We start from the raw sequence: 128,640 nt of genomic DNA on the forward strand, positions 1-128,640 counted from the left end.
GCTTTGGGAAACACTGCTAGCTCTTCCTTCAGACTCGCTCAGATCCCTCCAGCATACTCGCAGAAAGTCTGCACAGCCATAGAGTAAAGGCACAAGATGCCCAGCGTGTTATTTAGATAAACCAAGGCCTCTAGAGGTTGATTGCTAACAGTAACAATCTTCCCGAGGTGGAGTCCTAGACTTTGCTTGACCCAGGGAGTTTCTAAAAGCAGATTTTCTTTGGCCGGACGTGAAACGGGATGTTAGAGCTTTGGAGACTAGAGAGGGGAGAGTAGGAAGGACAAAGGGATAAGGAGTCCAGGATAAGGAAGGGTATAGGGAACAAGGTCTGCGGTTTTCCAGTAGGGACAAACCGTTGCAAAATGAGAAAAGAGAAGTTTACTGAATGCAGAGATTTCACAATAGGGAAGAATTTTGATGAAGTTTAGCTTTCCCCCACCCCTCAGTTCCTTGGTCCCTGACCCCCACTTAGGTCAGGGACACCTTCTATTGCATTATACTGTCCTCCAAAGGTTTTTGTGGGGTTTTTTTTTCTTCCATCTCTAAAAATTATGTCTTTAGGAACTCTCCAAGAAGAGCATCCAAACCCAGAAGTTTTTCTAATAATTTCAGAGCAGAGTCAGAGTGCCTAAGAGAAAAGTATAGAACAATACAAAACAAACTACAGAGCTAACATATGCTATGAAGGAAGATATATGATTTTCTGGTAAAGTCCCAGGTGACAAGCCCCAAATCTGGAAGAAGCAAGTGTATATCCTTTATCTATTCCCATGAGGAGTCATTCAAACATTTAGCATTGTGCCTGGAATCACAAGATAGTCCTTGGCTTGGCAGTTTAATGATAATACTAACATTTATTGACCACTTACTATGTACCAGGCACATGCTAAATCTTTGAATACATTATTTAATATATTTTTTAAAAAACTTATGAAGTAGATGGTTATTACTCCCATTTTACAGATGAGAAAAGTGGAGCTCAGAGCAGTTAAATAATTTACTTAGGCCATACAACTATTAATTGACAACTATACATTTGGACATAGGAGGTCTGGTTCTAAAACCATGTTCTTACCCACAATCCACTCCTCTGACCTGTGTTACAGCCTCCCTGTATCCCAGTCCTACCTGAAGTACCCTATACCAGTGCCAGATGTTCTATAGGGACCACGAGGAGGAAAAATATGTGATGTGGTTGGTTTGGGGGAGGGGGTTGGCTCCTCTTTCTTTGTGGAGTAACTGACAAATTTTAACAGTCAGACATTGTTCCAGAAGATGGCTGATTCTTAGCTCTCCAGCCTCTTGAGTAACTGTGCTGTGGAGGGAAGACAACTGGCTGGATAGGAGACATTAGTTCTTGTCATGACTTTGCCTTAATAAAGTCCTTGTACCCTCTCTGGACTACAGCTGCCACTTTTGGAAAATGGGGAGGCTCAGACCAGAATTTTTTCGGGTCCTACCTAGCGTTAAAACTCTATGGTCATCGCTGTTCCTGCTTCCCTCTCCTCTTCACCTGGAAAACCTTTAAGAACCAATCAAATGGAAAATGCATGTTGCTCTCCCCTTACTCTTTCTATATACACACATAGTATAAAATCATGTATATATGGTTACAAACAGTTTATTAAAAATATGTGGAGGGGGCTTCCCTGGTGGCGCAGTGGTTGAGAATCTGCCTGCCAATGCAGGGGACATGGGTTCGAGCCCTGGTCTGGGAGGATCCCACATGCCGCGGAGCAACTAGACCCATGAGCCACAACTACTGAGCCTGCGCGCCTGGAGCCTGTGCTTCGCAACGAGAGAGGCCGCGATAGTGAGAGGCCCGCGCACTGCGATGAAGAGTGGCCCCTGTTTGCCTCAACTGGAGAAAGCCCTCGCACAGAAACAAAGACCCAACACAGCCAAAAATAAATAAATTAATAAAAATTAAAAAAAAAAATTGTGGAGAAGACTGGAAGTAAATACACCAAAATGTAACCAGTGGCTGTTTTGAAATACTAGGACTTTTTTCAATGTTTCCATATTTTCTTTTTTTTAAATTTATTTATTTATTTTTGGCTGCGTTGGGTCTTCATTGCCACGCGCGGCTTTCTCTAGTTGCGGCAAGCGGCGGCTACTCTTCATTGAGGTGCGAGGGCTTCTCATTGCGGTGGCTTCTCTTGTTGCGGAGCACTGGGTCTAGGCTCACGGGCTTCAGTAGTTGTGGCACGCGGGCTCAGTAGTTGTGGCTTGCAGACTCTAGAGCGCAGCCTCAGTAGTTGTGGTGCACGGGCTTAGCTGCTCCGTGGCATGTGGGATCTTCCCGGACCAGGGCTCGAACCCAGGTCCCCTGCACTGGCAGGCAGACTCTTAACCACTGTGCCACCAGGAAAGCCTGATGTTTCCATGTTTTCCAGGTGTCCTAAAATGTGTGGGTGCTGGAGAATTCCCTGGAAGCCCTCGCACCACAATGAAGAGTAGCCACCACTCGCCGCAACTAGAGAAAGCCCGCGAGCAGACATGAAGATCCAATGCAGCCAAAAATAAATACATAAATAAATAAAAATTTTAAAATGTGTGAGTGCTATTTTAAAAGGAGAAAAATAAGCTATTTTTTTAAAGGATAAAATCAATCAATATCTTCTCCCATGATGCCTTCCATGATATCCCCAGGTGGAGTTGGACACTTCCTCCTTGCTGCCATCCATGGCTCTGGTCATAGTCATGTTGTAATACATCAATCTAAGTCATCAGACTTGCCATCTGGGGCAGTGCTTTGTCCCATTCATTTTATTTCCTTAGCACCTAGCCCTCAAATCGTAAATACTCAAACAGTGTTTACTGAATGGAATGAATATTTGTGAAAATGCAAAATATAAAGAATAATGAGCAATATCAAAGGGGAGTTTAGGATTAAATGCCAAATAAGGGGCACAGATATTGAGAAGGAAGTGGTCCCTGGGGATTTGGGGGTGGCGATGTCAAAGTTCAGGAGAAAAGGAGGTGTTGAGTTAGGACTTGATTCATTCATGCATTGATGGAATGATAGGTAGGGTTTGGTATGAACAAAGGAATAGAGGCTGGGATGTATAAGAAATTTTTTTTCACTTTTTAAATTGTAAAATAAATTAAAATATTTTCATTTATTTTTATTAATAACATAAAATTTGCCATTTTAACCATTTTTAAGTGTAAAGTTCAGTGGCATTTAGTATATTCATGTTGTTACACAACCATCACCACTCTCCATCTCCAGAACTTTTTATTATCACAAACTGAAGCTCTGAACCCATAAGCAATGACTCTTCATTCTCCCTCCCCCTCCCCAGCCTTTGGTAACCACTATTCTACTTTCTGTCTCTATGAATTTGACTATTCTAGTACCTTACGTAAGTGAAATCATATAATATTTGTCCTTGTGTGTCTGGCTTATTTCACTTAATATAATGTCTTCATGGTTGTGTAAATCTTTGAGGGATTGATTTCATGGGACAGAGGATTCAAATAAAGATATAGGAAAGAGGCTGGAGAGGAAACTGGAAAGGTAGCCAGATTGTGAAACACCTTGAGTGCAAACTTAGGTAGCTGCTCTAGTGGGACCAGATGATTGTGAGAGTTGGGACTGTTATGCTCTCTTGGGAAGTATTATGGCAATATCCTGTAAAATTAAACGTGGACACATCCTCTCCTAGAGAATTAAAAACACAGCCAGCACATAATGATACATACATAAGAACACTTATTGCAGCATTGTTTATAATGGTAAAAAAAAAAATTATGGTCTATCAATAGGGGAATAGCTGAATAAATTATTGTACACCCGGACTGTAGAATAATATGCAGTTTATAAAAAAGTATGTTAGAGCTGTTGCATTTACCTGGAGAAATGGCAATGGCATGTTAAATGACAAAAATAAGTTGCAGAGGGGGACTTCCCTGGTGGTCCAGTGGTTAAGACCCTGCCCTTCCACTACAGGGGGCGCGGATTCGATCCCTGGTTGGGGGATCCCACATGCCGAGCAGTGAGTCCAAAAAAAAAAAGAAAAAAAAAAGTTGCAGAGGAATTTATGTGGTATGATTCCATTTTATTCATTAAAAAAGTAAGACTCTAATCATGAGTAAATGTTTCTTTCTATTCATTCACTCGTTCAACAAATATTTATTGAATGCCATCAGTGGGCCAGCCTGTCATTCTGGGATACAAAACAAACAAGTATCGTGAAACTTGCATTCTAGTTGGGGAGCAGGAGCAGACAATAACCAAAGAAATAAGTAAACTCTATAGGAGGTTAGGTAGTGATAAGTGTCATGGAGAAAATGAAAACTGAAAAGGAGGCTGGGGGCAATTCCACCATGTTGCACAATTTGGAGTGCTACCACTCACATTGTGGAGAAGTGCTCTCACTTTTTTTTATGGCCACTTTTTGGGGGGCGGGGGGAGCCAGCACCGCGAGGCTTGCAGGATCTTAGTTCCGCCCACCAGGGATCTAACCCACGCTCCCTGAAATGGAAGCTGGAAATCTTAACCTCTGGACTGCCAGGGAAGTCCATGAAGTGGTGTTTCATTGTGGTTTTTTTTTTTTTTTTTTTTCATTTATTTATTTATTTATTTATTTATTTATTTATTTATTTATTTATGGCTGTGTTGGGTCTTCGTTTCTGTGCGAGGGCTTTCTCTAGCTGTGGCAAGTGGGGGCCACTCTTCATTGCGGTGCGCGGGCCTCTCACTATCGCGGCCTCTACTTCTTGCGGAGCACAGGCTCCAGACGCGCAGGCTCAGTAGTTGTGGCTCACGGGCCTAGTTGCTCCGCGGCATGTGGGATCTTCCCAGACCAGGGCTCGAACCCGTGTGCCCTGCATTAGCAGGCAGATTCTCAACCACTGCGCCACCAGGGAAGCCCCTCATTGTGGTTTTGATTTGCGTTTTCCTAATGACTAATGATTTGAACATATTTTCATGTGCCTGTTGGCCATTTGGATAACCTTTAGAGAAATATCTATTCAAGACATTTACCCATTTTTAAATTGGATTGTTTGTCTTTTTGTTGGTGAGCTCTAAGAGTTCTTTATAGATTCTGGATATTAGACCCTTATCAGATATATGAGTTGCAAGTATTTTCTCCTATTTTGTAGGTTGTATGGAACAGATTTTAAGATGATTAATTTGACAACTCCGTGTGCAGGAAAGATTGGAGGAGAAATGAAAGGCAGTAAGACCGACTAGGAAGCCATTGCACTTCTTCAGTTTGCAGTGAACGCAAAATAGTAACAGTAGGAAAATGCCCTATTAAGCAGCAAATAACCTGGTGTAGTTTCAGGAAAGCATAATTCTATCAATATATCTAAAGCTCTAGCAGCCTAATCACTTAAAGTAAAATGGCTGAAGCCCTAACACAATCAGACTCTAACCCGATCAATTATAATAAAATGGCTGAAGTGAACATAAACAGAATCAGTTATATCAACTTGGCTGGAGCTGAAACCCAATCAACTGAATTGAACCTTGTCTTCATAGAAGGGAGAGTTAATCTGCATAGAATTCTCCCTCTCCAACCAAAAAAAAAAATTTTTTTTGTCACTATTTCTCCTGCGATGTTTAGGGAAGAGCATTCCGTTTGGCCAAGTGAATATCTTATATATTTACAAAGGTGAGGGATGCAGTTCTATTAGCCATTAAAATTATCCAGCTAATTTGAATCACTTGTTCACTAAATGACCTTCTCATTATAATATTTGACTTCCAAAATAGTCAACTATTTCGATCAGTCAATAGAATTGCCTAGTCTACTGTAAGTTTTATGTCGAACTATGTAAATGAACTGTATGGCTTATATATCACGCTCTTTTAAGTTTAGTCATCATAAGTGGGCTCTCCCAAGATGAATTAATTGACCAAAATCAGCTTCTGGGAATTCACGCTGAGGTTCGGATCCTCTTAAAGAAAAAAAAAAAAAAAAAAAAAACAACGTTTCTATCTCTTGTCACTCTAACATAAACCTAAGTGTGGAAGGAACCATATTTCATGTCCTCAGAGAGAGATAGTGAGAGGAGTTTTTGTTGTTCTGTTTTTCCATTCTAGAATGGAACCAGAGACTCAGAAAAGTGATTCAAATTGCCTAGGGCCATACACAGTTCAGAAGATTGACTGAAGCTGAAACCTAATCATTTGAATTGTACTTTGTCTTCATAGAAGGAGATAGTCTGCATAGAATTCCCCTCCTCGATTTCCCTGGTGGCGCAGTGGTTAAGAATCCGCCTGCCAGTGCAGGGGACACGGGTTCGATCCCTGGTCTGGGAAGATCCCACATGCCGCGGAGCAACTAAGCCCGTGCACCACAACTACTGAGCCTGCGCTCTAGAGCCCGCGAGCCACAACTAGAGAGGAGTCCACGCACCACGACGAAGAGCCCGAGTGCTGCAACTAAGACCCAACGCAGCCAAAAATAAATAAATATATAATAATAATAATAATAAAAGATACATGCACCCCAATGTTCATTGAAGCACTATTTATAAAAGCCAAGACATGGGAGCAAGCTAAATGTCCATCGACAGATAAATGGATAAAAAAGATGTGGTATAGGGCTTCCCTGGTGGCGCAGTGGATAAGAATCCGCCTGCCAATGCAGGGGACTTGGGTTCAAACTCTGGTCCGGGAAGATCCCACATGCCGCGGAACAATTAAGCCCGTGCGCCACAACTACTGAAACCTGCATGCCTAGAGCCCGTGCTCTGCAACAAGAGAAGCCACTGCAATGAGAAGCCCGTGCACCGCAACAGAGTAGCCCTCGCTCACTGCAACTAGAGAAAGCCCACGTGCAGCAACAAAGACACAACACAGCCAAAATAATAATAATAATAATAATAAAAGATGTGGTATATAAATACAATGCAATATTACTCAGCCATAAAAAAGGATGAAATAATGCCATTGCAGTGACATGGATGGACCTAGAGATTATCATACTAAGTGAAGTAAATCAGACCAAGAAAGACAAATATATGATATTGCTTATAGGTGGAATCTAAAAAAAAAATGATACAAATGAACTTATGTACAAAACAGAAATAGACCCAGAGACATAGAAAACAAACTTATGGTTACCAAAGCGGAAAGGAGTGGGGGAAGGGATAAATTAGGAGTTTGGGATTAGCATATACACACTACTCTACATAAAATAGATAACCAACAAGGACCTCCTGTATAGCACAGGGAACTGTACTCAATAAAAATAAATAAATTATAATTTTTTTAAATAAATAAATAAGGGAATTCCCTGGTGGTCCAGTGGTTAGGACTCGGCGCTTTCACTGCCATGGCCTGGGTTCAATCCCTGGTTGGGGTTTGGCTCTCAAGCCTCGTGCAGCCAAAAACAAAAAAAAAACAAAAAACCAAAGGAGATGAATGCAATTCTATTAGCTGAGCTCTCTAACTCCTAGACCAGGGCTTGCTCTGCCTCTTGCTAAAGCAATCATAGATTGCTTCTACTCCAGCCGCTGCAGAATGGGAAACAGCACAAACAGCGGTAACCACAGACAGCAGTGTTGGCAGCTACAGCTTATGGCCTGGAGATGTGGGCACATGCCCTCTACAGGATGACTGATGAGGACACCTCCCTCAAGTCTTGGGTGCTCAGTGGGGCACTCCCTGACAGTGAAGCAGGTCTTAAGGAGACAACAGAAGAAGGTAGCATCTTTCTGACCTAATAACAGTCTGGCTTTGTCTCAGAGGTGTAGGAAGTGTCTCCCCAACATACAGCTATGATGAAACTTAAGACGCAAAGAGGAAGCTTCCTGGGTTTATATAGCTGCTGTTTTCATCCAAGGGAATGGGTGGGGAGTTCTACCTGGATGAACTCTTAAGACTGCCACCTTGTGATTCAGCCGTACCTCTGAATTACTTTATCATTCTTCCTCATGACGGAATCCATGCAGTCGGCAGCACTTTGCTGTGGTGCAGAATTGAATGTTAGTTATGAACTCAGAGGAATCTAATTTTCTCAGCTCTTCACAGAGCTGAGAGGGGATGGCTTAGGAACAGGGATACTTCTTTCATCTTAATAAGGTAGAAGGTCAAGCATGTAGATGCAAGTAAGCTGGTAGATTTGGTATTGGAAAGATAGGGCAGTCTCATCTAATTGCATCTATTTTATCAATGAAATATGGGCAAGGTCATCTGCTAAGAGGGAAGTGGAGGGAGTGTTGGAGATTTTAGAAGAGAGAAAGTGTGAAATAGTTATTGAGCAGAGTAGAAAAAAGAATTTACTAGGGAACTATAGAATTATTTGGCAATGTTGAGTTTGGGGGGCATAAATTTGAAGTATACTAGTCAGCAAGATTCTGAGATTTCCTCCATCAATATTTAGCTGCCCAGGTATAGATGTGGAGAAGCTGAATTGTTGGACTTAACCAGAAATGTTTTGTTTTGTTATGTTTTGTTTTGCTTTCCAGGAAAGTTCAGTGGAGACGGAGAGGGGCAAGGAAGTTTACAGTGTCTACAAGTTTATAGTTCTGGATATGAAGGGGAGTGGATGGATTATTTTAAAAATAAAATTAAAAATAGTACAAATGGTTTAGAGGTCCTTGAGGCAGGAGGGTATTAGGATGGGAGGAGGGGTGTTAGGGTATGAGAAGGAAAGGCAGATAGTAAACAGAGGATGGGTTTTTTTGGCCATGCCTCACAGCTTGCAGGATCTTAGTTCAAACCCAGACCCCGGCAGTGAAAGTGCTGAGTCCTAAACACTGGACCACAAGGGAATAGGTACTTTCAGTTTCAGAGGATTTTATCTGGATTGAATTGCTCCAGCTCACTCTTCTTTGCCAACCCTTGGTTTTCCCTTCTTCCTTCTTTCCATCTCTCCTCCCACCAGAGAGAGAGAAGCAATGAAGTCTGCTTTTCATTTCCTGTCTGGATGACTGAGAGGCTGGCTCTCCATCAGTCCTCAGATGGATCTCTCTTTTTCTCTCTCTCCATTCTGGAAAAGGGAAGCTGATATTTGGGGGATGATGTGGCCCAGGAGCCCTTGACCTTCCTCCCCGTGGGTGTCTCATTCTCTGGCAAATGATCTCTTTGGGGAAAACAAGGCCAGAGACAGCAGCAGCCAGGCTAGGAACGTGGTTGCAGCTGCAACCAGAAAGAGCACAGACAAGAACCAGGGAGAGTGGGAGGCCCTGGTGTGGAGACAGCCTTCATGGGAAGAACTTGCAACACCAGAGAATCCGGGAAGTGGCCCAGACACACTGAGCAAATTAGACAGCCCTCATCCTGGCTCTCCATCACCATACATGAGACTTGGGGAATCCAAGGGACCCAGGCTCACACAGTGAAGACAATCCCAGGATGCTCCCTTCTTGTTGGTTTGGCCCAGATGGTCACTCCAAGAGACTGGAAGCACCTCAGGAAAGCCCTCTGAGTCTTCCCAGGGGAGGCCAGACCAACCTGCCCCAGGGTCCTCGGAAGGAGAGGACTATCTGAGAACTTTGATAGGCAACTAGACTCCTGGCAGGGAGTGGGCCCTGAACCTGGTCACCATGACCTACCCTACTGTCCCAGGAAAGTGTGGAAAACTTCCCCTCCACCCAAACCTCCTTTTAGACCCCTGGACTTCCAGACTCTGTAACTGATCAAACCTTTATAGACTTTTCCCCCACAGCTATGTATTTACACATATTGTTTCTTCTTCCCAGAATTCTGTCCCCCACTTTTCTCCCTAGAAAATTCAGATTCTTCTTTTTTCAAGACTAGTTGAAAGGTTACCTCCTCCCTGAGGCCTTCATTGAGAAAGTTAGTGGCTCCTTTTCCTCTGTTTCCCCGAATGTAACTTATCCATTCTCATATCACATCACATGTTTATACATGTGTCTCTGCCCAAAGGCAAGGCTCACTCTTTTTTTTTTCAGTATTATTTATTTGAACCAATTTAGCACTTTATTCATTTTAGTTGGTGTGGCATTTATTTTACTTATTTATTTTCCCCATTATTATTATTATTTGGCTGCGTCGGGTCTTAGTTGCGGCATAGGGGATCTTTGTTGAGGCATGCGGGATCTTTTCCTTACAGCAACTGGTCTGCTCGGGTTTCTCCCTAGGTGTGGCACGGGCTCCAGAGTGCGCGGGCTCCGTATTTTGAACTGCGTGGGCCCTCTCGATGAGGCGCGCAAGCTCGGTAGTTGTGGCACGCGGGCTTAGCTGCTCCCGCCCCGGCATGTGGGATCTTAGTTCCCCAACCAGGGATCGAACCGGTGTCCCTTGCATTGGAAGGCAGATTCTTAACCACTGGACCACCAGGGAGTCCCAAAGCTCACTCTTTTTTTTTTTTTTTAAACGGCTCTGATGTCCTGCTAGCCATCTTTTTTATTTTTTATTTTTTTTAATTTATTTATTTTATTTATGGCTGTGTTGGGTCTTCGTTTCTGTGCGAGGACTTTCTCCAGTTGTGGCAAGCGGGGGCCACTCTTCAGCGCGGTGCGCGGGCCTCTCGCTATCGCGGCCTCTCTTGTTGCGGAGCACAGGCTCCAGATGCGCAGGCTCAGTAGTTGTGGCTCACGGGCCCAGCCGCTCCGCGGCATGTAGGATCCTCCCAGACCAGGGCCCGAACCCGTGTCCCCTGCATTGGCAGGCAGATTCTCAACCACTGCGCCACCAGGGAAGCCCCCCAAAGCTCACTCTTTAGTCATCTTGGTATCCTCCAAATTTAGCAATCTGTTAAATACTCTATAAATATTTGTTGAGTGAGTGACAGTATATTGTACTCAGAACTAGACACCTTGGGGCTTCCCTGGTGGCGCAGTGGTTGAGAATCTGCCTGCTAATGCAGGAGACACGGGTTCGAGCCCTGGTCTGGGAAGATCCCACATGCCGCGGAGCGGCTGGGCCCGTGAGCCACGGCTGCTGAGCCTGCGCGTCTGGAGCCTGTGCCCCGCAACGGGAGGGGCCGCGATAGTGAAAGGCCCGCGCACCGCGATGAAGAGCGGTCCCCGCACCGCGATGAAGAGTGGCCCCCACTTGCCGCAACTAGAGAAAGCCCTCGCACGAACCGAAGACCCAGCACAGCCATAAATAAATAAATAAATAAATAAATAAATAAAATAAATTAAAAAAAAAAAAAAGAACTAGACACCTTGAGGTATATATAAAAAAGACAAAACATAAAATGCAACCCCTCACAAGAAATTTACCTATTAGTTAACAATAAGTTAATTTAATATATTTAATATTTATTTGATAATAATAGATGTACCATATATGTGCCATTTAATAGTGCTTACTATATCCCAGACACTGAATCACTAAATTAAACATACATACTCAGTTGTTAACTTCTCACAATAACATGTAAGGTAAGTATTGTTATTATCCCTAAATTACAGATGGGTAAAATTAGGCTCAGAGAGATTAAAGAATTTGCTTGAGATCTCAAAGTGACTGTCAGAGCCAAGATTTGAATGCAGGCATTTCTGATTCTAAAACTTGTGCTCTTCACCATTAAACTACGATGCTCGTGAAAAGTTTTGTATAATACTGTTTATGTCATCACTATTACAAGATAATATAACAAAACACAGAATCATATGGTTCAACTGGAAAAGAAAAAAATTTTTTTATAAATTTATTTATATATTTTATTTTATTTATTTGGCTGCATTGGGTGTTCATTGCTGCGTGCAGACTTTCTCTAGTTGCGGTGAGCGGGAGCCACTCTTCGTTGTGGTGTGGTGGCACGTGGGCTCAGTAGTTGTGGCCCGCGGGCTCCAGAGCACAGGCTCAGTAGTTGTGGTGCACGGACTTAGTTGCTCTGGGGCATGTGGGATCTTCCCGGACCAGGGCTCAAACCCATGTCTCCTGCGTTGGCAGGCGGATTCTTTTTCCAATAGTGGCTTTAGGGTTTTTTCGTTTTTGTTTTTGTTTTATAAAGAAGGGAGTCATTATTTTTTTAAGTATTTGTTTATTTATTTATTTATGGCTGTGTTGGGTCTTCGTTTCTGTGCGAGGGCTTTCTCTAGTTGTGGCAAGCGGGGGCCACTCTTCATCGCGGTGCGCGGGCCTCTCACTATCGCGGCCTCTCTTGTTGCGGAGCACAGGCTCCAGACGCGCAGGCTCAGTAATTGTGGCTCACAGGCCCAGCTGCTCCGCGGCACGTGGGATCTTCCCAGACCAGGGCTTGAACCCATGTACCCTGCATTGGCAGGCAGATTCTCAACCACTGCACCACCAGGGAAGCCCTGGCAGGCGGGTTCTTAACCACTGTGCCACCAGGGAAGTCCCAGAAAAGAAAATATTTAAACGAGGTTATTAATTCTCTGGTACATATAATAATTGCAAAAGGAGTTAGACAAGAGAAATATGTGTAAGTGTTGAGGTAGCCAGAGAAAATGTTGTGGAGACAGAACTTGAACTGAGCTGGGTCTTGGAGAGTAGATCAGAGGAAGGGATCCAACATTAATGTCCTTTGTGTATAAGCACTATATGTACATTGTCTCATCTGATCCCTAACAAGAAGCTCTGTTCTCCCCAGTTACCACGGGGAAACCGAGGTTCAAGGAAGCTATATAATTTGCCCAAGTCCACACTGCTAAGTGTGAGCTGAGACTCAAACCCAGATCTCTTTTCCACTCTACACTGCCCCTGGTTGGTAGAAAGGGCCAAGGAGAGCATTCTGGTGCAAGGGAGCAGGAGGAGCAAAGATAGGAGGCTGGAATGAGCAGGATGCCTGTTTAAAGGAGGAAATAAATAGTCAGGCATCAAGCCTTCCATTCTCTAAGGAGCAGAGGGTGGGACTTCCTAGGCAGCTCCGCCCACTGCAGAGGATTGCAACAGGGTGGGGTGGGGGTGGGGGTTTTGGGGTTCCTGGAAGGTGACTGAAGCCCATAAGGCTGGCACTATGCCCACTGTGTGGCTACAACTGGCCCCGCCCAGTAGTGCTGGGGTGGGAGAGCCATGGCCCCAGAGCTAGTTCCTGGAAGTCTACCACCCCTCCCCCCCAAACACCGCTGCATCCTGATCCTGGTTCTCTCCCAGAACCAGGCTGCCTACTGGCTTCAGTTCTGTCCCAGGTATCTCTCCACCAGAGTCTGGCTTCCAGATAGACTGTTCTCAGTTCCCAAGCCCCTGAGGCACTCTGGCGTCCAGCTTTCTAAGCTTCTATCTCCTAATAATAACAGACACTTTCTTATTGATCTCTTCTTAGCTTCCCCAAAACTCCTTTTATCTTCTCCAAAACTCCATTATCTCCATTTTCCCCGGTGAGGAAGCAAAGCTCAGAAAGGTTGAGTTGCCCAAAGCCACGTAACCGAATGCAGGGACTCAAGTCCAGGGTTTAAGGTTCAAGATCTGATCCTCCCTCATTCTACTCTACACCATGCAATCTACTGTTCTCTCTAGATTTAGAATTAAGCTCCAGGGGTTATTTCTTCTGGACTATTCTGGACTTGTTTATCAGCCTTCATCTGTTTTGGATTCAGTGCGGGGCTCTGCTAGCAGGGCATAACTCATAGTCGCCCAGGTCTGGGAACCTCAGTCCTACCCAACTCTCTGGACCCTTTTGGCCTGAGAGTGGGGCTCAGTGTCCTCAACTCCTGAGTCAATCCTCTAAGAATTCTTATCTGTGGAAAGGAACCTCTTCAAAGACTTTTTTATCCTATCCTCACCCAAACCAGAACACAAGGAAAAACCAGTGGATGGCTTAGGAGATCTGTCTCCACCATCTGGGCCTCAGTTTATATCTCCCTTTTCTTACTTTAGTAAGAGGGGCCTCACTATTCCCTGGTCCCAGACCCCCTCCAACACCTCCCCCAGCCATCCGGGGTAACCGCCGGGCTCTGCAGCCTAGGATAACGCCCAGCCCTCCCTTGCACCCTGTGGCTGCCTCCCTTTCCGTCTGTTGAGAGAGGAAGCCAGGGGGTGGCGGGTGCAACCCTGCAGGGCACTGATAAAAGGGCCAGCCCTGCCCCCGCCCCCTGGGGCCACTGCGGTCAGCCCAGCAGGCAAGCAGGCTAGGCAGCCAGCTCCTCCGGGACCTGTGGCCCTCCCCAGGTTCCACCTCTACCCACCCCACCCTACTCGGGAAGCTGGTTGCATAACGCAGTGGGGTGTTTGGCAACATTGCTTGTGGCTTGCCCTGATGCTGGTGGTGGTGTGTGCACACGCGCTGGAGTGAGGGTGGGGTGGATTGACGGGGGGTGACAACAAGCCAGCCTTTTGGGGGTGCGTGAGCAGCATAGATGGAGAATGGCATAACAGTAAAGATATGTGGTCATGTTTTTCTCCATATTCTGTCTCTGCTGCCTTTGCTGAAGCAGGAGAATCTTAGGTATCCTATCTTAGGGATAGGAAAATCTTAGGTATCCTGGCTTGCCCAGCCACAGACACTATCCAACCCATTCAGGCTCCTAATCCCCTGCTAATCTTACATCAAGCAAAAGAGATTTAAGATAGAAGGAGGTTGACTCTGGACCTCAGGAATCTGAGAGGAGGGAGCTAAAGGAATCATCCGCACCCCTGAGGGCTATAAAGAGTGTTCTGGAGGCAGGACAGAGCCTGGGAACCGCAGTAACAGACTCTTCCTATGGGAGGGGAGTGGGGTGAGGTGGGAGAGACACCCTGGCCCGTCGCCTAAATGAAGGCTGTCTGTTCACTTAGCTCAGCCTGCACGACCATGTCTGTCCCCGCAAACAAGTAAACTGCTTCAAACACATCTATGACCCGCACAAGGGATGAAATACAACCTCCCTAGTTTAACTTTCAAGACTTTACTATCTAGCCCCAGTCAAATTTCCCAGGCTTATCTTTTACTACTTCCTACCCCACACCCCATCCTAGGAAACCCAAAGTACTCCTCTGTGTTTGATGCCCCTATGTCTTCACACCTTTGCTTGGAATACCCTTCTCCCCTTCTTTTCCTGGTAAACCCTGAGTCATTCTCCACAGCCCAGCTCAATTGTCGTCTCCTCTGTGAAGCCGGCTCTGAATTTCACCAGCAGCAGTTCAGCTCCATAGCACATTATATAGACCTTTATTACTGTAATTCCCTGCCTAGGCTGTTAATGAGGACACAGACTCTGTCTTATTCATCTTTGTGTTCCTGGAGTGGGAAACGTGGTAGATACACAATAAATATTTGTTGAATGAATGAATGAATGAATGAGTAGACACTCAGTAAATATCCATTCATTCATTGGACAACTTGTGTTATCCATAGTTGTATCTGCAATGCCACAAATAGCGTCTTGAACTGGTAGCTTTCATTCAGTAAATGTTTGTTCACTAGCAGTAGCCTGATATCATTACTGAATCAGTCACAAGTGTGACTATCTCCACCCCTCATCCTCGCTGAGGGGCCCAAATAAGTATATAAATGAGAAAGCTATCTGAATGCTCATGTATGTGACCCAGATTCATACCCAGGTCATCAAGAGATTCTGAACCCGCTTGTAACATGCAGTGAAGCCAGGGGTCACCTCCTGCCCTACACAGATCATGCCTGTAGAATTATGATCTCCTGGGATGGGGATGGAATTCAAAACATTGAACCATGGGTTTGGCATGGGTGTTGATCAAACCCACACACACAGGCTGCAAAGAGGCTGCAAAGAGGCGGGTATCCCATTGCCTCTTGAGTTGCTTGGTTGGGTTACTGGGTTGTGGGGTGGTCCTGAGAGAGAACCGGGGTGGCTGACATTGTGGTGGAATGGTGGGGAACACTTGGAAGACTCCCAGAAGCTATTCTTCACCAACGGGGACAGAATATTTTCATTATTTTAATAGTGAACGCAACCCTATAAGAGAATGCTGGCTGTATGCCAGCTCTGCCTTAGGGTGGCACCTGCCTGCCTCCCCAGTCTTTAACTGTTTCCAATTTAACTTGAACATCATAAGAAGAAAAAATAGAAAAAAGGTGTAAGCTGCAGCTATAAGGAGTGAAGCTAGACATAGGAAGGACTTTCCTTAGAGCTGAAAACCACTAAAAGCTAGGAGGAAGCAAGACTTTTCTCCTAGCCTCTGGAGAGAGATCTGTTTGGCTTGGGACTTGGGTTGTGAGTTTGAGGCAAATGGATGAATGAGTGACTTCTGGGGTGTACTTACTGGCCTGCCCCAGAGCTGCCGTGGGTGCTGGGGGATGGACCTGATATCCTACACACGTGTCCTGGTCTGTCCAGTGTATGTGGCTGCCATGTGGCTGGGGTGCCTTGCCTGGAAGAAAGGACAGAGGGCATCTAGGGTCCCCTTTAAGGGAGGTGAATAATGTCCCTGCCGGGAGCCTCCCCCACCCCCAACTCCCCTCACACACTGACAACAAACCTGTCCAAGAAAGAGGCCTTTGTCCTAGGACATCTGAGGCTGCAGGGGGAGGGGAGAAGGCTACAGGTGAAAGGACACATCAAAGCAGCCGGCCCCTCCTCCCCCCAAAAGCTCCCCTACCCCTTGCCCAGAACCCAGGCTTTCCTGAAATAAAAACACTGCCCTGAATGCCCACCTGCCTAACAGCTGGGATGCTAGACATCTGGTCCTTTTCTTCAGCTGCCCTCCACCTTGCCAGGACTCAGTTTCCCTGTCCCTAAGAGAGTCAAGGGGGCAAAGGGAAGGAGGTTACAACTTGTATAAAGTCTAGAGGTCACTCTGCCACGGATCATCAGGTTGGAATCCATCAGATGCATGGGAGAAACACAGAGCTGGCTGGACTCCTGGGCTCAAAAGGAGGGGTGGGAGAGGCTTAGGAGCCATGTGTGCCCCCGCTGGCTGGGAGCAAGGTGGGGGCGGGGTGTGGGCAGAAACCACACCGGGCTCAAGTTTCCTCTCTTGGCCAGAAGGGGCAGGAGGAGAGGAGGGCCACGGGGAAAGGGGAGGGTTGGAGGCAGGACGGAGAACTCAGGCTGAGGGCTTCAGAGAGGAGGCTGGTGTGCCGGCCCCTGAGGTCCCCTCACTCGGCCCGAGCCTACACTCTGGGCGCTCAGCGATGGCCTGGGGGCAGGGCACGGCCCTCGCCGGTTCTCAGAGGTAGCAGGGATCCTCACCCAGAAGGTGTCAGCCCAGGCCCGGCCTCCCCAGAGACAGCACCTGGGACCACAGCTCTCTCCTCACCCTGCTTGGACCCTGCCACAGGTGCCTGAGGGGCAGGGCGGGAGGAGGATTCCCGGGGGAATCCAGGGGCAAGCTGGGGAGGTGAAGGAGGCAGCGGGAGAAAATAAGCAACTTGCCGTGCATTCCTAGGAGATCTCAGACCTTTCCAGGCTGCCCCTGGTTTGGGAATTTGACATCTTTGGGAATTTCTCTGGGAGAAGACCTAGATGGCTTCTTGAGCCCTCTGGGATTCTTGGGGTGAAAGGCTATGGATGGGGACCAGCTAGTGGTCCCCTGAGGCACGTCTGAGGGGCTGGGGAGTGACACTGAGTAACCCTTCAGCAGGCTGGCTGCTCTGGGGCAGCCAATAGACTCTCAGGTATATGGTACCATCCTTTCCCCTACTCCATTCTATCCCGCTGCCCTGTCCAGCCATCTGGGAGGTTTGGGGAAAGCTGAGGAATCCGAGACAGTGGATGCCTGGATTGCTGGGTAGTGTCGTTGCAGCAGGATGGGCTGCTAGGGGTAGGGGGTGCTGAGTTCTTGCCTCCCTTTGCCCGTTCTCTTCTCTGGGTCTAGGGCAGTAGGGATCAGCTGGAACTGGAAGGGAGAGGAAGGCATCCCACCCCAGCATAGTTTCTTCTGACTGGAAATCTTGGCAGCTTGGGAGGTACAGGGCTGGGAAACAGTGGAAGAGAAGAGGTCAGGTATCACATCTGCTGGGGCTGAGATTCTCTAGTCACAGGCCCCCGAAGGACTGGAGTTGGGGGCCTAGTGACCAAGTGACAGGATGGCAGAAACTTGTCCCTCTCTCCCTTGTTCCCATGCACCTGTTTGAGTCGTGTATGCCCCCAGGAGACTGAATCTTACTATGATCAAATCTCCCCCCCGCTACCCCGCTCACTCTCCCTCCCCACCTCTCCCCCCAGCCCCTTTTCCCTCCATTCTATTTCTTTCTCTCACTTCTGTGTGCCTCTCCCTCCTTGGGGATTCTTCCTAATCTTTCTAAATAGGCTGCTCATCTGCCACACCACACCCCAAGTTTTATTGATCCCTCCCCATCCTTTCCCTGCCTCTATTGACACCTGGAGAGGAGGGGTTGTCTAATAAGCCTCAGAACACAGTCCCAGAAAAACAACAACAACAGGGTCCCAGAGGCGAGCCCTTTCTCTGTCTCTGCCCCTTGTCAAGGTGTTAGAGCCCTGGGCTGCAGATGAGGCCAAATACCTTCCTTTCCCCAGCATCCCTCCCCAGATGGTCCTCATTCTGTATCCTGAAACATAAAGCTCCATGTCATTCTGTGTGTGCTCAGGGATTGTGATAAGGTCTTTCTGGGTAATCCCATCAGGATGAGAGTAAAGAGGGTGGGTTTTAGTCCCTGGAGATGGTGTCCGTCCTACCTGATGTGCAATGTTGGGGAGCAAGATGCCTGTGTGACCTCAAAGTGTGGGCTAAACTGGAAAGTGGGAACCGTCTGTTGTAAAAGAAAAGGGACACAGGGAGGCATGTTCCACTTTCCCAGTATCTCTCCAGCTTCTGTACCCTCTGTGATGTTCTATTTGATCCAATTCTGACTATACCCTCCTTCCTGAGCTATACCTCTGGCTGCCAGCCCCCTGGCCCGTCTTCAGGAAGGTACACTCCTAAGACCTGTTGAAGGTAGAGTTCTTGACCTTGCTTGTTGTATAGACCTTGCTTGTTGTATAGACCTTGCTTGTTCCCACCACCCATCTCTGAGTGTCTAGGGAAAAAACAGACTACGCCTTTTTGGCCTGGTGCAAACTTGCCACTGCACCAGAGAGCTGGTTGGATTTGATCCTGAGGTTCTCCTTAACTGCCTCTTTCCTAACCTCCCGCCTCCCCCAGCAGCCCTTCTGGATTCTCATTTCCCTGTCCCAGGGTGAGGGGAAGATTAAATTCCTGGTCTTTATGAGGAGGGGCTGATATCTAGTCTCAGAGACTAGGGCAGCCTAGAACCCAGCCTTGCCTGGATCAAGGGTGTGAAGCTAGGAGAAGTCTGGAGATTACTTGCCAGGTGCTCTTCTGGCTTTGCATTCTTTTAGGTCCATATGGTTGGACCAGTTTAGTAGTTTTCAAAGTAGGGTGGGCCTCTGGCATCAAAAACACCAGGCCACTTGTTAAAATGCTGATTGCTGGGTACCTGCGCCTATGAATTCAATTCGATAGGTCCAGGGTGGCTTTCAGAATTCTGTATTTTCACAAGCACCCCAGGTGAATGCAGGCCACAATAAAGTTTGTGACTGCCTGAGCCAGATGCAATCTACTGCAAGGAGGTTCTCCAAGTCTGTTCCCATTTAATAGGAGAGTCTGAATAAGAAGCAATTTGCCCTAGATCATGCATCTGGAAGGCCAGAGAACCTGGTCTCCTGCCTCCTAGGGCAGGATCTTTGTACTGCACCTAAGAGTCAGATCCGGGAAACTATGAGAGACAAAACGGGATGTGTGTGTGTGTGTGCGTGTGTGTGTGTGTGTGAAGGACTGTGAGGCAAGAGTCATTGTCCCTGCCCCCTAAACCCCTTCTCCATTCACTTTGACTTTGGGCAATTTCCGCCAGAACCTGGGTGGGGGAAGGTGGGGTTCCGGTGTTGAAATGGCATCCTGGACAGACATAAACACCCCACCCTCTGCCCACTTGCCAAGGGCCTGTGCCTATACCAACTCCCAGCTCTGGGGATGGCAATATAACAAGGGTTAGGGTTAGGGGGCAGGGGCTAGGGGAGATCCTCCTTCGAAAGGACAATTTAAAGTTCTCACCAGTTTTGTGGTGAGTCAAAGAGTGGATCCCATATTAAATAGCTGTGATAGGCCAACCTTGTGGTGATCTAAGGTCATCCAGTCCTATGCTCTGTCCTTCTATAAGTCTCCCTCACCCACCCAGCCTGCCTGCCTTCACTTACATGGCAAAGGTAGCGTGTGGTGTCTGGCCCTAAGAGATCAGGAGGCCCCTGCCACATCTACTTGAAGTCTCTTGCCGAAGGCAGGGAGAACAGATGAGGGCGAGACGGGTGTCAGGGAATAGGGAGGTGGGATGAGGAGAGAGGTTGACAGAGAGGAGAAGATGAAGGTGGGGTGAGGGGTTGCTGAGAATGTTGAGCTATCCAAGCAGAGAGGGACCTCCAAGTTCAACTTGTCTCACTCCCTGGTTTTACAAATGAGGAAACAGAGGCTCAGAGAAATGTGATGGCTTGCCCAACATCATGCTGCTGCTCTGTGGCAGAGCTGCAGCTAGAGCCCAGATCCAAAGAAAAGGGGCTGGAGGGAAGTGTGTATTCAAGCCTCTAAAGAAATATTCCTTAGAAGAGAAAAGAGACTGAGATTCAGGACTTCCCTGGTGGCGCAGTGGTTAAGAATCCACCTGCCAATGCAGGGGACGTGGGTTCGAACCCTGGTCAGGGAAGATCCCACATGCTGCGGAGCAACTAATCCCGTGAGCCACAACTACTGAAGCCCGTGTGCCTAGAGCCTGTGCTCCGCAACAAGAGAAGTCACTGCAGTGAGAAGCCCGCGCACTGCAACGAAGAGTAGCCCCCCTTCGCCGCAACTAAAGAAAGCCCATGTGCAGCAACGAAGACCCAATGCAGCCAAAAATAAATTAAAAAAAAAAAAAAAGAGTCTGAGATTCCACAGAAAGAGTTGATTGATGTCGACCGCCAATAGAGTCTCGGCGTATGGAGACATGGGAGCAGAACTGGGAAGGCGCCTGGAAGGTGGGATAGGCTAGTAGAGTCGGCAACTCTAGTTACCAGACCTGACTCTGCTATTTATCAGCTTGAGTCTCAACTTCTGAATGGAACTTACAGGATCTCTGTGGAAATCAATCTCATAAACGAGTGCTTATACACCACCAGCTCGGTTCTCCACAAATGCCAAATAAGTCTTTGCTGTGGTTATTATATGACCTTAGGAGAGAAAAGACCCCTGGTTGTGTGGAGTGGTGTATAGCCAAGATGACCCTGTGGGACACAGGGCAGAGGTCCAGTGTCTCCAGAGACCATTCCTCCTCTGCTGCCTGCTGCTGATAAACCTCTTATCTGGCCCAGGCAGGGGAGCCCAGGGCCTGGATAGGAGGAGAGGGCAGGGCTGCTATCAGTCACCAGGCCTGGGCCATATCTTAGAGAAGGGGAGGGGCTGTCTGCTTGGCTCTTCCCACAACACACTCCTTGGGGATCCCCAAGCACTCGCTCTCATCTTGGAAAGAAAAGACTGAGATCCTAAAAGTGAGGGCAGAGGAGGAGAGCAGGAGTGATCCTTGATGTTGCTGCAGGAAACAGGAAAAATAAAAAACACTGGATGATGTGACTTTTGTCCTGGCCAGTGATACAGTTTTGAGGAGTAAGAAGTAGGGGAAAGAGAAGGCATCTTGTCTGAAACGAAGATAAAAACCTACTGTGCTCCCAAAGGAACTGCCTACAGCCATAGCAGGTGAGATAGAGACAACATGGCAGAAAAAGGCTTCCTACCTTAAGGAGTTTGTCCGATGAGTACAGCATGAATGGGGGTGGGGTGGAGCGGGGAATGAGGCATCTCCTTCCCTCAGGTGAAGCTGGAGGGAGCCTCTCCTTGGAGGAGGACAAAATTGCTGACCTGTGGCAGGAGAGGCCCTAACTCCTGTTTCTCCTTTCACACAGATTGCTGGGACCATTTGGGCTTTCGGGACCTTGGACCAGGCCCTGGCCCAGTAGGATGCCCCCGTGTCCTCCCCAGCAGAGCAGGAACAGGGTGACACAGTTGCCCACTCTGGAGCTGGGTGAGATGGAATTGACTTGGCAAGAGATCATGTCCATCACTGAGCTGCAGGTGAGTGGGGTTAGGGGGCAGGGGTGTGGGGAGGGAAAAGCAGAGAAACAGGGAGTCTGGCTGGGACTGAGGCGGGGGGCTGGAGCAAGCAGAGCCCAGGGTCTCAAGATGGAAATGTTCCAGGCACTGTAAAAGGAAGGGCTGGAGTCAGAGGGCAATCTGGTTGGAAGACCAGAGCGTTGAGGGGGAGGGAGTGTGGATGAGCAGGAGATAGGAGCGGTGGGGAAGGAAGGATCTGATTGGGGGTGTAAGCTCTCTTGGCATTCACTCTGCTTACGTCTCTCTGCCCCACCTCCTGTCCCGCCTTCCCTTCCTCACCTTCTTCTGTTCTGACCTCCTCCAATCCTGCCCATCTTCTTCCCTCATTTCCTCCCCCTGCCCTCAGCAGCGGGGGGGCCCCTTTCCCTCAGGTAGCAGAGCTGTAGTTCTGACCTTGCGAAGGGGGGTCAGACTATGCCGGGGTCCTCTCCTCCTGCTAGTTGGACAAAGGGGTGTCTGTTGGCCTAACAATGATGCCTTTGTCCCCAGCTGGGCTGGAGCAGGGTGGCTCCCCGATGTGGGTTGGGGGCCCTTTTCCAGCACGTTCTCTCCTCTTCTCTGCACCTGGGCAGGGACAGAGGGACTGAAGGGGAGAGGGCAGAGCTTGTGCCGGCTCCCCAAGGTAACTCTCAGCCCCAGACCTGGCTCTGTGCCCACCCCCTTCTCTTCCCTGCCACCATGCCTGGGCCCTCAGGATCTGCCCTAAGCCCTCTTCCCACACAGCAGCTCCCTCTGCTGGACACCCAGGGCATGGCCAGGGTCTGAACTTGACCCTTTGACCCTAGATAGCGGCAGCAGGAAAAGGGTTCCGAGGGTCATCCTGGAGACACTCCTTGTCTTCCTGAAGGAAATAAAGGGACATGAGCCATTTCAATACAGTAAGAACTTCTCCTGAAGAGGAGGGGATTCCATAATTGTTGCGTGACTTCTTGTTTAAGCCGCTTTCCTCGTGAACGAACTGTATCACAACTTTGCCAGAAGCTTTCAATGATACTCAGCACCGTTCTCTTCCCTTGTGATTATCTCACTGGGTCTTTCAGCGGGACCCAGCTTGGTTCTGAGAGAGAGCTGGTTTCTTTTCTTCCTCAGCCTGTCTCCAAACCTTTTGGTGTCTTTTCTTGCAGGGCCTAAACGCTCCAAGTGAGCCATCCTTCGAGCCCCCAGCCCCATACCCTGGGCCCCCGCCGCCTCCAAGTTACTGCCCCTGCTCAATCCACCCGGAGGCTGGCTTTCCCCTTTCTTCACCAACTTATGAGCTCCCAGCACCCACATCTCATGTCCCAGACCCCCCATACTCCTATGGCAACATGACTGTACCAGCCTCCAAGCCACTGACCCTCTCGGGCCTGCTCAGTGACCCCCTCCCAGACCCCTTGGCCCTCCTGGACATTGGGTTGTCAGCGGGGCCATCCAAGCCCCAAGAAGACCCAGAATCCGACTCAGGATTATCCCTCAACTATAGTGACGCTGAATCTCTTGAGCTGGAGGGGACAGAGGCTGGTCGGCGTCGCAGCGAGTACGTAGAGATGTACCCAGTGGAGTACCCCTACTCACTAATGCCCAGCTCCTTGGCCCACCCCAACTATGCCTTGCCACCTGCCGAGACCCCCTTAGTCTTAGAGCCCTCCTCGGGCCCCGTGCGGGCCAAGCCCACTGCACGGGGGGAGGCGGGGAGTCGGGATGAGCGTCGGGCCCTGGCCATGAAGATCCCCTTCCCTACGGACAAGATCGTCAACTTGCCAGTAGATGACTTCAACGAGCTGTTGGCGCGGTACCCGCTGACGGAGAGCCAGCTGGCACTAGTCCGGGACATCCGAAGGCGGGGCAAGAACAAGGTGGCCGCCCAGAACTGTCGCAAGAGAAAGCTGGAGACCATCGTGCAGCTGGAGAGGGAACTGGAGCGGCTGGGCAGTGAGCGGGAGCGGCTCCTCCGGGCCCGAGGCGAGGCCGACCGGACCCTGGAGGTCACGCGCCAACAGCTGACGGAGCTGTATCGTGACATTTTCCAGCATCTGCGGGATGAGGCAGGCAACAGCTACTCCCCTGAAGAGTATGCGCTGCACCAGGCTGCTGATGGGGCCGTCTTCCTGGTGCCCCGGGGGACCAAGATGGAGGCCACAGACTGAGCTGGCCGGAGGGGTGGGACTGGTGATGGAGGTTTCCTTCATTCTCTTCTGATAAAGGTACTCCCCAACCGTGAGGCCCAGAAGAAGCTGAGTTCTGTAGACCAGGAGGGACCACAGTGGGAAACCTGGCATTTAGAAGGTCCAAGGTGTGTTCAGTGAGGCTTGCCTGGAGGCGAGGATGTGAGGGCAGGGCTGGAATCTCTTCCGTGATTCAGTTTCCCAGGTCCCCAATCTCTTGTTTGAGCTTTGGTATATAAAGCACTCTACAGAAATAGCTTTCTGCTGTGTCTTCCTTCTCGAGGGAGGGTGATGAAAGGGGTGCTCCTCAGAGCTCACTGCCTGTTGGTGGCAAGGAGGTAGTTCTGCTGAGCTTGCTTCTTTCCCCTACGGCTCTGTATGAGGACGGGACACATGACGACGCTTGGGCCTGAGCAATGTGATATCTACCACCTTCACTCCCCTTTTCAGAGCCAGGGGCCATAGATGATTTGAGGAACCACACCTTCTCGGGTGGCCCCCTATTTATAGAGCTGAGATTGATTGCTGCCAGAGCTGGCTAGACCCTCTGTGAGAGGTCCCTGAGTGTTAGGCCACTCCTTTCTCAAACTCTGGGGCACTGGAAATCCTAGAATGCCCACAGGCCGTTTTCCCCTCCTCTTGCCTACTGCTATGGGACTCCCTCAGCCTGGGTCCTGATATGCCAGAGCTCTCTCAGGAGACTGAGTGAGCTGCTCTTGATTGGAATGAGAGAATTTGATTGGACACCCAAGTTTCAGGGGATTTCACACCCAGGTCTGGGTAAAGTCTGCTCCACAGCAGAGCACAGTATACATTTCAGTGAACTCTTCCATCTCCCTGGTTACATTAGACAGATGTTACCCAATTCTTGTTTTGGTGCCTCCGCCCCCCTTTCTAGATCCTTGAGGATCTAGGGCCTTATTTTTTCTTAGAACACGACTAAGTTTCAGAATCTTAGCCACACGGATCAAAGTCCAGTCAAACCTCCACACACCTTCATCTCCTTGCTTTGAATTGGGATGGTTCCCAATCTTCCCAATCAGTAAATTATATAAATTACCTCTGGTGTATTTTCTCTTTACGCTTCTATTCAATTTTACTAGTTCCATTTCAATACAGAAACCTTACTTCCAAGTTTTGATATTCATTACAGTCGTGAGACAAAAAAGCAGACAGAAGTGATCAAAGTGGAATCTTCATGCCTACAGATTCAGAAAAAAAGTGGTCTCTAGGGAATGAAAGCTTCCTATTCCTAATAGATCTGAAGACAGTCCAACCTGTCAACTTTCTCAAAAACCTGAACATGTGGGATCAAGTAGTAATGAGATTAGTTGTCAAGTAGTGAGATTAGTTGTTCAATTTGATTAGTTTGCTTAAGGGCTATCAGAATGAAGTTTTTCATTCTAACCAAACTCACAAAGATGGTTAATTCACAGGCAAATTTAAACATTCATTCATTCAACCAATATTTACTAGTCACCCAATAAGCTTAGGTATCATTCTAGGCATTGGAGGTAGTGAACAGGAGACACTTCTCATGGAGTACACCATAGCGGGGAAGACCCTCAGATACACATATTTAACAGTAACTAAGGCCAAAGACCTAAGGAAGGGTGGTCACAAGAATTTGAACAAGATAATTATCTTCCTACAGGTTCTCATTTAAAAACTAGGGAATTTACTTTTCAGCAAACTGGTAGCCTCAGTTGTCCTATCCCTCCAAACCATTGTTGTATGAATCAGAGAAGCCTCATTCAGTAAATGGAGATTCTTACTTGTAATTCTGATAGTAAGATAACTGACCTATGGATTCACACACTTCATTCCCTTCTATCAAGGATGGAAACTGAGGCTAGATAATGACCTTTCCTGAGGATGGTAGAAAAAATATAAACATTTCCTAGAGTTCAACTATTGCTTTAAAATATTTTTAGGTTCATTACCTTTGAGAAGGTAAAGAACTTCCTTTACCTTCTTACCCTTGGCTCAGTATTTTTGAAGCCTAAAATAGCTGACCAATTAAATATTTATTCACCCAAGATGAGATCCACTATGACCCTCAGGAACTGAACAGATAAGCGCAGTTCCCAGAAGAGACTCAAATTCAACAGCATCTGCCAGCCTTTACTACAACTTGATTTTCCCTTGCCGAGAGCTACAAAAAGGACCTGTTCAAGAGGAGCAGTAGCTAACAGCTCACTTCTAACTGGGTCGAGATTTACTCCTGCAGCCAAAGAAAACCAGTTTCTCTGATTTCACTAAACCATGGATGCTGATGGGACAAACTTTAAAAAATAGTAATACATAAGTATTAGAATCACTTCCAACAAACCCAGTACTTCCTCCATCTGAATTAACATACGGCTGTGCTTAAAGCATTTATAACGCAGTTTTCTTTCAACAGCTTACAGTGACTACAGGGAAAAACACTGGTAAGGAATGAGGGTAAAATTCTTCTGGTTTACCATTAACTCCTGCATTTCCCGTTCTCAAACTTGATCTAGTAAAGAACATGCACTATCTCAAATTATTTACCATAAACATCATGAAGAAGACATAGAAAACAAGAACCAAAACCAAGTTAAATGCATTTTATTTTTAAAAAATCCATTCACAAAATTGAATGATTAATTCAAGCTGCGCAGCAGCTAATGACTACTGCATGGCAGTGAAAATGAAGTGCACAGTGGCTCAGACAAAGGTCCTCATAAGGATGGTCCTGCAAAAAAGAAAAAAGTATATACATAAGTAGCTGAAAGATGCTACAATTATATCCACTCTCTTTACTGAGAATCCCATTGCTTTAATTGCTTTTTGCTGGCTACAGTCTGTCAGATCAGATAATAGAAAACAAATTACGAGATCTTACTTTTTTAGTTCTGAGGCACAGCTTGCCGTTTTACTGTAGAAATACTAAGCACTGTTACTATATAAACACCTACCTTTTGGCCATGAGCTTGAACTGGAATTTTGTTTGTTAAGAGTTGCTAAGCCTGTGGTAGCACACTCCTCCCTAGAAAAGTAAACAGCCTTTAGAACTAGCTTTTCTCAGAGCCAAGTTCCATCTCAGGCTAAACCCTCCCACCTCCCACTAATGGTCCACCCACCCTCCCACCAGTATTCTGGGGAAGATTCTAATACATTACTTTGAGCCATTGTTTTAAGTTAATAGGTCAAAAGATAGGAAATATAGAAATTAAAGGGTAAGAATGTATCACTGTACAAGTAATTAAAGTGCTCACTTCCTTCAGTTGGGAGCCACCAAGAATAAATAGGGTGTCAACTTAAAGCAATTCATTTCCAGAAAAACCAAGTTCAGCTTAACTGGACTAGTTTTGGCTCAATATATTAAAGAAAATATGAGAGAAAGCTGGATTTTAGAGAGCTATATGGATGTAAGTAAAATCTGTTCTTACCTACCAGCATAGCAATAAAACCTTTTCTCCTGGTTCTGACTGCTAGGTCTAAGAGTCAGGTGTGCCTTACTCTTGTCTCCCTCCTTCCTTGCGATGGTCACTGAAACTTCACTCCCTCCTAGCTTTCATGGAGCGTGCCGTGGCCTGCCCCTGGCTTATCTGTACTCCACATACCACAAGTGTCTACTCTCAGCTGTAGAGTGTCTGACCTCGGAGCCATTCGCGCTATACTTGCTAGCAGTTCCTAGTAGCTGAACATCTCTCCTGGATCTTTAAAGGCATTGTCACGAATCCTGAGGTATCTGCAAACTCCCTCAATAGTTAAGGTTCCACCTGCCATTGCAAACTCAGCCAGTATCAAGCCCATGGAACTATTATCCACACTTTCCCACCCACCTCCACCTCCCATCCAACCCCACCCAACCCCCTCCCCAAACTTCCAAGTAACACACCCATGGGATGGAATACACAGTCCTAGTGATAAACAAATTTCTATTCTACTAAGTACAATGGCACTGAAATTGAGGGTACCAAAGGGAGGGCTCAAAGGAAGCTATGTACAAATAACAATTAGATATTAAGTAAAATGTTATAAAGGTTTAGAAATCATTTTCTATACAATCAACATTTTAGAATGTTTGTGTCATCTTGTGCCGTATTTAAAGGAAAACTGCAGTTAGCATGAATTAAAGTAGATAATATGGCTCACCGTATCAACAAATTTTTATCTCCATACAGAAAATTACTAGTGTGTCAATCCATAAACCTATATAGAGACCCACCCAACCAGAATAAAAACTGCAGTTTTCCTTTAATGTAAACCTGTTTTTGTGTTAAGAGTAAGTTCCTTACTGGTACTGGTCAGTTTAAAAAGGTCTCCCCAAAACTTCTAAATTTGTGGATTTATGGGGTGGCATTAGCCAGCATCTGGTTTCTATTCTCCGGCAGAGTTTTGAACTTGAATTGTGATAGAAGCATTCAACATTATCAGGGGTAGCGGGTAGGGAAGGTCCAAAGCTCTGCCAGTCCCAAATCCATACAGTTGTCATTCCATTCAAGAGGGTATTAAATTGTTTATTTATTACACATGATAATGGATGATACACAAGCTTCATTCCCATCTATATCTGGTACCATAATCCAATTTAGATATATTGCATAGGATGTGCCAACAATCATATTAATGACCAAAAAACTCCATGACTTTGCTTGGGTGACCCTTTTCACAGTGAACTCCAGGTCACAACGCAGTAACTGTCAGTTCAGCTACACCAAGGTTTCGGAAGGCAATAGCTTCTCCACCAAAGCAGGTTGTAAATAAATTTTGAATGGAACCTGGCATCACCCTGAAGGAATACTAACTTCACACTGTTGGGGTAGTTTACCAAAATGGCTTCAGAGCAGACTAACTTTACACAGCACATTTAAAAAAAAGACACATTTATTCAGCGTCATGATCAGACTATTACATTTAGCAATCAACAGCATGGGTGCAAAAAAAAAAAAAAAAATCTACATTAAAACCCTTTGTTGGAATGCTTTACACTTTCCACAGAACAGAAACTAAAATAACCTGTTATACAATTAGTCACAAATACAGTCCTCGAGTTTTTTTGCCCATACACATGAGTATTGTCTAAAACATGTCTTCTTTGTAGCAGCTAGGCCCTGCCACCACTGTGCTTGGCTGAGTTCACAAATCTGTTGTAACCTGTAGCTTCCCTGTCACTTCTCTGGCTCTCCTCTCCTGCTAAGCTTTGTTTCCTGTTGAACAATATGGAATAAAGTTGTTAATCTAAACATATTAAGACTCAAGGCTACAATCCAATAGCAAGTTGTTTCCCACAAATTTTGCTGATCTGAATATTAACTTAATATCCACAATTTTATTGTAATTATAATGTTAACTATGTTTCACTGCTCAGCTACATTAGGGTTACTGTGTTCATTATCAATTACAAGAAAATTAAGTGGAAACAAAAAAAGGTGTTCACTTACCTGGCAGTAATCAAAACCTTCTGCCACTGCCATAGCTACTGCTGCTGCTGGAACCACCATAGCCACCTAAGAACAAATTTGTTCCCTTAAGCTTTAGAAGTATGAATAATAACAGTAATGCTTTTATATTTGGGGCTTTCATATTTGTATTGTATAAGTTCAAATTCACAAGTTTGGGCTCACATGATTTTCCTAACTAAACTACAAGTTACCACTTAAAATTTCCTCAAGATTTTAAATTGTCAGCTTTTTTCCTGCACCTGCATTGCCTAAAGGTCTAATATTTTCCTCAACAGTACTAGTTTAGCCCTCCAATACCACATATACACCATACCTTGGTTTCGGGGTTTGGCAAAGTATTGGCCTCCACCACCATAGGGGCCAGAACTTCTGCCTCCAAAGTTTCCTCCTTTCATGGGTCCAAAATTTGAAGATTGATTGTTGTAACTGCCAAAATCATTGTAGCTTCCACCACCTCCAAAATTGCTTCCTAAGAATGGAAAAGAGGGCCTTTATCTGTTACTCGGGGAAAATGATAAATTCTGGTGTTCAAAGTAAAAAAGTTCCTTGATCTGCCTTGCTCCCAAAACTGGTGGCTCCAATGTTTATCTTTGTATTTTATCCTTTCTGGGCAAGGCATTCAGTTGAATAATCCAATAATTTAAAAAAAATTTACCCAACTCACCACAGTATAGCAAAATGATATATTCTCTTGCCTTGAAGACCTTTACCCATCCAGGGGCACGGCAAACACATGCTGGATACATCAACTAAGTGCCTAAGACCCCAAGAGTTAAGACACTAAATCCTGCTAGAATCTAATCTAATTCCATTTGAAGACACCACTATCCACTTATCCATCTATCTATTGGGAGTGAGGCGGCCCCAGCTTAAAGCTAGGAGGAGGTAGCATTGCAAGCCCGTTAAAAAAGTACCATGCAGCGTAACACACAAGCATCAAGTCCCCATACGGATAAACTCTAAAAGGCTAATCTAGCTATTGCACCAGTACTTGGATCACTGGATACCTACCACTACCACCGCCAAAGCCGCCTCCGCCTCCTCCGTTGTTATAGCTGTCACTCCCGCCATAGCCACTGCCCTGGTTTCCATAACCCTGTCCACCACTTCCATAGCCTCTGCTTCCTCCAGAGTAACCAGGGCCGCCTCCTCCATAACCACCTACAAGAATACAATTCTTCTCAATAAGACAAAAGTATTCAACAGTCAAATTCTGTGCTAGCATGACAGCTAAAAGCCTGCTCACAACATGCTATTAGGTCAAAATTGAGCTTATCATGCACTAGAGTTTTAGTCTCTATTAGCCTATTCTAAAGGTTGCCAAAACTTTTTATCTGTGGTTCCTTAAATAAAACAAACAAAACTTACCATCATTACCAAATCCATTATAGCCATCCCCACTGCCACCATATCCACCACCACCGCGGCTGCCACCAAAGCCACCTGGAGAAGAGCAGAATTAAAACAACAACAACAACAACAAAAAAAAAGGTTTGAAGTATGTGGATCGCATACAAGTCACCCCCTTTTAAGTCTAAATTTTAGGCAGCATTAAATCAGTGTATTATTTCCGTATGCAAGACTAACTACCAGTTAGTGAGAAGCCGGAACTACATCTGGATTAAAATGTAACTTTGGATAAGTCATCTGGGGGTAATTATAATTTTACCATTAACTCTTATTAGTAAACTATAACCACACATACCTCGACCACTGAAGTTTCCTCCACGACCAAAGTTGTCATTCCCACCAAAACCACCTCCACGACCACCACCAAAGTTTCCAGAACCACTTCGACCTGAAGAGACAAATTTTTAAGTGTTAGGCTGTACAAATTGGAATTACTCAAAATTATGTTTAAGATTTAATTAAGTAACAAACTCGCCTCTTTGGCTGGATGAGGCACTAGCCATCTCTTGCTTAGATAGGGCTTTCCTTACTTCACAGTTGTGGCCATTCACAGTGTGGTATTTCTGAACTGAAAAAATTTGAAGATAAAGAAAACACCAACTCAGCATTTAGAATACAGCATGGATTTCAGAACCCTTAGCAAATGCCAGCCACCTGATACTTACTGACAATCTTGTCTACAGAGTCATGGTCATCAAAGGTTACAAAAGCAAAGCCTCTCTTTTTGCCACTGCCTCGATCAGTCATGATTTCAATCACTTCAATTTTCCCATACTGTTCAAAATAATCTCTTAGATGATGTTCCTCAGTGTCTTCTTTAATGCCACCAACAAAAATCTTCTTCACAGTTAAGTGGGCACCAGGTCTTTGAGAATCCTAACATGAAAAAAATTAAGTTAACTTATATTAACAAAACCTATCCCCAAGTTAAGAATTTTAAGTTTGTTACACCCCCAAATGTTAAGTCCCCCTAGTGGCACACTTCCAAATGACTAAAGGAAGGGGGAAAAAAAGATCACTTACTTCTCTTGAGACAGCCCTCTTTGGTTCCACCACTCTTCCGTCCACCTTGTGTGGCCTTGCATTCATGGCCGCATCCACCTCCTCCACAGTGGCATATGTGACAAACCCGAAGCCTCTGGAGCGTTTGGTGTTTGGATCCCTCATTACCTTTAATGTTTAATACGTGGTAAGCCCCCAGAAGCTACTGCCTTTTCTACCTTAAGTAAGGCAATAGGAGATTTCTTACCAACCCTTTGTCTGAAGCCCTTCGATTTCCCACTAACCATCTAAAGTTAATCTACCAATTGGGAGATTTTTAATCAGCTAAACCCACACCTTACTTAAAACCATAATCCCATTAGCATTCAGACGGTAACTACAGCAAGCTAAGCCAGAGAAATCAAGAAGTTCTACGGTCCTTTGTCTCTTTCAAGTCTTACCACACAATCTGTGAGCGTTCCCCACTGCTCAAAATGGCTCCTCAGACTCTCATCGGTTGTTTCAAAGCTCAAACCTCCGATGAAGAGCTTCCGCAGCTGTTCGGGCTCTTTGGGTGACTATGAGTTGGGGGAAAAAAAGCGGTAAGTGGGGCTATAACGCAAAACACCTTCCAGTTACAAGAACCAAAACTAAAACTAGATAGCAACGTACGAAACACTTATTGTTCCTTCTGGTCACAGCAAGCCACGTGCTTCTCCGCACTGGGGGAGGCGGTATGTTGGGTGCTGGGTGGGCCGAGAAGCGCCGAGCGCATGCGTCCCTCACTCCATTCGACGCACGCGCAACAAAAGGACTAGGAGGGAGGAGTACATCGCCAATATCGACTACAAATGCTCTTTAAGAAAGTCGCCCACTGAGACAAGGTAAAAAACAGATTGAATGTGCTTAAGAGTTTTGCAAGGTGGACCGAGCCTGCGTGATAGCTAAGGGTTGCAGGACGGCAACCTCATGGCGAAGAGGACAAAATGGCGACCTCAACTTAGGGAGGGGTAGGCCCTGGCAGCGACCGAAGAACTGCTGAACCGGCTGGGGCAAGCAGCCAAACTAGGCCGAACCCTACTGAACTCAGGAAGGCGCGAGAAAGAAAATTTAGCTAGAAAGAACATCTTACTCACCTCTGACTTAGACATGACGGCAGTGGAGGGGGGGAGACGTCAACGATGCTTACTCGGCGGCGTCCACGGGCAGAAAGAAGTAATCTACCGAACGTATCTGCCAGCCTACCTTCGGCCTCGCTCTTTTATCCCGCCTCCTCGCTTTCAGCATTGGTAGACTCCGCCCCTGAGTAGCTCTGATTGGATATTTGAAATTGCTTCCCCCTACTATTGGTCTCTTGTACTGCAGTGCTGTGTAACGTCATCCGTTTGGGCGTTCTACGCAGTCTCCACCCCTCGGGGGGGGGTCTATGGGTTCCCAAGTAATATTATTCTTAACTAGTCTGATTGGCTAGTCAACCAATCATTCATGTTTGAATGCACTTAGGGTAACTAGATAACTTTTTAATTCTCTACGCTACTAATTTTATGTTCAGCTCATCTGGCAAACCATGATTAATACTATGTATCAGAAAAGTAGTTAGCCTGTAACAATTTTTGTTTTTGGCAGCGACTGCCTGCTGAGCGCATGTGTAGTAAAATGGCGAGTTTACGCAGGCGCGTTAAGAAGTTCCGCCTGGCGCTTGGAACACGTGAAATGGCGGGCAGGAGACAGCGGCGAACCTAAGGCGCCTGCGTAGTGGCGGGAGTTGGGCCCCTTTTTGCGCAGGCGTAATGGGCGGGGAAAGGGTCCAGTCCCAGGATTGGTCGCGCAGGCGCAGGGAAGGATCCGTTTTGGCGGGCGGTTGGTGTTGCGCAGAACGCAGCGGCAGCGGCGGCCTGTGGTCCGGCCTCACCACCGAGGAACAGGGGAGACGTTAGCGTGTGTGATCGGTCTCGATCCCGGGTAAGTGGCGGACAGTCTTGCCTACGCATACGAGGTCTTGAACCGACTCCAGTTGGCCCCGTTATTGTGTGAAATGAATGGACCGCGGGGTGGGGGCTAGTGAAGGGGGAGCGGTGGGTCCACCCAACCAATGGAAGAACAGGGGCGGGATGTTTTAATCCCCGTAGTTTCTGTGGAGCTTTGCAGCCGAAGAGTTTGACTGGCGAGTGAATAGGCCAATTGGGTCCGCCTTTAGCTGCCGACTGACCGGTCCTTGGGCCATCGGTATGTGGGAGGCGGGCTTTCTCGTCCTGAGCAGCGGCTCACTGAGCCAATGAGCACGAAGCGCGCGGTAGGTTGGGCTCCTCTACGAGGCAGCGGTTTGACTCCAATGGGGGATGCGGCAGTTGGGCGGTTAAATGGATGGACCAAATCTGGAGCCAGTAGGCGGACAGCTTACGGAGAGCGCTCGGGCTGACCGTCCAATCAGCGCTCCAAAAGAGCGAGGTCTTAGATTTGGGGATGCAAGGATGGGGAGTCACTGCCTGCGATGGCGCGAGGGGGTGGGTATTTTATTCACAATGACTTGAACGAAGCCGTTGGGTCTCTAGGCCACACACTTCTCTGGTAGGGAACCTGTAAGTTTGCTACTACATTTCTCGAGTTTGGCTTTATTTCCCCATTTAGGTACATCCCACCATCCAGCAATGTTTAGGTTTTGGGGGGGGGGGGAACAAGGGATGTCTTTTGACTTTGAGAACTCGCTTCTTTAGAAAGACTGACTTGAAATGTTAGAGCGAATAGGATAAATCTTTGTATTGTTGTGGAAAGGTACGCAAGAAAAATCAACATAATAGTAATAATGCATATTTTCACGGACAAAGAGATTTGTAAATCCACAGAAAAAGTTTTGGAAAGCTACATAACAAAGCGTGTTACCTCTAGGGATACAGTGGGATGGAGACAGGTCCGATCTCCAATGTTTAAGTCTTTGCAGGGATAATAATTTGTGATTCAAGTTAAATTTAAAAGCCAATTGTTTTTGTGTTTTCAGTTATAAGCAAGTACTTCTCAACACCTCCTTACTCCTTACACCTCAAAAAAGTTCTATTTTTCCATTAAGAACTAAGGTGATCCTCTGTTTAAAAATACAAATTTTAAAAAGGTAGCTTTTTTTGAGTACTTAGTATTGATACCTGCTAGGCATTATGCTAAATGCTTTGCAAGCATTGCCCATGTCCCCAATGCCTTTATCTTAGGCTCTTCTCTGTGGAACTTTTCTCTCCATGTATGATCTTTCTTTACACCATTACAGATCTCCTAAGCCCTTTCTGCTGTTCCATTGAGGATATCTGGATTTGGATAAAAAGGAGGTTGCTTAAGGAGGATGATACTTAGGGTGTTGGAGAAAGGAGGACTCATCCATCACCTGGGTTATTTTTTTGCCTTTTGATTATATTTCCTTCAAAGTATTTTATTTGCAGTTCATATCCTGTTAGTAATGCCAATTCTTATCAGTCCAGTGTATTTTAGTAAAACAGAAATTTTCATTGCATATTGGCTGTATCAGACTCTATACTGCTCTATTATTTACTGATTTATTTAGTGTCAAGAGAAAAATGTTTAAATACTGTAATAAGTTGAAATACATATGAAGTTTTCTTATGAGTGGAGACCTTTCTGACATTGTACAAAAGGAAGATGATTTTAGATGAGCTTATCGTGAACCAGAGGAGAGATTTTCATGTTCTCTGGCACTTGCAAAAGGAAAACCTATTTTGTATTTGCTTCTGAACTATTCGTAGGTATGCTAATAATGCAGCTACTTAGTTTATAAGAACTAAAGTAAAATAGATTAAGGGTATCTGTTCCTAATTTATTTAGGTTTGAAAGGAATACAATCTTGATCTACTACAGGGTTTCTCAAGCTCAGCACTATTGATATTTTGAGCCTGATATTTTGAGCCTTCCCCCCACACCCCCACTTGTGACAATCAAAATGTCACCAAATGTCCTGGGAGGGAGGGGTGCAAAATCTCCACTTGAAAACCATTGATCTGAAATGACAGATGGTAGAGTTGATTATCTTGTCAAAATCTTTTATTTTGCCAATTGGAATTTAGAGGGAGAAGATAGGTGAAGTGTTTAGGAAGTGTCCTTTGGTAAATGGATCACTAAATCCTCATGATTATCTCTTCAGATATAGCGTGATCATTGTTTGATTGGATAAAAGCAAAATTTCATTAAAGTTTTTACCATTTCTTGCAATTTGAACGTTGATTGCATCTTGTGTGTGTTTGGCTTCCTAAAATAATGGCAAATATGTTTTTGAAGAAGGTAGACTTTGCTTCAGATGCTTATTATATTCTCATTTGACTTAATCCTGTTTCCTTTAAAGTTTCATTATGCAAATAAATGTGCAAAGCACTCTGACATTTTCTTTTTTTTTAATAAATTTATTTATTTATTTTTGGCTGTGTTGGGTCTTTGTTGCTGCACGCGGGCTTTCTCTAGTTGCGGCTAGCGGAGGTTACTCTTCGTTGCGGTGCGTGGGCTTCTCATTGCGGTGGCTTCTCTTGTTGCGGAGCACGGGCTCTAGGCACGCGGGCTTCAGTAGTTGCAGCACGCAGGCTCAATAGTTGTGGCTCACGGGCTCTAGAGCACAGGCTCAGTAGTTGTGGCGCACGGGCTCAGTTGCTCTGGGCATGTGGGATCTTCCCGGACCAGGGATCGAACCCGTGTCCCCTGCATTGGCAGGCGGATTCTCAACCACTGCGCCACCAGGGAAGCCCCTCTCTGACATTTCCTTATCTACAGTACTCTATTTCATTTTCTTAAAAGCACAGGTCGATTTCTGCTGATCTGATTTTTCAGTTGTGTAGAGACCCGTACACTGGGAGAAAAGAAATACTGACTGAAAAATAGGTAACCAAATCATGCCACCCTAGATTACTCTGAGTAGATTAATCTCATCTCCAGCCCCACCTACTTGGCTGTAATCAGTGACCCCTTATTAGATTTTTTTTTTTAATTTTTTTCTATTTTTTAATTAATTTATTTTTTGGCTGCACTGGGTCTTTGTTGCTGGGCACGGGCTTTCTCTAGTTGCAGCGAGCAGGGGCTACTCTTCATTGTAGTGCTCGGGCTTCTCATTGTGGTGGCTTCTCTTGTTGCAGAGCACAGGCTCTAGGCGCACAGGCTTCAGTAGTTGTGGCACGTGGGCTCAGTAGTTGTGGCTCACGGGCTCTAGAGCGCAGGCTCGGTAGTTGTGGCACATGGGCTTCGTTGCTCCACGGCATGTGGGATCTTCCCGGACCAGGGCTCCAACCCATGTCCCCTGACTTGGCAGGCGGATTCTTAACCACTGCGCCACCAGGGAAGTCCCTATTTGATGTTTTTAATGGTATATTTTAATTTGAAAAATATCAGGACTGGAAGCTAGACTTTTTGGTTTACTGTGGTGTGCAAATAAAAGTTGTTTGTTTTATTGTAAATTCTCTTACAGTGTCATAGTTAATAGGTCTGATAAACATTTCTTTCTGGTGGGGAAATTTTGGTGGGTAATTTTTCATTGAAATTCTGAGACTATCACATTGAAAATCCTAGGTTTAGACTTTTATTTCTTGCCTTTGGAGAACCTGGTTTGGTTGTTAATTTGTTCCTCTCTGTTAACAATATAAAATGCTGAGCCTTTGTTATAAAGATTAAATTTCAGGCACTTGCACTTAGAATTTAGAAGCATATTATTGCATCCAAACATGAAATGATTATTCACTAAAAGGGAAAATAACACATCTTCACTGGTCTGTCTGAAATACAGTAAGTAGAAAGCTTCTGTCTGGGCAGGAGGTGAGCAAGATGATAATTGGGGAAAGAGAAAGAAAGAACATACCTCTGAAGTGACTGGATTTTTATATTATCTAGGGAAGTTCTGGTGATTTTCAGTGCCCTTGACAGTACCTCTGGAAGAGAGAAAGGTATCCAGGGTACAAAGGTTTCTGAGGAAGACTACTATTTTTTGCTTTTATCAAGGTATTTTATTTAACCACATAGCATGATTTATATATCTTATTGAAATAGCCCATTTAACATCCCCTGGTAAAGCAATTTTTCTTGTCCTTTTACTTGGTCTATTTTTATTTCCATTTACCTTATGTGAAATTGGGCCTAAATGCTCTGGATGTTGATTTAAAAAGCAATAAATTACAGTGTGAGATATCACAACTGACTTAGTATGGCTGATATTTACACATTGTTATCTATGAACTTGGACTCTGGGCAGTTGTCTTTTTTCCCTGACATAAACTTTGATTTTCCTTCCCTCCTTGTAGAGGATGGCTTTAGCTGATCATCGTACTAATGGGAAGGAGTCCAGGTCATCCTGAGAAGAGTTGGCTTGTGCAGAGTCCAGGACGCAGATTTGTTGGATTTCTGTAAGCCACTCGAAGCCACGTGTTCATTTCTGATGACAACTTTACACTTGTGTTGGCAGAACACCCACAGTGACAACTGTTGCCCGTGTTTAGTCTTTTCGGGAGCTCTACCAGCTAGCGTGTTTGGGGGAAGACCTACACTGTTCTTGTTAGCACCTGTGTAAATATTAGATCTTTCTGAATTTATCTTCTCAGATCTGCCATAATTTTAGATAAATTGCATCCTGTGATCGCCTCAACTTACTCTTTGAAATGAAAGATTAAAGGGTTTAGGCATTCTTTGGGTCATTTAAAGTACAATTCTTTTTGCATCAGTAATTGGTTTTATATATGTCCGGTTTATGATTTTTAAAATTTTATTTCCCCTGTGTCTTGGTTTCTTGTGGCTGCAATTACCACAAACCTGGTGGCTTCAAACAACAGGAATTTATTCTCTCGCAATTCTGGAGGCCAGAAGTCTGCAATCAAGGTGTTGAGCCCATTCTGGAGGCCCTGTGGGAGAGTCCCTTTCTTGCCTTTCCAGCTTCTGGTGGTTGTCAGTTTTCCTTGGCTTATGGCCTCATCTCTCCCTGCTCTGTCTTCATGTTGCCTTCTCTGTGTGTCTGTCTCAGAACTCCTGCCTCTCTTAAAAAGATACATGTGATTGCACTTAAGGCCCACTGATAATCCAGGATAAATTTCTCCTTTCACATCTTTAAATCACATCTTTTGCCATGTAAAGTAATATTCACAGGTTTGAGGGATTAGGTCATGGATAACTTTTGGAAGGCCATCATTCAGACTGTTATACCCTGGTTCTCTAACCCCTATGCAAATAAATTTTACCTAATTCAAAAAAGGAAAGGTTATTTTTAAAAATGAGGGGCAGCTGGGGGCAGGGGAAGGCTCAGGAGACCCAAGTGAGCCATTTGCCCTCTTCAGTCCTTAGTTTCTTTTTTCTTTTTGGCTGTGTTGGGTCTTTGTTGCTGCACACGGGCTTTCTCTAGTTGTGGCGAGCGGGGGCTACTCTTTGTTGCGGTGCGTGGGCTTCTCATTGCGGTGGCTTCTTGTTCCAGTGCGTGGGCTTCAGTAGTTGTGGCTCGCAGGCTCTAGAGCGCAGGCTCAGTAGTTGTGGCACATGGGCTTAGACGCTCTGTGACATGTGGGATCTTCCCGGACCAGGGATCAAACCCGTGTCCCCTGCATTGGCAGGTGGATTCTTAACTACTGTGCCACCAGGGAAGTCCCAGTCCTTAGTTTCTTATATGGAAGAAATTGGATAGGTGAGAACTAATAGCCCTCTAGACCTAAGACTTTTATGAAGTGACTCCTAAATTGTCTTGGAGTTTATTTTTGAAGTTAATTTTAAATGCAAATCAAGAACTCATTCTTATATTTTGGGCCAGTGTAGTCCACTGGTGGTTTTGCCTAGGACTTGAGGGACAGAAGACTTTGTTGGCTGCTTGTCAACTTCTCAGGGTGTTAACACAGGATAACAAACTGTACTTGTTAATTGTGTGTGATTTTCTAAAAAGAATGTAATGGACTAGCTGGACCACTTTTCACTCATTCTAATGAGGCTGTGGACTGTGTAGTCTGGATTTCCTATCCAGTTAAGAATAGTTCATCAAATTTAAACACTTAGAATCAATTATACCTCAGTTTAAAATTATTTTTAAAGAGAGGGGAGTAAGCAGAATATTAAAAAAAAAATAGCACTGACAGATTTTTCTAACTGAAAATAGGTCATGGACATAGTTTTAAAATTTTTCACATGCAGTCTTTTTTTTTTAACCAATTGGCATGCCGGATCTTAGTTTCCTGACCAGGGATTGAACCCGTGCCCCCTGCAGGGGAAGTGCGGATTCTTAACCACTGGACCACCAGAGAAGTCCCAACATGCAGTCTTATTCTTCAGACTTACCAAGTGCCTGTTGCACTGTGTTTCATTGCTAGGAAGGACACCAGAAAGCATAGGATTGAGATGGTGTCATTGAAAGGACTACTTTAAGATCAAGTTTCATAACACACTCATTATTTATTTCTTCCATGGAGAGGAGGAACCAAATTGAATTCAAGTATTTCTCTGATTGTAATCTACAATTCTTAGAATAAAGCAAGTTCATATCTGAGACAGCAGGCATAATTATGTTGGAATAAAATGCCCTCTGCTAAAGAGGTGAGCCAATAGGCTGGGAAATCTGTCTTAAGTTTGGTTTCTGAGGCAAATCCTTGAACTCCTTGTGCCTTGTTTCTCATCCCTAAATCAGTAAGACTCACTTACTACCTCACAGGGAGTTGTGGAGGGTAATATACTGCTAATTTGTTCAGTGTTTCACAACAATAAATTATATCTAGGAATCTGATGAGACATAGGCAACCCTCATTTATATGTGTAGTTGGAGACAAGCATAGATGAAACTTAGAGATAGTTCAACAAATTCATTAAAGTTATTTTTAACATCCAACATTTTACCTTCTGTTTCCTGTATATTTTCCAAAGTGTTTTCTTGTTCTTTTTCCGTAACAGACATGAGGTAAGTAGGGCAAATAGCTAACACTAGGTTAGATGATAAAAGGATCAATTCATCAAGAGGACACAATAATTCTAAATTTTACACAACTAATAGTAAGTGTCAAAGTACAAGAAAGAAAAAAACAATAGAACTAAATAATAGACATCTGCAATTATGCTGGAGACTTCAACACCCTCTTTTAATAAAAAAAAAAATAGAACTGAAATAGTAGATATCTGCAATTATATTGAAGATTTCAACACCCTTTTTCCGTAATTAATAGAACAAGTAGACAGAAAGTCAGTACGGAATAGACTTGAACAACACTATCAACCAGCCTGATGTAATTGACATTCATAGGATATTCCATCCAACAGTAGCAGAATACACATTTTTTTCAAGTGCATGGGAACATATATCAAGACAGACCATCTTTTGTCATAAAACAAATCTCAAAATTAAAAGGATTTGATCATACAAAGTATGTTTTCTGGCCATAATGGAATTAAATTAGAAATCAATAACTGAAAGACATCTGGAAGATCCCCAAATATTTGAAACTAAACACACTTCTAAGTAACCCATGGATCAAAGAAGAGATCACACACAGAAAATTAGAAAATATTTTGAACTGAATAAAAATGATGATGTCAAAATTTATGGGATATAGCCAAGGCAGTGCTTAGAGGAAAATTTATAATATTAAATGCTTTAATTAGAAAGGCAGAAAGATCTAGAGTCTGTTTCTATCTTAAGAACCTAGAAAAAGAAGGGATAAGAGTGATGGTGTTTAAGGGTACAAACTTGTAACAAGTAGTAAATAACCCTAAAGACCTAATGCATGGTATAGTGAATATGGACAATAATATTGTACTGCAATTATGTAACATAAATATCACTACATTGTCCACCATATTACAATACACAAATGTATCAAAGTAACACACTGTACACCTTAAACTTACAGTGTTACGTGTCAAATTTATTCAATTAAAAAAAGAAAAAGCAAATTAAACCCAAAGTAAGCAGAAGAAAGGAAATAGTGAAGGTAAAAGCAGTAAGTAGTTGATGAAGTATAAGACAAAACCAGTAGAGAAAAATCAATGAAACTGAAAGTTGGTTTTTTGAGATGATAAATAAAATTAACGAGCAAGTCTGATCAGGGGGAAAATGTCACAAATTACTAATATCAGGAATAAGAGAAGGGCTATCACTACTGATCCTACAGACAGTGAAAGGGTACTAAGGGAGTATTATGAACAACTATGCCAATACATTCAATGTCTAAGGTAAAATGATATGGCTTCCTTGAAAGACAAACTACCAAAGCTCACTTCAGAAGAAATTCAGAACCTCACTAGCCCTATATGTATCAAGGATAATGGAATTTGTAGTTAACAGCCTCCCCACAAAGAAAACTCCAGGTCTAGATGGCTTCACAGGTGAATTTTCCCAACTTCTACAGAAGAAATAATACCAAATTCTACACAGACTGTTCCAGAAAATAGAAGAGGAGGAAACACCTACGTGTTCATTATTTTTAACTTCATCTACTATTAACTTCCCTGCTTTATATATATATATTTTTTTTTTTTAATAAATTTATTTATTTATTTATGGCTGTGTTGGGTCTTCGTTGCTGCGCGCGGGCTTTCTCTCTAGTTGCGGCGAGCGGGGGCTACTCTTCGTTGCGGTGCACGGGTTCTAGGGTGCACGGGCTTCAGTAGTTGTGGCTCGCAGGCTCTAGAGCGCAGGCTCAGTAGTTGCGGTGCATGGGCTTAGTTGCTCCGCGGCATGTGGGATCTTCCCGAAGCAGGGCTCGAACCTGTGTCCCCTGCATTGGCAGGCGGATTCTTAACCACTGCGCCACCAGGGAAGCCCCTGCTTTATATTTTTAAAAGTGTTTAGCTTTTTTACCCCCACAGCAGACCTCTGAGATAAGTGGGGCAAATAGCTAACACCCTTAAGGTTAAGTGAACTGTCCAGTTCAACCTTTCAGTGATCTAGTTGGGATAGGACCCACATCTCCTTATTCCTAGTCCTGATATTGCCACTGTTAACTAGCTACCCCTTTAGTAGCTTTTCTGTAATAACCTTTGGGGATGGTGCTAACCAGTGCTGACTTAACTAAGGAGAATCTTAAAATCCTTAGTCCTTAAGTTGAAGACTGGGCTAGACTCACTGCTTATGCAATGCTTGACACCTACCTGGCCCTCAATAAATGTCCCATAACCAATTTTAGAGCAAGGATCAGTATTACTGTATCATCCTTTTGGCATAGGATCTGAATTGGGATGATGGTTGGAAGCTGGACAAAAAGAGAGTCAGAAACATCTTATTTGGCATAAGCAATGTGTCAAGAGTGCTCAGTGGAAGAGCTGGGTGGTCTGAGATTGGCCCATCCCTTTAGCTGTTTATCTGATGGCCTTTCTTTGCATTTAACTATCAAGATATCTGAAGTGTAGAGCACACTTTTATGATATTGTGGCATAGTAACTCACACTTAAATGTCAATAGAGACGCTTGCAGAGATGTACAAGGTTCAATAATTTCTGGTGTAGGTTTGTTTCTCCTGTCATCACCCATTATGTATTTTTTTACAGCTTTTAAATTGCCACAGAGAGAAATTGGTCAGGATCATAATAGATGGCCAAGGAGCTGCCAAGGATACCGTTGTATGGGATGGGAAAAAGTTCAATACTGGCTTGATTTTATTTATCTAAATTGTAGGCTATGACTTCAATATAATTCATGTTGCTAATACACCAAGGTAATGGCAGAGCACAAAACTATGCCATATGTTGAAGGAATGCTCTCTTTTACTCCTGAAGTTTTACAGTCTGAGATATCTTTCTTATTCCAATTATATAAACACTCCTTTTTTGTCAGGATGTATTAATCAGGTTTTAGCATATTGACTTAAAGTCTAATACCATCTCAACAGTTAGAGATTTTAGTTTGGATATGCAAATTAATTTTTATGACTGTTCAATGTCTTTGCAAAACTAAGACTATGTTAGAATGTAAATTGTTTGGCATAGTAGAAGCTCTTCCTTCAAATAGAGGATTTGTTGAAATGACCTGAAGGGGCCCTTGTAACCCTTAAGCTGCTGATAGCCAAAATCTGTACAAGCTAGATAAGCATGAGTCTTAATTTTATGGCTGTTTAGAAACTGCTTTATGACCATAATTTTATTTGGTGGTGGATACTTCAGTTCTCTTTTAACCCTTCCATATTTTGTGAACATGAATTGCCAAAGTGGTACGTAAAAATCTAAGATTCGTGGTAATCTACTCAAATGTTGCTCTTACTCATTTTTCTTAAGATTTATGATGAAATTGCTAGGTTCTTCATGAAAGGTGACAAGATCTATTAGTTCATGCTTCATCACATTTAATTAATAGAGAGGAGTGGGTGTGAGATTAACACTCACTAGAGACTGTGGTGCTTTGAGATGAATTCAGCACATTCCAAGGATAGAGTTGTTGGAAGCACCATCTGGAAGACATTTGCCCATAGTGATACAAATTCTACTTTCTCATGAATCTTGGAACAATTGACTATCTAACCTCTTGCCCAGCGATGGGTTTAGGTGTGCCCTAACTAAATTTAGAGAAGATGGACACTCGGTAGATTTGAATAAAGGAAAGAGACAAATCTCATGTAAAATTACTATTTTGTGGAATTGTGATCTGGTAATGAGTTATCAAGAATTTGTGTGTTAGTGCTAAATATACCAATGAACCAGACTTCACGCTTTGAGCAGTTCTGAGAATTGCTGTAGTACACATTCATTTATATTTTTTAATGGCATTCAGAGCTTGGAGGACAGTACAGTCAAATGAAATTTATAAGGCACCCTTTATCTCCATTTATAATGTAGATGTTTTAATCTAAAAGAACAAAAGGCTCTTTACTGCCTTGCTCGCTGGAGCAGGAGGCTTAGATAATCAACAAATAGGATACTTTGCCCCCAGAATAATTCTGTGACTGGTTGAAGCAGTGCCTTGGCCTGATTTTTGAAGGATCATGAACTGGAGCTTGTGCTAGCCAAGGGAGAGAGCATTTCCTCTTTCCACACTCCTCTCTATTAATAAAGTTTGTGTTCTCTGTATGTGGCTTGTTAATGACAGGGGTGTTAACGACCACAGTTAATCTTCCTCCTCAACTCTTTCCTAATCCAGTCTCTTAAATAGACATTTGAAAAGCTTTTAACTCCTCTTGAGTTGGGTGCTCATAGGCTTTTGGTGGAGGTAGAGTGATAGTTATCAGCCCATTTAACAAAACCTGAGACAGCTAGGACAGCTGTAATGTGCATCCCTAGGCTGTGTTTTTGTTAAAATGTCACATGGCTAATACTTTGGAAATCATAAATCTAGTGGAAGAAAACATCTTTATCAAGGGTATTTTAGTTTTATGCTGTATGTGTGTGTTAACAAACCTAAAACTATTGGTACTTCTAGATCTATAAAGAGCAAAGAACACAAACCAGATTAAAATGGTTCTGTAAATTTGGTTGCTTTTCATCTGTTTTATTTGCTGCAATATGGCTATAATAAAGATGACGCCTTGAAGACAATGCTGTAGCTGACAGTTTAATCTTCGCGTAAGCCACCAGCTTTCCCCAAGGGCCTTAGGGGAGAAATGGGAGTTTCTCAAGCCTAGACCAACTGAAGTCACCCATCAGTGGCATATTAATACATGTGATAGGGACCTTTGCATATGCCCTTGCCCTTTCCTACTCTTTAGAATGACTTTCTTTATAGAAGATTTTGCCTTTTTAGTGGGCTTATAAAATTTATATTGAAACTCTAAAATAAAGAGCTCATTGATTATGCATTTTGACATTTGGTTTGACTAATGTCAGTTTAGTAGGTAGCTCAGTGAGGCAGCTTAGCAGTTGGTTTCATTACTTTTAAACAATACAAAGAAAACTTAGAGAAAAACTTAGAATATATATAATACATATATATGCTTTTGCTTGTAAGTCGTAATGAAAATACAGTGTGCTACACCAAGATCTAAGAAAAGCCACCAGGACAGTTGACATTGAAAAGTCAACTGGAGGGACTAGAGCAGAGCCTGAACTAGACAGAGCAGACAGATACCAGAGATCTCATGTGGGTGGTTCTGTTTCCAGGTTTGATTGGTTGATACAAACAGCTAATCATTACATCTGTTGTTCTTCTGGATTGCTCCAGTTTTCTGTAATGCCCTCTCTGTAATTTCTGGGCACTGGCAGTTTTTACCATTTTTTTTTTTCTTTTACCCGTATAATGTGTGGGGGGTTTGTCCTTCTCTTTCTGCTTCACCTCCTCACCTCTTCCCCCCCTTTTTTTTTTCTGGAAGATTCATGTGTTAAAGAAGTTTCCTGTCATCGACTTGGAATGTGGGTTCTGACTGTGCCTGACTGCAGAGCTCTTTGATGTTTGTCCAAGGCTGAATTTTCACCAGATCCCTGGTTTAGGTGTTTTTCTTTCCCCCCAGCACTCAGAGGCCTGTAAGGTGAATTTGCCTTGTATCATTGATATGAAGGGTTCGTGGGCCTGCTCTTTCTTGTCATCTGATGGGCCATTAAATTGCTGGACTCTGGGGTTGTTGATGCCTTTACCAGAGAGTTCCTGTGTATGTTCAAGAAAAGGCTGAGAGCTGTTATGTCTGAAGGACTCTAGAAACTTGAGAAGCTCTCCCCTTCCCATGGAGATTTCCATAAGGATAATAAGGTTGTGCTCAGAGGCTCAGCCTCTCTTTCTCTGTCATGGTATTGGGATTCTACCTTAATCAAGCCATCATCCTGCCAGCCATGTCTCTTTTCTCACACTGGAATGCTCCCTCCTTCCAAGCTCAGCGTGAACCACCAGTCTTGATGCTTTATCTGGTCCAGACTCTAGCCCTTAAATTGTCCGTCTGACTCTGTGTTTCATTTGACCCTAATACACTGGGTCGCACTGTCTAAAAGAGAATTACGTCCCCTCCAGTGTCTGAGTGCATTTCTCATTTACTGCGGCTCCTGAGCAGATCTGTAACTTCAAGGTTAAGATAAGACACATTCCATCAGAACTATGTCGTCATCCTTGCCAGCTTCTGATCTGTGACTGTCCAGGAGATTTACAAGACAATTGCATGCCATTCTTTACAGAATATTATGGTTGGACTCTGACTCCTGGCATAAGGCCCAATTTGATTTGTCAGCTGTTACAAAACCCGTTTCCCAAAGAGAAAGGGATCTTAGCCATGTGCCTTTTAGGCAGTTCTTAAGAGTGGGGGGCTTCCCTGGTGGCGCAGTGGTTGAGGGTCTGCCTGCCAATGCAGGGGACATGGGTTCGAGCCCTGGTCTGGGAGGATCCCACATGCCGCGGAGCGACTAGGCCCGACTAGGCCCGTGAGCCACAATTACTGAGCCTGCGCGTCTGGAGCCTGTGCCCCGCAACAAGAGAGGCCGCGATAGTGAGAGGCCCGCGCACCGCGATGAAGAGTGGCCCCCGCTTGCCGCAGCTAGAGAAAGCCCTCGCACAGAAATGAAGACCCAACACAGCCATAAATTAAAAAAAAAAAAAGAGTGGGAAGGAGGGAATTCATCTGGCTCTTTATTTCCTGATGTTTTAAGGAGAAGGATGGACACCTGAATGTTTTTGTCCCTTTACTCGTTGAATTCCCTTGTTTCCCCTGAAAGGTTTCACTAAAATGTTAGCATTGCTGTCCTTCTTTCCTGTCCTTTATCCCTTTACAGAATTGCTTAGTCTTTTCATTCTGCCATCTCCAATGCTTTCCTGAATTTTAAGGAGTAAGAATTTTGCCCTGGAGAGAAAGGGTTACCTGCCTTTTCTCTGAAGGTTTATTAGTTTACCAGCACCTGGTTAACAGAGACACAGTTCCTCCTTTCTTGCTCTCTAACATGTTGAACTGCAGGAGTTACTGCATGTGATATGGTTTAATGGCTTAGGAATTTGGAAGGTCACATATTTCCTGCTGCTGTTGTATTAGGCCCTGTAATATTTTTACAAAAGCTTCTCTTTGGGGGACTTAATAGCCCTTTGGTTTCAACATAAACTCACTCTTTCCCTAGGTGGTAGGCAGTGGGGATTTATTTGGCCCACTTTAGTGATTCTGGGGTTAGAGCTAAAATCTATTTACTCAAGATCACACATGGCAAGTTAATCACAGAATCACAACCCTGATCTAATTCCTTTGGCATTGTTTTCATATCCCTTAACTACAAAAAGTTTTTAAAAGTTAGGAAGAATCGAGAAAGGCAGTTTTTACTCAGATTTCCTGATGGGTCTATTCAAGGTTGAAGAAATCCTCGTAGTTGAAAACTGTCCACTTTGCCCTCATACCCTACAGTTTCTTCTGTTTGATAACCAAAATAATAACCAGTCTCGATGCTTTATCTGGTCCAGGCTCTAGCCCTTAAACTGTAAAAGAATCACCATTCTTTTTTTTCCTCAGTCGGGTTCTTTGCTTTTGATTGTCCCTTTTTCTTAATCTCCTATGGCAGCAGCCTCTATCTCTAAAAGACCCGTATCTGTAAAGCAGAGAGCAGAGTTTTGGAGCTCTCTAAAATGTTCTTAGGGCCAGGAGAAAGGAATTCATGGGACTGCAAGTCTTAATTCTCTTTTCTTTCAGTCTTCCTTTTCTCAAGTATTAGGGATTCTTAATATACAAAGTTTTAAATTACTATACCGTATAATTAATGTTCCAGGTGGGTAATTATTTAAAAATTTGTTTTATAACATTACAAGAACAACTAATGAGAAGTGGTTTTAATAGTAATGGTTGTGACTGGACTGCTCCCTCCCTTCTCTTTTTTAAAACTACTTAAGAATTAAATTTTTTTCTATCTATAATTTCAGCTGAAAGGTTCTTTGGTAGTGCTTCAAGTCGCTACATTCTGTTTCTGTATCCGGTGATTCCCCCCAAAGGGAAAGCTGTATAGCATCTTTGAAATCCTTCCCTTCCCCCTCTCCGGTTAGTCCCTGCACCCCACCCCCACCCCAGCAATCTTAATTAACTGTTCAGTGACAGATGGTAGAAAAGGCCTTGTCTAAAGTGCTTCTGGTGGGCTGGATTAGGGGGTGGGTAGTTTGTACTGATCTTGTTGTAGAAGGAGCTAGCCTTTCCCCGCCTCCCGCCCCCCCCCCAGTTGAGCTATAATCCTGTTATATCTTAAAATGCTATTGATTAATTCCCAGTGCTCTTAGAGGAATAAGCACAAGTTTTGGGTTGAAAATCCAAGCGCCAATTCCCTAGAGCTCTGAATGCCTTAGCCTTGAGGCCAAGGGAGGTACCTTCCAACTTCTCCACCCAGTCTTCACTGAAAAGAAAAGTTAAGCCTTTTAACTTTTCCGTTTGCCTCTCCCCCCGCTCCCTTAGTCTAGTACGGCTGCCAGTTGCCATGGCAACGGACTGGGACAGCTGCGCAGTGGCGCCTAGGCAGCTGGGTGGGGGCGGGGGAGCTGCCAGCCCGCCAAGCCCCAGACCTGGGAGGGGAGGCCCCTTCTGTTAGCCCAGAGGGAAAGAAAGAACTGGGGCGATCCGGTAGGTAAAGGAGGGAACCCCCATTCATCTGCTGCCTCTGGGGCTCCTCTTCTGCATGAAGGTGTAAAGGTAGATTTTCCTCTTTCCTCCCTCAAACTGAAGAGCACATATGTAAATCCTTGTTTTTCCTTGTGAGGCAGGGGAGGCCATAGCCACAATGCTTCACTGCATGCATCTAACCCGGGGCTGGTTTTAACCCTGGCGCTCTGACCTAAGCTGCTCAGCTCCCGGAAATTCCAAGGTGAGTGGGGGCGGGGTGGGTTACTCTCCCTGGAATATGACATTTCCTGTCTCTGGTGAGGTTGGAGGCTGCTTTTATTTTAAATAAATCAAATAAGGTTTTTTTTCTTGAAGCTTAGGACTGTCCCCTGAATTCATGGAAAAATTATTTTGAAACCCCTCACCTACATTACCCCATCCTCCCACCCCGTCTTCCAAATAAAGTATGTTAATGAAGACATAGTTTTATTACGAGGCAGTAATGGGTACGGTTTTTTGGGTGGGCAGACCTATTGCTAGTAAGTTCTGGAGGTATGATTTCCAACTGTATATTCTGGGAATAATTCCCTAAAATTTGCTAATTTGAAGCAAATTGATAAATGCAACTTTTTATGCTACTCGAACAAAATTCGGAGATCAGTAGTGACCTTCCCTATTGCTGGGGTGGTCTTCTGATCCGGATGGAAATATTTTTAGTGCTGAAAAAAAGCTTTCAAGGTTACAGCAAAATAAAAATAAGAGTTCAGCTAAGAAAACAGTTCCTGCTACTCTGTAATCCAGACTCTAGGCACCATTTAACATGGTTAAGGAAGAATTCTTAAAAATGATTATGGTAACAACAACGTGGGAATTTAAAAAACTAGATTCTCTGTTGAGTACCCCTGGTTGTGCATATTTCTGAGCTTAACTCAATTTCCATTTGTGTTGCCTTGCTTCAGCTTTCCTTGGGCCTATGAATGGTTCCTCTGTGTTTTGAGGCTTCATGTTGATGTGAGTCTGGGACCAGACTTCTTTTTCCTCCTCCTCTTCCTTTGGCCCAAAGTCAACTCCAGTTAAGAGGAGAGGTACCTCCTTAATAATTGGATTAGTTGAGCCTTAAGAATTATTGAACAACTCAATGACTAATTTTGATTTTTAGGACTAAAAAATCTTTTTCTCCTTCCTGCCTCCCTCCCATCCCCAAATGAAAGGGGAAGCTTAATGTGTTTGAGATGTCAGCCTTGCTTTTGTGAGCTGATGGATGCTCAGAAGGGACAAGCTCAGTTTGTTTAAGGGAAATGTACTGAGTCACTGAAAATGTGGTGAAAGGTGCCTGAGCAGGACTTTTTTTGTGCTGCTAAGAGACTGTTCAGGATGCTCAGAGCAGAGGAAAGTTAGATTTTGGTGGCTTTTCTTATTTTCTTTTTCTTTTTTTCCATTTTTATAAAAAACCTTATTAACTTTGGAGGGAAATGTGTTAATTCTATCACGGTTCTTTTAAGTGAAGATTTTCCATACTTGTCTTTGAGTTTATGACTTGTAAACAGTTACAGAATTAGCTAGGAGTAAAATCCCATACATTACTTGTCTTATGGAATCTGAAATTAGAGGAGTTAGATAATTGTGCCACCTAATAATTATGATCTTGTTAGCTGAAGAGAAAGTTGTAATTGAGAAAGTGGGGATCTGCCCATTTTTGATTAAACTCTTAGGACTCATTTGTAGGATGCTTTAAGACACAAGAAAAAGGTACATGGCAACTTTGTGTTATACCCCCTGCATCCCATCAAGAAGAGACAGAGTTTTAACTGCTCACGTGGATTCTGACCATTTTTGTCCTTCCCATTTGCAGGAACCCGGTGGCCTTAGTCTTTCAGGTGGAACAGCGTGAGACATGGGAAAGAAAACCAAGCGGACAGCTGACAGTTCTTCTTCAGAGGATGAGGAGGAGTACGTCGTGGAGAAGGTGCTAGACAGGCGTGTGGTTAAGGGGCAAGTGGAATATCTACTGAAGTGGAAAGGCTTTTCCGAGTAAGTGCCTTCTCTCAGGCTTTGGGACTCTGCGCAGGTAGACAGACACAGACATTTCCCTGTGAACCATCACCATCTTTTTCTTTCACCACCTGCACTCCTTTCTAAGAGTCAGAAGACACAGCAATAAACTAAGCAAAATCTCCCCCTTCTTGGAGCTGATGTTCTAATGAGAATGCTTTTGAGAGGCAGTATAATGAACTGGTTAGGAGCATAGACTGGGGGCCAGATTGCCTGGGTCCAGATTCTTGCTCTACCACTTATGATATGAGCTGGGTGACCTTGGTGAAGTTCCTTAATCTTTTTTCTTCCTCAATAAAATAGGGATAAGAAATAGTATATATCATAGAGACATTGGGGAGATGTGTAGAGCCTGACACATAAGCTCAGTGTAAGTATAAACTGCTACTGTTACTATTCTTTTGGATGTAACTAAGCGAAAACACATACATTTAAGGAGAAGAAGTCGTAGTTGATCCCATAGCCCATAGCTTTCGATAATGATCCTTGGACCTCAAGATCGTCCTAGGATGAAACACTCATCTTAATGAGAGACTTAAATCTGAGACCACATTTTTCCCCCAATATTTATTTTTAAAAATTTCAAATATACATACAGCTGAGGCAAAAGAAATTGAGTGAACACTCAGATACACACCACCTAATTTCTACAGTTAACATTTTAATCTATCCCTTTATCTCTCAATTTATCTTTTAGTATTATAAAACCCCTCTTTTTAGGTCAATGAGCTTTAAGAATGGTACTGAAGTGTTGACTATTCAGAATTAGGCAGTAACTGACTTTATGTTGAAGTGCTGAAGTAGGTTATTCTTTCCTTTGGAATAAGTAGAACTAGACACACAAGCATAGGAGAGGTAGCTTGAAAAGTGAAATACATGAAGCTGTGTGATCATTAGGCATTTTGCCTCAATTTCTCATTAATTCTCTTCCCAGGATGCCTGATAACAAAGAATGGGTTTCTCTGAACTCCAGTGAGCTTTTAGGAACTGGTTTAGGCTCCTTAGAGTGGTGCTGTCCAATAAAAATGTAATGCAAGCCACATATGTAATTTCAAATTTTATGGTGGCTACATTAAGGAAAAGTGGAATTAATGTTAACAATATATTTTATTAAGCACACTACATCAAAATGCTATTTCAAAATTAATTAATACAAAAATTATTGATAAAATTTTACATTATTTTTTCATGCTTAAGAATTCAAAATCTGATGTATATTTTACATTTTGTAGCACATCTCAGTTCATAGTAGCCACATTTCAAATGCTCATTAGCCACATGTGGCTAGTAGTTAACCATACTGAACATCACAACTTTGAAGTGTGAGACTTAAATATAATAAAAGATTGAGGGCTTCCCTGGTGGTGCAGTGGTTGAGAATCTGCCTGCCAATGCAGGGGACATGGGTTCGAGCCCTGATCTGGGAAGATCCCACATGCCGCGGAGTGACTAGGCCCGTGAGCCACAATTGCTGAGCCTGCGCGTCTGGAGCCTGTGCTCCGCAACAAGAGAGGCCGTGATAGTGAGAGGCCCGCGCACCGCGATGAAGAGTGACCCCCACTTGCTGCAACTAGAGAAAGCCCTCGCACAGAAACGAAGACCCAACACAGCCATAAATAAATAAATAAATATTTTAAAAAAATAAAAAATAAAAGATTGAATGTTTTGCCAGTACCTTTGGACAAAGTTAAGATCAGGAGCCTTCAGAATATATTTAAGGTTATGTTACTATGGGAATCAAGTTTCTCATGTGGAGCACTGTTGATGTTTTAGGTGGGGCAGTTTATGCACTGCACGATGCTTAGCATCTGTAGCACACACACACACAGCACTAAATGTGGGTAGCACAGCAATCGGAATGTGCCCTCCATATTTCTAAAGAGTAGTGGTATCACAACATCTTCTAGAGACGTGAGCTATGAATTTGAGAGACCTAGAGCACCATGAGAAAGGAATTAAAATACACGTAAAGACTTTGAGGGTATTTATTTGGCCCATTGAATCACCACTGGAAATTGTTGGGCATTTTGAAGAATTTCAAGACTATATAATTGAGCTACTGGTACCTTACATACATAAAAGAGGGAAAGAAAAGGTTTAGGGTAGATGGATTAAACCTTTTTTTTTTTTAGTATTTACTTATTTTATTTTATTTTTTTTGGCTGCGTCGGGTCTTAGTTGTGGCACGCGGGTCTTTCATTGGGGTGCGTGGGCTTCTCTGTAGCTGTGGTGCGCAGGCTCCAGAGCATGTGGGCTCTGTAGTTTGTGGCACACGAGCTCTCTCGTTGAGGCGTGCGAGCTCAGTAGTTGTGGCGCACGGGCTTGGTTGCCCTGCAGCATGTGGGATCTTAGTTCCCCGACCACGGATCAAACACGCGTCCCTGCATTGGAAGGCGGATTCTTTACCACTGGACCACCAAGGAAGTCCCAGATTAAACATTTGTCCTTACTTTGTCAGAAATATCCAGAGTTTATTATTAAAGACCAGAACAGATTGTGCCCCTTCAGCATTGTCTACAACTAAGTACCTACTGTTTACTAGGCAGTGGTCATATTCTACCTCATGTGTTCTCTCTCTTTAATTCTCATAACAGCCTTTAGAGGTATTTTCAGTTTACATATGAGGAAATTAGTTGTTTGCCAAAGATAACAGCACTGGTATGTGCTGAAACAAGGACCCAGCATCAGATTTCTTTGGCGCTAAAACCCAGATTCTTTATAAATTATACCGTGCTATCTTTTGGGTGAAACTTGATTGATGTAGAAATAACAATACCAATATGGTAGGAAAAGGGATAAATAATCTCATTAGAAGACTGGCTTTCCTTGCTAGCAACAGAGATTCTCTCCTACCTCTGCATCTGCTTGCTTATTATGCTACAGTGTTGGTACGTCTCTTGATTTTCGTGCCTTAATTTCTCCTGGGATAGTAAACTTACATATATATTCTGTGGATTTAGGAGAAAGTTATTGTATGAGGAAATTTTTTTGTTTTTTTTGTTTTTTTGCTGAAAGAAGAGCTATGAGGGAGAGGCTTTTCCGGTTTTGGCTCAAATGATTTAGAAATAAATTTTGTTTCATTCTTAAGCTCTTTTTGCAGAAAGTTGAAGTCTAGAGTAAATATCTCAGATTTTCCCATCATTGTGCTACTTAGTTGAGTCATTACGGCATGTGTTCAAACCATTCCAATTTAAAGATACCTTATTCAAAAAACAAAAACAATAAAGGATCTAAAATGAATGGTGCATAAATGTAAAAAATTTTTCCTCAGTCGATGAAGGGATTATAGAAACTGCTATGATATATTTACAGATATATCTTAATGTACCTAATTCTTACTATATAACCAAAAGAACCTCTGCCACTGGCTAGGAGTGAAGAGGATGCCTGGTCTAGTTTTTCCCGTGTAGAGACATTTCTTGCTTTGATTCCATAAACTGCGGATGGTAGTTGGTGGTTTGGTTTTCTAAAACCCATGCTGGGGATACAGAGAACAACTTTGTGAATACCAACTATTTGTTTTCCTCATAGTAGGACTCCCTTGATCCAAGTTTAATTAGACACAATTTTTTAATTTGGATTGTTTTTGCTTATTAATATACAAATGTATTTTGACTACCTAGTATCCATAAGTTGAATCCAGAGCGTTGAATTAATGCACTCCGAATTCCAGTTTTGAGTCTTTTCCTTTTTATGGTTCGTCTATATTCTAATGATTTAAGCCCTTACTGCCTCTTTTCTAATTATTTTAATCTTCCAATAACTTGTTGGCATTTCTTCAAAATATAAGTAACATATTTAAGTTAGTATAAACTGGAGTGCATTTAGAATTAGATTGTCTTCTCTTCAGCATTTGCATAGATGATTATATGTATGAAATCACATTATTTTGCCACTTACAAAGCAGAACTTACAGCTTTATTGAGGTATAAGTTACATACCATAGGATTTATTTATTGAAAGTATAAAATTCAGTGATTTTTAGTAAATTTACAGAGTATGCAACCATCAGCATGCTCCAGTTTTAGAACATTTCTGTAACCTCCCAGAATTCCCTTGAACCTAAATATTTGTATTTAATCCCAAGCCCTAGCCACAGGGAACCCCTGATCTGCTTTCTGTTTTTAAATTTGTCTTTTTCCTAGAGGTTTCATGTAAATGGAATCAGACAATGTATAGTCTTTTGCATCTGTTTTCTTTCACTTAGCATGTTCTTTTTTTATACATATATATATATATATATAAATTTATTTATTTTTGGCTGCGTTGGATCTTCATTGCTACGCGCGGGCTTTCTCTAGTGCAGTGAGGGGGGGGTTACACTTCCTTGCAGTGCGCAGGCCTCTCATTGCGGTGGCTTCTCTTGTTGCGGAGCACGGGCTCTAGGCGTGTGGGCTTCAGTAGTTGTGGCACGCGGGCTCAGTAGTTGTGGCTCACAGGCTCTAGAGCGCAGGCTCAGTAGTTGTGGCACACGGGCTTAGTTGCTCCACGGTATGTGGGATCTTCCCAGACCAGGGCTCGAACCTGTGTCCCCTGCATTGGCAGGCATATTCCTAACCACTGCGCCACCAGGGAAGCCCACTTAGCATGTTCTTGAGGTTCTTCCATGCTGTAGCATACATTAATATCGTGTTCCTTTGTGTTGCTAAATAGTATTCCATTGTATGGATATACCACATTTTGTTTATCTATTCACCAATTGATAGACATTTGAATTGTTTTCTGTCTTTGGCTGTTAAACTGCTGCTATAAGTAATTGTGTGCAAGTTTTTTTTGTGGATATATTTTTTCTCTTGGTTAGATTCCTAGGATCAAATTTGTTATCTCCTTTAAGCATAGGGTTTCTTTCCTTTTTGCCTACTTGTCTTTAAAATAAAGGCATTGGATTCCCGCTCCTCCCCGCCCCCCTCATTTCTTTCCTTTTTTCTCCATTCTTCTTGCCCAGGGAGCACAATACTTGGGAACCTGAGAAAAACTTGGATTGCCCTGAGCTAATTTCTGAGTTTATGAAAAAGTATAAGAAGATGAAGGAGGGTGAAAATAACAAACCCAGGGAGAAGTCAGAAGGTAACAAGAGGAAATCCAATTTCTCAAACAGTGCTGATGATATCAAATCCAAAAAAAAGAGAGAGGTAAGCTTTATTTCTCCTTTTTCCCCCCACAAACTATTATTCTGCCTCCCCCAATACCCCTCCTCCCAAAACAAGGGCATTATTTTGGTTATTTCTGTTCTAAGGATGGCCTGCAAAGTAAATTGTTGAACAAAAGAGCTTCCAGGAAGACATGTTGATCGACCACAGCGCCCCCTCCTGGATGAGTGAGAAACGTAATATGTGTTCGCTGAATTGCGTTAGGGTGGCAAAAATAAATCCCATAAAACATTCAGCCACTCTGTGCCTTATCCATGAATAAGTGGCTAATTATCTTAGAGAGGGAGAGTCTTTGGTGAATTTTTTAAGGATATAAAGGAGCTTTTTAAAAGCTTCACTTTTCTTTTGTTCCAAAGGTAGCACTTAATTTCAACCCTTTATAGTCTTTCTTTTTTAATTAAGGTGAAATACACATAAAATACAATTAACCATTTTAAAGTGAACAGTTCAGTGGCATGTATATTCTCTTTTGATCCTATTATATTTTTATATACTCTAAATAAATTAATTTTCATCTTCCTTTTGAATCTTCTTATTGTTCAGTTTGGGAAAATGTGTTTATGAAATTTTGGTTTGATTCAGTTGCCTTAATTCTTCTGAATTTTAGCTCTCAAGTAACTAGCCATAAGCAGTTATTGCCTCTCTCCTTTTTTCATATATATCTTTTCCATCTGGGCACACGTATACACATACCCCACCCCTCAGCTTCCACTCCTTTCATTTATTTCAAGGTTGTGAAGCCTTTTGTGGTGAAGGATGTACTGTACCCTTAAAGTTTAATAAAATAAAAGCTTAAGTCTGTTTCTGAATCTTCTAGCATCACTGTCATAAGCATCCTTATTTATCTTCATTCTCTTTGGATACCCATCTTTCTAGAGCATCAGTTCTCAGCCCTTGCTGCACATTAGGATCATGGCAGGGGACTGGGGGGTTGCTTCAAAAACCTCCAGTGCCCAAGATGTACCCCAGACCAATTAAATTCAGATTTCTGTGGGTCGGACCTAGGCATCAGTATTTTCTAGAGACTTAACACAAGTGATTCCTGGTCTCCTGAGGAAAGAAAATGGGAGACCAGCTTTCCAAAAAGAATTGAAATAAGAGAGAAAGATTGGAGGCTGCCAGTGAAAGTGGACTCTAGGTTTTTGTTTGTCTCCTTATTTGTTTCCCTAGTTAATTTTATGTTTTACAATCTTATTTTTTAAACTACCCTATTCTGGTGAGGTGTATATATCATTGTGATACAGTCTACTGGTAAATAATTTGAGAATGCCTTCCCTTCTCTAAGGAGCTAAGACTTGTTTCTTTCTTTTTTCCTTTTTTTTTTTTAGCCCTTTGTATTCTGGCTCTTGTCATTTGATTCATTTTCTAGCTAAGTAAAAATACCAAAAAACAACACAGCATAAGACTTCTGTAGCTATTTGTGACATACAGTGTGTATTGCCTCAACCTCAGGCTTCTGTCCTTTTCAAAAGGAGCGACCTGGCTTTGAGACGCTGGCCAGTGCAGAGAGTTTTGTTCCTAGGCCAGGTTCTGATGCTGCTGACCTTCAGAACCACCCCACGTGTCCCTTACATTGTAATGTTCATCTGGGGCCCCGACAGCATTCTCAGCAGTGCTGGCGGCTGTCAGGTAGGCAGCTGGGAAGATAGGTGATTGTATATCTTAAAGGTGCAGGAGGGGATTTCGTTTCTTTCTTTAGACCACTGCAGAAGAAATTTGTTAGTCGGCAATATGCCTGATTTAAGATTACTGCCTGTGTAATGATTTTAGCATTTTCCTCACCTCGGCTCCTTTTCAGCAGCGTGAACAATTTTCTTCCCTTCCCTCCCTATGTGGCAAACTGTTTTCAGCCGCCAGCTATGATTTACGACTTAGTTTGTGCACCAGCATTCCAGCTGTGTGCACATCTGGGAACCTCCTCCCTTTAAGCACCCCCCCCAAAAGAGGCTATGCTTTTGAGTCTGTATGTCCCCTGATTCATGCATGGAATTTCCTTCCCAGTGTGGGTTCTGGTATCTTTGGGGACCACCTGGACGCTGAATGTATTTCTCAGAAGAAAGCAAGGTGAATGTCAGATCAAAGAGATTTTATCATGAAAATCAGACAGTGATTTAGTTCACTTGGGCAGTCCTTCTGAATCTTTTTTTGTGTTGCCACTAGATAAGTGGCATTAGCCTCCATAATGAGGTTTTTAAAATTACCTGGTTTGTATAAAATTTCACCATTTTGCTCTCACCAGTGCCATCACACCTGAATCAGACCCTATGCTCCTTATCTAGATTGCAGTTTGACCAAGTTTGAATAATCCCCTACAGAATTATCAGTTTGTTTTAAATCACTGTCCAGTTCTGCTCTCTAAAGCTAACGACCTATCTCCATCAGGAGGGGATAGGCACAGATCAGGGCCTCTTCCCCAAGTGTGTGGGTATTACAGTATGTGAGCGCTGAAAGAAATTTGCTATTTTATGATAGTGCCTTGAATCATTCTTATCTCTGTTCTTTCATAAATATAGATGACTATGTGAAAAGAAGTATTAAAAATATTGGTCAGTGTTAGGTGAACTAAAAGTCTAGAAAATAAAGATTGAGAGGTGGTATATTTGAAGTTTATAAAATGAAAAAGGATTTAGTTCAGGTGGGCTTGTTTATCATCTCAGAAGCAACAGTTTAGGGGTAGTCCATTTATCATATCAAGGAGATTAGATTAGGGGATTAGAGAAGTTCCTAGATGATGACTCCAGAATATTTTAAGGGATATTACGAAGTTTTAAGGACCACTCCTAATCCTTTGAAGGAATACTTGAAGGACAACTGCATCTTCCTGCAAAAATATCTCTTAGCATTATTGTCACTGGCTGACCCGGTATTGTACTTAAGTTCTAAGAACTTTATGAATTGGGTGACAAAAATGGTATCCGGTGATATTAACTTAGGTTGTCCTTTGTTGAGCTGAGAAATGGGGAGGTTTTTTACTCTTATCTCCAAGCTGTAACCTTTCTTCATCTTCTATTTATAGCAGAGCAATGATATCGCTCGGGGCTTTGAGAGAGGATTGGAACCAGAAAAGATCATTGGGGCAACAGATTCCTGTGGCGATTTAATGTTCCTAATGAAATGGTGAGAGAGATTGGGCCTCACTCTGCGATTGTGTTTCTTTGCCAGTGGCTTGCATTCATATGGAAGATAGGGAGGGAAGACTGAGTATTCCCCAACTAAGAATTTTGATCGTCACTGATCTAAATTGTTAACTGATACCAACTGTCAGTATTAAATGGGAATTATGGTTCAGAATGGATTTAAGACATTGTAAAGCTTTGGTATTAAGCCAAATTATATTAGCCCACATACCAGAGGATGGTAGAATTGAGGTAGGAAGCATATAAACGTGACCTAACCGTTTATTTACACAGTTCTGAATCATTTACCGTCACACCATGAGCCTGTGGCCAAGGAATAGGAGTTGAGTGAGGCTTTCTGCCATCGCTGAAGACAAAGACCACTGAATAATGTCTAAAAGAGAAAAATAATGTTAACAAAAAGCATTAAGAATAACACTAGCCAAAGCACAAGTTATTTCATCCGGTAGAGGGAATGGCTCTTAAAGGAAAGTGTGGTTACTTCCCTTCAATTTGGTTTCTTAAAGACAAAGTGATTTATGGTGTGGCCCTCACTACCTCTCTGTTTCCAAGTGTTCTGGGCTTGTGATTTAAGTTTGGTCTCTAAATAGAGGGTTCATGCTACAGTGCCACAAAGTAAGCTAATTACATTAAAAGTTGTATAGTCAAGAGGTTTAATATTTTATCTGATCGAAATTTCGCTGGTAAATTACCCAGAAGTCTATATTTGAAGAATCACTATACTCTGAAGTAAGGAGCTGTATTGACTGCTTTTCTCACTCAGCCATATATGGGACTTATGATTTACATTCACATATTAACTAGCTTTTTCGACCACAGTCCAAATTTGGGTAGCTGCTCTAAGCTGTGTGTTTTCCCCCTCCTCTTCTCATCCATAATGCTCACCTCTATGAATTCAACATCTCCGTTTTCTAGAGAAGGAGTTAGTTGTCTTTGCGCACATCTCAGTGGAATTTTAATTAAAAATTTTTTTTTTCTTGATTTGGAATCCTGGTTAGTTAAGGAACTTGCTAGATTTTTTTGTTATACTGGATAGTAGAGCGTGTGTAACTTGGGTACTTGAAATTTGCAGCTAATTCCTACATTTCATTTTAGTGACTAGATTTTACATTCATTGATGACTTAAATTTCTGTTTTCTTATTATTCCAATCCACAGTTCTGACCAAAAGGATGAGTGTTTAAAAAGGCCACAAGATGAGGAGGGTTAGGACCTTTTCATGATCCAGATGATCCAGAAACTGGATTGAGCAATTTATGCATAATCAATAGGGCTGAATGTAGGTTTGATTGTGTGTGCACTCACATGCTCATACACACAAATAAAAATTATGGGAGCAGAATTTATATAGTAGTTTAATTTTCAGCCTTTTGATTAAGCCTGCTGTTTTCGATCTATTCTAGCTGCAGACTTCTGTTTCTTTCTGATGTAGTGGTTAAATGATATTTACTAACAATTTGATTCATTTACTTAAATTTCTCCTTGAAAGTGTGGAACTGTTAGGATCCTTTTCCCTTGGAAATCAAGTCAGCTAAATCATAATTTAATAACATAAATCTATGTTTGGACAGACTCTCGCTCTTCCTCTCGTTCTAAGTCTCATATTCTTTCTCTCCAGGAAAGACACAGATGAAGCAGACCTGGTTCTTGCAAAAGAAGCTAATGTTAAATGTCCACAAATTGTGATAGCATTTTATGAAGAGAGACTGACGTGGCATGCATATCCTGAGGATGCGGAAAACAAAGAGAAAGAAACAGCAAAGAGCTAAAGGAGGGGGTGGTCTCTGCCATTTCTCTTTGTACATAATACATTCACCTCCCTGCCTCCTCTCCCTCTACCCACCCCCTTCTATCCTAAACACATCCATAAAAAATGTGCTTATCACTGTGCTCCACAGGAGAAATGTTGGTATTGGTTCTCTTGTAACATAACTGATGGTCTGATTCATGATAAGTGTCTCTCTGTGAAGACCAGGCATTTACATACTGTGTGTAATTCTCACCATTTTTTCCTTTGCCCTGCTCTCTTCCTTCTGCTCCCCTGTGACCTCAAGATGAGTTTTAACTTTTTAATCACCTTAGAGTCTTGATCTTTTCAGGGTTGGTCGCTTTTTAGTGGGGGATTCTGTTATAATGATGCTGAATTTTGGTTTCTTTCTTTGGCTCTTAGAACATGTTGATGACCAGCTAGGCTTTGTTTTGAGATGTTGGGTTGGAAAAGATTGGCTTTTTAAAAAGCCAATAGCAACTGCCTACCTGTTGGGGCTTTCCCAACCTCATTCAGCTCTACCCAGGAGAATACAGGGTTCCTCGCGTGGTCTTCTGGGCCACCCTCTGTTGTTCATCCTCACCCATCCTCCCAGAATAGCTCCATCCTTTGGAGGGCTTGAAATTTTACATTCAGATTTGTCAAGGCACTCCTTTTAGCCCCAGGACTTTTGGCCTTGTTTCTTAGCAATCCCTGGTTCTGCTCCTGCAAGTTGGTGTAGTCTGTCATAAAATGACAAGATTATTGACTGTGGAGATTTGTAGCTATTAGTACATGAGGATGACGGGGTAGGATACGATTGTCTTTATTATCACATATGGTATATATGTATTATTACCTTCCATCCCTCCCATTTGGATTATCTATTTATGTAGGTGTGAGTGACTGCCTGGTGCTTGCTTGTGCCAAGGTGCTAGGCACCCTCCAGCCCTGCCAACTTTTGTGGCCTCCCAAAGCATTCCTGTTACCAAAGAGGCTTCAAACCTGACCCTCACTTCTCAGTGGACCCAAGTTTCCCTCCATGCCATTATTTTCAGTGGGGAATTCTTAGAGGGGAGCCATTGGCCACAGTATCAATTTTAAATATTCATAGTGTTTATAATCATAAATTTCCTGCTTTGATGACTCCTGGATTTGCCACCAAGAGTCCCCAAAGTATTAATGCTCTTCCCTTTCTCCACCCTCAAACTCTTAGTTGTATCTTTTTTTTTTTTAATGCATTTCCATGGAAGACTATCAACCTCAGAGAGTGACAGGCCCCGGCAGTAGCATGTTGACACGACCTCTCCCTACTCAGCAAAATACTTGCCTTTTGGCTTCTTCCTGCTTTACCATTATATTGAGAGATTATTTTTCTGATTATATTCTCTGCCTTTGTTCCCCAAGAAACGCCCTACTTCTCGTTACCCTTTTTTTCTTGTAGTTGAAGGGAGCGAGAGAATCAAGACTAAAAGTAAGGAAATAACAGGGTTTTGAGCATCCTTGTCCCAGCCCAAAGCTGAGGAGATAAGAATAAATGCTTGAAATAGCCTTAACTCTAGAGTTCACCAGCCATTGAGGTTTTTGTGGTTGCTTTTGATTTTTAAAACATATAGCTGTCTGGCCAGCAGCATTCAACCATTTCTAGATTATTCAGAGTAACAAGGGGAATGGAGAGATTGCTCCAGTCCACAGATGAGCCGAATAATATGTAAATCATATACCCATTCATAGCATTTGTTAACATTGCTTCCCTGCTCAGCTGCTGATTGAATTCTGTGTGGTTGTATAAATTATGTCAAAAATTGTACTGCACGGTTGAGAAGACAGCTGTTGCTGCGGTGACATGACAGACTGGAACAATGAAGCTTTTGGTTTCAGCCATCCAGGAAAATCCTTCTGAATGGTAATGTGATTGGGTGAGAACTCATAACCCATACTCAAGTGGGTAGGGGTTTTATCTCCATCTTCCTTAACTCTCTGAAGGAATTAAAGGCCTAGATCAAGTGCTGGATAGTTGACAGTTGTTAGTACTTAATCTGATGGGCATCTGAAAGAAAGGATAGTCAGAAAAGAGATTTTTCATACAGGTAACTAAGGATATCCATTAGGGTATACTAGAATAGGACAGAAGTAGGCCAGAGCCACTGAGGAGGTGATCCGGGTCTCTAAGTTTGCAGGTGGAGAAAATGACAGCTTATCCATGTAGCCAGTGTGTGTCTCCCAGGAGCAGTGGGTATGTAAGCAAAGTACAGTGACCATATTTTTAGAACCCAAATCTAGCCTGTGGACAAAGAACACGACCAAAGTATTTGGTACTAAGATTGGTCTTGAGAAACGTGGGACACATGGTTGCCAGGGTTATAGGTAATACGTAAGGCATTCATCAAAATCTGATTTCTTTTAACAAAAAAAACCCCAGTATCATCTACTACTCATCACCCCTTTAATACTTCAGTCTTCGCTCCATTCATCTTTTTCTGTCCACAGTTTACTGAATCATGGTCTTGCACTGAGTGCTGCCCAAACAACTTGTTCTCTCCCTGCCTACCCACTGCTACTTCTGTAGGAACGGAGGGAGCCAGAGGCCAATACTGATCTCAGCCCTCAGCAGAAAGGAGATGGATGCCTGCCTGTTCCTTCGACATTTGTTAGTGCTGAGTAGCTGTCCAGGCCCTTGGAGGATTGCAGCCTCAAAGAGAAACCTGCATTCATGGGGCTTTCTCTTCTCAGAAGAGTTAGTGGCCCTGGGCTAAGCACTCTTAAACATCTAGGTCTCAGGTGCTCAAAGTATATTTTTCCTATGTTAAGTCCTCTTTCAAAACATCTTTCTAATGCTGAACGTTTTCCTGTAATCAGCATTCAAGGATTTATCTTTCCTGAGAATGTAGCAGAGCTTTGACCAGCAGAGTCTACCAAGGTCAGCATAGCTGCTTTCCTGAGCCCTGGGCTGGGCTGATCCCCTCACATTAAGATCAGCTGTTAGAGAACGTCAACCCTGATGGAAGCACCCATTTTTAACCTGGAGAGAGCTATATCATTTTTCCTCCTGCAGTCCAGTTTTCATCTGCTCAAGGGAGCATTTGGACCTGTGGTGTTCCTTAATGCTCGAAAGTCTATGGTCCTTGGCTGGCCCCCAGCCATATATCCGTACTACTTTTTTTTGTTGAAGAAAAGTTGGTCTTGTTCCTGTAGTTCCTGCAGTTTTAGATTCTTCTTAACTCTTCGTACTTATGCTGTAGCCTCCCCGAAATCCAATTTCCTTATCTTTAGGCCAAATCCTTTGGCCTCAGGGAAGGTGCCTGTGATTTTCATCTTGTGGTTTTGTCTGACCTGTGTGTAGCCCAACTTACCTAAGGTACAGTGAGGGATCAGAGGGATCCGTGTTTGGGCTGGGGAGTGATTGTTTTTACCCTTAGGGTTCAAATTTGAGGGCCTAAGATAAGTTTGCAGTGACCTGAGAACTTCAGGAAGGGTTCTATCATTAGATTTGAAATGTGGAAATGGTTTCTCACAAATTAGGTCAAAGGAAAAGCTCATTTTGCACCCATGACTCCATCCTTTTGGTTTAGGTTTTTAGAGTGTTGAGATCTGTACCTTTGTAATTAGACCACCAAGCAAGCATACCTGTGTCAGGGCAGAGAGGGGAAAGGTCTGGACCCAGTGTATTTCAGTTTCATTTTGGCTTTACCACTAATCATAAAAGTTACGTTTTCAAAAATAGAGATGTTACCAGCCTTGCCCCCAAGAGCACATGCTCAGAATTGCCACCCCCCCACCCCCAACTAATCATGGTGGATTTGTATTGAGCCATCCACATTCCAGCCACCTTAGTGTAAATCAACATGCATTTCATTCAACGGACATTTTTTGGCCCTGGGGATACCAAGTTCAAAAAGATGCAGTCCCTGACCTCAAAGAATTTTCATACAGGTGTGGGATGAACTATTAATAGTTCATTGTAATAAATGCTACAAATAGGCACACATTTTATATTTGAGCTCAGAGACAACTAACTGGTTGGTATAGTTTGTGGCCCTAAAGTAGGAGGGTGACAACTGGTTCGTGTGTAGAAAAGACATGACCTTGGATGAATTGAACTAACTGGTCACAGATGGACCACAACAAGGGGCTGTTTTATTCTAGAAAATAAAACAGGTTTGGTTAGAGATGCTACTACGACAGAAAGGTGAGTGGAGGTTGAGAACCCCTGGCTTCAGTCCCTATTTGAGGCTCTTTGCCACAGTATTTAACGGTAGTTAATCCTTGCTTGTGGAAAGTATTAACTATGTTGCAGATCCAGTTACGTGTTGTTACTTTATTGTGGGTTCTGTAAAATGTATTCCTTGTGGATATTTTACCAGTGTTGCTCACACCTTTTTTTTCAGTTTCTCATCCCTTTTGAAGGAATTAACATGAGGCTGGCTTGAAGCCTAAAACAGGGACATACTTTCCAATGACAAGATTTGCAAAAAAAAAAAAAAAAGGCTTGGGACACGTAACACCTGGGCATCTATTCTGGGCAGTGTAGTTTTATTTAACACCTCAAGATGGTGATTTCTAAGCAGAGACTTGTGTCAATTATGTGGAAACCTCTCCCAGAAATACACATGACCCAGAGTTTCGGATTTAATCAGTCTAGGGAGGTCCAGGGTGAGGGCTAACCCTGTTAAGAAACAGTCTGACCTTAAGAAATGTCCTAGTTCTGACCATGTGACCACAGGAAAAATGCTACTTTTCTCTGCCTGCATAATTGAGAGTTGGATAATTGAAAGCTTACTAAAGTGTGAAGGTTCTTTGGATACCTTCATAAAAATTCTAGTTTCTTTTTGCTTGCGCTGGATTTCTTGGATTTTAAACTACCTCATCTCGTCTTTTTCGAGTTACTTCAGCTTGTCGTTGCCACTTGAACATCATGCTTGACTGTGGTGGTTTTCTAAGATGGAATGTTTCCTATTCGTTGAGAGCATGTTTTCTTGCCTTTTATCCTGATCCGCATTTCACCTAACATCATCTCATTTTGCTCCTCTGTCAGAGAAATATTTTAAGATAGTTTAAAATCTTGGTTCATGGGAAGAAAGTGACCCTCCAATGCTATATTTGTCTCTGAGGTCAGTGAGAGAAGGAGTTAAAACAAGGTGGTGGGGGAAGGGACAGAACCTGCACTGGAGGCAGCCAACAGGGGAAGAGCCATTAATTAAAACAATTTCAAAGTCAACTGATTGTGATCATTAATGTCACAATAGATCAAAACCTAATTATCACTGCCTAGGTAAGAGCCATCAGTATTAATCAGAAAATCTAATAGGAAACTATTATCAAGAAATTAGGCCAAATTGAATGCAATGAACTTCTTGCCATTCTCTCTCCTCTCCTTTTTTTCTCTTTTTTTTAAATTTGGCGATGTCCCCTGGCATTGGCAGGTGTGACCCTCAGTTGACTCAGGCCCCAGTGGCCAGTTTGTCATGCTTTTTGAGAAATTCCAACACAGACTGAACCTGAACTGTCACTGCTGTTTTAATCGGTCTTGAACTTTCTCATCACCTGGTCTTAACCAGTGTGATCAGCCATCAATGAAAAAAGGTTTATATTTAGGTCTTGGAATGGTTGGTCCTTCCTGGAACTAGAGCATCCCTGGTGAACATTATACTGTGTGTGTTGATAAATCATTCTTCGAGCTTCTGAGGTACGTAGGGTCCTGTTGCTCTGGCTACTGCAAGTAGATATGGAGGAAAGGAGGGGCTTCCTGCCTGGAGATCCTTCCAGAAGACCTTAGAAGATAGAGTTTCATCATGTCACGGCCCTTTTAAGGCTCAAGTCACTGTTTTGCAGTTTCCAGGAGCTTTAGTATTTGATTCTAAACCAGGACTGGCTGTGGGTTTAGTTTTTTTCCCCTTAGTTTTAGGGTAAGGGTCATAGTGATTTCTACCAGAATCCAGTGTAAATCCAAAGGAGGGGGGGAAATGGTTTTTTTTTGCCTTTCTTTTGTTAAAGATTTATGCCTCTGGCAGGAGGTAAGAATATTACAAGTGTCTTCTGACTAGTTATAGAGATCACTTTATACCCTCTCCCTGAATGGAAAAGTGTCACCGTCTATATCCTTAACTGTTTTTGAAGATACTGCAACTCCTGAGGTTGAGCTGAGGCAGAAGGGGTGGAAAGATGCTGGCCTTGGGTATTGTGGGGAGGGATGAGTGGCAGCAGGGGGTGTTTGGTGGTGCTGGGGTTCCTAGCTTAGCCTGTAGAGAATGTTGCTGCTGCCACCGCAGTTGCTGGCCTTTCCCCACCAACCTTGGAGCTCAGAGCACTACCCAGACCACCACTGAGGGAGTTGTTCTTAGCTTTCTGCTTGAGTGTGGTCTTGCTTCACTCTGAATTTTAGGAATTTGGGTTACTCAGTATAGAACTTTGAGAAATTGGTGTGACTTAGTCCTTCACCTCTTAGGGTAAAGTGAGTATTTCTTTACAAAAGAATTCATGCCCTTAATGTTTAAAATGTAATTTTATTTTCAAGACACCCATTAACACATGACTTTCAGAAGCAGCTTGTTTCTTCTCCAAGGTTCCTTGCGTTATGCTAGATAAATAATGGGCCATCAGTTAATCCTTGTGGGTTGATTGAGTTCATCTGGTTTGCAGGGTGAGGCGTGCTACCGGCTTCCTTTTGCTCCCAAGTGCGCTCTAAGATGTAAAATGCTCTGGGGAGTGGACAAGAATTGAGTGGATGCTGACTATGGTGCCAACCTCCTCAACTGATTCATAATGGCTGACCTTGGGCAAGTCACTCCTTTCAATGCCTCAGTTCCCCATCTGTCAAATGGGGGTAATAATACTGACCTACCTCACAGGGGTGTTGTGAGGCATTGTAAATCAAAGCTGATAGAATACTTTAGGGTCCTCGACGGAGGATGCCCTGAGCCGGTGTCTAGGCCTGCTATAGGCTTTTGTCCTCACTGAGCTGTCCCAAGGTTGGAACTACTTAGTGACCTTGGCAAATTCTCTGCCCCCCACCCCTCATCAAAGCTGCTAGTTCAGATGTTGACAGTGTTTCCATGAATGTTGAAGTCTTAATAGTCCAGACTTACCTTAGGATGTTACGGGGGAAGGCACTTAGTATATTTTATGTCTTGCATCCACAAAGAGAGGCTGTTTGAGACCCCAGAGCATTGCATTAGGGAATCAGGGATGCCGCTGCTTCTTTCTCTGCTGGTTGGGAATTAAGGTCCCATACCCCATGGGCTTGGAACAGACTTGGGTTGTCTCAGGAGCAAAGCACACACAGTGGGTTTGATTTATATCTTTGCTTGCTGCTCCCTGAACTGATCCCAGGACGGCTGGGTCACTTCACCCCTTCATGGTATCTGTACCCGAGCCTTTGCCTCCCCATAGGAACCAGCTGGTTCAATAAACATAACCACTTCCTCCATCCCCCACCAAAAAAGAGCCACATTGGAAAATTGTTTTTCTAGAGATAAGCTTAACACTCAGAATTGGGCATTGATGCTCCTGAAAGCTTCATCCAGTTCACTGTATTCAGCATCTGTCATCTCTTTCTCGGTGTCCACTGCCTGAACCTGACTTTGACCTTTTTTCCCTCTGGCTTGGGAAAGCTTTGGACACTTTGTATTTGCCCAGGTGTGGGCCCAGGAGCCTTGCTCTCCATCTCATTTTAGGGGCTCGGCTGGCTCCTCCTCCCAATAGGGCTCTTTCTCCTTTCCCTCTCCTTGGCCCTAGATGTGTAACCCCTGAAAAAGCACAAGGTCCTGGCCCCTTGCTGCGGTCACATTGTGGTTCTCAGTGTTCAGCGGACTCTGCCCCTCTGTTCACTGCGCTGGCGGCACCAGGCGGTTCTGTGGAGTCCTGGAGGATGGAGAGAGCACAGTCGGCCATCCTGCCAAGTAGCCAGGAGTTGATTTGCCCACGGCCACGGGCCTTCTCACCCCTTCCCACAGGATGGGATCTGAGAGACTCCAGAGGCTGGGTTTCCTTCAGCACTCGGTACCATCCTGAGTAGCAAAACAAGTCACACTTTGTAGCCAGATTTCTGAATGGAAAAATGGGAAATTGAATTCTCTATGGACCTTTTTGGTTTGTGGGGGAGTTTTGGTTGTGTTTCTTGGTTTTATTTCAGCCAAACATGTCTGCTTTTGATTTTTTTTTTTTTTAGGATAAGTGATATATATATATATGTTCGCCTTTTAAATGTAAATGTTTAAAAGTAGGCAATTTATGTGTTTCCACAACTGACATCTGATGCAGACCTCATTCTCTCCCCCTCTTCCACTCTCCTCTTTTCCCTCTTTTCATACTCTTGTATTGGTTCTAATAAATGGTTGCTTTTCAAATACGGATCCTGAGTGGTGGTTTCAAAAATCTGGGTCTTACACTCCTTCGTTAATTTGGGCCCCGAATGTCATCCAGTGGCTGCACATGCGTTTCTGAAAGAGCTGAGTTACTTGGAGAACAAGGGCTTTTTTCTAAGGATTGTTGGTCTCTGACTTTGTGCAGATAGCCACAGGGTGGCGCAAGCCTGAGGGAATAAGAGAACGTGTGTCCTGTTCCCCGCTCCTTCCCTTAACCCCTTCAGACTGTATGCCTTCCTGGTCTTGGAGCTGGTGTCTCCTCGAAATGGCTCCGAGAATAAACATTAACCGTTAGGAACCCAGGGGACCACTAGAAAAGTCAGCCCCTGGTTATTAGAATTTGTGGAAAACCACATTGACAAACAATCTGAATCAGGTTTGAAAATCCCAGTACATGTGAATTATATTTATGAGCTGTTTTGATTTTGATTTCACAAATACCAAAGAAACTGAGGATCTAATGATTATGGGTCATGGTGGGGGCAGTTGGAGGTTGGATTAGGAAGGAAAAAGAGTGTGTGGATAATCAAGCATTTATTGGGTGATACAAGCCTGATGCCGTTTTGAATCTAATGGATACGTGGGCAAAAACTCAGAGTGAGAAGTGAAGACGGAGGGATCCCAGAACCCAGACAGCCTCCCAGAGAGGCGCCTCCTCTCGTTTTCCACCATCTCTTATCTGCAATTCTCCCTCTTGTTTTCCCTTCTTGCTGCTGAGTTATAGGGTCTCCCCAGCCTAATCTCGTAAAGTCTTATGAAGACATCTGTAGGTTGGCTAGTTTAATGGTCCATGACCCCATAAACATGGGACAGGAGAGCCATTTGGTCCACTTCAGAGCCAGACCTTTCTGGACATTATTTATTTCCTACCTCTGAAGCCTGGGACTGCTCACCCCCTTCCCATCTTTTTCTAGTTCTCTCACCATTGTGCCACTCTGTCTCTGCCTTGGGCTCATCAGAAAGCACGACTCTGGGGTTTTGACACCCACTCCCACTCCTAAACAACTGTGTCTTGATTTCTGTTTTCCTCTGACGTGTCAGGTGATATGCCTGCCTGCCCGTCACTCAGATGAGCTCCTCACCGCTCCGCACTCTTCTCCCGGGAGCCCTGCCTCTGTGTGCTGGGCTAGGCCCCCGCCGGCCGGTGGTGCCTTCCCTTTTGTCTCCGCCAAAGGGCCGCAGAGCTCACGGAAGTCCAGGCAGGCCCGACAGCCTGGGGAAAATGGAGGGCTGCAGTGTGGGAGTCTGCGCTTAGTCGGATGGCTGAGCGCACAGCTTGAAATCGCCCTGTTAGGAGGAAGCAGCCCCCCAGGCAGCCTCCGCCCTTTGGAAGGAGAGCGGCTACACAGAGGGGAGCCCATTACAGCCTGTGGGTACACTGAGCTGATCCCCTGATCCCCGAGCCCGCGGTGTGACCCGGGGGGTGGATGGGGGACAAACAAAGCAAAGCTGGGCCAACGGGTGTGCGAGCGTGCCACACGGGTACGGTGCCCTCTGTTACTCCCGCAGAGCGGGGGGTAAAGGATGAGTGAGAGCCCTCAGGGACTCCCCTGCATAAAGTCGTGCACACGGTGAAGACACGTGAATGGAAGGGTCTGGTTCTCAGCTCCGTGGCTCCTCAGCCTTTGTTTTATCCTCCCCTTGCTCTCCTGCTTCCCCCACCCCCTCTGCAGCTGTAACATCTTGCTTTCCAGGTGCCAGCTCCCTCCTCTCTCAGCTTCTGTCTTTATTTGTGCGTCTGTATTTTTTTTACGGTTCCTCCCCTTTGTCTACTCCATCGTGTGTGTTTTTCTCTTTGTCTTTTATTTCTTCTCATTTCTGGTCTCCGCACCCCATGTTCTCTCCACCCCCTTCAAAGTCCATAAGCAGCCTCAATTTGGACATTTAATTTCAACCCCATCAAATTATTATCTTTCTTGCAACAACCTGGGACTCTTTACGAGCTCTTTCTACCCCACACCGCCTCTGGAAACAGGTGCATATTTTTCTCCGTATAACGTGATGCCGCCTCCCAGACTGGGGGAGGTGAGGTCGGCTCAGAGGCCTCGTGCCCCTTCTCAGCAGAGCCTTGTGCGATCATTTGGTTATGAGCCAAGGAGAGAGAAAGAGCTGCCGAGAATTGAGCTTGCTGGTAAATATGGGGGCTGCTGAGATGAAAAAGTTTGGGATTATTATTGCACCCTTTCCTCTCCCTCCCCCTTCCTGCTGCTGCTGTCTTCTGGGGAAGGAAGCTGGTGGCGAGCCGAGGTATTGGCCACAGCTGCTGCAGCTTATGAAATTCTGCTTCTACATCTGCAGCAAGGGTGGGAGTGGGGGCAGGTGAGCTCTGCAGGGAAGGGGAGGAGGGCAGGGGCGCTAAACCCCTTGCCTGTGCTGTGTGGGAACGGCATGGACCATTCCTTCCTGCTACTTCCAATAACATGCAGCACCTCTCTATGCAGCCTGTTTCCGCCGTAACTTCTCACCCCTGCTGTAACCCTCTGCTCCTTTCTGTTTCAACTCTTCCGGGCAGAAGCCTGGAGAGCCAGCTCTCAGAGACCTGAGCCTGACTGCTCCTTTGTCCTCTGTCACACACCCCCTTTGTCTAGTTCCTGCCTTACCACTCCAGACCTGTCTGCAGGAGAAGCTGGGTGGTAGAGGGGATGGAGCTGCTTCTTTGATCCCTGGGAGAGAGCAGGGCTGGGCTACCTGTTCCTCAGAGGGTATGGGGAGGGTGCAGGCACATCGGCTCCTAGACCAGGACACAGGATGCTCTGTCTTTCCACGTGTTCTCTACCCTTCTCTCCTCTCCCCAACTACCTGCCTCTCTCTGACTTTTTCTCCTGTTCATCCTTTCTCTGTTCCTGTTTTTCCCTTTTTTATCATCATTTCAGTTCCTTTTCCCTTTTTTCGCTCCCTATTTTTTACTTCCATGTTACTAAGAGTAGAAGTAAGTAAGGGGGCTTGAGGAAAGGGATTGAGAGGGAAAGAAAAGTACACAGGTTTTTTTTTCCACTTCCCCTTTGGAGGTGTGGGGATGAGGAATATCGCCCATTTTTCTCTTTCTGGGGATTGAAGCATCTCTCCATCCTCAGCCCTTCTGATTTTCTCAGCAATGATGTCTAAAACAGGGATTCCTAACCTTGAAAAACAGTTTCTATTTTTATTGGTTTCTTTATGATTTTGTAGATGAGAGAAAACCTTGCCATCCCTACAAAGTCGGTTCACTGTGTGATATTTTTCCGTTAGAATGTTTAAGATGATCACTTTTGAGAATTTCATAACCCTCCTTGAGATGATTGGAGTCTGGGGTGTTGTAACAAGGCAGGAAATCACTGATTTTTAGTGTCCAGCTAAGCCAATTGGATCCTTATTTCTGTGTGAATTTGTTGCAGCCTTTCAGCATGGGAGTAAAAACTTTCTTCTTGGGGGACTCTCGTTGCCCCATTCCTCAGCCTAGGGGATCGTGGGGCAGGTCAAACCCAGATTGGTTCCCTGATTCCCTTCCTCACCCTAAAAGGCCAGCCCAGTCCGCCTGTAGAGGGAGGTGAGGAACAGTGATCTGATCTCTCATCCCCTCCCTTTACTTCACCCCACGCTTCTTTTCAGTCATTGAGAGTTTGAGGGTTTGGATCAGAGAAGAGGGTTTCTGGTTTGGATTAAGGAGCTGGGTTAGGAGGCATGATTGGGGGTGAAGTTGCAAGCTTGGATGGAGGAGGTGGGAGAGAGAGGGAGGGAGGGAGGGAGAGAAACGGGTACAAGGCTGTCCTTGTAAAAACTGGGAGACTGGAATGAAATGAGGAAGGATGGGAGATGAGAGGCTTGGAAAAACATGATGCGCAGGGGGCGCATGTGCATGTGCGCATGTGCCAAAACAGATGCGAGGCCCTCCGAAGCTGCATCTCCTGTGTCCAGGCATAATGTCTTCTTCACTCTGACACAGCTGGCTGGAACTTCACTTCTGAAGAGCTCTGGGCAATGAATCAACGTAGTGTTTACCCTCATGTGTTCTGAGTTAGAAGAGTCTTTGCTCTAGACTGGATGACCACCCTGAAAATCTAAGAAATGTTTTCAGTTACTTCGGAAGGCCCTTCTGCACCCTGAATGACTTCTGTTTCCACACTGGCATGAGAGGTGGAGGGCCTGCAATCCTGATATTTCTCCCTTCAATCCCTGATCCTGCTTCAGGCGGTCCCAGGAAGGGTCTGAGAGGAGAGTGCGCTGGTGGTGGGGTTTGGTGGGGGGGCGGTTTGGCCATACAGGGGCCCCACTGGCTGCAGATAGGGGTGCACTAATGTTCATTAGAGATTCAGAACTGAATAGCTATTGCTATCTCCAAAGAAGGGATGGGGCAAACAGCTCCAATTTTGCCCCCAAGGAAATGGCAGGTTTGTATGTGTATGAGAGTTGGAGGAATGTGTTAATTTGAGTATAACTCTCTGAATATATGTTTTTGCTCATCTGAAGGTGTTAAATTCCACGGCGTCCAACTTCAGTCACTCTAACGGTGGGGAAGCAATGGCCTAGGTAATTCCAGGCAGCAGATAACCCCCAAACCATTTATGAATATGACTGAAATGTGCTTTGGACTGTGCTAGGGACGGGCTTTGGAAGGTGCCTTGTGGGCCAAGAGGAGGAAGTCATTAATCGCGGCAAAGGAAAGCTGCCCTTAGCTCTGCACCAGGACAGCCATACAGATCAGAGGCAGAAAATGGCAGGCACTGAGTCTGTTCAGGTGGAAAGGCAGGGAGGCCAGAAAGGGCCTCAGGGGCAGCATGCTAGTGCAAGGCTAGTAAGCATGTGGGAAGATCAAGGGCACAGAGATTGGCAGGATAAATTGTGGATTGAGAGAGTTTAGGAAGCAATAGAAGCTCACAATTGACCTTGCTCTGGCGCCAATGCACCAGCCTAGAACAGCCCGGGCACTGGAGAAAAAATCATTAGGTGAGAGTTCTATCAGGCTTTGTCTTTCACAGGCTGTGTGATATTGGTTAAGTTAATTTTCCCTTCTGGGTGTCAGTTTCCTGAGAACAGTCAGCTGAAATGTTGAATAATTATTTCATTTTTCACAAAATAGTTTATCTTTTCTTATAATCATAACAGAAAGTTGATAAAAGAAAAAAGTGGAAAAAGCATGATCCTATCACGTTAATACAATACATATTTTTATGTTTGTGCACTTGATCAGATTTTTGTCCATAGGAGACAAATTCCTATTTTTACATTGTGTACCATTTTGTATGTTTTCACTTATCATAAAATAGTTCCATAGCACTATGTATTCTTTCTTTTTCCTTTTTGTTTTTGGTAGCCCTGGTGGGATACAAATAGCACTATGTATTCTTAACAATTATTGTTTAAAATTATTATGAGAGAAACTAAGCCCATGTGCCACAACTACTGAGCCTGCGAGCCACAACTACTGAAGCCCACATGCCACAACTACTGAAGCCTGCGCGCCTAGAGCCCGTGCTCTGCAACAAGAGAAACCAACGCAACTAGAAGCCCGCGCACCACAACCAAGAGCCCCCGCTTGCCGCAACTAGGGAAAGCCCACATGAAGCAACAAAGACCCAACTCAGCCAAAAATAAATAAATTAATCAATTAAAAATAAATAAATAAAAATAAAATGATTATGAATGTACTACATATGAATTCTATCAGGACCTGGGGTCTGGAAGGCCCCCTTTTACCTCTCTGGCTGCTTCAACTCAGCTTCGTACCTTCGAACTAGTGGTGGTTCCAGTGTTCCACCCTCAACACTTGTTCTCATCTGTTTCCTCCTCCTGAAATAGCTCAAGCACTCTCATAATTTCAACCATTACTTATGATAAGGCTCGTGAACCCCAGACCTATAAGTCTGGGCCTCAACTCTTTCTCTGTCTCCTCTGTGTCCACGTGCCTTCTGCTGCCTCCTCCTGAGTATCCTGGAGGCTTCTCAAAGCAAAGAGCTTTACGGATGGAGTACATGTCGTCCCTGCCTCCTGACTTCACGGTCCAGGACACAGCTGGTGCTGGAGGATGGTCATCACACACTGACTTGCTGAAAGATAGACAGTGAACAGGATGTGAACATAACTTAATGAATGACATGATATGACATCGAGGTGGGTTGGATTTGTCTCCATCGTCACCAGCAACCATGAAACTCACCAAGAACACCAGCGTGGTTTGCAAGACCTTCACTGCCTGGACTGTCTGGCCCCAGCCCCAGTCCTCCTTCCTGCCCTGCTGCTTTTTGCAGCAGGACTGTCTCGGTCTCACTACCCTTATCAGTGAGGCTGTCCCAGCAGTGAGGTTGCACATTATGTCCCTTGAAGCACCAGAAGATGTTGGTTTCTGAGTTTGGGATCTCCAAAAATGGCTCATAAATCCTTAGTGCCCTGGTGGTGTCCCAGGCCTGGGAGGGAAGCACAGAGGACAGAGGTGGGCATTGGAGGGAGACGATGGAGAGCTCCCCTAGGAGAGCAGGGGAAACACTGGGATGGAGAGAGGATAGGCTTTCTAGAGGATGAGAGGATGGAAGGAAACTAAGTCCCAGAAGAAAGAGGAGAGAGGAAATAGAAAGGTGGGTGTATAAAAGGAGAGGAAAAGAAAAGAGTAAAAAGAATGGTGAGAAGGATGAGGTACGGTGGAGAGTGAAGGAAAAGGCACCACATGAGGGAGGGGCACATGAGTTGTGTCCAGCACCTCCTGGACACCATCGCCATAAAAGAAAGTTGATGAGAGTCTTGATGGGGACAAGTTCACCAAGTGTCCTGTCTGTGGAATGGGGCGGGGGAAGGGTATGTGTATCCAAGAAGGTGTCAGAAAGATGATGGGTCTTGTCACCAGTTCAAGGAAGTTGAGACCAGACAGGAAATAGGGCTGGTATGAGGGAGGCTCTGGCCTGAGCAGGGGTAGGGTGAACCCTGGGAAGAGTCAGAAGGATCAATGTTGAACGAGATACCCACAGAGCAAAGTAGAGCTTTCCATGCAATGAACGCATTGACACCTCACAACTCTGAGAGGAGACCAAGCCCTTTGTGAATTGCCTGAGGTGTCGCAGTTGATTAGTGATAGAGTCAGGCCTGGAACCCAGGTCTGTCTTCCCCAGAACTTCATGCTGTGTTTTGTTCCCAGAGCTTTTAGTTGTGCCCTCTCCAATCCTGGGATGCCTACTTAGGGCAAGATTGGCCATGATCAAGGGGAGGCTGGGCAATTAGGGGGCCTGGGAGTCTGCTGTAAGTTGACCAAGAGAGCATGAAACCACCAGAAAAGACAGGAGGCACCGGGAGAGGGGTGGGGGAGACAGGACGGACAGAACACCAAGACTTACCTGGGAGGGGATGGTAAGAACAGACAAGAGAGTCAGGGACCAGGACTCAGTTCTGAGGATGGCCCAGGAGGGTACTTGCCTCTAGCGGTCAGGCAGCCTGAGGTGATTTGGGGGTTTGTGCTGCCCCCTGGTAGCCATTAGGGGAACAGCAGTGAGGACGGCCCTCATCGGACAGGCTGGTATGACCTCTACCCTACTTCGCTGAATGTCTTGCTGTCCCAAACGTTCCTGCAGAATGCACACTGGTGAAATCAGAGGCTCTGGAAACCTCAATCCCTTAAGCTTCTTGGCTTGGACTGTTAGTGGAGGTGCTCTCTTCCCCAGGGAAGGGGGCAAGATGGATCCTTGCGTCATCTGCCTGGAATATCAAGGAATCCAACACTTTTTAACACAGAGTAAGCATTTCATGAACTATTTCATTCAATCATTATGAAGTCTCTATTAAGTGGTCAATATTATTCCTATTATTCCCAGTTAAGGAAACAGCCTCAGTGGGAGGAAGTTACTTTGCTGAGGTCCTGCAGCCCTAGAGTTTGACCCTCAGCCCCATGACTGAGTCCACTGCTCTTTCACTGCACTGGCTCTCCTCTCATAATCCTGGTTTCTCACTCTTCACAATCTTTCTGTTGCTTGGAGAGGTGCTTGGACCAAAAGGGAATGGGGTGGGAGCAGGAACTCTCCTGTGGGCTCACAGATGTCATGTAAAGGATGCTTGGGACCAGCACAGTGTCTCAGCTGTGTCCTACTCCGAGTGCCTGGGGGAATTGCAGCTTCATTCATTCATTCATTCATTCTTTCTTTCTTTCTGAACATCTCCTGGGCAGGAGGGCCAGGAACTTGGGAACTGGGACACAGCAACGAGCATAGTCCCCTGTCTTAGCAATCTGGTGGGTGCAACTGACCAAACGTTTATACTGTAAGTATTAACAGATGTCATTACAAATTGCCAAAGGTGAGAGAAATTAGGGAGGGAACTAATTTCTCCCAGAGGAGGGAACGTTTTAGCACCGATTTAAGGATGTGTTAGTCAAGCAGACAAGAGGGAGGGGCAGTCTAGGTGGAAACGAGGAGCAGGTAAAGGCCAGGCAGAGGAGGAGAGCTCCTGAGGAGTTTAATGACTCCCCTGCAGTTTTGTGTAACTGAAGCACACGCTGTTGTGTGCCTGGGTCTGGCTACGATGCAGGAGACAAGGCTAAAGGTAAAGAAGAGAGATGCCGGTAGGATGTGAGGGGCTTTCCTTGGTGAGAGTAAACAATATAAGCTTTATTCTGCAGGCCTAGGGAGTCCACAGAGTTTTAAGGTGCTGACCATGATTAGACCTGTTTTTTGGCAAGGTGCCTCAGGAGGCCGGACTACCACCTAGGAGGCTACGCACTAGTCCTGGCAGGAATATCCGCCCGGAAGCCCCTGGCCCGAGGTATCAGAGCAACGTGAATTCGTTGCTTGACCGGGTCGCGTTCCAGAGAGACGGAGAACGGGGATCTGGGGTTTTAGGCCTGGCCTGCGGCTGGCGGAGGCAGACAGATGCCCGGAAGGTGGCGCGAACTGGGGGAGGTGGCTCAGGGATGCGTGAGAACCCGCTAGCGCCCGAGGCGTGAACAGGCACAACCGAGATGCACGGAGAAAGCGCCCGCCCAGCGTGGGGCCCGCTCGCCCGGAGCCACCCGCCACGAATTTATGGCCCAAAACCGGATGCAGCTGTGCGCAGCTGGGTATGCAAATGTATGCAAATTCACACTGCCCGGACCTGGGTTTGGTCGCCAGCAGCGTCCATGGGGGGGGGAGGGGCGCAGCCTTGTGAGTGCTCTTCCGCTCTCCAAAGGAATTCAGAGAGGGTGTGTGCGGGGTGCATCTTCCCCCCTCAGGACCGTGACAATCTATTGTGACGAACGTGGAGTCCCCTCCCTGTCCCCGACGACCTTGTGCACCCCCCACCCCTAGGGTGTGGGCAGAGGGACCGTCCCCGGCGGCGACGCTACCAGAGCATCCCTGCTGGAGAGAGCTTCCTTAGTGCGGAAGCCGCCGCGGGGCAGGGGCTGATAATCCCACACCCGCCCCAGCCTCCTAAATGTCTCTGTCCTCACCGCCTGGGAAGGGGAGGGTCGGAAGGCATGTTTCCTTTCATCCTTTCATTGCGATGTCCTTCCAACCGCTTCTAGAGAAGTCGTTCCAGAAGTCTAACCACGGTCATAAGTGCTACTGTTTCTGTCTTATTTTTCCTGTGATTTGGTAAGAAGACTATTCCCGAAGTCCCAGTTGTTGAGTTTTTCGGGTGTGGAAGTGGGATGAAGGATTGCTGTGAACAGCTGCTCTTCCCACAGCAGCCACATGGGGTCTTCCTTGCGCTAAGAATGGGAAATCCAGCGCAAGGCCAGAGCGCTGGGAGGCTGGGGCGCCTGGCGCAGTGTCTTCTCTGCGGTCCCAGAGCACTCAGACCCGCAGGCGTCCGACCAGCCCCGCCCTACCCCGGTGGCTTCACTCTGCTGCAGATAACCTTCAGCTCTCTCACTTCGAGCTCCAGACTGGAGATCGGCACTCTTGGATCTCCCGCTCCTTCCTCTAAGCCTAGGGAGCAGCGGAGGGCTGCAAGTGAGTCCAGGCGAGGAACTCGGGCCGGACACAGAGTAGGCGCTCAATAAATGTTTTCGAGATGAATGAAAGAACGTGGCGGTGTCCTGTTCAGAAGCTGGGGGAGGGACCCTCACAAAACAGGAGGGCGCCACAGAGGCAGCGCAACTCCCTACCGGGGAAACAGACCATCTATGGACCCTGGCGAGTGGGACTTGGATATCAGTACAGCTGGGGAGGTCCTGTACTGAGAGGGGATATTGGAAGGGAGGGGGCAGCCAATCAGAAAACACCTTGGATTACTTTGACCACGAAAGGTAGGAGAAACGAAGATCCTGACGACCGCTAAAGGGAGGCCTTGTCAGGATGGGGAAATAGGATGTGGAAAAGGGGCTGGAGGCTTGGATTGTTTAGCTAAAAGAAGGAAAGTTAAAGCACCCACTTTAACTTGTTAGGTTTAGCTGCAGCAGGAGGAATGGTGGTCAGACACCAGGAAGGACTTCCCCGTTGGAGTCAGACCTGCGCTGTACGGTGTAAGGGGATGATGATACCCCATACCCAGGGGCTGGAGGCGAGTTACCCGAAATCATGGAAGTCTGTCAGGGGTGGTTGGCATGAGAGAGGTAATATAGTTTAAGAGACACAGTTGGCAGAAGCCTAGGTGGAGGCGGCCAACATTTCCCGACGGAAGAGGCTGCAGGACCCAAAGGGTAGGCGGCGTCCGACCAGGTGCTCTCACTCTGACCGCCCACTGGGACAGACTCAGGGTGGTCCTGCGACCCGCTCCCCACCTGGGGCTTGCTGGGGGCCCATCCCCAGCCAGATGCGGCGAGCTGTGTCTGGATGAGCTCAGGTTTCGAGTCTCGGACCGCACGCTGGCCGCACAGATCTCCACGAAGGTCTGCACACTGGCTCCCGCTGCACCTCGGCCCCCCGCGCCCCCTCCTTTGGCGCGTTCAGAGCACTTCCTTAAAGGTCCTCTCTGTACCCTTGGGAAAGGGCTCCTTCGGGAAGCTTGCCCTGCTAGCGCCAGCCGGGCCGGTATTCCGCTTGGCACTCTAGTTTGTTTCCCTGGTGACCCTTCATCTGCAAACAGTGACCACACCTTGATTAGCACATAGTAGGGACATCAAATATAGCCTTGGGGTGGAGGCCTGGTTTTAAAATCTTGTACTTACTAACAGTGTGACCTCGGTTTGAAGCCTCTATTTCCCCATCTCTATTTCCCTCTCTTGTTCACTTTCCAGGCGGTTGGAAAGAAGAATGGATGAGAAAGTATTATTTTACGTAAATTGTGAGCTATGGGAGTTCAAGCCAGAACTGGCTGTCTCAGAACTAGGATCCAATATTCTAGGGCAGGATCCCAGTTCCCTGAGGGATTCTGGGCGTAACCCAGCGGGCGCGGCCCCAGAAACCAGAGATGGGAGACCCCACTGTAGGAGCCGCGAGTCCGGGCCTCCGGGACCGGCCCCCAGCAGAGGGCGCCCCGGCCCGGGCGGCCACCTCGATACTGTCCTCTCCAGATCCGGCCTGCCTCCCGCGCGCCCTCTGCTGGCGACGGGGGGTACAGCTGCGCGGCCCCTCCCCTGTGCCCACCCATTGGGTGGGTTATTGCTTATCTCTGTTCTCATGGCCACGCCCCCTGCTGAAGCCGGACTGAACTCAGAAGTCCGACCCTCCAGCCAGGCCTGGCTCTAAATCCCCCTGTTCCTTAGCTCTGTGGAGGAGGGTCCGGCTCATCCCCACCCCTCAGCCCAGGTTTCCTGCCCATCTCCGCTCCCACGCTGGTCCGATGGCTGTGGGTGGTGAGGAAAATCGCCGCAGCTCGAGGCTTAAGAGTATCTATATCCAGACTCATAGAGGCTTGAAATCTAACCTGCCTGCTCACAGCTCCCAGGCCACTGCCTGGTCCTAACCGGCCAGACCTTCGGGATCTCTCAGCCGGGACATGCTTCAGTCTTCTAACTGGACCCGCCTGCCTACCGTCTCTCCTCTGCACCTTCCATTCTTTCCAAAATAGAAATCAGGGCAGGTCACTCTCCTAAACTCTAGTAGCTCCCCACTGCCTGCAAGAAAAGGTCCAGACTCCTGCTCAAGCCACCTCCATCCTTGAAGATCTGGCCTCCAGTCTCATCAGGTTGCCTCCTTGCCTACCTACTCATAACTCTCCAAGCACATATTGGTCTTCCATGTCTTTGTCTTTGCACATACTTTCCATCTACACTTGGCAAATTCCTACTCATTCCTCAAGGCCCAGTTCAAATGTCCCCTCTTTGGATTGTTTTTCTCTGATACCCCCAGGCAGGAAGTTTCTGTGCTCCTGTGGATTTTATATACACCTCTTTTTTATGGCACTTATCGGGGGGAATTATCTACTTAAAAGCCTGTTTTCCTCCCAACAGGAACTTGAGCTCCTCTAGGGCAAGGTTTGGTTATTTGTCCTTGCACATACTGGCAGTCTAATATAGGTCTGAACTTACAGTGAACGGCTGACCCATAGCTCAGCCCCAGACATGGAGAATCCGTGTCTTGTGTCTGCCCCTCTGCCTGAATGTAGCAGAGATACCCTGCCTGTTTAAAGACTGGCTGGATATGCCAATCATCTCCCTCCCTCAGCCCTGGGGCTGGATTCTGCCTCCCTTCCCAGCCCCTAGGAGATCAGCTGTCCCCCTTTTCTCTCTGTTATTTGCTCCCCTCCCTATTGGGAGGGGGGTGGTCCAGACCCTGTAGGTTCTAGAAACTCAATTCTAAGTCTTGTGCAGAGATTTATTTCTCAAGAGCCCAGAAACAGATGATAGGGGGAGGCTTCTCCCCTCTGCAGAGTCCTGAAGACACCCCACTGATTCTTGGACCCGACCCCAAGTCAGCCCCCTCCCCACCCCAGGACTCACCTGGTCCTTGCTTGTTTAGCCTGGGGCTTGGGGGCAAAGTCATAAATTTGGGAGACAAGAGGCGAGATAAAGATCATTTGTTGAAAATGGTGTCATCAGTCATGTGCTGGAGAGAACACATCCAAGATTTCCCCAAACCTGGGTGTTCAGCTACCCACCCCCAATTCCCGGTTATGGTTTCCTCTCCTCCCTGCAAAAAATGTACTCCCCCCCACCCCCCACCGCGCAACCATCAGCTCCTTCCAGGGCTTGAAGTTGCCTGGTCAGTTTGTTTCAGCCCTTCCCATCTGCATTCTCAGAAAGCCCTCAGGCTCTCTTCTCTTCTACCTTGGGAGGGTCTCAGGATGGAGACGTCCCATCCCCCATCCTTCCTTACTCACATTAATTATCACATTTCTGAAAGAGCCTGGAGGGGAGATTCCCAAACTCCTAGTTGCAGAGTTTCAGGTTGAGGATGAACAGATAAATAATGGCTTGCCAAATTAATTAATTATTTTATTAGCCTGAGTAATTATTAATCAGGTCATTAATCACCCAGCTGTGCACTATGAATAGTAATTGTGTGGTGGTGGTGGGAGCAGCAGCGGAGCAGGTTATGGCTCTAAGGTCTGGCGGTGTCTGGACCTTCTACTGGTCCTAGGAAGATTTGGGAAGGTTTATAAGGCCCCATCATTCCCCCCACCCTCAGATTCATGCTTAGAGATAGGAACCGAATGGGGTCTACCTGGATCCCTTTCCAAGGGCAGGTACCAACTTCATCCTTCTCTTCCTGATTTCCAGAGTTCAGATGGATGCAGGACTTGGCTGGCGGCTGGGGATATGCACACAGAGGTGAAAGGAAAATGAAGACAACTTGCACTTATGAGTGTGTGTGTGTGTGTGTGTGTAGGGGGGACAGGGTGAAAAGAGAGAGGGACCTGGTGTGGAGAGACAGAGAGACAGAGGCAAGTCCTAAATGTGCCAGATGTCCCCACAATCTCAGTCTGACGGGTCAGTTGATATAGAAGAACGATGCTGGGATGGACTCAGAGTTTTGCCTTTGAACCTGATGCTTTGGAACGGGGTGGATGCCACCGGAGAGGAGAAGTAGAGGAGGTAGAGACCAGAGAGGGAGGAAGGGAAGGTGAGACAGTCAGGAGAAGGGAGGAGGGAGGAAGGGAGGATGAATGGCTGGTTCTTTACCTCTGGCTGTGGAACTCTACTGGAACTCCAGTAGTCCGTATTTTGTTCTTGCTGGGGTGTCTGATGATTCCTTTTGTACCTTCTTTTCCATACCACCCACCCTACTCAGGACCTTCTCTCTCCTGAGGTTTGGAGTAGACCTCAGCATCTGAATCTTTCCCCTTGGCTATTTCCTGGGACTCTGCCCACTGCCCTGTGGGGTTGGAGGGAGGGGAGATGGGAGGACAAACAGAAAATGTGAAGTGGTGGCAGATGACTCTTGCCCTTGACACCAGGAAATCATTCTGTAAGTCTCACCTCCATCCCTCTTGCTCCATCAGCTCGCATCCTTGTGTGGTGCCCCGTCAGGTGGCAGTAAGCTCTTGTCCCTCATGCTGTCCCTTCTCTGGGCCTCCTTCTCCCTGGGCCAGGTGCTCCTGGGTCCCCTTCCCTTCATGGCTCACTTGGGAAGGGGTCAGTGATCATGTTCTGAACTACCTCTGGCCCCTCTGTCATGGTTGGATTCACCTTCTGTTTATGGTGAATTTCACTCTTTATTTGCCATAGTCCTGCTTTGTTTAGGACCTGCTTAGGGTCAGTTTCAGTTCTGTTTCTCCAGTTTCTCTCCCATGCACTGTGCTTATTCCTGCTCTTGACGCCCTCTTTGTAGTCCCTTCCTCAAGACCCTCCTCTGAAAGGGGCGGGGCGGGGGCTCTCGCAGGCCCAGTTCCACCTGTTTGGGGCTCAGGCTGCTGTGAGGATATGAACCCCACACTCTTGAGGCCCCGGCCACCGGGGCGGGCCTGCCTGCGGGGCATCCCTGCTCAGTGTATCCTCTTAGCAGAGCCGTGGGGGCAGGGCAGGAGGTCAGGCACAGGGGCAGCTTCTGACAAGACAGAGCCTGTCCTGAGATAAACACAAACACAGGGCCTGGAACCCAGCCTCTTGTTTGGAATTCTTGACAGCTGGGATGGTGGTGGGGTGGGGAGGGGCTAGTTGGCGGGAAAGGAAAGGAATTGGAGAGGGGAGAGCAGACCTCCTGGAGGGTCTGGGGATGCAGACAAAAGGGACTGCGGCCCTGCAGCCCTTGACATTGCTCAAGGATTCATTGCTGATGACTTTGAGAAAAGGTCTAGCATCTAGAGTCCCCGAAGGTTGACCTCCCTTCTTATGAAATTGCCCAGTGGTGGGCACAGGTGGGTGAGCAGAGGATGGGGAGATCCGTGGATTCAAAGTGCCTGGGGGCCAGGAAGGGAAATGCAGCGCAATCTCAGCCAAGGTTACAAGTTTTTCCTCTTGTCCGACTTCCACGCTTCCCTCGGTAAGGGACTGGGGGCGTGGCGAGGGGGGAGGGAGAGTGGAGGAGGCCAAGTTCCTGGCTCTTCCCTCCCAACCCTCCCTGGGAGTTGTTCATCTTCAGCCAGATTCTGAGCGTTATCTGGAAGACACTCCAGGGAACCAGCTCCAGCTCTGCCGGTGTCTTTATCTTGTCTGCAGACAGACTCAATTAACCTCTTCCCATCCTTGGAGAGTGAGCGAGGGCGTCCTCCTCCCAACCCTAGTGCCCCCCTTTCCGAGCGTCTCTGGGGGCATCATACATCCCTCCCAATCCATGTCCCCCCCCACCCCGGCCCTGTCTTTGTCAGGTGGGCATATTGCTGGAAAGGAGCTGTCTTACATTTTCTCTCCTTCCCTTCCCCTAAACTCTCTCTCCCTGCATCACTGGGAAGCCCTTCTAGAAGGCTTTCCTTCATCCCTCCTCTTCCATTCAGTTTCATCTGCCCAAACTTTTCCCTAGAACACAGACGTTCTAGTCCTTGACTCCTACTGCGAAACCTCTGTGAGCCCTATTGCTCTTGATCCTTTTCTGGGTTCCAGAGAGGTTTTCCCTGATACTTGGAGTACCGAGGAGGACCTCTCCACCTCCCTGGCTCTTCTTTCGTTCCTAAGCCTCAGGTTTCTAGGCCCCAGAGGGGAGAGGAGCTGCAGTTCTGCCCATTGCCAGCAGAGGGCAAGGGCAACACACCCAAGCCCAGGCAGAGGGCGTGGAGGCTGAAGGGTCTGGGGTGGGGCCCACCGCGGTGAGAGGTGGGACAGAGGCAGCTTGTAGCATAGGGACTGGGGCTTGAGGGTAGAATTAGCGGAAAATTTCTAGGACCACTAAATGGGGTGGGAATCTCTAGTTCTTTGCCTTATTTACAAATTCTGTAATAGCTAATAATATCAGCTACAATTTGGGGCAGACACTTTATATATAACGTGTCAAATTCTCAAAATAACCATGAGGTACTATTATTTTCATTTTACATAATGGTAAACTGAGGCTGGGGAAGGTTAAATCATGTTAAATCACCACGTGCCCAAGGTCACACAGGGAGGAAGTGGCAGAGCTGGGATTCGGTCCTGGGATTCGGTCCCTGTGGGGTGGCCCATGCCTGGGAGTCTGCATCCTCCCCCCAGACACTCAGTAAGGAGCTTGGAAGGGGCCTGGAAGGGGCCCTTGTGGCGCCCACCCAGCCCCCTCCTTCCGGCGCCCAGCAGGGTTCAAAGGAGGGGTTGAGAGGCTGGGCGGGTTGGGGTGAGGGACCCCTGCCCCCACAAGCCTCTCTCAGCCTGGCCAGATGCCTTTGGGGCCTGGAGACAAGGGCTGGAGAATGGGGCTGCCATAAACAGTGTCCGGCAGCACCTCAAGGCTGTAAAACCAGCCCGGCAGAGGCTGGAATGTGGAGGGATCCAGGAAGGATTTTCCGGCCTGGCTGACCTGATAGCATCTTTGGGGCCCTGGGGTCAAAGGGGAGCCCGCCTCCCTCCCCTCCCTCTCCCGGCCATCCTGCTGCTCTTTCCTTTCCCCTCCCCACCCCCTCCTCTCCCACGTTTCTGTAGCTGTGTCCATGTGTTTTTACCTCTACTTGGTCCTTCTCAGCTCCTTCCTGTGAGGGGTGGTTCAACCTCTATGTGAGCCTGTTGGCTGTGTAACCATGTGACATCTTTGACTTGTTCCCCCATCTGTAAAATGAGGAATCACGCGTGCCTATCTCAGAAACTAGATGAGATAATATTTGTAAAGCACTTAGGACAGTGCCTGGCTCATATGAAGTGTTATCTAATTGTCTGTTAATATAATAAATATTAGTATGTCTGGTATTTATTTCTGTTTCCTATTTCTGTTCCCTGCCGAGGGATCCAAATTAGCCAGTGGGTTTTCTTGTCCTCATCTTTTCTCACCGCCTTCACCTGGATCCTGGAATGGAAGCAACTGAGGGGGAGTTGACTCTAAAGAAAGGGTGCCTGCTGGACATTCTATCTCCCCTTCCTGCAGGCCCCCAGGGTGGCTCTGCGGGCCAGGCAGCCATCCCTTCTCTAGCCAGCAGGGGGCAGCAGACGCTTGACTGTGCTGCCTGGGAAGGGGTGTGCCCAGCTCACCTGGCCCTGCTGAGGGCAGGGGCCAAGGAGGGCCATGAAGAGAGCCCAGGGGTTGTGTGTCTGTGGCACCGCCAGGCTGATTCCAGAGTGCCTCCTTCGTGCCCCTGGTCCTCTGTGTGTGTGTGTGTGAGAGTGAGGTGGGGAGGGCAGTGTCCTGCTCTGTGGTTACACATGTGACATTGCACGGGGGCAGGTGTATGTTTTTCAACGTACCAGAACCACCGAATCAGAATGTTACAATCCAAAGGGACTCAGAGATTGTGTAATGGTCCAATCCTCTTCTTCAGATGAGGAGGCTTAAGGCACAGAGAGAGCAAGCTGTTTGTTAAGGCTTGCGCAGCAAGTTTGCAGCAGAGCTTTCAGACTCTTACCCCATTGCTATTACTAGTGGGTGTACCAGCGTGATCTAGGTGCACATACAGTCTCATTCAGAAACGGGGCTTCAGAACAAGTGCCTGCTCGGTCCCCAGGCACGGTGGTTGCTTGCTGGAAGTGGTCCTGCCCTCCCCTTCTCGGCTCCCCTTCCAAGAGGTTCTGCCCCAGCCTCTTCCTCATGACCCAGCTGGGTGAAGAAAGCTAGGTTTCTGGACATCACAGCTCTCGCAATAACAACAGTAAAAATATTTGTCAAGGGACTTTCCTAGCAGTCCAGTGGTTAAGACATTGCGCTCTCAATGCAGGGGCCACGGGTTCGATTCCTGGTTGGGGAACTAAGATCCTGCATGCCGTACGGTGGCCAAAAAAAAAATTGTCGAATACAAAAATGAAAAAAAATTGTCGAGTAGTTATTGCCACATGCATCAGATCATTCAATTACTTAATCCTTCAATAACTTTACAAGGGAAGCACTCTGACTGCTTTCAATCTACACGTGAGGCAACAGAGGCACAGAAAGGTTGAGTGCCTTGCCTGAGATGACACAGCCAGCAGGTAACCAGGCTGTCCCAAGGAAGCTCCACGTGCTAAGGATAATGTATCATATGATGGTGCGAGCCCAAGTTCCAGTGACCTGACTGCTTACTGAGGGCTCACCATGGGCCAAGCACTGTACCAAACGCTTCTCATTCCAAGTGGGCTCCAATCCTCATGATGACCCTGCGAAGTAGGTTTTATCATCACTTTGCGGGGGAGGGAATGGAAGCTCAGTCAGTAAGCAGAGGAGCCAAGCCTGTGTGGCTCTACGTGAAACCCATGCCCTTGGCCATCCGCCGGTGCGGTGCCCTCAAACTTTATATCACCTGGGGATCTTGTTAAAATGCAGATTCTCGGGAATTCCCTGGCGGTCCAGTGGTTAGGACTCCACGCTTTCACTGCCGAGGGCCCAGGTTCAATCCCTGGTAGGGGAACTAAAGATCCCACAAGCCACTCGGCACGGCCAAAACAAACAAACAAACAAAGAAAAATGCAGACTCTGGTCCAGTCGGTCTGGGGCCAGGCCTGAGAAGCTGCATTTCTATAAGCGCCTTACAGTGGTGCACAGATCATACGTCGATCACTAAGGGTCTATGGCTAGGCCCGGTCCTGGAATGATGGACTTTCTCTGGGCCTCAGTGTCCCCATCTGAGAAGAAGAAGAGGCTTGTATGAATCTGGATTCTCAGTTCAGGCTCTTTCTCTCCCTCACCACTGCCTTATACCACCACTAAGCACTTGGCATCACCGTCTCTCGAAGTGGCGGTGGAGGTGACCTTAAAGACTTCCTGGTGTGCCCACTATTTTTTTTTTAAATCAGTCTTTTTTTTTTAAAATTTATTTAATTAATTAATTTAGTTATTTTTGGCTGCGTTGGGTCTTTGTTGATGCGCACGGGTTTTCTCTAGTTGCGGCGAGTGGAGGCCACTCTTCGTTGCTGTGCGCGGGCTTCTCATTGCAGTGGCTTCTCTTGTTGCGGAGCACGGGCTCTAGGCACGCGGGCTTCCGTAGTTGTGGCGCCTGGGCTCAGTAGCTGTGGCTCGCGGGCTCTAGAGCGCAGGCTCGGTGGTTGTGGCCCACGGGCTTAGTTGCTCCACAGCATGTGGGGTCTTCCCGGACTAGGGATCAGGGATCGAACCCATGTCCCCTGCATTGGCAAGCAGATTCTTAACCACTGTGCCACCAGGGAAGTCCCTCCCTGTTTTTTAACAGCTGGGAAAACTAAGGCCCTTGTGGGGGTGGGTTCTTTCTCAAAGTCACAAAGCACATTCATGGCAGATCCTGAACTAGAACGCATATTCCTGCCTCTGTCAGGTGGCCTGCACTCTTCCTGGAAAGGGTCTTGGGTGCTCTAGGAATCCACAGGGAGGCCCAGCCACTGGACACTGGCAGGGCTGGGGGGTCCCTTGCAAGGCTGCGTGATGAGTCCTTGTTATGCGTAATGGCGTCAAAGGGGAAACTGAGGCAGCGGGAAGCATGTTGCCCTCCTTGCATTGGTGTCGTCATGTCTGTTTTGCTTTTTCTCTCCTTCTCTCTCCCCTTCTCTGTCCCTTGCTGTTTTTGCTGTTGCTAAGCCCTGGGTGTCCCTAAGCTCACCCTATCTCTAGTTGACTCTCTCCCGCCTGTTCCCAGTCTGCCAGCGCATGGTTACAGGGGTGATTGTGAATGGCTCTGACCAGTTCGCCTGGACTGCCCCACTCTCTGTTTCTCCTGCTCAGTCGGATCTTCCCACGGTCTGTGCCCACCTGGCCTTCTGCAGCAGGAGACTTTTGGCGTGGACAGACCCCCTGAGGTTGACAGTGCGGGACCTGCCTATCTGAGGGGGGAGGCTAGAACAAGAAGGTGGTCCCCTCCTGGCTGCAGGTGGACCTTCTGCAGAAGCTGGCTGGACAGGGCCCCCGGAACCTCACCCCTGCACCCAGTGGTGGCATTCAGGTTGCTCTCTCTCTTGGCCTTTGGCTTGGGGGTGGTGGAGCACCCATACCCTTGGTCTTTTCATGCCACCAGCCCTGCCTGGTCTCCCGAGGGGTCTCCTGACCTCATGTGTTTAGCTAGAGAATGAGTAGACCAGCTGCTCACCAAGCAAGCCTGAAAGCAGAGCTGGGTCCGGCTGCTCTTCCTGCCCCAGGTGGGGCTGGCTGAGAAAGGACTGGGGGTCAAGGGAGCTGGTCCCAGCTCCCTCCAGGACTTAGGCTGGAGGCAAGAGATGCCAGCAGCTTTCTTCCTGGCCTTTTCCCAGGGACTCCAAGGAAGTTCCTGACCCCCAGGTGGAGGCCGGGAGGGATTAACTGATGGAGTCATTCATTCTACAGATGCCTACTGAACACTTCCCATGTGTTAGGTGCTGGGATGGACATCAGAGACTCGGGCCCAACTCAGGTCCTGGTGAAGCAAGAGGCCCTGGACACGGACCAGAGAGAGGGACGGAGGCCCCCATGCATCAGGACTGAGAGGCAAGGCCAGGAGGACCTTTCCTGGAGTCTGCAGCCTGAACAGAAGAGAGAAGCTCTCCCTGCCTGCACGTGTGGAGACCGGTGTGCAGACGGCGACCTGGACAGGTTGCTCGGCCTCTCCGGGCCTCATTTCCCTCCCCTGAAAAATGATGGCGTGAGGCTAAGTCAATGGTTCTCAGGTGCCAACTCAGAATCACCTGTGGGCTGGTTAGAATTCACATTCCTGAGTCCCTCTGACCCAGGAGCTCTGGGTCAGGACCTACGTTGTTCCCCTGAGCTCGCCATGGTTTGATGGCCAGGTGATGGGGGTGGAGCTGGAAGGCGGCGGGGCCTTCCAGGGCCCCTCCTGTCTCCTGCTCTGATCCAGTCGCTGGCCTGCACTTGGGAGGAAGCCACCGTGCCAGGCACTGGGCTGTGTTCATTTAGAGCACAGGCAGGTACTGTTACTCCCATCTTGGTGAGAGGGGAGTAGACAGAAGCCCAGACTGGTTAAGGGCAACAATCCTATCGTAGGTCCTCATCACTGCAGGTCTGGGGCATTTGTCTCCACTCTGTGTTGGTTTCTCTTCTTTTTTACGGAAGAGACGCTTCCCTTTTCCATCTCCTGACCTCTTCCCTTCCTCTATCTTTCCTCTCTCTCCCTGTCATCTCCAGTTTGTAATAATCTAAAATAACTTCAGACTCATCAATCCTTTTCTGGGAAGTCCTCCCTGTCATCTGCCCCGAGTCCCTCCTCCAAGGAGAGTTCATAATCCCCATTCCTTCCTCACGGATGGGGAGGAGAGAGAGTCATAAACATTACCTTTCTGACCGTCACCTGCCCCACCTGACTCCCCCTTGCCTCCTGCTCCCTCCCTCTCATCCATTGCCAGTCCCCCCCCACCCCCGCCCCCTGCCCCGCTTCCTCTTCAGGTTTCAGAAGTGTTTGTTTGGTTCATAACAGAGGCAAAAAGCCAGAGTAATCCTCAGGAAGAAATCATCTCTGATCCCAGAAGGAAGGATCGAGGTTAGATGCTTGGAAGAACTTCCAACTAGCCAAAGGGAACAGTCCTGAAAGGAGGCCGTGGATCCATGGGGGAAGCCTGGTCTCTATCTGGGCTTATGACCCTCTCCCTCTCCCCACTCCCTCTTCTTCACACCCCCGAAGCCCCTGTTAGGGTGACTGCGTACCCATCCTCTGACCTCTTCATGGACACTGGTGTGTGTCGGGGGGTAAGTGGTCATGGGCTCCTCAGGGCCCCACTGATGCTGAAGGATGGGCTGGGGCACACTTCCACCCTGGCCTTGGCCATTGTCCTTGCTCTGGGACCTGTGCTCTCACCACTCACTCCAACCTCCCTCACCTTCTCAGGATGGGAGCAACGGAGAGTCTGCAGGAGCTGCCTCTCAGGAGGTCTGTGTGTGTGTGTTGTTACATCTGTGGAGCCAGGGGTGTGTATGGCTGTGAGTGGATGTGTGTGCATGCCTGGCGGTCCCCCTGTGGTGTGTTGTTTTTTTGTTGTTATTTATTTATTTATTTATATTTATTCTTGGCTGTGTTGGGTCTTCGTTTCTGTGCGAGGGCTTTCTCTAGTTGTGGCAAGTGGGGGCCACTCTTCATCGCGGTGCGCGGGCCTCTCATTATCGCGGCCTCTCTTGTTGCGGAGCACAGGCTCCAGACGCGCAGGCTCAGTAATTGTGGCTCACGGGCCCAGTTGCTCCGCGTCATGTGGGATCTTCCCAGACCAGGGCTCGAACCCGTGTCCCCTGAATTGGCAGGCAGATTCTTAACCACTGCGCCACCAGGGAAGCCCCCCCTGTGGTTTTGCATCAGCCCCTGCCCCAGAGCTGTGGAGACCCTTTGGTCTCTGTCCCCACCTTGTCCCTGGGGTTAGCTGGTGGGTGTGATGAGCTCAGGGCGGCAGATTGGGCCTCTCTCCAAAGGTGGGGCACTGGGGGCTGCTTCCCTGGATCAGGGCTCCGGGGTCTCCAACCCCGCCCTCCTTTGGGGCAGCGGGAGGCAGAGCTGCCTGTCCTGCCTGCATGTGGCCACAAGGGGGCTCTGGGACCAAGTTTTCCTCCTTTCCTCTGGAGCTGCAGCGATTCCCAGCAGGGCAGGCACCCTGAGCTTTTCTGGGAGTGCAGGCCATCCTCCTGTAACTGCCACTAAAGGGTCTCTGCCAGGCTGGGAGGCCACCGGAGGGTGACACTGCCTTTTCCCTTCATAATCCTATTCTGTCAGGAAGTCTCCAGCTGTCTACCCTCCATTTCTATTGCTACTAGGGGGAAGAGATGGGGCTGAGTGAGCTACCCTTCCCCTTCTCCTTCTCCTTTTTTTTGCATTACCACTCTTCCCTTTGCCAGACTTAAAGAACTTATTTTCTTCCACACCCCCTGACCACTAGAGTGCAGATTGTGCTCTGTCACAGCAAGGACAGGATAGGCAGCAGCAGGAAAGATGTAAGCTAGACATCAGGAGGGACTTCCCGACCAAGAGGGGCATGAGCCACTGGGCTTGGTATCTGAGGGAGGCTAAACACAGGGGAGTTGCCTATTCATCTGGGGTGAGGCTCTGGTTCTGTGGGGCTGGGGAGAGTCCTCTGTGATCCAACGTTCCCACCTCTACTTCCCTAGTGTGGGTTAGAGAGGAGCGCTGGGTACAATTGCTTGCCCCTGGGCATCTCCGAGCCTCAGAGAACCGTGGATGTTGCCGGATCCTTGGGCTTTGGGGATGGGAAGAGACCTGTGAGGGGTCATTCAAAGGAAAACACCTGAATCACTCCTTCCACTGGCTGGTGATCACTGGCAGAGGGAAGGATAAAATGCCAGGGCAGATTGAACGTCATCAACCGACTAGGCAAAGACTCCATTGATGCGGGGTGGGGGGGCCCTTCCTGGAGTGGGAGACGGCCCGCACTTCACACTCCTCTGTGGGGTGTGGAGGTGACTGGTACCCTTCTGTCCTCAGCACCTCGACTTTCCAAATGGGTTGTGAAATGTCGTCTGCCCCTCTTTCTTTCTTATTTTTTAAAAATTTATTTTATTTATTTATTTATTTTTGGCTGTGTTGGGTCTTCGTTGCTGTGCGGGTTTCCTCTAGTTGTGGCGAGAGGGGGCTACTCTTCGTTGCAGTGCGCAGGCTTCTCATTGCGGTGGCTTCTCTTGTTGCAGAGCACGGGCTCTAGGTGCGCGGGCTTCAACAGTTGTGGCACGCGGGCTCAGTAGTTGTGACTCACGGACTCTAGAGCACAGGCTTAGTTGCTCTGCAGCATGTGGGATCTTCCCGGACCAGGGATCGAACCTGTGTCCCCTGTATTGGCAGGCGGACTCTCAACCACTGTGCCACCAGAGAAGCCCTGCCCCTCTTTCTTGTGTGTCTTCAATGCCAAGAGGGCCCTGGGGTTGTGGGGAAAGCAGAGTTTTGGAGTCTGACCCCACAACATGGAGGCAAATGGCATACCTCTCTGCCTCAGTGCCTCCATCTGTAGGGTGGGAATAATCACTCCTGCATCTCAGGCGAGATTTGTGAGACTGTGTGTGAAAGGGCTCACAGCACAGCAGGTGCTTCTATCCCCCACCCCCACCCCCACTCCAGGCTTACTTGTTCTTGGAGAAGGAGAGAAGTGTCCGGACAGGAGAAAGGGACCCAAAATGATACTAGGGCCCAAAGCTCGGGGTCTCTGCTGGATGTGCCTGAGGCTCAAAGTCTTGGTCTCTCTGCTTCTCCTCCCCACCTTCCTCACTGCCCTTCTCTGACTCTTCTTCCCTCTGTCCCTTGCCCCACCTCTTTTCTTCCTGTTCCCCCTTTTCCCCTCAGCTCTATTCCTCTGTTCTTCCAACTTCATCTCTCCATGCAGCATTAAATTAGGTGGAAGGGATTATTCAGAAAACCAAGAAGTGCACATCCTGTGCCCCTGGACCATCTCCTGGGACTTCTCTTGCATATGGTTCTGACTTCTTGGGGTTTTTTCTTGACCTCCCCAAGAGGTTGATGCTTCTGTTCATGGGTTGGGCTGGGGAAGGAAGGTGGTAATCAAATCTGGTTCAGTTAAACAATGTGTGCTCTGGGGAAAGAGCTGAACAGGATGTGGTGATCCCTGCCTTTGAAGGACTCTCAGTTAAGGAGTGAGGCTGGGGCGTCAGCAGCAGGTGACAAGTGCTTCATCGAAGGCTTAAATGTGGTGCTGGGGAGCCATGGAGGAAAATCAGGGAAGGCTTCACTGAGAAGGTGATAGTTGAGCTGGGTTTTGAGGGATGAGCTGGAGTCTTGCTGCTTCATAAGAGGGTGGGAAGAAAGACAGACCTTTCAGAGGGAACCACCATGGGCAAAGACATGTTGCTAGGAAAGGGAAAGGAGAATTCAGGGAACTGCTGTAGTAGTTCTCAGGGAGCTTTTGGAAGACTAAAATCCCAATCCAGGAGAAGTTAAGCAACAAGATCTAATGGTTTGCTCACCGGCCAGACAAGAGGGTTCCAGAACAGGGCGTTGCTCCCTGATAAATGAACGACAAGGAGAGGGTAGGACAAGGGACATTGAGAAGAGTGCCCTGGGCTTGAACTTCCTCCCTACTTGCTGCCTATACTACCCTGGGGAAATTACTTAACTGATTCTGGGCCTCAGTTGCCTCATCTATAAAATGGGGATAGTGATGCATCATCTACTTGAAGACGGGTAAGACAAACAGTGGGGTTTCTTGAGGTGCCTTCCAGTACTGAGAACTGTAGTATTATGATCACTCTGGGCTGTGTGACCAGGGAGATCTTCATGGAAGAGGAGGGCTTAGTGCCTGGCCTTAAAGGATGCTAATATTGAGCTAAACAGACAGGGGTGGGAAGCCTGGGGGAAATGTGGGGACAAAGGTCAGAGGCAGGACAGTGAAAGTCATGTCTGGAAGAAAATGTGTGGCTGGCGAATGGGGTTGAGAGGCTAGCTCTAAGGTAGGAGGGAAGTCGCCTGTTGGCAGGGCAGGAATGTGACTTGTGCTGGCAGGGGGTGTGGGAGAAAGACTCACGGGCACCAGCGTGTGAGCCCCACCCTCACTCCTGCCCACACTCTCTCTGCCCCCAACCCTCCTAGGGACCAGACTGAGCTGGAGACAGCCTTGAATTGGAGAGACAGGGTCTGTGGGATGACTGGAAATCAGAGACACGCAAATGCGATGCAAACAGCATGTAAATCAGCCACTCTCCCCTAGACCCACTGCCTGAGGTCTGTCTGGTCTGAGGTTGAGTCACGGGAGGAGGTGGGGGCAGAGGGTCTTTTCACCTTCCCTGCCAGGGCTCCTCCTGCCTCATTGGCTAAGCCTGGCCAGACATGGGGACACATGCTATGCTGCTCTTTCCCTCCTGCAGGCCTGGGAGCTGTCCCCCACCAAGCTGGAGCCCTTGCCTATCCTGTCCATCCCTGGAGGATTGGCCTGGTTCCTGTGGGAGCCTCCCAAAGCCCACAGGAAGTGTCTGAATCTCTCTGAGAGGGCGAGTGATGGGCAGGTCAGAAAGATGACCTGGGACAGAAGGAGCGACAGGGATGGGGCACGGCTGGGGAGACTGAAGGGTAAGGGACAGGGCGTGGAGAGGCCTGAGGAGAACACACATTCCCAGGAAAATGGATAGATGCGGACCCAGTGGGCGAAAAGCCCCAGAGACCCTGACTGACAGAGACAGACGGAGACAGCCCTTCTCATGTGTCCAGCCTGAGACACGCTGCACCAGTGCCTCTGTTGGCTTCCTCTCACCTGTCTGCCTGTCCCAGGCTGATGGTCCCTTTGTCTGTCTAGTTCTTTGTTTGTCTCTTTGTTTGCCTGTCTCTCTCCCAGCTCCTACTTTTTTCCCCTCTGCTGTCTGTCTGTTGGTCCAGACCTCTCTTTCTGTTGCCGCCCTCTGCCTTGTCCATCTCTCTATGGAGAGAAAACTGCTTACTGGGACTGTGGGACCCCTGGGTCCTTGCCTCCTGGTCTCAGACAGGTTCTCGCCTTTCCTCTTCTTGAATTTGGGTTTCAATTTCCTCCTTTTTAGGGTGGCCCCACCCTCTGCCTCTTATTGTGCTTATAAGTCTCAGAGGTGTGGGCCAGTGACTGTATTTATGATTGCTCAGGCATTGGAACAAAAGGTTTAATTCACTTGAGACATAATATTGCTTTTCAAACTTCTAAGGACAAAGCAAGAAGAAAATAATGATTGCAGCATGAGGCACAGTGGTTAGACATTCAGAGGGACTTCCCAATAGACAGGTATGGGAAATATTATGACAGGTCAGCTAAAAGAGATTAAACAAGCACCTTCATAATCTCCTGTGGAGGAGCCCCATGGGAGGGGGGTGTTGGGCAACATGGCCTTCCCTAGTCTGTGCAGTCTAAGAAAAGGTCTTTTGCTGTTGTGACGTAGCAGGGACTCACATGAGGAGGCTAGGGTACCAACTTACCCTAGGGTCCCACCTGCGCAACTTCCCAGGTGGCCGGGGGAGAGGGCCCGAGGGGAAAGTGGCGTAGAGGAAGTGCTATTTATCTATCTATCTCCCCACCTCTACCCTGTTTCCCCACCATCTTCCCAAGCTCAGGACCACCCCGCCCTCCCCCACCCCTCGACAATCCATGAGAGATGGCTGCTGGGGATGGAGTGATGTATGTAATGCAGATAAAATGTCAGCAATTCTAAATGGGTCCGGAGATGCAGCCATGGGGTGGGGGGGTGGGGGACAGGGAGGGAGAGAGGGCGGAGCAGGGGGGACAGAGGAAGGGAAAATGAGATGTGGGTCCTCACCAGGATGGCGGCAGGGGCAGACCCCCCTCCTCCCAGCAAAGGCCGGAGGAGGGGTGGGCCCAGGCGGCAGGAGCCCAAATGAGATTTTGAAGAGGGAGCTGGAGGGTGGGGTGTGGAGGAGAGGAGGAGGCGGGCGGGGGCAGCGGGGCCGGAGCTGCTGATGTATAGCGGTTTCATAACTTCCTCAGTATTAAAGGCAGGTTCATGGGGAGGGCAGCACCATTAATCACGAGGCTGAATGGGGCTGGGATTTGCTGAGAGGCGCGCTTGCTGTCTGCTGTGCCCGCCCGGCTCAGGGCGGGAGGGGATAGGCAGGGATGCCCCTCCTGAACTGAGGGATGAGACCCTAGGAATCTATCTTGGGTGTTGGGCAAGTGGGTCCTTGAGGGTAAAGGTGGGGGAGCCGGGGACCCTGGTAGGAAGGAGGAAAAGGATGGAGAGGGTTGTGGTAGGGGCCAGGGGAAGAGGGCCAGGGGCTGGGGGGAATGATGGGGGCAGCGGCTGAGGGGACCCTGGGGGGGAAAAACTGGGGAGGGAGGATTGTGCATTTGAACATGAAATTGATCACATGTAAATACAATGCAAATGACATGCAAATGAGCACAGGATTTCTCTGAGTCCATAGCTCAGGCATTCTCTTCCTTGGACTGAGAATTGGGGCCAATTTGCATCCAGGTCCATGTCCAGTGCCTTGTTTCTTTATTATTAATATTTTCAGAGGGAGAACACAAGGTCTCACTTGCTAAGCGGGAGAGGGAGCCAAGATGAGGCTGGTCCCTCTGGGCTCCCTGGGAAAGGGTGAGACCACCCCCTCTCCCCGCTGGGAGTGGTAGCATCAGGAAAATTGACACGCCTGAGTGACAGTGAAGGAGCTGAGTGGTAGGACTTCTGGGCTATGCACCTGAATTGATGGGAGTCTGAGAGGCAGAGGCTCAGCAGTGAGGCAGAAAGATGGAAAGAGACAGATCCCCACAGCTCAGAGACAGATACGCAGATAAGATGAGGACCCCTCACATGTCCTGCGAGGTAAAGCATTGTCATCCTCTCTTCTAGGTGAAGAACGAAATGGCCGGCCCAAGGTTCAGAGAGGTGATGAACTTCCTAAGGTCACACTGCCGGTAAGTGCCAGACCCTCAACTCTGAGATTCCTTGAAAGTTTAGTGATGTTTTCAACCCACCATAAGAGCATCTCTGAATGAGATAAAAATAGAGAACAGATATTCATCTTTTCAGCAGGTATTTGTTGAGTACTTAGTAGGTACAAGGCAGTGGGCCCGTGCTCAGGAGAAGACTAAGGGTTGATCTCTCAAAATATACAGGCTAACAAGGTTCGTAAGCATTTTAGCAATAAGTGAAACTGAACAGTTGGTGACAAGGGTCACCAGGGAGGTACAAGCAAAGGGAGGATCAGGGAATGCTTGCAGGGGGAGGTGGCATTTGATGTGAGCCTTGGGGAGTGGGTAGAATGTATTCAGTGACAGAGATGGGGAGGGAAGAATGTTCCAGGTGAGGGGGGCAAGATGGGCCATGGCGCAAAGGCAGAAGAGGATGAGAGAGTCAAGCTCTCTGACTTGTGGGAGCACAGAATGTGTGGAGAGGTGTGAGGGAGGTTAAGCTGTGATGGTGAGGGAAACGGGGGATCAGGACACAAGACAGCTGGGAGGCCACGCCTGGGATGTGGATGTTACCCGGCTGGAGGTCAGCCGGAAGTAGAGGAGAGGGTAAAGCATTCATTCAGTCATGAATTCAGTAAATAGAGATTTATTGTACATGAACCACATGCCAGGGCTGCCCTGGTAGCTTGGGACGCCAAGCTCAGGTGAGGTCCCTCCTTTAGGAATTTGGGTCAGCGGCAGTGTCCTCATCAGTACATGCAGATATGAGAGCATGTCCCTCACGGTGTTAGTGTGAGGATTAGATGGGAGAATCCACATAATGTTCTTAGGGTGGTGTCTCATCTAGAAGGAGCACTCAGTACAGGCTGGTTCTTGTAATCATTCTCATCACTACTCTGAAAGGTATGGGATGGAGGACAGAGGCAGGGAGTGGGGTCAGCAGTCCATTGCAAAACGTGGGGAGAGATGGAGTGTGGCAGTGTGGGTGGGAAGGAGGGGGCAGGTAGAAGGCTGCAGGGACCAGAGGAGACAAGTGACAGAGCCAGAGGCAGGGGCAGGGAAAGTGTGGTCTGGAAACACTGTAGGGGGAGGAGCTGGGCTGGGAAGACTCAGCCTTGGTCAGGTCCCTGCTCTGTGGCTGGTTTGCTGGCAGAGCAGGGCAGGGAAGGGGAGGGCCTGGGTGGTTGGTAGGCTGGAAGCTGGGGTTCTTGGGTCCTCTTCCCACTTGGCTACTGGGACCCTCTTCCAGACTCATCTTGACTTCTCAGTTGCTTAATTTGGCTCAATCTGTGGGAGATGCACCTCCCACTCTGCCCGAAGTGTAACTTTAATCCTCCTGCTGCAGGACCTAGCGATCAGACGAGTCCACTTGGCTGTCTGTCTGTCTGATATCTGTGTGGTCCCTTCAGGATAATTGCTCTGGACAACTCTAACACCACTCAGACAGATTGTCCGGCCTCCTGGCCCCGACATCTCCCACCACTGCATCAAGCCAAATTACTCAGCCCCCCCAAGCCCCAGGCTCTGGTGAAATCCGATTAGCGAGGAGAGCGCTGCGCTGAGCTGACAGCTCCTCCGATAATTGCTTCCCAAGTAAGCGATGCAAATCACCCCTCCAGCAAGTCCCTGCTCCTCTCCTGGGGACCCAGGCGTCCAGGCCCCAGGAGAGGGAGAACACCAGAGTTGGAGAGACTTTGGAAGCTGTCGCCTGCCTCCAGCTAAGTAAAGGCCACCAATCCATAAAGCTGGTCTGTGCTGCCTCTGGGCTGAGGAGGGGGCAGTGGGGTGGTAAGGCTGGGACAGGGGCCCCTCTGGCTCTGCATTTCTCCCTTAACTGAGAGGGCGTCGTTCTGCACCTCACTCTCGCCCCTTGGAGAAGAATCCTACATACCCATTTCCCGGTAAGGTAGATGAAGGCAGAGATACAGAAGAAAGAGACAGTGAGATGCCTGAACCTGTTAAGAAATAAATGGAATGGGGCTTCCCTGGTGGCGCAGTGGTTGAGAATCCGCCTGCCAATGCAGGGGACACGGGTTCGAGCCCTGGTCTGGGAAGATCCCACATGCTGCGGAGCAACTAAGCCCGTGCGCCACAACTACTGAGCCTGCACTCTAGAGCCTGCGAGCTGCAACTACTGAAGCCCGCACACCTAGAGCCTGTGCTCCACAACAAGAGAAGCCACCGCAGTGGGAAGCCTGCGCGCCGCAACAAAGAGTAGCCCCCGCTCGCCACAACTAGAGAAAAGCCTGCGCGCAGTAACGAAGACCCAATGCAGCCAAAAATAGATAAATAAAAAAAAAAAAAAAGAAAGAAACAAATGGATGAATTCACAGCCTACCTCCCCTGGTTCTCCAGGTATAGGAAGGAGGTGGGAGCGGGACCTGCAGGACCTACAGATAGCTTTCTCCATTTATGAATCCCCTCCCCACCAGCCTGGGGGAGAGACATCGAGGGTTAAGTCCCCACAGAGCTCTGGGCTGCGGCTGTGATATGATGTATCTTTGGAGGCGTGGGGAGCCTGATCAAATCCTGAGACTTCTGAGCCTTTACCAAGGAGGACATGTCTTTGGGATGCAGTGGTTCTTGCTTGCCCCATGCATCAGGGACTCCTCGCCACTTCCCTAATTCAACGTCCTTTTAAGGGCTTGTTAATGCCTCTTCCTTAATGCCCTTCCTCCTACAGCTTCCCCTCATCCCATCTCCTGCTGATCTTGGAGACCTGAAACCACTCTCCTTGCAATCCTGAGCTTCCAGCCCCCAAACCTAGCTCATATGGGTCACTGTTTTTGTGGAAATCTCCAGGGACGAGTTGCCCAGACTTGTCCTCATGCTTGTGTGTCTGATGTGGCTCTATGGCCTGGATCTGGGGTCCTCAGACTAGCATCTGCCTGAGACCCTGGCACATGGCCATAACAGCAACACAACTAACCTTTATGGAGCACCAATCCTGTGCTACCCACTGTCCTAAGCACCTTACGTAATTAAGTCACTTAATTATCACAAAAGAAGACTTGGATTACAATCCCATTTTACAGTTGTGTTAACTGAGGCACAGAGAAGTTAAATAACTTGCCTCAGGTCACCACTAGTAAATGGCAGAGCTGGGATTCAAATGCAGGCAGTCAGAGTCCAGAGATCACACTCTAAAGGCCTCTGCTACATCGCCTCTCCTCTCCAATGCTCTTTGAATGTTTATTGGGCTGACTGAGAGAGGACAAGTGAGACAGCGCCCACTGTAGTGGGGTAGAGGGACACGGCTACACTGACAAACACCTGAAGCCCTTCGGGGTTCCCAAGGATGCAGGTGGCAGGAGCCAACAGGGTGATACCTGTTACTTGGGGAGGGAGAAACATGGCCCTCACCTTCTCCAATCCCCATATCTATTTTCTGCACTGGAGCCCTGTGCTAGACAGCTCCCCTTCCCTCCCCTAGGAGCCTGGAGGCAGGGGAAGGGCTGAAAGATCAGCCTAGAAGCCCAAGTGATCTGGGAGTCTGAGCTAAGACTTCCAGAGGCCGATAGATGGCGCTCGTGGCCCAATACAGCCCAGGCAGCCCAAGGAAACCAAAGGAAAACAAGCCAGCAGGTTAACCCCTTCCCGCCTGGGCTCCAGCCCCAGAAGCAGGCTGGTGGGCAGCTGAGGGCGCTGCCCCAGGCCTGGCTGGCCCCTAGGGAGTGACCCAACTCTCTAGGCTCTGTCCAGGCCACAGCCTGGGTCTGCTTCTGCTGCTTCCCCACAAGCTTTATCTGTGTCAGCCAGCCCCCTGGAGACTTCCCAGAGGGCTAGGAGACTAAGACATGGACAAGGCAGGCTGGGAGGCTCCACCGCAGCCAAAGTTTCATATCTCAGGCTCCATCTCTTGAAAGCGTATGGATCTCTTTCTAATAACCTCCACGTCGGGAGAGCTCCTCACCTCCATCTTCCCTGAGAGGGACTCACCAAGTGGGGAGGAGTAGCACGGACTAGAGACAGAGAAGGCCCCCAGGCCACTGTGGGATCAGCTACAGGCACTCACTGGGGGTTGCCCAAGATTCAGTTTCTCCCATGTTGGACTCCCTACCTCTGAGTTCCCTGGGGTGAGTGGGCTTACAGGGACAGAAACAGTTATCCAACACTTCCAGGAAGTTGGAATTGGGGGTGGGGGTCCTGGGGATCTCTGCTTGCCTGTCACTCACTTCACTCATTACTGTCCTGTAAACAGACTTGGAGTGTGGAGGGGCTGCCATGATGATAACCTGGTAGTGCTTGGCAGCAAGGGGCCAAGGATGGGGTGGCAGGAGGGTTGTCAAAGGGTTGGTGAGGATCCTAGAAATTTTTTTTTTTTTTTTGGCTGCACCACTTAGCTTGAGGGATCTTAGTTCCCTGACCAGGGATTGAACCTGGGACCACAGCAGTGAAAGCGCCGGGTCCTAACCACTGGACTACCAGGGAATTTCCTCCTAGAATTCCTAAGCAATGAGATAACACCACCGGTGTGGTTCCCCTTCCCTCCTAATTTTTGTTTAGAAACACACAAATGCATAGATCTATGGAGACAGAGGAGCCTGAGCAGGGACCTGTCTAGAAGTTCAGGATATTCTTTTTTTTTTCCTGCGTTGGGTCTTCATTGCTGCGCGCGGGCTTTCTCTAGTTGCGGCGAGCGAGCAGGGGCTACTCTTTGTTGTGGTGCACGGGCTTCTCATTGCAGTGGCTTCTCTTGTTGCAGAGCACGGGCTCCAGGTGCATGGGCTTCAGTAGTTGCGGCACACGGGCTCAGTAGTTGTGGCACGTGAGCTCTAGAGCGCAGGCTTCAGTAGTTGTGGCGCATGGGCTTGGCTGCTCCGCGGCATGTGGGATCTTCCCGGACCAGGGATCGAACCTGTGTCCCCTGAATTGGCAGGCAGATTCTTAACCACTGCACCACCAGGGAAGTCCCCAGGATATTCTTATTTCACTCATTCCAGAGAAAAAAGCAGAGATAGGGAGGTAGATGTACACAGAGGGAGAGAGAGACACACAGAGATACACAGCTATACAAGAGACTAGGGATAGAGATACATTTACATAGGCAGAGAGAGTCAAAGACACAGAGAGGGAGAGAATCTGGCACAAATGAAAGCTCAGGAAATAATGGAATTTGTTGAGGTGGATGATTAATTCAGTTTCCAAAGTCTTGCAAGGGTAGGGGTGGTTTCTCACCTGTGGTTCAGAGGGTCACTGCTCACAGTTCCCTGAAGCTCCTCCTCCATCCTTTAAGTTTTTGTCTGCTGGTAGGAGAGTAGGGGAGGCTAGGGAAGGGGGTAGCATCCTTGTTCTCTCACCTCTTCCTGTTCTGGGATTCACTGGTCTCCACCTGCAGGGAGACTGCTTTTCCCTGGTCTCAGTCATGGCTGTGCTGGAGTATTCAGGGCAGGGGGATGAGAGGAATCTACAGGATAACAGGACTTATGGTGTTTACAGTCTAATGAAAATATTATAGTCAAGACACAGAAACAGATCCAGAGACAGGACAAGAACAAAGCTAGGAGTGGGACAGCTTTGGATATTAGTATTGGGTTGGGGAGGTGGGAGGGAATGAACTGTTAGATGAGGCCATGAAATTTGTCTAGGAAGGTGTGCTGGACAGAGTATTCGAGGGGGAGGATTGGGAAGGATGGGAGGTCATAGAGCTGGGTAGACAGCAGAGCAGAGTCGGGAGAGAACTGAAATGGTAAAGCCATGGAGACAGGGGCTTGGACAGTAATGGGGGATGCAAGAGTCTCAAAGTCATTACTAAGGAGTTGTTAGAGATGCCAGAAGTGCCTCCGTGGATGTTCTATATATAGTCCTTGGAGAGCTGCAAAGGAGAGGTCTCATACCTGGGGCAGAAGGAGGGCTAGAAATGGTCTGTAGCCATTGTTAATACTCAGGTGAGTTGAGAGATTGCAGATAATTGAAGCTCCTTGATTGACAATCCCTTTGGGAAAAGTGTTGTGGATGAACTTTTGGAAAGGTGATGCCCTTTACGGCTAGAATCCAGGATCTCCAAGATCCTTACAGAGCTTGGCTTCTCACTTTTCAAGTCTTCAGGATTTAGCCCCGCTGTAAAGAATAAACTACAATCCCCAGCGTCACTTAGGGCTAATTTAGCACACCTTCCGGGAATTTGAGTATTTCCGGCGGAAGTGGCCTCAGCTACGCCAATCTCCTTCCCTAAACAAAGTAGACTACAACTCCCACAGCCCTCCGCGCCCAGGGGCGGGGGAAAGGAACCGGAAACCGGATGGGGCGCCGGACCAGGTGAGGGAGTGGGAGTCTGGGAACTTGGGGCTCTGGGGGCGGGCTGGGAGCTCCCCTGGCTCCCCGTGGGTGGCAGGCGGGAAGTCGGGATGTCTGTGTTTCGGGGCCCCTTGCTCCGTCAGGGGCTCGCCCGGCGCAGGGAGAGCCGAGCCCATGGAGCCGCCCGGGGGGCCTGCGGAGACGAGGCTTTCCCGTCGGGCGGAGCCCGCGGGCGGAGGTCGAGATTTCTTGTGGAGCTTAGCCGTCAGCCCCCTCGGAACTAGGAGGAGAGATGAAATGTTGTTTCTGTGTCCATGCTCCATTATTATTATTGTTATCATTATTGGTTTAAGGATTTGCTGATTGTCCCTGTGGATTCCTGGAGTGCCCCCAAGGGACAGGGGAGTGGATAGTGTCTTGGATTCCTTCTGCACTTGCTGGGTTTAGTGTCAGAGAGCCTGGGTGGCCAGACTTATCGGTGGGTCACCCTCCATTTCCTTCGTACTTAATGTAATATGACACTGTCATTTAGAAAGTATCTGCCTTTCTTAAGTCTCTGGCCCTGGGTGACTTCAGATAGGACATCCAGGTGTTTCCTTTGGGCTTTCATGGTGTTTTGTTCAGGACATTAAAGCTGGAATCACAGTGTATCACAGTGTATAACAATTGTTTATCTGTCTTGTCACAGTCATTTATGAGCCTGGCTTACATTTTATTCATTTTGGACTTCTTCCCCACCAGGAGACTACCACAGTGCTTATCATGTAAGAGACTCATAAATATTGAAAAGTATAAATGAGTTAACAGCTGGTGGTAGGTTGGATGGAATTTGTGATTTTTATTTCATAGAGAAGAGAGTTAAATGACTTAAGAGAACCTTAGAGATAAAACCAGGACTAGAATTTGAGTCAGTTGACACATAGCCTGCAGCTCTTGCCATCCGGTCAGGCTTTGAAATTCTGGAACACTGAAAATAAGACCTTGTCACTCTTTTGTGTACCCCCAGCCTTGCTGTCTTCAGCGTGGGTCCCTAAAGATCAAAGGTAGGCTCAACTTAAGGCCTGAGAGAGATCCCAGACTTGGAGCAGCCAATCTACTAATGTTGGCACTGTGTGGGGAGATGGCAAAGCAAGGGCCCCTGAGACAATTGAGTTCTCCACAGCTCCCTTCTCAGCTTTTGTTTGAGTTCAATTGGCCGTGGGTAGCCACCCAGACAGATCAGTTAAAGACTTCTGAGATCAGTCTAGGGAAGGATTTCCTAAGTTTGGCCCTGATTTTTTTTTTTAATTTTTATTTTATATTGGGGTATAGTGGATTTAAGATTTTTTTTTCTCTCTCTCTCTCCCACTTTCCCTAGGCTAGGGTCAGAGAACAGGTTGATGGATCAAGCTGTTGTGTCAACCTTGAGGTCCCATCTGGGGGAAGAGGTTACTCTTGACCTGGGCAAGGGGTTGAGAGGGAGAAGAACCATGGTCCCTGCCCTGTGGGAGGCCCAGATGTGATGGAAACATGCCAGAGCCTGGCAAGCCCTCAGAAGCAAGCAGAGGGCAAAGCAGGCAGCTGAGCCTTGAGTGAACTCAGGATGTAGAAGTGGAGAGGAGTCCATCAGGAAAGGCTCCTTGGTAGAAGGTAGTTTTATTTATTTTTTAAATTTATTTTGGCTGTCTTGCACAGCTTGCAGGATCTCAGTTCCCCAGTCAGGGATTGAACCTGGTCCATGGCAATGAAAGCCTGGAATCCTAACCAGTAGGCCACCAGGGAACTCCCAGAAGGTAGTTGTAAACAGGATTGAAAAAAGATGGTATGGATACAGCTGAGCAAGTGTTTGTTGACTGCCTAATAAAATCTAGGACCTTGGAGCTATGGAGGAAAATTAAACAGGGTCTCCTCTCTGATCTGCCTCAAGTCTAGTCCGGGAGGCCAGGCGTGAATTCATGAAGAAGCAACTAACCATGGTGATGTGCAGTGGTTCTCAGCCGTCACCAACAATCAGCATCACTTGAGGAAGCCTGTTTAAAATACAGATCCCCAGGCCTCACGCCAGCCCTACTTGGGTTGGGTGAGGCTGGGAAGGTACAGCAAATGCTGCAGCGTCCCGAAGAGGGATGGCTTTACCAAAGGGACAGTTCGAGCTGCATCTGGAAGGGGAGGTATGATTTGGATGTGTGGAGGGCTAGGGGACTCACAGTCCTGCTTCACTCAAGGGGTCTGTGAAAAATTGGGTTTGTAGAAATAGCATGTGCAAGGTTTTGGGAGTTGAGGTAGGAAGGGCGTTTTGAAAGTGTGAATGGAAAGGTCAGGGTGGACCACTGGGTTTGCACGGGAGTGATTAGAAGGAAGATTGGAAGGAATGGCCTCTGTGGGTTACAGAGCTCGCTGGGGTGCTCCCTCTTCCTCCTTGCCCCCCTCCCTCTTTCTCGTCCTCTTCCCTTCCCCTTCTACCTCCCCCGGGCCACCCTTTACACACAATATCTCATTCCATTTCTTATATCAATATTTTTAAGTGGATATTGTTTTTCTTAGTATTTGGGGGAGGAGACCTGAGGCTCTGGCCATGGTTACGTAGCTTGTAGGAGTCTAGTGTGAGTCTGGTAATCGTCTCACTCACCACTGAGGATTCTTGAACGTGGGCAAGAAGCTGGGCTGGGGTTGGGGGGTTGTAGGATTAGCAGGGTGGCCGATCGAACCGTCTAAGGCAAGATGGGTGTAGATGGTGATGTGCACAGCCTTGAGTCAGATGGTTTGGGTTCAAATCCCAGCTTCATTATTTGCTAAGTGTGTGGCCCTGGGCAAGTTGCTTGATCTTGCTAAGCCTCAGTTCTCTCACCTGTAACCTGGGAACAGTAATACCCACCTTGTGGGGTGGTTGTGCACAGCAGTGAGGGGTACCTGGTACAGAGCAGTTGCTCACCACCTGGAAGCTGTTGTAATCAGCTCTGTAATTAGTCTCTGGGCTGTGGCTGTGCACCTGCATCCCATCCTTCAGCACACTGGTTTCCAGGACACAGCCTCTCCTGGCTGGGCTTGTTTTAGGTGCTGAAAGTTTGCCATGTAAATATTTATTGAAAACCTAGGCATGGCCTAGGAACTAGTGACTCAAAACCTGTGCCTGATGGAAAGGAGGTTTGGAGTGGGGGATGATTGGTGGTTATAGATTATGCTCACCAGGTAATATATGAAGAGGGAGGATGCTTGAATCCAGGAGAGGAAGGGCCCTTCATTACCAGGAGCTGAGATGAGTGAGGGCTTGCCTGGACGTTGGGGGTGACTGACGGTCTCTTCTGAGCCCAGGAGGTGGTAGTAGGGGCCCTGGCCAGCCTGGATCCCTCCCACGCTATGACTGGGGCTGTTGGGGCCTCCGTCCATCTCTTTTCCAGGTAACAGTGGCATGGCTGTGCCCCAGGCTTTCCCACCGGGGCCCCTCCATGAGGGGGGTGCCCTGGTGGAGCCCCAGCCCTCCCCTCGAAGCTCGGCCGAGGGCTTCTTGGAGGAGGAGCGCCGGCTTAACGCTGAGCTGAAGCAGCTGCAGTTTTCTGAGCCTGTGGGCATCGTCTACAATCCGGTGGAGTATGCGTGGGAGCCGCATCGCAGCTACGTGACCCGCTACTGCCAGGGGCCCAAGCAAGTGCTCTTCTTGGGCATGAACCCAGGACCCTTCGGCATGGCCCAGACTGGGGTAAAGAGGTCGGCTTCTCCTGTTGGGTGGAGGGGGAGGCTTCAGGGTGGATGCTTGGCTGCGCGTGCTGTGGGGAGCCTGTGCACGGCTGTGGACGTGTGTGGGCCCCCCCCACCCCCGCCATACACTGGCTCCTCTGGTCTCAGACACTCTCCCGGCCTCGCTGCCCCTAGTTAACCAAGCACATTAATGGTAGTTCCATTTCCCCTGTGAGCTGTCCACTAATTGCCTCTGAGAGCCCTTCCTTCCGCCAGCCCCATCCTTTCCTTACCCTGCCGGATCTCCCCTCTCCCTAGAGCGTGCTTGGGGTCAGGAGAGGGAGCAGGACTTATGGGGTCCGTGGGGAGACTGGTTGACCGGGGTGGGTAGGGCAGAGATGCAGGACTTTCCGGCAACCCGGGTTCTGCTTCTTAGCTTGAGGAGAGCTTCGGAACAGAGCAGACTCCAGGGCCTGCGTGCTTCCCTTTCGGACCTGCAGATGAGTGACTGCCCCTCAGTGCGGTGCTCGGCGGGTGGGGGAGGGGAAGAGGCTTCAGGGCAGGAGGCTCAATCGCTTTTATTGATCCCAACTGGGGACTGAAAGGTGATCCATGATGATCGATGGAAACGACAGCTTGAGGCTTGGGGCTGAGAGGGCACCCAGAGAGCAGTGGTCAGCCCTGTCCTTGTGCCTCCTCTAGCTCTGGCCGCCTTTCTGTCTCGGGCCATCTGTCTGTCCCCCCTGCCACCCATCACGCCCTCTGTGGGACCACATATCCCCCATGCGCTTCCTGTACCTGGTCCCAAGGGCTCGTGGAGTAGAGGCAAACAAATAGCTCCTCCTGGACCGCAAGCCACATGAACAATTGGAGAAAGAGGGACAGGCTCAAACCAAGGGCCAGGAATCCTTGTCCCAGGCCCTTGGGTGAAGGTGGTTGGAGTTGGGGGTGAGTGGGGCGCAGCTAGATCCTCTTGGAGGGTGGAGAGGGGCTGGTTGGTTCAGAGCCCAGGCGTCAGGTCTCCAGTCTGAAGCCCTGGTGTGTCTCTCCTTCCCCACAGGTGCCCTTTGGGGAAGTGAGTGTAGTCCGGGACTGGTTGGGCATTGGGGGGCCTGTGCAGACCCCTCCCCAAGAGCACCCCAAGCGACCAGTGCTGGGACTGGAGTGCCCTCAGTCCGAGGTGAGTGGTGCCCGGTTCTGGGGCTTTTTCCGGAACCTCTGTGGACAGCCCGAGGTCTTCTTCCGTCACTGCTTCGTCCACAACCTGTGTCCTCTGCTCCTCCTGGCTCCCAGCGGGCGCAACCTCACCCCCGCCGAGCTGCCGGCCAAGCAGCGAGAGCAGCTCCTTGGGGTCTGTGACGCGGCCCTGTGCCGGCAGGTGCAGCTGCTGGGGGTGCGGCTGGTGGTGGGCGTGGGCCGCCTGGCCGAGCAGCGGGCGCGGCGAGCTCTGGCCGGCCTGATGCCCGAGGTCCAGGTGGAGGGGCTCCTGCACCCATCCCCTCGCAACCCGCAGGCCAACAAGGGCTGGGAGGTGGTGGCCAAGGAGAGACTGAACGAGCTGGGGCTGCTGCCGCTGTTAACGAAGTGAGCGCCCCTGTGGCCGGCACAGGACGTGTTCAAGGTCCCCTGGGTCCTTCGGGGCAAGCAGATGGCCACGCGCCTCCTGGACTGGAGCGACAAGGTCCCCCTCGGCTCCCTGGTTGCTGGGATCTGCCGCGGCAGTTTGGACACTACTCCTGCTTGCCCTCCCGATTCCTGCCCACCTCACCTTCCTTTGAGCATTGCTTCGTTGGTCTGTGGTACCCAGCTCCACAGAGAGCCAGCACCTGCAAACTGCTCTACCTCAGTCTTTCCCTGGAGCCTCTCTTTGGCGGAGAGTGACCTGAACAGTGACTTCCGAGGTCATATTTGCTGTTTTAGAGAAAAGATCCTACCAGGATCCCTACCCGTCGTCCTAGAATGGCTTCCTTCAGCTCACCCCTTGCCTCACAGGGACCAGGACAAAGCGTGCGTCATGGCTGCTGAGAGTGAACTTCTGACGGGAGACAGGCTGCGTCAGAGAGAGACAATTCAGTGTGGCAGCGTGGGAACGGCCAGAAGACCTGGATTTCCATCTCCCAGCTTTGAGACTTGTGAACTTTATGACTTCGGACAAGTTGCTTGACCTCTCCAAGCCTCAGGATCCTCATCTATAAGATGGGGTCCCTGCCTCGTGGGGCTGGTGTGGGGATTAACTGAGATAACCCTTAAAAGTGCCTTGCGTAGTGCCTGGCACGTGGGTGCTCATTACACCTTTTCTAGCTTTCTTGCCCCCAGGTTGGGGAGGCACTGCACTGCACTACACAGGAAGCCCCTCTGACCCAAAGACCCGGGTGGGGGTAGGGGTCTGGGCCTCCAGCTATAGCCTGAGTGACGGGCAGATTCTTGCCCCACCAGAGATGGACTAATGACTTTATGACAAACCCAGCCTGTGATTTTTCCATCTAAGCATTAAAAGCTCCTAAACCCTTTTGTGTTGGCTCTTTTTCCCTCCTGCATGTCAGGGGTAGAAGGTGGTAGTTTATATTTTCCCATCTCTTACCTCTTCCTGTTTGCAGAGGGTTCTCTTGGGTAGCTGGGGGTGGTATGAACAGTCTCTAATTGCCTTACCAAAGCTGCAGGGTCTCTGTTAGGGGCCTGTCCAGTGGTTTGTCTGCTACTTGGGGCACTGTGATGGGTGGATGGGAGCCTGGTATCTCCAGCTGACTCACTTCTTACGTCTGCTGAATGGCTGCCCCTTTAGTGAGGGCTGGGAGAGTGAATTCAGTTGGGGGCAGAGACCAGCTTAATAAGGAACACATGGTTGGACTCTAGCTTCTAGGACAGGTCATCTCCAGCTCTCAAAATTAATAAGATTTTTTTTTTAAATTTATTTATGGCTGTGTTGGGTCTTCGTTTCTGTGCGAGGGCTTTCTCTAGTTGCGGCGAGCGGGGGCCACTCTTCATCGCGGTGCGCGGGCCTCTCACTGTCGTGGCCTCCCTTGTTGCGGAGCGCAGGCTCCAGACACGCAGGCTCAGTAGCTGTGGCTCATGGGCCTAGTCGCTCCGTGGCATGTGGGATCTTCCCAGACCAGGGCTCGAACCCGTGTCCCCTGCACTGGCAGGCAGATTCTCAACTGCTGTGCCACCAGGGAAGCCCTCAAAATTAGTAAGATTTTTAATATGTGTCCCCCCCATTGTATAATAAGTAATTTGAGTGGCCTCCATTCTTGGTTCTTGGGAGGGAGCCTCTAGATCCTCAGAATTTCCCAAGTGCTGGGAGTTTGTCATCCATGGTGTGACCCTCAGACCACACTTGAGGTTATGCTGAAATTTGACTCAGGAGGGCCGACCATGCGTGAAAGACCAACAGTGTGATTAGAGGGCTGGGGCTTCAAGCCGGGTGATATCAGCCTGCGCTCCAGAGAGGGGAGGCGGGGCTGGAGGCTGAGCTCAGCCACGTACGTGGTCAATGATTTCAATCACTTGTGCCTGCATAATGAAACCCTAATAAAGACTCTGGACATGGAAGCTTCGGGTGAGCTTCCTGGTTGGTGAACACATGGATGTGTCAGGAGGGTGATGTGTCCTGACTCTGGGGGAGAAAGGACGTGGAAACTGTTTGGGAGCCTCCCACGTCTTGCATTATGTGTCTCTTCATTTGGCTGGTCCTGATTTGTATCCTTTATAATAAAACTGTAATTATAAGTGGAGTGCTTTCCTGAGTTCTGTGTCATTCTAGCAAGTTATCGAGCCTGAGGAGGGTGTGGGAACCCTTGAATTTGTAGCCAGTTAGTCAGCAGTGCAGGTGGCCTGGGGACCTCCAAACTTGAAGTTGGCATCTACAGTGAAGGCAGTCTTGTTGGGGGCTCTGCCCTTAAACCTGAGGAGTCTGTGCTAACTCCGGGTGGTTGGCATCAGAATTACATTACAGTTTTGCACCCCCATGTTCCTTAGACTCCTTTCCTCTCTTTCTAAGTAGTTATTGCCCCAGTTAGAGCACTAGAACTGGGCACTGGAGTAATTGCACAGAGATAGGAGCCATTGTTCTCTTATGTATTTAGCTAAGGTAGTCAGGGAGAGCTTTCTGGAGGAGGTGGCACTTCAGGTGGCTTTAGAGACTGGGAAAGTTTCAGAGAGCTTAGAGAAGAGCATTGTTCTGTTCAAGGGCTGGCGAGTAGATTAATGTTGACTTGGCCCAGTTGGGAGAACAAGGTGGAGAGCTAAGTTGGGGCCAGCTTGTGAAAGGTCTTAAATGCTAGACTAATCTTTGAGAATTTGCAGTCCAGTGAAGGAAATCAGATGCACAGAACACGCACTTAAAACACCCAACAGATGGGGGATGGAGGAGCAAGCCATATAGGAGGCAGAGTAGGTGCAGTGGGGTCAGGAATGGGAAGGGAGGGGATTAGTGTGTAGGGAAGATGTCTCAGGGGGATAGAGTTGGTTGGGGTGAAAGCCTAGCATTGGGGTGAGAATCATGAGGTCGTGGAGGTAGGGTTGGGCAGTGCGTAGAGGTTCTTGAATAGTAGTGACCAAGATGATGACTTGAAGACTTAGATGTGGCAGAGTCACTGCTGGATCTGGCTTCTAGAGGGTTGTTGCCCTCAATTCTTGGGGTACATCTTTTCAGGGAGAGGCTGAATAGGGTCCTGGGCCTGCCTTTTCCCAAGGGCAGCATTTTAGTCTGCTAGGGCTTCCATAACAAAATGCCACAGACCGGGGGGCTTGAACAATTTATTTTCTCACAGTGCTGGAGGCTGGAAGTCCAAGACGCAGATGTCAGCAGGTTTGGTTTCCCCTGAGGCCTCTCTCCTGGGTGTGCAGATGGCCGCCTGCCTTCTCGCTGTGTCCTCCCATGGCCTTTTCTCTGTGTGCACCTCCCTGGTATCTCTCTCCTTAGAAGGACACCAGTCGTATTGGATTAAGGTGCCACCTACCCTTATGACCTCGTTTAACTTGGCTTCAATAGGAATTTGGGGGAGTCACAATTCAGTCCATAACAGGCACCTAAAATCATGTCACCGCTTTTTCTTCCCTGACCAATGTCAACCTCTAACAAATGGGTACTCAGTGCCTTTCCTCCAGTCTGGGCATGGAGGCTGGTGTGGTGGCTTAGCTGGCTAATAGGCCTTAATATACCAGACTGGCCCCTACCCCCCAGTCCATTTTAGAACAGTTTCTTCAGTACAAATGAGAGTGTCCTTAGGGAGGGGAAGCTCATTGTTTTCTCCTGGGCCACAGTGAATGGTGATGTCAGCTGCTACAAAACAATATTGTAAGGGAATTCCCTGGCAGTCCAGTGGTCAGGACTCAGGTGCTTTCACTGCCCGGGCTGGGGTTCGATCCCTTATCAGGGAACTAAGATCCTGCAAGCCGCACGGTGCGGCAAACCGCCCCCACCACCAATGTTGTGAAAAGTATTTTAAAGCCAAATTGAAGTGATTTGGGATCAAGAGTTTTGCAGTCTAATATGTTGGCCACTAGCCATGTGTGGCTGTTTAATTAAAATTAAGCAAAATAAAAAATTCAACTCTTCAGTCACTTGCCATATTTCAAGTGCTCAATAGCCACACATGGCTAGTGGCTACTGATTGGATGATGCAGATACAGAACATTCCATCATCGTGGAAAGTTCTATTGGATAGAACTGTGAATCAATTCACCTGTAGAGGTTTTAAAAAAGCCAAGCGTCCCAGCTCCACTTTAAGAGATGTTGATTAGGGAGGTCTGAAGTATAGCCTCGCATCTATTTTTCTCTTTGTGCTGTGGCTATGCAGCCAAGGTGAAGACAGGATTGCACTGGATGCCCTGAAGGCAAGGAGAGGGTCATATTCCTTTCCCCGTATGTAACCCCACACCTGGCACAAAGTAGGTGTCCAGGACGAATGCACATCTGGGTGCTCGCATCTGGGTTTGGAGATCTACCCCAGGGTGCCCATCCAGTAACATGAGTATCTCCAGAGTTTGTTGTGTTTGCCCAGTGATGGTGACGCGAATTCCGGTTCAGAGGAGTGATGGGGTCTTCAAGGTCCTACTCCAACATGTATGCATGCGCACACACATGCACACAATTACACACACTCAACTTGATAGAAACCAAGCTGTGCTTGGGGTGGGAGTGCTTCTGAGACTCTGCAGGATGGAGTGTGTTGGGGAGGAAAGGGGCGCTTCCTGTTTTTTTTTCTTACTGAAACAGGATGGCCTAAAGCAAGATCGAGTCTTTTTTTTAAAAATTAATTATTTATTTATTTTTGGCTGTGTTGGGTCTTCATTGCTGCGTGCGGGCTTTCTCTAGTTGCGGTGAGCGGGGGCTACTCTTCATCGTGGTGCACGGGCTTCTCATTGCGGTGGCTTGCGGAGCACCGGCTCTAGGCGCACGGGCTTCAGTAGTTGTGGCTTGCAGGCTCTACAGCACAGGCTCAGTAGTTGTGGTTCATGGGCTTAGTTGCTCGGCGGCATGTGGGATCTTCCCGGACCAGGGATCAAACCCATGTCCCCTGCACTGGCAGGCGGATTCTCAACCCCTGAGCCACCAGGGAAGTCCCAAGACTGAGTCTTGAGTTTGACCACTGTGTGGTCCTTGACTTCCCTTTCCCAGTTTGACAAACATTTACTGATGTCTGCTATGTGCCATTCCCCACGCTAGACGCTGTAGGGAGTGACAGAGGTGAATTAGATGATTCCTTGCCCTCATGTTGCTCACTGTCTGGTGCTGGGAGATAACAAGCATATAATTATAGTATAAATCAAACGGAAAACGTGCTGTGAGCAAGTTCTAAACACAGTGCTCTGTGCACACTGACTGAGGAAGGGATTAGCCCTCAGTGTGGATAGGAAGCTGTGTGCCACTGAGAGAGGGCAATGATTGGAAAGTTCTCTCATCACTTGCTCAATCTTGCCACCTCCATGGCGTGGGTGTTCGAAAAAGGAGAACACCCAACGGTGTCAGATTGCCCCAAGAATTTCTCAGCCCCAACGGCAAGGTTGAGGGGAGGGGCTCAGGGGCCAGGATTGGCCGGAACCAGGCATTGGGCGTGGCTCTATGGGAGATGGGAAATGGGGCTTCCTTTCTGATCTCTTGTTCTGTGAACCTCTGGGATGGAAAACAGCAATAGGTGTGTCAGGGGGTGTCCAGGTGCTGAAGCAAAAAAGGCCAGAAACTCAGCCTGGGCATTGCTGGGCAGAGAAGATGAGTGGAATGGGGGGAGGGAATAGAGATTGTGGCCCAGCCCAGACTAGGTCTCAATTCTCCAAATATTCCTGTTTGGTAGGATGTAGGCCAGCTGTTTTCTATTTTTTCCTAATGCCCCAAAGAAGGAAATAATTTCAGTTGGAGCATAAGACATTGAGGTTAGACACATGGATAAACGTCCCAGCTATGACCATCAGGTGATACAGAAATAAATTGCTTTGGGGGAGGCTGAATTGCTTTCTTCTTCAGAGGTCTTTATGCCAGCCTGGCCCCAGCCCAAGCTTACCAGTCAAGGTTGAATTATGTATTTGGGGAAACTTTCTCTCCCTTTTTCTTTTCTCTCTCCTTGTTTTGGCCCTCATTCTGTCAGAAACAAAACAAACAAAACAACTGCAATAGAATTTTCCTGCACATCTTCTTGCCTGTTCTTCTGCCCCTAACTCCTCCTCAAGGATCTCAGCCTGATGTCAGTCTCTATGCCCAGCTGGCAGAGGGGGTGGCCGAGAGCCCAGAACAGTCCTCCGTGGTGGCCTGCGCCAAGCCGGGTTGCCATTTCCATTTTCATTAATTGAAGCATCTTGACCCTGATCATTTCAGGCCAGCAATTTCCTGTTGGCTGGTTGGGAGTGTGTGGGGGACATGCCTCAGCAGGTCATTTTGTCCTTCCATCTACCTTGATGGTGCTGACTCCTAGTCTAGGCTGCAGAAATGGGTCTCTTATTGCAGTTGATAGGGGAGAAGCCCAGTCTCACCCCTTGGGATCTCAAACTTTCTGTCTTCTGAGGAAGGCCTTCCCGGTGTCTACCCTCAAGCCTACCTGTTGTGATTTTGGCTCAGTTTTGTTTCTTTGTTCAGTTTTAAGAAACTTGATGACTGATGCAGTTGCCTCTCAGAACCTCGTCCGATGATGCTTTCTGCTGCGCACTGGGAGAAGAACAAGTCTTTGAAGAAAGGGTTTGCCTTCCAACCGTGGAAAGGCACCGCAGTTGAGCGATTGGGGTGTGATGGTTGCTCTGAGTGTGAGAGTGAATGTGCGTTCTACTCCTTACCTAGCTTTAGGAAGGTCTATGAAGGTCACTGAGTTAGCAAGATCTTGCCCCCCTGTGTGGTCGTGTCACTTTGTAAGAACCATTCCAAGGGGTACGGTGATGTGTTCCCTACAGAGCGTGGGTCTCCAGTGTATTACATGCACTTGTGTACTTTTGTGATCCCTGGGGATCTTGTCTCTGCATTTTGAAAAATCTCCCAGATGGACACTCGTGGAATTCAGTGTGACCCATTTTTGCTGCCATTGGGTCTCTGTGAGTCTGGAATATTTTTGTGTAGCCTCTGCCTTTTCACGCATCTTCCGGGGACTTGTGTCTTTCTGAGTGTCCTCTGGCTCCGTTTGGGAGGAGGGAACAGAAGAAGGAGCCCAAACGCGGAGGGGAGCCGTCGGGCTGGGGGAGGAGGTAGGGAGGGGGTGCGCTGCAATCTGTGACTCGGAAAACAGATTTGTGTTGAGGAGGCAGCAGCCCCGGCGCGCGGCGTGTGCGGGGTGGGGATGGCGGGGGCGGAGGCCGTTCTGGCCCCCAGCTCCTCCGCAATCCAATTAAATAACATTTAAATGCATAACCAGCCCGCGCGGCGATGAGGCTGGAGATTGGAGCGGGTGCGGCGGCGAGCCGCGCGGGCAGCGTTTTGTGGAGCTCAGCGATTCTGGCGTCAATTGCCCCGCTCGGCGCGGCTTTTACGAGCCGGCTCCCGGCGCCCGCGCCCGCTCCGCTGCGCCCGCCCCGCGCCCGCCGCTTCCCGCCACTCCCGCCTCCGCTCTTTTTTCTCTCTCGCCTTCTTTGCAGCCTTCTGGTCTGTACGTGCATCTCTCCATCTCTTTGGGTAGCCTCTGCCGCCGTCCCTCCCCGCCTAGCGGTCTTGCTCCTGCGTCTCTCTGTCTCTTTCCTCTGGTTTGTCTCTGTCCGTCTGTCTGTCTCTGGGGGTCAGACTCTCTGTCGCACCCCCTGTCTCCAGCTGCTGACGTCTGTCGGCTCTTGCTTCTCTCCCCATTTCTGCTTCTGAGTGTGACCCCCATTTTCTGGCCGATGCCCTCTCGGCGTCCCTCTGGATCACCATCTCATCACAGCTTCTGATTCTCTTTGCTTGTTTCCTTGTCTCTCTGGCCTCTGCAGCCTCCCACCCCCAAAGCCTTCCCCTCAAGTCTACTTGCCTTCCCCCACGACTCGGAGGCCCGTGGCCGGGCTGTTCTGGCCTCATCACACCAGCCTTCAAGCCTCAGCCTGCCTCCAGTGTGTGCTAATGGGGGTCTGATGATTGGGAGCAGCAAGGCAGGGCCGAGGAGGGAAAGTAAGCAGAGGTTAAGAAGAGGGGGGAGCGGTGATGGACTTGATGGGCTCAGGCCCAGCAGGACTGTGGTGGAGATAAGTGTGTCTGCGTGAATGATTGGATGAGACCATTCTTCCCCACATCCTCTGGGAGCAGAGCAGAGAGGGTTGTCCCATTCAGCGTCAGGGGAGTGAGGTGTTTCCTTTTCAGGAGGTCCACGAGTCCTGGAGGGATGTGATGCCATTGGAGCTTGAGGCTCTCCTGAGGGTGGGATGGAGAGTGGGGTGCTTCCTGAGGAACCAGGGTGGAGCAAGTTCCCTATAAGGAGGAAGACAGAGAAAGCAAGATGAACCTTTCCGTTTCTTATGAGGGACCAGACTCCATTATCATCTCCTCTTCCTCCTCATTCCCTTTCTTATCCCTGCTCAGGCCCCCAACATATGGAGCCTGCCATTTACCAGATGCTATGGGCCCATGCAGATTTCTGGGGGAAGAGCATTCCTGACAAAGAGAACAGCAAGGGCAAAGGCCCTGATGCGAGCGTGTCTACTGTTGGAGAACAGTGATGAGGCTGATACAGCTGGAGCAGAGAGAATAAGGGGGAGCGTGAATGGTGGGGCTGAGAGGTAATGGGAACCAGATCACGTGGGGACTGATAACCACCGTGAGGCTTTAGCTTTAGCTCTGAGTAAGATGGAGAGTCACTGGAAGGTTTGGAGCAGGGCAGAAGGTTTGACATGATCTGCCTTGTATTTGTATAGAAAATTCTTACTGTTCTATTGAGACTCGATTAAGAAAACAAGGGCGGGGTGGGGGGGGACCAGGCAGGAGCCTATTGCAGTACCAGGTAAGAGATGATGGTGGCCTGGACCAGGGAGGTGGCAGTGAAGGCGGTGATGAGTGGTCAAATTCTGGGTGTACTTTTCAGAGAGCCCAGGGATTTGCTGATGAGCTGGATGGAGGGTGTGAGAGAAAGAGTGGAGTCAGCATGAGACCAAGGGATTTAGCCTGAGTGACCAGAACCATGGAGATTTGGGGAATACTACAGGAGGAGCTGGTTTCGGGGGAGTCAGTTTGGACATGTTAGGTTTGAGATGCCTGTTAAGCAACCAAGTGGAGGTGTCTGGTAGGCAGAAGGATGTACAGGTCTGGGTTTCGTGGTGACGTCCAGGCTGGAGATATAAATTTGGGGTCATCAATGTCATTGAATGAGATCCCCTAAGGAGTGAGAACAGATAGAAGATAAAGGGCATCCAATGACTGAGTCCAAGCATTTCAATATTTAGAAGTTGTGGAGTTGCAAAAACTCCTCCAAAATGCTGAGACATCACAGCAAGGAAAATTTGGGCATGGCATGTGTGGGGCTCTTGGCTTGATCATTTTTCTTCATTCCCAGCTACCCTGGTGGGCGAACTCTCGTTGACCCATATCTAGATGGTTCCGACCCACTCTCTGGGTCTCGGCTTCATTCCCCTCCAGACTGCCCACCTCATGCCACCTCTGCTCAAGGACCTACAGTGGCTCCCGAGGCTCAGCATTCTGGTCTTGGAGCCAAGGAAAGAGGATTGGGGTGAGAAAGGACTGAAGATCTGAGACCCTGAGAGACAGTGACTTGCCCAAGGTCCCACTGCCAGTAGGTGGTCAGGGCTCCCAAGACATAGTTGAGTTCTCTTTATACCACCCTACCCTGCCTTTTGGGTCACTTCTCAACAAGCAACAAATGTTTACTGAGTACCTGATTAAACCCGCCATGTGCAGAATATCAATGGAAGACCCTAAGGGATCCAGTGGAAACAGATGATGCAATTCTTGCCCTCGAGAAGTTTGAACTAACGTCCCCTGAATAGTTGTTCCCTTCTTTTCCCATCTCTTCACTCTCATTCCTTATGACTTCCCAACATGGACTCTCTTCTTTCCTACTTTATGCCCTAGGTCTTTCCTTCCCTCAACCTTTCTGCGTCCCTGATTGGCCTCCTTATTTCTGAGACCACTGTGAGTCCCAGGAAAGAAAGCTTGGCTGGGAACAGGTGTGGAGTTTTCACTCAATTCCATGAACATTCCCCAGACTGCCTCTCAGTACCAGGCACACGGGTGAACAAGAGCCAGGAGGCCCGTCTATTGGGCAGGGAGACAACTTGCATGAGTGAAAGAAGGTGGGATTTGCATTTGCCCTGGAGGAGGATGGGGAGAGCTTTGATGAGCATATGGGAGCTCCAGGAAGTGGTGGAGAGGGCATTCCAGGCAACACGGGCTGGAAGCAGGATGGTTCAGGACATGTTCCTTGAAGCGTATGGGGATCAGCAGCTGGGGGAGGGGAGGTGATGGAGGAGGGAGAAATTGTAGCAGCTCAGTATGGGTCTGTATTAAGGAGGGCTCTGAATGTTGGTCTGAGGAATCAGCGCTGTGGCGTGAAGGCAGGTTTATTCTGTATGCATTAGGGAGCCGTGGAAGGGAGGTCCGTGTATTGAAAGAGGTGCTTGGAGGAAAGGCTTTGCCATCTCTTGGTTTACCTGGCCCACCAGGGAGGGACTCTGCTCTGTGAGTTGTCTTGTTCGTCTCTGTTACTCACTGGAGGCTTGGTCAGGCTCTGAAGGTGTGACTGTGGTGCCTGGTTTGGGAGGAGCTAGGGGTGGTGGTGTTTTTTTTCCCCCACAGTGGGAAAGAGCTAATTTTGCTCTGTGGGAAGTTTAATGAACTTCTGTCCTAACTCCAGATTATTTTACCCAGGAGTCCCTGATGAGGACAAACTATGCTTCAGGAAAGGGAGCGGGAGGGGAAAAAGGAGGCCAGTTTTCCATGGTGCTGAGCAGGTGAAGCGTGCGTGCTCCGGGCTGGTGAATGCTCAGACCCACCTGCCTGCCCAGGACTGTGCTGCAGTCTTTTTTTTTTTAAACAAATTTATTTATTTTATTTATTTATTTTTGGTTCCGTTGGGTCTTCGTTGCTGTGCGCGGGCTTTCTCTAGTTGTGGTGAGCGGGGTCTACTCTTGCTGCAGTGCACGGGCTTCTCACTGCGGTGGCTTCTCTTGTTGCAGAGCATGGGCTCTAGGCGTGTGGGCTCAGTAGTTGTGGCTCTTGGGCTCTAGAGTGCAGGCTCAGTAGTTGTGGTGCACAGGCTTAGTTGCTCCGTGGCATGTGGGATCTTCCCGGACCAGGGCTCGAACCCGTGTCCCCTGCATTGGCAGGCGGATTCTTAACCACTGTGCCACCAGGGAAGCCCCTGTGCTTCACTTTTAAGCCACACCAGCCACTCACAACCCCTTGAAGCGTTTTAAGACATTGGAGTGGGTGCCCCGGGCGTATCACCAGTGCCATATACTTAGGTACCTCCAGCGCTGGCCAGGCCAGGTGTCAGCCTTCCTAAGAACCAGCTTTTAAGTTTAACACGTATGTATTTCATCCACAGACACGTGTAGGCCCTGTTTTGCTGGCTGCTGGGGAAGGGGTAGCATCTTTGTGATTGTGGAAGGGTGCCCCCCCCGCACAGATCTGGGGTTTTCCCTTACAGGGGTCCATGTCTTTCCTCCCTGCATGCCCCTGTCCTCTGTCACGCTCACTTGTGCTCACCCTTCCCGCAGGCTGGAAATTGTGCCAACATGGAGGGCAGACTTTCTTTCTGTGGGAGAGCATGGGATATTATTTTCATCTGATTTATTTTCGTTCCTGATGATCCCCATGCTGATGTGCTAACGAGCAGAAGTAGCCGGGAGCAGCCGTCACCAGCATGGTGTGCAAGGTGGATGGATTAACGGGCCGGCAGGGACCTCGTCCCAAATAGGCCACTCAGGAAAGGGCTCAGGGGCAGGAAACCAAGGGCTGCCGCTGACACACCCCAGCCTCGGTTTCTCAGTTCTGGGACAACGTTGTGTGGGCCCTTCCTCTCCCTGCGTCCCACGGCCTCTGACCGTTGCAGTCCTCACTGCTCTCCACCTCATTCAGCCCAGAGTCCTGTCAGTTCTTCTACAGCAACTACGCCCAGCGCATCTCAGGTAAAACCTCCTTGAACTTGTAGAGTGAAAAGTCTGTGTCCTTGGCGTTGATCACGTCTTTGATCTGTGGCACACAGTGGGTGCTGAGTTCATGACCAATGAACAGGTGAACGGGTTCTGGTGGAGGTGAGGATTGTAGCTACTCCCTGGTTTCATTTATTTTCAGTGTTTGAGAGCTGAGGGCTAAGTTTTGGTTTCCTCTGTGGTAATTCTCCAACCGTAGGTTTCCTTTTTGGGTGACATTCTCTCACCGCGACTTGTTGATCTTGTCTTACTCTTTCATGTGTGTTTTTTTTAAACAGTTTTTAAAAATTTATTTATTTTATTTTTGGCTGCGTTGGGTCTTCGTTGCTGCACGTGGGCTTTCTCTAGTTGTGGTGAGCGGAGGCTACTCTTCGTTGCAGTGCGTGGGCTTTTCCTTGCGGTGGCTTCTCTTGTTGCGGAGCACGGGCTCTAGGCACGCAGGCTTCAGTAGTTGTGGCTCACGGGCTCTAGAGCGCAGGCTCAGTGGTTGTGGTGCACAGGTTTAGTTGCTCCGTGGCATGTGGGATCTTCCTGGACCAGGGCTTGAACCCGTGTCCCCTGCATTGGCAGGCAGATTCTTAACTGCTGTGCCACCAGGGAAGCCCTTTCATGTGTGTTTTAATGGTTCGGTTTGATGTGTCTTACATGCTAGATCATCTCAGGTCTTTTGGAGAAGAATGTGGGGAAAAAACAGCATCTCTGAAGACATTGTCATAGTTCACTTCCACTGCCATGTGATTTCTTTTTGGTCCCTCCCTGTCAGGTGGCCCCTCCCAATGAAGGGGCTGCCAGTCATCTGTAATCACACCAGGTCCTGCAGGTCACTGTTGGGGGGGAAGTGCCTGGAGAGTGAACAAAATGCCAAGTTGAAGTTTAATGAGGCAGCATGATTGGAAGAGGGGAATCAAGGGAGGACAAGAGGAGATGAGAGAATAGAAAAGAGGGTTGAGCAAAGACGGGAGAGATCAGAGATGAGGCAAAGGGGTAGGCGCATAGGATATCTAGGCCCCAGCTTGTCATCTGTAAAATGGGGATAATAGAGTTGTTGTCAGGAGTAAGAGAATAAAGTGCTTATCAGGTTGTAAGCATTATAGAATCCTTGATGATAATGATAGTAATAAATGGGGGTAATATTACCTACATCACAAGGGGTGTTGGGAGACTCAGGGCTTGTAAAACACTTTGTAAACTGCAGACTGCTAATGCTTTAGCTGCTATTATTATTATTATTATTATTCCATTCTTGCATTTCTTTCCGCTGCTGTCTTGTATTTATGCTGATGAAGGGGGAAGCTGCCAGAAGGAGGGGAGGACCTCCAGGTTCTGTTCTGCTTTGGGGACTGTTTCCTTCCTCTCCTCCTCACCCCCTGGGGAGCAGAGCCCAAGCCCCTCACCCCTCTGCTGCCGCATCTGCCCCCGGGTGACGTGCTGAGAAGGTGGAGGCTGGCAGGAGGGTGCAGGAGGGAGGCCAGGGGGAAGCCAAGCTGAAAATGAAAGCCGAGGAGGGGGCAGCTGAGCAGCGCCTGGAAGCATGTTTGCGTAATGAGCTGCACCAGCTCGGCTTGCTGTTTTTCCAGATACTGCTCTTCCTCCTTTGTCTCTCGGCCTGTACTCCCATTGCTTTTCTTCTTTCTTCTCTCCTCACTTCCCTTGCCCCTCAATACTCCCCACAGGCCTCTTCTCCCCCTCCTACTTCCCTGACTCCTGCTCTGAGGCCCCGTCCATTTGTCCTCCTGATCTGGTGCCCCCCACACCCAGGGTTCTCCTCTCTCTCCCTCCAACTCCCCCCCATCTCTCCTTGTCCTTCATCTCTGTGCCATTCCCTTTTCTCTTTCCGCCTCCAAGTCTACATCTTTACCTGCCTGCTTTTATCTTCCCTTTCCATTGTCTGGCCCCCGTTCTCCTTACTGACCCCTCTGCCCCCACCCCCAGCCTTCACCCCCTCTCCTCCTTTCTCTCCCTGTCGGCTTCACTGCTTGGGTTTAGGATCCACTGTGTAGCCGTCATTCCCTTGATGAAATAACAGTAATAACAAAACAAAAATTTACTGAGCACTTACTATGGACAACACACCACTAAACACTTCAATTATGTCTGATCTCATGTAATCCTCTCAATAACCCTGTGAGGTGAGTGGTATTATCAGCCCCATTTTACAGATGGGGACAGTCAGGTACAGAGAAGTGAAATATCTTGCTGAAATTCTCACAGTTAATAGGTGTCGGAACTCGAAGGCCAGCCTGTGTGACCCAGGAGCCTGTGCCCCTACCCACAGGAATCCACTGGGAGAAGCTGTTCTCACTTTCTCCCTGGTGGGGTTAAGAGAGCCCTCTCTCTTTAAACATCATCTTGGCACCCCCAGGTTCTTCCAAAGGTCATTTGGTCCCTTCTCCTTTCTCTGCACAAGACCAGATCTAACCCACCCTGGACAGCTTGTTCTGTGTGACGGTACAACTAACGCTACACTGTCAGGCACTGCTCCAAGCACTGTATGCCTATCACCTCATTTAATCAGCCCCATTTTACAGATGGAAAAACTGAGGCACAAGGAAGTGAGTAACTTGCCCAGGTCACACAGGTAATCAGTGGCAGAGCCAGGATTTGAGCCCAGGCAATTGGGCTTTAGAGAACCTGCCCTCCTAGGTGGTGACACTACTCCACTCAGCTCCTGGGAAACCCGGTTTTGGTTTCCCAACCACTGTTACTCACCCAGCTGCTCTGAGAAGCCCTTGTGGCCCAGCCCTGGGCTGCAGCCTATTTCTGTGGGCAGTGCCCGCAGTGGTGTAATCTCTGCCACCAGCACTGGCAGCGCTCAAGATCTGGTCAGGCCACCAGCCCTAATCGGTGCCTGAGGGGATTTATTGGCTGCCGCCCCCAGGGAGCAGGGACAAGTGTTTTCCTCTCCAGCCCCGCTGTGCCTCCTCCCAGCCCGACAGCTCCCGCGTTCCGGCCCATCGCAGCAGCTGATTTACCTCTGTGGCTGGGGGATTTAGCTGCTGTCCTGGCTCCTACTATAAATTCCCGGGCAAATAACGGAGCTCTGCATCAAAGCGGCCAACAGGGGAGCAAGCGGGAGCAGATGGCCGCTTTGGCCATGGGGTGCGGAGGACGGGGCAGGCGGGGAATGCTCTGAGGCTTTCTCGTCCACCCCTGGCCACAAGGCCAGGCTGTGCCGTCCTCAGGCCCATGGGTCCCCCTTAACTTTCAGAGGCATCTCCCAACCCCCAGCACCCGCAGGTTCTGGTTGATGTCTAATCTTGGCCCTCTTGCCCCATCTGAAGTCTATTTGCCTGATTTCGCTCGGGAAGGAGAGAGCTGACTACCATTCCTGGGTTTGATTAGGCTTCAAAGAGTCAGGCATTGCTTGGTTTTCTGGGGCACCATATGGCACATATTGGACTTATGTTCTGCCCTCCAGAAGGAGGCTCAAACTGAAGCAGGAAGTGGTAAGAACTTTCCAGTGGGAAGGGGTGAAAGACTCTAGGAGGTAGGTGACCTAGAGCGGGGGCTGAGGGAGACCTCCCCAAAGTAAGTCCGAGTCAAGTTGGGTGAGCCCCAAAGGATAGAGGCACTTCCTAAAAGTGAAGGAGGGAGGCTTGTGGGAGCCATGGTCAGGACCCTGAAACCTTCCACACGGTGGCTCAGACTCAGGATGGCTGCCCGGGATCCACGCTGGAACTGGGGCTGGCTGGGCCTGGACGGGGTCAACCCTCTATCAATGCCCCTTGTTTTTCTGGCTTCCTCTGACCCCTCTTTCTCTGGTTTCTGCAACACCTCCCGGCCGCCCCTGCCTGCTCCCCTCTGCTCCTGTCCGTTTGCCTTATCTTTCCCATGGTGCCGTCTCTCGTACCAGAAAGCACTTCTTTCGCCCCACTGACCAGCCGGCGGTGGTGGGGTTGGTCTGAAGCTCGGGGCTCTGGTTCCGCTCCCCAGAACCTCCCTCAGCCTGGAGCCCGTCCCTGGTGTCCATGCCATTTTGTTCTTCTACTCCTCATCCATCTTCCCCGTCCCCCCTTCCTGCCCCCCTGCCATGGCCGCCTCCGCCTGGGAGATTACAGACACTGAATCAGCAGCCAGCTCCAGCGTTCTGCTGACGGGGGACTTTCTGCCTCTGAGGGCTCTGTGGTGGGATCAGGGCCCCTCCTGGGGCCTGGAGATTCCAGATGGGGGGAAGAAAGGGCCGGGGCGGAGAACAAGTGGATGGAGAGGGAGAGGTGAAGGGCACAAGGTAAAGAGAGAGGAAGGAGGATGGATAGAGGAGAGGTGGGAAAGAGGAGAGACTAGAAGAAGAAAACACTGGAAAGATGAAAGAACAGTGAGGGAAGTGGAGAGAGAAGCAGAGGGCAGGGCGATGGGAAAGAGGGAGAGAGGGAGGAGAGAGGGAGGACGTGGAAATTAGGTGGGGGTGAGCCTGCCCACCAGCCTGCAAGCCCAGGCCCCAGCTCCGCTCTCCCCTCCCCTCGTGCCCACCCAGCCAGGCCCCTTGGAGGCCCACGTTCATGGGGACCAGGCTGCGGGGTGCTGCCTGGGGCCCACGGCCCTGGGTCTGGGGCTCTGCCTTGTGCCTCCCTCTCTCCCTCTCACGTGGTGGTTTGCACTTCATCTTGTTTGCGGGGCGGCTGGGCCTGCTCTCGGGGTTTAATGATCTGTGCCATTATTTATAGCTTTGAGCGCCGAGAAACACACTGAATTTATCGCTTGCTTCTATAAATAACCCTGGCAAACGGGTGCCCAGGGAGGAGGGCAGGAGGGGGAGGGAGAAGCAAGGAGAGGAGAGGTGGGGGATAGGGCATGGGACGTCTCTGTGGACTCTGTCCCCAAGATGGGGTGACGCGTGTGCTCAAGGACGGCGGAGGCTGGCGGGATGGTTTAAGCGTGGGTGTGTGTCTGAGGGCAAGTTCACCTAAGTCACACAGCGTGTGCCCCTGGGATGAGGGTGACTGCGTGTTTCCGAGGGCATGTGTGAGCTGTGTGTTTGTGTTTGTCTCTCGTGCCACGTTGGTGGCAGTGAGGTGAATAGGCACAAGACAGCCCCGAAGAGTGGCTAGTCTATAAATGGATGTCCAATGGGGCTGAGAGGCAGCAGCTCTGGACTAGAATCAGGCTCCTTTCTCTACGGTTGGGTGACAGAAAAAGACGACAATGAGACTGTTTTCTCCAGGGCTCAATGGCACAGGGGGCAGGAAGTGAGGCCTAGGAAGCAGGCTGGGCGTAAGTCTGTGTGTGTGTCAGCCTGGGCCGGTAGGAGGGAGGAGGCGTCTGGTGTCCTATGGAGCAGGAGCCAGGGTCACCTGCTCCCAGACCTACAGGGACCCTGGCTTTGGGGCTTTGGGCTACCGCCCTCCTCAAAGGACCCTGCCGGCAAGTCCTGGCTCAGGGTGGGGGTAGGGGACCAGGCAGTGCCAAGTGCCAGAGCTGGGCTTTCTGATACTGCTCCGCCTGCCCCTCCCACGGGCTCCCCCCGCGCCCCCAGGATTGCCCAGGACCAGGCTTGCGGAATGAGAGCCTTGGCCCTGCTCAGCCGGAGGGCAGTGGTCCTGCCCCTCCTCCTCTGCCCCAGCCGCAGTCCCCTGCTCACCACTTCCACACAGAAATGGCTGCAGCAGCCATTAGCTCAGGGAAGCGCTCTGCATCTCTAATGAGGACATTTGCATATATAACGAAGAACCTTCACAGGTGTTAGGGAAGCTGCCCCTCCTCTCTTTCCCTTTCTTCTCTCCCACCAGCTGCCACCCTGACCTGTAGCTCTGGGGGTGGGCGTGAGGGTCCCTGCCCACTTGGCTGGGGGATGTGCTGAGGGGTCCCAGGCACAGGCAAATTGCAGGGGGTTCCCCTCTCTGGGTCAGAAACAGGCAAGGTGAAAGCCCATTGTGGCAGTGTGCTCGAAGGGACCCAGCTACTTGTGAACACGTGTGAACAGGAGCCTGGGCACGTGCACAGAGAGAAGGTCAAGGTCAACCCGCCCATCTCTGCCCAAGTGCACTGCAGCACATGGTAAGGTAGCCGGCTCAGCACAAGTATGCAAGACACGTCCCAGGCTGCACCCACGCGATGCGCCTGCCCACTCACGCCCCGGCACCAACACAGGCAATTAGAGAAAAATGCACCTGTACCAACACTTCCTCCATCCAAGCAGGGGCCCCTCTCTCCTTTCCCCCTCCTTTCCTTGCTCCCTTCGAACCCTATCCACAGTGTTTCTCATAGAGTCACCAGCCCCTCTTCAGGCCAGAAAACTACCCCCTCCCACTCCCACATGCTTTCTCAGATCTATTAAGCACACAAGAGGCCATTTTCCTTGAAAAAAAAAGAGTAAGAGGGGCCCTTGTACCCTAGATAGGTGGTACTGAAGGAGGAGAGAAAATGCCAGGGCAAGGGCAGCTGGGAGGGCTGTAGGTTAGGAACTGGGGGAAGGTGGGGGTGTCTAGGGAGGAGAAGAGACTGGGAGCTAAAGTCCCCACAAGGTCATTCTCAGGTTATCCCCGACAGCCCTGACTCCCCCGCTGCAGACCAGCCAATCCCTGGCCCCCACGGCCTCCCCCGCCCTCCTGTTGGTCCTGCTGAGCCACGTGACCCTCCCCTTCTCTGGCAGCTGCCCCCGATGATGGATGCAGCTGCTCAGCTGTACCTGTTGGGGGACAGGGACTGCACAGCTCCTAATTACCTCCTTCTTGAGCCTGGGCTGGGGGCAGGGCTAGGCTGTACGAGGGCTCCCCGCGGCTCCCCGCTCACCTGTTGGGGGACAGGGACTGCACAGCTCCTAATTACCTCCTTCTTGAGCCTGGGCTGGGGGCAGGGCTGGGCTGTACGAGGGCTCCCCGCGGCTCCCCGCTCGCTCGCTCCACTGGGGCTGGGGCTGACCTCCTGAGCTAGAGCCAGGCCTGGAGGCAGGCAGTCCCTGAGCTGCTCTGGGGTGATGGGCGTGCGGGGAGCACTGGGTGGGGGTGTGGAG

The 128,640-nt window shown here is 48.0% G+C and overlaps 4 protein-coding genes across 19 annotated transcripts; 3 read left to right on the forward strand and 1 right to left on the reverse strand.

The window, feature by feature from the left end:
* Window positions 1-17,016: 17,016 nt before the first annotated feature.
* NFE2 (nuclear factor, erythroid 2) lies at window positions 17,017-24,189 on the forward strand. The gene is made up of 3 exons (XM_007179513.3): window positions 17,017-17,077; window positions 21,685-21,853; window positions 23,017-24,189. The coding sequence occupies exons 2-3, from the start codon at window positions 21,740-21,742 to the stop codon at window positions 24,016-24,018; spliced, it is 1,116 nt and encodes a 371-aa protein (XP_007179575.2). The 5' UTR covers window positions 17,017-17,077; window positions 21,685-21,739; the 3' UTR covers window positions 24,019-24,189.
* Window positions 24,190-26,612: 2,423 nt separating this feature from the next.
* On the reverse strand, window positions 26,613-33,152 carry HNRNPA1 (heterogeneous nuclear ribonucleoprotein A1). Of its 3 annotated transcripts, XR_450771.3 has the most exons (12): window positions 32,999-33,152; window positions 32,324-32,440; window positions 31,905-32,051; window positions 31,547-31,757; window positions 31,357-31,449; window positions 31,177-31,269; window positions 30,840-30,914; window positions 30,483-30,632; window positions 29,785-29,940; window positions 29,451-29,516; window positions 26,979-27,049; window positions 26,613-26,755 (listed from the first exon to the last, which is right to left on the reverse strand). XR_450771.3 is itself a non-coding variant. In XM_007179506.3 (11 exons), the coding sequence occupies exons 1-10, from the start codon at window positions 33,011-33,013 to the stop codon at window positions 29,461-29,463; spliced, it is 1,113 nt and encodes a 370-aa protein (XP_007179568.1). In that variant the 5' UTR covers window positions 33,014-33,152; the 3' UTR covers window positions 26,613-27,049; window positions 29,451-29,460. The 3 variants fall into 3 exon arrangements, 2 of the variants coding, with proteins under 2 accessions (XP_007179568.1, XP_007179567.1); XM_007179506.3 differs by having other exon boundaries at window positions 26,613-27,049; XM_007179505.2 differs by lacking the exons at window positions 26,613-26,755; window positions 26,979-27,049 and adding an exon at window positions 28,876-29,216.
* On the forward strand, window positions 32,528-69,683 carry CBX5 (chromobox 5). Of its 6 annotated transcripts, XM_007179510.3 has the most exons (7): window positions 33,692-33,824; window positions 37,728-37,835; window positions 38,135-38,236; window positions 51,102-51,280; window positions 56,247-56,433; window positions 59,468-59,568; window positions 61,206-69,683. In XM_007179510.3, the coding sequence occupies exons 4-7, from the start codon at window positions 51,144-51,146 to the stop codon at window positions 61,354-61,356; spliced, it is 576 nt and encodes a 191-aa protein (XP_007179572.1). In that variant the 5' UTR covers window positions 33,692-33,824; window positions 37,728-37,835; window positions 38,135-38,236; window positions 51,102-51,143; the 3' UTR covers window positions 61,357-69,683. The 6 variants fall into 6 exon arrangements, with proteins under 6 accessions (XP_007179573.1, XP_007179570.1, XP_057413368.1 ...); XM_057557385.1 differs by lacking the exon at window positions 37,728-37,835 and having other exon boundaries at window positions 33,687-33,824; XM_007179511.3 differs by lacking the exons at window positions 33,692-33,824; window positions 37,728-37,835; window positions 38,135-38,236 and adding an exon at window positions 32,528-32,746.
* A 34,751-nt stretch (window positions 69,684-104,434) lies between these two features.
* On the forward strand, window positions 104,435-110,275 carry SMUG1 (single-strand-selective monofunctional uracil-DNA glycosylase 1). 9 transcript variants are annotated; one of them, XM_007179498.2, is made up of 5 exons: window positions 105,181-105,256; window positions 105,850-106,121; window positions 106,399-106,642; window positions 107,870-108,168; window positions 109,207-110,275. In XM_007179498.2, the coding sequence occupies exons 4-5, from the start codon at window positions 107,881-107,883 to the stop codon at window positions 109,732-109,734; spliced, it is 816 nt and encodes a 271-aa protein (XP_007179560.1). In that variant the 5' UTR covers window positions 105,181-105,256; window positions 105,850-106,121; window positions 106,399-106,642; window positions 107,870-107,880; the 3' UTR covers window positions 109,735-110,275. The 9 variants fall into 9 exon arrangements, with proteins under 9 accessions (XP_007179565.1, XP_007179559.1, XP_007179566.1 ...); XM_007179497.3 differs by lacking the exons at window positions 105,850-106,121; window positions 106,399-106,642 and adding an exon at window positions 104,493-104,513; XM_007179504.2 differs by lacking the exons at window positions 105,181-105,256; window positions 105,850-106,121; window positions 106,399-106,642 and adding exons at window positions 104,496-104,513; window positions 105,499-105,535.
* Window positions 110,276-128,640: the final 18,365 nt, after the last annotated feature.

Source organism: Balaenoptera acutorostrata, chromosome 11, assembly GCF_949987535.1.
Source record: "Balaenoptera acutorostrata chromosome 11, mBalAcu1.1, whole genome shotgun sequence".
Taxonomy (NCBI): domain Eukaryota; kingdom Metazoa; phylum Chordata; class Mammalia; order Artiodactyla; family Balaenopteridae; genus Balaenoptera; species Balaenoptera acutorostrata.

What these genes read in the sequence shown, in the direction of transcription:
- NFE2 (XM_007179513.3), top strand. Translation starts at nt 21,740, where the DNA reads ATGCCCCCGTGTCCTCCCCAGCAGAGCAGGAACAGGGTGACACAGTTG. An exon ending in TGTCCATCACTGAGCTGCAG is followed by an intron (nt 21,854 to 23,016) that starts GTGAGTGGGGTT and finishes CTTTTCTTGCAG; the next exon opens with GGCCTAAACGCTCCAAGTGA.
- HNRNPA1 (XM_007179506.3), bottom strand. An exon ending in TGCCTCATCCAGCCAAAGAG is followed by an intron (nt 31,270 to 31,356) that starts GCGAGTTTGTTA and finishes TTGTCTCTTCAG; the next exon opens with GTCGAAGTGGTTCTGGAAAC. An exon ending in TAATGGATTTGGTAATGATG is followed by an intron (nt 30,633 to 30,839) that starts GTAAGTTTTGTT and finishes GTATTCTTGTAG; the next exon opens with GTGGTTATGGAGGAGGCGGC.
- CBX5 (XM_007179511.3), top strand. Translation starts at nt 51,144, where the DNA reads ATGGGAAAGAAAACCAAGCGGACAGCTGACAGTTCTTCTTCAGAGGAT. An exon ending in AAGTGGAAAGGCTTTTCCGA is followed by an intron (nt 51,281 to 56,246) that starts GTAAGTGCCTTC and finishes CTTCTTGCCCAG; the next exon opens with GGAGCACAATACTTGGGAAC. An exon ending in TTAATGTTCCTAATGAAATG is followed by an intron (nt 59,569 to 61,205) that starts GTGAGAGAGATT and finishes CTTTCTCTCCAG; the next exon opens with GAAAGACACAGATGAAGCAG.
- SMUG1 (XM_007179497.3), top strand. Translation starts at nt 105,187, where the DNA reads ATGAGCCTGGCTTACATTTTATTCATTTTGGACTTCTTCCCCACCAGG. An exon ending in ACTACCACAGTGCTTATCAT is followed by an intron (nt 105,257 to 107,869) that starts GTAAGAGACTCA and finishes TCTCTTTTCCAG; the next exon opens with GTAACAGTGGCATGGCTGTG. An exon ending in TCGGCATGGCCCAGACTGGG is followed by an intron (nt 108,169 to 109,206) that starts GTAAAGAGGTCG and finishes CCTTCCCCACAG; the next exon opens with GTGCCCTTTGGGGAAGTGAG.